Consider the following 144,179-nt stretch of genomic DNA (forward strand, 5'->3'; position numbering starts at 1 on the left):
TGTTTCATCGTCAATATGTAGGTTCAAGGGATACAATAGACCTGAAGTGTAGCATCGGAATCAAAAACTGGTCTCACAGGAAAGCCACAAATCACAGACAGGAAGAAGAGTCAGTCTTCATTAACTTAAGTTGGCATTGTGCCTTTTGTATTTAATTCCGTTGCAATTGATTGTGTTTCAACGTCAATATGAAGGTCCAAGGGATACAGTAAACCTGAGGTGTAGCATCGGAATCTAATACTGGCCTCACAGGAAAGGCTCAAAAGACAGACAGTAAGAAGAGATAGTCTTCTTTAACTTACGTCGGCATTGTGCCTTTTGTATTTAATTCCGTTGCAATTGATTGTGTTTTAACGTCAATATGAAGGTCCAAGGGATACAGTAAACCTGAGGTGAAGCATCGGAATCTAATACTGGCCTCACAGGAAAGGCTCAAATCATAGACAGTAAGAAGAGTCAGTCTTCTTGTACTTAAGTCGGCATTGTGCCTTTTGTATTTATTTCCGATGCAATATCTGTGTTTCATCGGCAATATGAACGCCCAAGGGATATAGTAAACCTGAAGTGAAGCATCGGAATCTAAAACTGGTCTCACAGGAAAGGCTCAAATCATAGACAGTAAGAAGAGTAAGTCTTCTTGTACTTAAGTCGGCATTGTTCCATTTGTATTTATTTCCGATGCCATTTCTGTGTTTCATCGTCAATATGAAGGTCCTAGGGATACACTAAACCAGTTGTGAAGCATCGGAATCTGAAACTGGCTTCACAGGAAAGGCTCAAATCATAGACAGTAAGAAGAGTCAGTCTTCTTGTATGTAAGTAGGCTTTATGCCTTTTGTATTTATTTCCGGTGTTTTATTTCAGTGTTTCATCGTCAATATGAAGGACCAAGGGATACAGTAAACCTGAGGTGAAGCATCGGAATCTAAAACTGGCCTCACAGGAAAGGCTCAAATCATAGACAGTAAGAAGAGTAAGTCTTCTTGTACTTAAGTCGGCATTATTCCATTTGTATTTATTTCCGATGCCATTTCTGTGTTTCATCGTCAATATGAAGGTCCAAGGGATACAGTAAACCTGATGTGAAGCATCGGAATCTGAACCTGGCCTCACAGGAAAGGCTCAAATCATAGACAGTAAGAAGAGTCAGTCTTCTTGTATGTAAGTAGGCATTGTGCCTTTTGTATTTATTTTAGGTGTTTTATTTCAGTGTTTCATCGTCAATATGAAGGTCCAAGGGATACTGTAAACCTGAGGTGAGGCATCGGAATCTAAAACTGTACTCACAGGAAAGGCTCAAATCGTATACAGTAAGAAGGTTTAGTCTTCTTGTACTAATGTCGGCATTGTGCCATTTGTATTTATTTCCGATGCAATTTCTGTGTTTCATCGGCTATATGAAGGGCCAAGAGATACAGTAAACCTGAAGTGAAGCATCGGAATTTAAAACTGGTCTCACAGGAAAGGCTCAAATCACAGACAGTAAGAAGAGTCAGTTTACTTTAACTTAAGTCGGCATTGTGCCTTTTGTATTTAATTCGGATGCAATTTCTGTGTTTCATCGTTAATATGAAGGGCCAAGGGATAGAGTAAACCTGAGGTGAAGAATCGGAATCTAAAACTGGCCTCACAGGAAGGGCTCGAATCATAGACGGCAAGAAGAGTCAGTCTTCTTTCACTTCAGTTGGCATTTTGCCTTTTGTGTTTATTTCCAATGCAATTACTGTGTTTGATTATCAATATGAAGGTCCAAGGGATACAGTAAACCTGAGGTGAAGCATCAGAATCTAAAACTAGTGTCACAGAAAGGGCTCAAATTATAGACTGTAAGAAGACTCAGTCTTCTTGTACTTAAGTCAGCATTGTGCCTTTTGTACTGATTTCCGATGCAATTTCTGTGTTTCATTGTCAATATGAAGGTCCAACAGAGACAGTAAACCTGAGATGAAGCATCGGAATCTAAAACTGGCCTCACAGGAAAGGCTCAAATCAGAGACAGTAAGAAGAGTCATTCTTCTTGTATGTATGTCGGCATTGTGCCTTTTGTATTTAATTTCGATGCAATTTCTGTGCTTCATCGTCAATATGATTGCCAAGGGATACAATAAACCTGAAGTGAAGCATCGGAATCAAAAACTGGTCCCACAGGAAAGGCTCAAATCACAGACAGGAAGAAGAGTCAGTCTGCTTTCACTTCAGTTGGCATTTTGCCTTTTGTGTTTATTTCCGATGCAATTTCTGTGTTTCATCGTCAATATGAAGGTCCAAGGGATACAGTAAACCTGATGTGAAGCATCGGAATCTAAAACTGGCCTCACAGGAAGGGCTCGAATCATAGACGGCAAGAAGAGTCAGTCTTCCTGTATTTAAGTAGGCATTGTGCCTTTTGTATTTATTTCTGATGCAATTTCTGTGTTTCATCGTCAATATGAAGTTCCAAGGGATACAGTAAACCTGAGGTGATGCATCGGAATCTAAAACTGGCCTCCCAGGAAAGGCTCAAATCTTAGACAGTAAAAAGAGTCAGTCTTCTTGTATGTAAGTAGGCATTGTGCCTCTTGTATTTATTTCCGGTGCAATTTCAGTGTTTCATCGTCAATATGAAGGTGCAAGGGTTACAGTAAACCTGATGTGAAGCATTGGAATCTAAAACTAGTATCACAGGAAAGGCTCAAATCATAGACAGTAAGAACAGCCAGTCTTCTTTCACTTGAGTCGGTGTTTTGCCTGTAGTATTTAATTCGGATGCAATTTCTGTGTTTCATCGTCAATATGAAGGTCAAAGGGATACAATAAACCTGAAGTGAAGCATCGAAATCTAAAACTGGTCTCACAAGAAAGGCTCAAATCACAGGTAGGAAGAAGAGTCAGTCATCCTTAACTTAAGTCAGCATTGTGTTCTTTGTATTTATTTCCGATGCAATTTCTGTGTTTCATCGTCAATATGAGGGTCCATGGGATACAGTAAACCTGAGGTGAAGCATCGGAATCAAAAACTGGCCTTACAGGAAAGGCTCGAATCATATACGGTAAGAAGAGTCAGTCTTCTTGTATTTAAGTCGGCATTGTGCCTTTTGTATTTATATCCGATGCTATTTCTGTGTTTCATCGTAATATGAAGGTCCAAGGGATACAGTAAACCTGCGGTGAAGCATCGAATTCAAAAACTGGTCTCACAGGAAAGGCTCAAATCATAGACAGTAAGAACAGTCAGTCGTCTTTAACTTAAGTCGGCATTGTGCCTTTTGTATTTAATTCGGATGCAATTTCTGTGTTTCATCGTCAATATGTAGGTCCAAGGGATACAATAAACCTGAAGTGAAGCATCGGAATCAAAAACTGGTCTCACAGGAAAGGCACAAATCACAGACAGGAAAAAGAGTCAGCCTTCAATAACTTAAGTTGGCATTGTGCCTTTTGTGTTTATTTCCGATGCAATTTCTATGTTACATCGTCAATATGAAGGTCCAAGGGATACAGTAAACCTGAGGTGAAGCATCGGAATCTGAAACTGGTCCCACAGGAATGGCTCAAATCATAGACAGTAAGAAGAGTCATTCTTCTTTAACTCATGTCGGCAAGGTGGCTTTTGTATTTAATTCCGATACAATTTCTTTATTTCATCGTCAATATGAAGGTCCAAGGGATACAGTAAACCAGAGGTGAAGCATTGGTATCTAAAACCGGCCTCACAGGAAAGGTTCAAGTCATAGACAGTAAGAAGAGTCAGTTTTCTTGTACTTAAGCCGACATTGTGCCTTTTGAATTTATTTCCTTTGCAATTTCTGTGTTTCATCTTCAATATGAAGGTCCGAGGGATACAGTAATTCTGAGGTGAAGCATCGGAATCTAAAACTGGTCTCACAGGAAAGGCAAAAATCATAGACAGTAAGAAGAGTCAGTCTTCTTGTACTTAAGTCGGCATAGTGCCTTTTGTATTTATATCCGATGCAATTTCTGTGTTTCATCGTCAATGTGAAGGTGTAAGGGATATAGTAAACTTGAAGTGAAGCATCGCAATTTAAAACTGGTATCACAGAAAAGGTTCAAATCACAGACAGTAAGAACAGTCAGTCTTCTTGTACTTAAGTCGGCATTGTGCCTTTTATTTTTATTTCCGATGCAATTTCTGTGTTTCATCGTCAATATGAAGGTCCAAGGGAATCAGTAAACCTGAAGAGATGCATCAGATTCTAAAACTGGCCTCACAGGAAAGGCTCAAATCGTAGTTAGGAAGAAGAGTCACTCTTCTTGTACTTAAGTCGGAATTGAGCCAATTGTATTTATTTCCGATGCAATTTCTGTGTTTCATCGTCAATATGAAAGACCAAGGGATACAGTATACCTGAGGTGAGCATCGGAATCTAAAACTGGCCTCACAGGAAAGGCTCAAATCAGAGACAGTAAGAAGAGACAGTCTCCTTGTACTTAAGTCGACATTGTGCCATTTGTATTTATTTCTGATGCAATTTCTGTGTTTCATCGTCAATATGATGGTCCAAGGGATTCAGTAAACCTGAAGAGAAGCATCGGAATCTAAAAGTGGCCTCACAGGAAACGCTCAAATCGTAGACAGTAAGAAGAGTCAGTCTTCTTGTACTTAAGTCGGCATTGAGCCAATTGCATTTATTTCCGATGCAATTTCTGTCTTTCATCGTCATTATGAAGGTCCAAGGGATACAGTAAACTGAGGAATCTAAAACTGGTCTCACATTAAAGGCTCAAAACATAAACAGTAAAAAGAGTCAGTCCTCTTTAACGTATGTCGGCATTGTGCCTTTTGTATTTAATTCGGATGCTATTTCTGTGTTTCATCGTCAATATGAACGACCAAGGGATACAGTAAACCTGAGGTGAGCATCGGAATCTAAAACCGGCCTCACAGGATAGTCTAAAATCAGAGACATTAAGAAGAGACAGTCTTCTTGTACTTAAGTCGGCATTGTGCCATTTGTATTTATATATGATGCAATTTCTGTGTTTCATCGTCAATATGAAGGTCCAAGGGATACAGTAAACCTGAAGTAAAGCATCGGAATCTAAAACTGGTCTCATAGGAAAGGCTCAAATCACAGACAGTAAGTAGAGTCAGTCTTCTTTAACATAAGTCGGCATTGTGCCTTTTGTATTTAATTCTGATGCCATTTCTGTTTTTCATCGTCAATATGAAGGACCAAAGCATACAGTAAACCTGAGGTGAGCATCGCAATCTAAAACTGGCCTCACAGGAAAGGCTCAAATCAGAGACAGTAAGAAGAGACAGTCTTCTTGTACTTAAGTCGGCATTGTGCCTTTTGTATTTATTTCCGATGCAATTTCAGTGTTTCGTCGACAACATGAAGGTCAAAGGCATACAGTAAACCTGAAGTGAAGCATCGGAATCTAAAACTGGTCTCACAGTAACGGCTCAAATCATACACTATTAAAAGAATCAGTCTTCTTGTACTTAAGTCGGCATTGTGCGTTTTGTATTTATTTCCGATGCAATTTCTGTGTTTCATCGTCAATATGATGGTCCAAGGGATACAGTAACCTGAAGTGAAGCATCAGAATCTAAAACTGGTCACACAGGAAAGGCTCAAATCACAGACCTTAGACTCAGTCTTCTGTAACTTAAGTCGGCATTGTGCCTTTTGTATCTATTTCCGATGAAATTTCTGTGTTTCATCGTCAATATGAAGGTCCAAGGGATGCAGTAAACTTGAAGTAAAGCAACGGAATCTAAAACTGGTCTCACAGGAAAGGCTCAAATCATAGACAGTAAGAAGAGTCAGGCTTCTTCTACTTAAATCGGCATTGTGCCTTTTGTATTTACTCCGATGCACTTTCTGTGTTTCATCGTCAATATGAAGGTCCAAGGGATACAATAAACCAGAAGTGAAGCATCGGAATCTAAAACTGGTCTCACAGGAAAGGCTCAAATCACAGATAGGACGAAGAGTCAGTCATCTTTAACCGAAGTCGGCATTGAGCGTTTTGTATTTATTTCCGATGCAATTTCTGTGTTTCATCGTCAATATGATGGTCCAAGGGATACAGTACCCTGCAGTGAAGCATCGGAATCTAAAACTGGTCACACAGGAAAGGCTCAAATCACAGACCTTAGAGTCAGTCTTCTGTAACTTAAGCCGGCATTGTGCCTTTTGTATCTATTTCCGATGCAATTTCTGCGTTTCATCGTCAATAAGAAGGTCCAAGGGATACAGTAAACCTGAAGTAAAGCAACGGTATTTAAACTGGTCTCACAGGAAAGGCTCAAATCCCAGACAGTAAGAAGACATAGTCTTCTTTAACTTACGTCGGCATTGTGCCTTTTGCATTTAATTCCGTTGCAATTGATTGTGTTTCAACGGCAATATGAAGGTCCAAGGGATACAATAAACCAGAAGTGAAGCATCGGAATCTAAAACTGGTCTCACAGGAAAGGCTCAAATCACAGATAGGAAGAAGGTCAGTCATCTTTAACTGAAGTCGGCATTGTGAATTTTGTATTTATTTCCGATGCAATTTCTGTGTTTCATCGTCAATATGAAGGTCCAAGGGATACAGTAAACCTGAGGTGAAGCATCGTAATCTAAAACTGGTCTCACAGGAAAGGCTCAAATCAAAGACAGTAAGAAGAGACAATCTTCTTTAACTTATGTCCGCATTGTGCCTTTTGTATTTAATTCCGTTGCAATTGTCTGTATTTCATCGTCAATATGAAGGTCCAAGGGATACAGTAAACCTGATGTGAAGCATTGGAATCTAAAACTGGCGTCACAGGAAAGGCTCAAATCATAGACAGTAAGAAGAGTCAGCTTTCTTGTACTTAAGTCGGCATTGTGCCTTTTGTATTTATTTCTGATGCTATTTCTGTGTTTCATCGTCTATATGAAGGTCCAAGGGATACAGAAAACCTGAGGTGAAGCATCGAAATCAAAAACTGGTCTCACAGGAAAGGCTCAAATCATAGACCGTAAGAACAGTCAGTCTTCTTTAACTTAAGTCGGCATTGCGTCTTTTGTATTTAATTCGGATGCAATTTCTGTGTTTCATCGTCAATATGTAGGTCCAAGTGATACAGTAAACCTGAGGTGAAGCATCGGAATCTAAAACTCGCCTCACAGGAAAGGCTCGAATCATAGACAATAAGAAGAGTAAGTCTTCTTTAACTTAAGTCGGCATTGTGCCTTTTGTATTTAATTCCGTTGCAATTGTCTGTGTTTCATCGTCAATATGAAGGTCCAAGGGATACAGTAAACCTGATGTGAAGCATCGGAATCTAAAACTGGTCTCACAGGAAAGGCTCGAATCATAGACGGCAAGAAGAGTCAGTCTTTTTGTATTTAAGTAGGCATTGTGACTTTTGTATTTATTTCCGATGCAATTTCTGTGTTTCATCGTCAATATGAAGGTCCAAGGGATACTGTAAACCTGAGGTGAGGCATCGGAATCTAAAACTGTACTCACAGGAAAGGCTCAAATCGTATACAGTAAGAAGGTTTAGTCTTCTTGTACTTATGTCGGCATTGTGCCATTTGCATTTATTTCCAATGCAATTTCTGTGTTTCATCGGCAATATGAACGGCCAAGAGATACAGTAAACCTGAAGTGAAAAATCGGAATTTAAAACTGGTCTCACAGGAAAGGCTCAAATCACAGACAGTAAGAAGAGTCACTTTACTTTAACTTAAGTCGGCATTGTGCCTTTTGTATTTAATTCGGATGCAATTTCTGTGTTTCATCGTTAATAAGAAGGGCCAAGGGATAGAGTAAACCTGAGGTGAAGCATCGGAATCTAAAACTGGTGTCACAGGAAAGGAACAATTCGCAGATAGGAAGAAGAGTCAGTCATCTTTAACTGAAGTCTGCATTGTGCGTTTTGTATTTATTTCCGATGCAATTTCTGTGTTTCATCGTCAATATGATGGTCCAAGGGATACAGTACCCTGAAGTGAATCATCGGAATCTAAAACTGGTCACACAGGAAAGGCTCAAATCACAGACCTTAGAGTCAGTCTTCTGTAACTTAAGTCGGCATTGTGCCTTTTGTATCTATTTCCGATGCAATTTCTGTGTTTCATCGTCAATATGATGGTCCAAGGGATACAGTAACCTGAAGTGAAGCATCAGAATCTAAAACTGGTCACACAGGAAAGGCTCAAATCACAGACCTTAGACTCAGTCTTCTGTAACTTAAGTCGGCATTGTGCCTTTTGTATCTATTTCCGATGAAATTTCTGTGTTTCATCGTCAATATGAAGGTCCAAGGGATGCAGTAAACTTGAAGTAAAGCAACGGAATCTAAAACTGGTCTCACAGGAAAGGCTCAAATCATAGACAGTAAGAAGAGTCAGGCTTCTTCTACTTAAATCGGCATTGTGCCTTTTGTATTTACTCCGATGCACTTTCTGTGTTTCATCGTCAATATGAAGGTCCAAGGGATACAATAAACCAGAAGTGAAGCATCGGAATCTAAAACTGGTCTCACAGGAAAGGCTCAAATCACAGATAGGACGAAGAGTCAGTCATCTTTAACCGAAGTCGGCATTGAGCGTTTTGTATTTATTTCCGATGCAATTTCTGTGTTTCATCGTCAATATGATGGTCCAAGGGATACAGTACCCTGCAGTGAAGCATCGGAATCTAAAACTGGTCACACAGGAAAGGCTCAAATCACAGACCTTAGAGTCAGTCTTCTGTAACTTAAGCCGGCATTGTGCCTTTTGTATCTATTTCCGATGCAATTTCTGCGTTTCATCGTCAATAAGAAGGTCCAAGGGATACAGTAAACCTGAAGTAAAGCAACGGTATTTAAACTGGTCTCACAGGAAAGGCTCAAATCCCAGACAGTAAGAAGACATAGTCTTCTTTAACTTACGTCGGCATTGTGCCTTTTGCATTTAATTCCGTTGCAATTGATTGTGTTTCAACGGCAATATGAAGGTCCAAGGGATACAATAAACCAGAAGTGAAGCATCGGAATCTAAAACTGGTCTCACAGGAAAGGCTCAAATCACAGATAGGAAGAAGAGTCAGTCATCTTTAACTGAAGTCGGCATTGTGAATTTTGTATTTATTTCCGATGCAATTTCTGTGTTTCATCGTCAATATGAAGGTCCAAGGGATACAGTAAACCTGAGGTGAAGCATCGTAATCTAAAACTGGTCTCACAGGAAAGGCTCAAATCAAAGACAGTAAGAAGAGACAATCTTCTTTAACTTATGTCCGCATTGTGGCTTATGTATTTAATTCCGTTGCAATTGTCTGTATTTCATCGTCAATATGAAGGTCCAAGGGATACAGTAAACCTGATGTGAAGCATTGGAATCTAAAACTGGCGTCACAGGAAAGGCTCAAATCATAGACAGTAAGAAGAGTCAGCTTTCTTGTACTTAAGTCGGCATTGTGCCTTTTGTATTTATTTCTGATGCTATTTCTGTGTTTCATCGTCTATATGAAGGTCCAAGGGATACAGAAAACCTGAGGTGAAGCATCGAAATCAAAAACTGGTCTCACAGGAAAGGCTCAAATCATAGACCGTAAGAACAGTCAGTCTTCTTTAACTTAAGTCGGCATTGCGTCTTTTGTATTTAATTCGGATGCAATTTCTGTGTTTCATCGTCAATATGTAGGTCCAAGTGATACAGTAAACCTGAGGTGAAGCATCGGAATCTAAAACTCGCCTCACAGGAAAGGCTCGAATCATAGACAATAAGAAGAGTAAGTCTTCTTTAACTTAAGTCGGCATTGTGCCTTTTGTATTTAATTCCGTTGCAATTGTCTGTGTTTCATCGTCAATATGAAGGTCCAAGGGATACAGTAAACCTGATGTGAAGCATCGGAATCTAAAACTGGTCTCACAGGAAAGGCTCGAATCATAGACGGCAAGAAGAGTCAGTCTTTTTGTATTTAAGTAGGCATTGTGACTTTTGTATTTATTTCCGATGCAATTTCTGTGTTTCATCGTCAATATGAAGGTCCAAGGGATACTGTAAACCTGAGGTGAGGCATCGGAATCTAAAACTGTACTCACAGGAAAGGCTCAAATCGTATACAGTAAGAAGGTTTAGTCTTCTTGTACTTATGTCGGCATTGTGCCATTTGCATTTATTTCCAATGCAATTTCTGTGTTTCATCGGCAATATGAACGGCCAAGAGATACAGTAAACCTGAAGTGAAAAATCGGAATTTAAAACTGGTCTCACAGGAAAGGCTCAAATCACAGACTGTAAGAAGAGTCACTTTACTTTAACTTAAGTCGGCATTGTGCCTTTTGTATTTAATTCGGATGCAATTTCTGTGTTTCATCGTTAATAAGAAGGGCCAAGGGATAGAGTAAACCTGAGGTGAAGCATCGGAATCTAAAACTGGTGTCACAGGAAAGGAACAATTCGCAGATAGGAAGAAGAGTCAGTCATCTTTAACTGAAGTCTGCATTGTGCGTTTTGTATTTATTTCCGATGCAATTTCTGTGTTTCATCGTCAATATGATGGTCCAAGGGATACAGTACCCTGAAGTGAATCATCGGAATCTAAAACTGGTCACACAGGAAAGGCTCAAATCACAGACCTTAGAGTCAGTCTTCTGTAACTTAAGTCGGCATTGTGCCTTTTGTATCTATTTCCGATGCAATTTCTGTGTTTCATCGTCAATATGAATGTCCAAGGGATACAGTAAACCTGAGGTGAAGCATCGGAATTTAAAACTGGTATCACAGCAGAGGCTCAAATCATAGACAGTAAGAAGAGTCAGTCTTCTTGTACTTAAGTCGGCATTGAGCCAAATGTATTTATTTCCGATGCAATTTCTATCTTTCATCGTCAATATGAAGGTCCGAGGGATACAGTGAACCTGAAGTAAAGCATCGGAATCTAAAACTGGTCTCACAGGATAGGCTCAAATCACAGACAGTAAGAAGAGTCAGTCTTGTTTTACTTAAGTCGGCATTGTGCCTTTTGTATTTAATTCCGATGCCATTTCTGTTTTTCATCGTCAATATGAACGACCAAGGGATACAGTAAACCTGAGGTGAGCATCGGAATCTAAAACCGGCCTCACAGGATAGTCTAAAATCAGAGACATTAAGAAGAGGCAGTCTTCTTGTACTTAAGTCGGCATTGTGCCATTTGTATTTATTTATGATGCAATTTCTGTGTTTCATCGTCAATATGAAGGTCCAAGGGATACAGTAAACCTGAAGTGAAGCAAGGGAATCTAAAACTGTTTTCACAGGAAAGGCTCAACTCATTGACAGTAAGAGGAGTCAGTCTTCTTGTACGTAAGTCGGCATATTGCCTTTTGTATTTGTTTCCGATGCAATTTCTGTGTTTCATCTTCAATATGAAGGTCCAAGGGATACAGCAATTCTGAGGTGAAGCATCAGAATCTAAAACTGGTCTCACAGGAAAGGCTCAAATCATAGACAGTAAGATGAGTCAGTCTTCTTGTACTTCAGTCGGCATTGTGCCTTTAGTATTTATTTCCGATGCAATTTCTGTGTTTCATCGTCAATGTGAAGGTCCAAGGGATACAGGAAACTTGTAGTGAGGCATCGGAATCTAAAATTGGTATCACAGGAAAGGCTCAAATCACAGACAGTACAAAGAGTCAGTCTTCTTGTATTAAAGTCGGCATTGTGCCTATTATTTTTATTTCCCATGCAATTTCTGTGTTTCATCGTCAAGATGAAGGTCCAAGGGATTCAGTAAACCTGAAGAGAAGCATCGGAATCTAAAACTGGCCTCACAGGAAAGGCTCAAATCGTAGACAGTAAGAAGAGTCAGTCTTCTTGGACGTAAGCCGGCATTGTGCCTTTTGTATTTATTTCCAGTGCAAATTCTGTGTTTCATCGTCAATATGAAGGTGCAAGGGATACAGTAAACATGAAGTAAAGCATCGGAATCTAAAACTGGTCTCATAGGTAAGGCTCAAATCACAGACAGTAAGTAGAGTCAGTCTTCTTTAACATAAGTCGGCATTGTGCCTTTTGTATTTAATTTTGATGCCATTTCTGTTTTTCATCGTCAATATGAAGGACCAAAGGATACAGTAAACCTGAGGTGAGCATCGCAATCTAAAACTGGCCTCACAGGAAAGGCTCAAATTCGGAGACAGTAAGAAGAGACAGTCTTCTTGTACTTAAGTCGGCATTGTGACTTTTGTATTTATTTCCGATGCAATTTCAGTGTTTCGTCGACAACATGAAGGTCCAAGGCATACAGTAAACCTGAAGTGAAGCATCGGAATCTAAAACTGGTCTCACAGTAACGGCTCAAATCATACACTGTTAAAAGAATCAGTCTTCTTGTACTTAAGTCGGCATTGTGCGTTTTGTATTTATTTCCGATGCAATTTCTGTGTTTCATCGTCAATATGATGGTCCAAGGGATACAGTAACCTGAAGTGAAGCATCGGAATCTTAAACTGGTCACGCAGGAAAGGCTCAAATCACAGACCTTAGACTCAGTCTTCTGTAACTTAAGTCGGCATTGTGCCTTTTGTATCTATTTCCGATGAAATTTCTGTGTTTCATCGTCAATAAGAAGGTCCAAGGGATGCAGTAAACTTGAAGTAAAGCAACGGAATCTAAAACTGGTCTCACAGGAAAGGCTCAAATCATAGACAGTAAGAAGTTTCAGGCTTCTTCTACTTAAGTCGGCATTGTGCCTTTTGTATTTATCTCCGATGCACTTTCTGTGTTTCATCGTCAATATGAAGGTCCAAGGGATACAATAAACCAGAAGTGAATCATCGGAATCTAAAACTGGTCTCACAGGAAAGGCTCAAATCACAGATAGGAAGAAGAGTCAGTCATCTTTAACTGAAGTCGGCATTGTGCGTTTTGTATTTATTTCCGATGCAATTTCTGTGTTTCATCGTCAATATGATGGTCCAAGGGATACAGTACCCTGCAGTGAAGCATCGGAATCTAAAACTGGTCACACAGGAAAGGCTCAAATCACAGACCTTAGAGTCAGTCTTCTGTAACTTAAACCGCCATTGTGCCTTTTGTATTTATTTCCGATGCACTTTCTGTGTTTCATCGTCAATATGAACGTCCAAGGGATACAATAAACCAGAAGTGAATCATCGGAATCTAAAACTGGTCTCACAGGAAAGGCTCAAATCACAGATAGGAAGAAGAGTCAGTCATCTTTAACTGAAGTCGGCATTGTGCGTTTTGTATTTACTTCCGATGCAATTTCTGTGTTTCATCGTCAATATGAAGGTCCAAGGGATACAGTAAACCTGAGGTGAAGCATCGTAATCTAAAACTGGTCTCACAGGAAAGGCTCAAATCAAAGACAGTAAGAAGAGTCAATCTTCTTTAACTTATGACCGCATTGTGCCTTTTGTATTTAATTCCGTTGCAATTGTCTGTATTTCATCGTCAATATGAAGGTCCAAGGGATACAGTAAACCTGATGTGAAGCATTGGAATCTAAAACTGGCGTCACAGGAAAGGCTCAAATCATAGACAGTAAGAAGAGTCAGCTTTCTTGTACTTAAGTCGGCATTGTGCCTTTTGTATTTATTTCCGATGCTATTTCTGTGTTTCATCGTCTATATGAAGGTCCAAGGGATACAGAAAACCTGAGGTGAAGCATCGAAATCTAAAACTGGTCTCACAGGAAAGGCTCAAATCATAGACCGTAAGAACAGTCAGTCTTCTTTAACTTAAGTCGGCATTGCGCCTTTTGTATTTAATTCGGATGCAATTTCTGTGTTTCATCGTCAATATGAAGGTCCAAGGGATACTGTAAACCTGAGGTGAGGCATCGGAATCTAAAACTGTACTCACAGGAAAGGCTCAAATCGTATACAGTAAGAAGGTTTAGTCTTCTTGTACTTAAGTCGGCATTGTGCCACTTGTATTTATTTCCGATGCAATTTCTGTGTTTCATCGGCTATATGAAGGGCCAAGAGATACAGTAAACCTGAAGTGAAGCATCGGAATTTAAAACTGGTCTCACAGGAAAGGCTCAAATCACAGACAGTAAGAAGAGTCAGTTTACTTTAACTTAAGTCGGCATTGTGCCTTTTGTATTTAATTCGGATGCAATTTCATTGTTTCATCGTTAATATGAAGGGCCAAGGGATAGAGTAAACCTGTGGTGAAGAATCGGAATCTAAAACTAGTATCACAGGAAAGGCTCAAATCATAGACAGTAAGAACAGTCAGTCTTCTTTAACTTAAATCGGAATTGTGCCCTTAGAATTTAATTCGGATGCAATTTCTGTGTTTTATCGTCAATATGAAGGTCAAAGGGATACAGAAAACCTGAGGCGAAACATCGAAATCAAAAACTGGTCTCACAGGAAAGGCTCAAATCATAGACCGTAAGAACAGTCAGTCTTCTTTAACTTAAGTCGGCATTGCGCCTTTTGTATTTAATTCGGATGCAATTTCTGTGTTTCATCGTCAATATGTAGGTCCAAGTGATACAGTAAACCTGAGGTGAAGCATCGGAATCTAAAACTCGCCTCACAGGAAAGGCTCGAATCATAGACACTAAGAACAGTCAGCCTTCTTTAACTTAAATCGGCATTGTGCCTTTTATATTTAATTCGGATGCAATTTCTGTGTTTCATCGTCAATATGTAGGTCCAAGAAATTCAATAAGCCTGAAGTGAAGCATGGGAATAAAAAACTGGTCTCACAGGAAAGGCACAAGTCACAGACAGGAAGAAGAATCAGTCTTCTTTAACTTAAGTTGGCATTGTGCCTTTTGTGTTTATTTCCAATGCAATTTCTGTGTTACATCGTCAATATGAAGGTCCAAGGGATACTGTAAACCTGAGGTGAGGCATCGGAATCTAAAACTGTACTCACAGGAAAGGCTCAAATCGTATACAGTAAGAAGGTTTAGTCTTCTTGTACTTATGTCGGCATTGTGCCATTTGTATTTATTTCCGATGCAATTTCTGTGTTTCATCGGCAATATGAAGGGCCAAGAGATACAGTAAACCTGAAGTGAAGCATCGGAATTTAAAACTGGTCTCACAGGAAAGGCTCAAATCACAGACAGTAAGAAGAGTCAGTTTACTTTAACTTAAGTCGGCATTGTGCCTTTTGTATTTAATTCGGATGCAATTTCTGTGTTTCATCGTTAATATGAAGGGCCAAGGGATAGAGTAAACCTGAGGTGAAGCATCGGAATCTAAAACTAGTATCACAGGAAAGGCTCAAATCATAGACAGTAAGAACAGTCAGTCTTCTTTAACTTAAATCGGAATTGTGCCCTTAGAATTAAATTCGGATGCAATTTCTGTGTTTCATCGTCAATATGAAGGTCAAAGGGATACAATAAACCTGAAGTGAAGCATCGGAATCGAAAACTGGCCTCACAGGAAGGGCTCGAATCATAGACGGCAAGAAGAGTCAGTCTTCTTTCACTTCAGTTAGAATTTTGCCTTTTGTGTTTATTTCCAATGCAATTACTGTGTTTGATTATCAATATGAAGGTCCAAGGGATACAGTAAACCTGAGGTGAAGCATCAGAATCTAAAACTAGTGTCACAGAAAGGGCTCAAATTATAGACTGTAAGAAGACTCAGTCTTCTTGTACTTAAGTCAGCATTGTGCCTTTTGTACTGATTTCCGATGATATTTCTGTGTTTCATTGTCAATATGAAGGTCCAACAGAGACAGTAAACCTGAGATGAAGCATCGGAATCTAAAACTGGCCTCACAGGAAAGGCTCAAATCAGAGACAGTAAGAAGAGTCATTCTTCTTGTATGTATGTCGGCATTGTGCCTTTTGTATTTAATTTCGATGCAATTTCTGTGCTTCATCGTCAATATGATTGCCAAGGGATACAATAAACCTGAAGTGAAGCATCGGAATCAAAAACTGGTCCCACAGGAAAGGCTCAAATCACAGACAGGAAGAAGTGTCAGTCTTCTTTCACTTCAGTTGGCATTTTGCCTTTTGTGTTTATTTCCGATGCAATTTCTGTGTTTCATCGTCAATATGAAGGTCCAAGGGATACAGTAAACCTGATGTGAAGCATCGGAATCTAAAACTGGCCTCACAGGAAGGGCTCGAATCATAGACGGCAAGAAGAGTCAGTCTTCTTGTATTTAAGTAGGCATTGTGCCTTTTGTATTTATTTCTGATGCAATTTCTGTGTTTCATCGTCTATATGAAGTTCCAAGGGATACAGTAAACCTGAGGTGATGCATCGGAATCTAAAACTGGCCTCCCAGGAAAGGCTCAAATCTTAGACAGTAAAAAGAGTCAGTCTTCTTGTATGTAAGTAGGCATTGTGCCTCTTGTATTTATTTCCGGTGCAATTTCAGTGTTTCATCGTCAATATGAAGGTGCAAGGGTTACAGTAAACCTGATGTGAAGCATTGGAATCTAAAACTAGTATCACAGGAAAGGCTCAAATCATAGACAGTAAGAACAGCCAGTCTTCTTTCACTTGAGTCGGTGTTTTGCCTGTAGTATTTAATTCGGATGCAATTTCTGTGTTTCATCGTCAATATGAAGGTCAAAGGGATACAATAAACCTGAAGTGAAGCATCGAAATCTAAAACTGGTCTCACAAGAAAGGCTCAAATCACAGGTAGGTAGAAGAGTCAGTCATCCTTAACTTAAGTCGGCATTGTGTTCTTTGTATTTATTTCCGATGCAATTTCTGTGTTTCATCGTCAATATGAGGGTCCATGGGATACAGTAAACCTGAGGTGAAGCATCGGAATCACAAACTGGCCTTACAGGAAAGGCTCGAATCATATACGGTAAGAAGAGTCAGTCTTCTTGTATTTAAGTCGGCATTGTGCCTTTTGTATTTATATCCGATGCTATTTCTGTGTTTCATCGTAATATGAAGGTCCAAGGGATACAGTAAACCTGCGGTGAAGCATCGAATTCAAAAACTGGTCTCACAGGAAAGGCTCAAATCATAGACAGTAAGAACAGTCAGTCGTCTTTAACTTAAGTCGGCATTGTGCCTTTTGTATTTAATTCGGATGCAATTTCTGTGTTTCATCGTCAATATGTAGGTCCAAGGGATACAATAAACCTGAAGTGAAGCATCGGAATCAAAAACTGGTCTCACAGGAAAGGCACAAATCACAGACAGGAAAAAGAGTCAGCCTTCAATAACTTAAGTTGGCATTGTGCCTTTTGTGTTTATTTCCGATGCAATTTCTATGTTACATCGTCAATATGAAGGTCCAAGGGATACAGTAAACCTGAGGTGAAGCATCGGAATCTAAAACTGTTCTCACAGGAAAGGCTCAAATCATAGACAGTAAGAAGAGTTAGTCTTCTTGTACTTAAATCGGCATTTTGCCTTTTGAATTTTTTTCCGATGCAATTTCTGTGTTTCATCGTCAATATGAAGGGCCAAGAGATACAGTAAGCCTGAAGTGAAGCATCGGAATTTAAAACTGGCCCCACAGGAAATCCTCAAATCACAGACAGGAAGAAGAGTCAGTCTTCTTTAACTTAAGTCGGCATTGTGTCTTTTGGATTTATTTCCGATGCAATTTCCGTGTTTCATCGTCAATATGAAGGTCCAAGGGATACAGTAAACCTGAAGTGTAGCATCGGAATCTAAAACTGGTCTCACAGGAATGGCTCAAATCACAGACAGTAAGAAGAGATAGTCTTCTTTAACTTAAGTCGGCATTGTGCCTTTTGTATTTAATTCTGTTGCAATTGATTGTGTTTCAACGTCAGTCTGAAGGTCAAAGGGATACAGTAAACCTGAGGTGAAGCATCGAAATCAAAAACTGGTCTCTCAGGAAAGGCTCAAATCATAGACAGTAAGAACAGTCAGTCTTCTTTATCTTAAGTCGGTATTGTGCCTTTTGTATTTAATTCGGATGCAATTTCTGTGTTTCATCGTCAATATGTAGGTTCAAGGGATACAATAGACCTGAAGTGTAGCATCGGAATCAAAAACTGGTCTCACAGGAAAGCCACAAATCACAGACAGGAAGAAGAGTCAGTCTTCATTAACTTAAGTTGGCATTGTGCCTTTTGTATTTAATTCCGTTGCAATTGATTGTGTTTCAACGTCAATATGAAGGTCCAAGGGATACAGTAAACCTGAGGTGTAGCATCGGAATCTAATACTGGCCTCACAGGAAAGGCTCAAAAGACAGACAGTAAGAAGAGATAGTCTTCTTTAACTTACGTCGGCATTGTGCCTTTTGTATTTAATTCCGTTGCAATTGATTGTTTCAACGTCAATATGAAGGTCCAAGGGATACAGTAAACCTGAGGTGAAGCATCGGAATCTAATACTGGCCTCACAGGAAAGGCTCAAATCATAGACAGTAAGAAGAGTCAGTCTTCTTGTACTTAAGTCGGCATTGTGCCTTTTGTATTTATTTCCGATGCAATATCTGTGTTTCATCGGCAATATGAACGCCCAAGGGATATAGTAAACCTGAAGTGAAGCATCGGAATCTAAAACTGGTCTCACAGGAAAGGCTCAAATCACAGACAGTAAGAAGAGATAGTCTTCTTTAACTTAAGTCGGCATTGTGCCTTTTGTATTTAATTCCGTTGCAATTGATTGTGTTTCAACGTCAATATGAAGGTCCAAGTGTTACAGTAAACATGAGGTGAAGCATCGGAATGTAATACTGGCCTCACAGGAAAGGCTCAAATCATAGACGGTAAGAAGAGTCAGTCTTTTTGTACTTAAGTCGGCATTGTGCCTTTTGTATTTATTTCCGATGCAATTTCTGTGTTTCATCGTCAATATGAAGGTCCTAGGGATACACTAAACCAGTTGTGAAGCATCGGAATCTGAAACTGGCTTCACAGGAAAGGCTCAAATCATAGACAGTAAGAAGAGTCAGTCTTCTTGTATGTAAGTAGGCTTTATGCCTTTTGTATTTATTTCCGGTGTTTTATTTCAGTGTTTCATCGTCAATATGAAGGACCAAGGGATACAGTAAACCTGAGGTGAAGCATCGGAATCTAAAACTGGCCTCACAGGAAAGGCTCAAATCATAGACAGTAAGAAGAGTAAGTCTTCTTGTACTTAAGTCGGCATTGTTCCATTTGTATTTATTTCCGATGCCATTTCTGTGTTTCATCGTCAATATGAAGGTCCAAGGGATACAGTAAACCTGATGTGAAGCATCGGAATCTGAACCTGGCCTCACAGGAAAGTCTCAAATCATAGACAGTAAGAAGAGTCTGTCTTCTTGTATGTAAGTAGGCATTGTGCCTTTTGTATTTATTTTAGGTGTTTTATTTCAGTGTTTCATCGTCAATATGAAGGTCCAAGGGATACTGTAAACCTGAGGTGAGGCATCGGAATCTAAAACTGTACTCACAGGAAAGGCTCAAATCGTATACAGTAAGAAGGTTTAGTCTTCTTGTACTAATGTCGGCATTGTGCCATTTGTATTTATTTCCGATGCAATTTCTGTGTTTCATCGGCTATATGAAGGGCCAAGAGATACAGTAAACCTGAAGTGAAGCATCGGAATTTAAAACTGGTCTCACAGGAAAGGCTCAAATCACAGACAGTAAGAAGAGTCAGTTTACTTTAACTTAAGTCGGCATTGTGCCTTTTGTATTTAATTCGGATGCAATTTCTGTGTTTCATCGTTAATATGAAGGGCCAAGGGATAGAGTAAACCTGAGGTGAAGAATCGGAATCTAAAACTGGCCTCACAGGAAGGGCTCGAATCATAGACGGCAAGAAGAGTCAGTCTTCTTTAACTTCAGTTGGCATTTTGCCTTTTGTGTTTATTTCCAATGCAATTACTGTGTTTGATTATCAATGTGAAGGTCCAAGGGATACAGTAAACCTGAGGTGAAGCATCAGAATCTAAAACTAGTGTCACAGAAAGGGCTCAAATTATAGACTGTAAGAAGACTCAGTCTTCTTGTACTTAAGTCAGCATTGTGCCTTTTGTACTGATTTCCGATGCAATTTCTGTGTTTCATTGTCAATATGAAGGTCCAACAGAGACAGTAAACCTGAGATGAAGCATCGGAATCTAAAACTGGCCTCACAGGAAAGGCTCAAATCAGAGACAGTAAGAAGAGTCATTCTTCTTGTATGTATGTCGGCATTGTGCCTTTTGTATTTAATTTCGATGCAATTTCTGTGCTTCATCGTCAATATGATTGCCAAGGGATACAATAAACCTGAAGTGAAGCATCAGAATCAAAAACTGGTCCCACAGGAAAGGCTCAAATCACAGACAGGAAGAAGAGTCAGTCTTCTTTCACTTCAGTTGGCATTTTGCCTTTTGTGTTTATTTCCGATGCAATTTCTGTGTTTAATCGTCAATATGAAGGTCCAAGGGATACAATAAACCTGAAGTGAAGCATCGGAATCAAAAACTGGTCTCACAGGAAAGGCACAAATCACAGACAGGAAAAAGAGTCAGCCTTCAATAACTTAAGTTGGCATTGTGCCTTTTGTGTTTATTTCCGATGCAATTTCTATGTTACATCGTCAATATGAAGGTCCAAGGGATACAGTAAACCTGAGGTGAAGCATCGGAATCTAAAACTGTTCTCACAGGAAAGGCTCAAATCATAGACAGTAAGAAGAGTTAGTCTTCTTGTACTTAAATCGGCATTTTGCCTTTTGAATTTTTTTCCGATGCAATTTCTGTGTTTCATCGTCAATATGAAGGGCCAAGAGATACAGTAAGCCTGAAGTGAAGCATCGGAATTTAAAACTGGCCCCACAGGAAATCCTCAAATCACAGACAGGAAGAAGAGTCAGTCTTCTTTAACTTAAGTCGGCATTGTTTCTTTTGTATTTATTTCCGATGCAATTTCCGTGTTTCATCGTCAATATGAAGGTCCAAGGGATACAGTAAACCTGAAGTGTAGCATCGGAATCTAAAACTGGTCTCACAGGAATGGCTCAAATCACAGACAGTAAGAAGAGATAGTCTTCTTTAACTTAAGTCGGCATTGTGCCTTTTGTATTTAATTCTGTTGCAATTGATAGTGTTTCAACGTCAGTCTGAAGGTCCAAGGGATACAGTAAACCTGAGGTGAAGCATCGAAATCAAAAACTGGTCTCTCAGGAAAGGCTCAAATCATAGACAGTAAGAACAGTCAGTCTTCTTTATCTTAAGTCGGTATTGTGCCTTTTGTATTTAATTCGGATGCAATTTCTGTGTTTCATCGTCAATATGTAGGTTCAAGGGATACAATAGACCTGAAGTGTAGCATCGGAATCAAAAACTGGTCTCACAGGAAAGCCACAAATCACAGACAGGAAGAAGAGTCAGTCTTCATTAACTTAAGTTGGCATTGTGCCTTTTGTATTTAATTCCGTTGCAATTGATTGTGTTTCAACGTCAATATGAAGGTCCAAGGGATACAGTAAACCTGAGGTGTAGCATCGGAATCTAATACTGGCCTCACAGGAAAGGCTCAAAAGACAGACAGTAAGAAGAGATAGTCTTCTTTAACTTACGTCGGCATTGTGCCTTTTGTATTTAATTCCGTTGCAATTGATTGTGTTTCAACGTCAATATGAAGGTCCAAGGGATACAGTAAACCTGAGGTGAAGCATCGGAATCTAATACTGGCCTCACAGGAAAGGCTCAAATCATAGACAGTAAGAAGAGTCAGTCTTCTTGTACTTAAGTCGGCATTGTGCCTTTTGTATTTATTTCCGATGCAATATCTGTGTTTCATCGGCAATATGAACGCCCAAGGGATATAGTAAACCTGAAGTGAAGCATCGGAATCTAAAACTGGTCTCACAGGAAAGGCTCAAATCATAGACAGTAAGAAGAGTAAGTCTTCTTGTACTTAAGTCGGCATTGTTCCATTTGTATTTATTTCCGATGCCATTTCTGTGTTTCATCGTCAATATGAAGGTCCTAGGGATACACTAAACCAGTTGTGAAGCATCGGAATCTGAAACTGGCTTCACAGGAAAGGCTCAAATCATAGACAGTAAGAAGAGTCAGTCTTCTTGTATGTAAGTAGGCTTTATGCCTTTTGTATTTATTTCCGGTGTTTTATTTCAGTGTTTCATCGTCAATATGAAGGACCAAGGGATACAGTAAACCTGAGGTGAAGCATCGGAATCTAAAACTGGCCTCACAGGAAAGGCTCAAATCATAGACAGTAAGAAGAGTAAGTCTTCTTGTACTTAAGTCGGCATTATTCCATTTGTATTTATTTCCGATGCCATTTCTGTGTTTCATCGTCAATATGAAGGTCCAAGGGATACAGTAAACCTGATGTGAAGCATCGGAATCTGAACCTGGCCTCACAGGAAAGGCTCAAATCATAGACAGTAAGAAGAGTCAGTCTTCTTGTATGTAAGTAGGCATTGTGCCTTTTGTATTTATTTTAGGTGTTTTATTTCAGTGTTTCATCGTCAATATGAAGGTCCAAGGGATACTGTAAACCTGAGGTGAGGCATCGGAATCTAAAACTGTACTCACAGGAAAGGCTCAAATCGTATACAGTAAGAAGGTTTAGTCTTCTTGTACTAATGTCGGCATTGTGCCATTTGTATTTATTTCCGATGCAATTTCTGTGTTTCATCGGCTATATGAAGGGCCAAGAGATACAGTAAACCTGAAGTGAAGCATCGGAATTTAAAACTGGTCTCACAGGAAAGGCTCAAATCACAGACAGTAAGAAGAGTCAGTTTACTTTAACTTAAGTCGGCATTGTGCCTTTTGTATTTAATTCGGATGCAATTTCTGTGTTTCATCGTTAATATGAAGGGCCAAGGGATAGAGTAAACCTGAGGTGAAGAATCGGAATCTAAAACTGGCCTCACAGGAAGGGCTCGAATCATAGACGGCAAGAAGAGTCAGTCTTCTTTCACTTCAGTTGGCATTTTGCCTTTTGTGTTTATTTCCAATGCAATTACTGTGTTTGATTATCAATATGAAGGTCCAAGGGATACAGTAAACCTGAGGTGAAGCATCAGAATCTAAAACTAGTGTCACAGAAAGGGCTCAAATTATAGACTGTAAGAAGACTCAGTCTTCTTGTACTTAAGTCAGCATTGTGCCTTTTGTACTGATTTCCGATGCAATTTCTGTGTTTCATTGTCAATATGAAGGTCCAACAGAGACAGTAAACCTGAGATGAAGCATCGGAATCTAAAACTGGCCTCACAGGAAAGGCTCAAATCAGAGACAGTAAGAAGAGTCATTCTTCTTGTATGTATGTCGGCATTGTGCCTTTTGTATTTAATTTCGATGCAATTTCTGTGCTTCATCGTCAATATGATTGCCAAGGGATACAATAAACCTGAAGTGAAGCATCGGAATCAAAAACTGGTCCCACAGGAAAGGCTCAAATCACAGACAGGAAGAAGAGTCAGTCTGCTTTCACTTCAGTTGGCATTTTGCCTTTTGTGTTTATTTCCGATGCAATTTCTGTGTTTCATCGTCAATATGAAGGTCCAAGGGATACAGTAAACCTGATGTGAAGCATCGGAATCTAAAACTGGCCTCACAGGAAGGGCTCGAATCATAGACGGCAAGAAGAGTCAGTCTTCCTGTATTTAAGTAGGCATTGTGCCTTTTGTATTTATTTCTGATGCAATTTCTGTGTTTCATCGTCAATATGAAGTTCCAAGGGATACAGTAAACCTGAGGTGATGCATCGGAATCTAAAACTGGCCTCCCAGGAAAGGCTCAAATCTTAGACAGTAAAAAGAGTCAGTCTTCTTGTATGTAAGTAGGCATTGTGCCTCTTGTATTTATTTCCGGTGCAATTTCAGTGTTTCATCGTCAATATGAAGGTGCAAGGGTTACAGTAAACCTGATGTGAAGCATTGGAATCTAAAACTAGTATCACAGGAAAGGCTCAAATCATAGACAGTAAGAACAGCCAGTCTTCTTTCACTTGAGTCGGTGTTTTGCCTGTAGTATTTAATTCGGATGCAATTTCTGTGTTTCATCGTCAATATGAAGGTCAAAGGGATACAATAAACCTGAAGTGAAGCATCGAAATCTAAAACTGGTCTCACAAGAAAGGCTCAAATCACAGGTAGGAAGAAGAGTCAGTCATCCTTAACTTAAGTCAGCATTGTGTTCTTTGTATTTATTTCCGATGCAATTTCTGTGTTTCATCGTCAATATGAGGGTCCATGGGATACAGTAAACCTGAGGTGAAGCATCGGAATCAAAAACTGGCCTTACAGGAAAGGCTCGAATCATATACGGTAAGAAGAGTCAGTCTTCTTGTATTTAAGTCGGCATTGTGCCTTTTGTATTTATATCCGATGCTATTTCTGTGTTTCATCGTAATATGAAGGTCCAAGGGATACAGTAAACCTGCGGTGAAGCATCGAATTCAAAAACTGGTCTCACAGGAAAGGCTCAAATCATAGACAGTAAGAACAGTCAGTCGTCTTTAACTTAAGTCGGCATTGTGCCTTTTGTATTTAATTCGGATGCAATTTCTGTGTTTCATCGTCAATATGTAGGTCCAAGGGATACAATAAACCTGAAGTGAAGCATCGGAATCAAAAACTGGTCTCACAGGAAAGGCACAAATCACAGACAGGAAAAAGAGTCAGCCTTCAATAACTTAAGTTGGCATTGTGCCTTTTGTGTTTATTTCCGATGCAATTTCTATGTTACATCGTCAATATGAAGGTCCAAGGGATACAGTAAACCTGAGGTGAAGCATCGGAATCTAAAACTGTTCTCACAGGAAAGGCTCAAATCATAGACAGTAAGAAGAGTTAGTCTTCTTGTACTTAAATCGGCATTTTGCCTTTTGAATTTTTTTCCGATGCAATTTCTGTGTTTCATCGTCAATATGAAGGGCCAAGAGATACAGTAAGCCTGAAGTGAAGCATCGGAATTTAAAACTGGCCCCACAGGAAATCCTCAAATCACAGACAGGAAGAAGAGTCAGTCTTCTTTAACTTAAGTCGGCATTGTGTCTTTTGTATTTATTTCCGATGCAATTTCCGTGTTTCATCGTCAATATGAAGGTCCAAGGGATACAGTAAACCTGAGGTGAAGCATCAGAATCTGAAACTAGTCATACAGAAAATGCTCACATCATAAACAGTAAGAAGGGTCAGTCTTCTTGTACATAAGTCGGCATTGTGCCTATTGTATTTATTTCCGATGCAATTTCTGTGTTTCATCGTCCATATGAAGGCCCAAGGGATACAGTAAACCTGAAGTGTAGCATCGGAATCTAAAACTGGTCTCACAGGAATGGCTCAAATCACAGACAGTAAGAAGAGATAGTCTTCTTTAACTTAAGTCGGCATTGTGCCTTTTGTATTTAATTCTGTTGCAATTGATTGTGTTTCAACGTCAGTCTGAAGGTCCAAGGGATACAGTAAACCTGAGGTGAAGCATCGAAATCAAAAACTGGTCTCTCAGGAAAGGCTCAAATCATAGACAGTAAGAACAGTCAGTCTTCTTTATCTTAAGTCGGTATTGTGCCTTTTGTATTTAATTCGGATGCAATTTCTGTGTTTCATCGTCAATATGTAGGTTCAAGGGATACAATAGACCTGAAGTGTAGCATCGGAATCAAAAACTGGTCTCACAGGAAAGCCACAAATCACAGACAGGAAGAAGAGTCAGTCTTCATTAACTTAAGATGGCATTGTGCCTTTTGTTTTTATTTCCGATGCAATTTCTGTCTTACATCGGCAATATGAGGGTCCAAGGGATACAGTAAACCTGAGGTGACGCATCGGAATCTGAAACTGTTCTCACAGGAAAGGCTTAAATCATAGATAGTTGGAGGAGTAGGTCTTCTTGTACTTAAGTCGGCATTGTGTCTTTTGTATTTATTTCCGATGCAGTATTTGTGTTTCATCGGCAATATGAAGGCCCAAGGGATACAGTAAACCTGAAGCGAAGCATCGGAATCTAAAACTGGTCTCACAGGAAAGGCTCAAAAGACAGACAGTAAGAAGAGATAGTCTTCTTTAACTTACGTCGGCATTGTGCCTTTTGTATTTAATTCCGTTGCAATTGATTGTGTTTCAACGTCAATATGAAGGTCCAAGGGATACAGTAAACCTGAGGTGAAGCATCGGAATCTAATACTGGCCTCACAGGAAAGGCTCAAATCATAGACAGTAAGAAGAGTCAGTCTTCTTGTACTTAAGTCGGCATTGTGCCTTTTGTATTTATTTCCGATGCAATATCTGTGTTTCATCGGCAATATGAACGCCCAAGGGATATAGTAAACCTGAAGTGAAGCATCGGAATCTAAAACTGGTCTCACAGGAAAGGCTCAAATCACAGACAGTAAGAAGAGATAGTCTTCTTTAACATAAGTCGGCATTGTGCCTTTTGTATTTAATTCCGTTGCAATTGATTGTGTTTCAACGTCAATATGAAGGTCCAAGGGATACAGTAAACATGAGGTGAACCATCGGAATGTAATACTGGCCTCACAGGAAAGGCTCAAATCATAGACGGTAAGAAGAGTCAGTCTTTTTGTACTTAAGTCGGCATTGTGCCTTTTGTATTTATTTCCGATGCAATTTCTGTGTTTCATCGTCAATATGAAGGTCCTAGGGATACACTAAACCAGTTGTGAAGCATCGGAATCTGAAACTGGCTTCACAGGAAAGGCTCAAATCATAGACAGTAAGAAGAGGCAGTCTTCTTGTATGTAAGTAGGCTTTATGCCTTTTGTATTTATTTCCGGTGTTTTATTTCAGTGTTTCATCGTCAATATGAAGGACCAAGGGATACAGTAAACCTGAGGTGAAGCATCGGAATCTAAAACTGGCCTCACAGGAAAGGCTCAAATCATAGACAGTAAGAAGAGTAAGTCTTCTTGTACTTAAGTCGGCATTGTTCCATTTGTATTTATTTCCGATGCCATTTCTGTGTTTCATCGTCAATATGAAGGTCCAAGGGATACAGTAAACCTGATGTGAAGCATCGGAATCTTAACCTGGCCTCACAGGAAAGGCTCAAATCATAGACAGTAAGAAGAGTCAGTCTTCTTGTATGTAAGTAGGCATTGTGCCTTTTGTATTTATTTTAGGTGTTTTATTTCAGTGTTTCATCGTCAATATGAAGGTCCAAGGGATACTGTAAACCTGAGGTGAGGCATCGGAATCTAAAACTGTACTCACAGGAAAGGCTCAAATCGTATACAGTAAGAAGTTTTAGTCTTCTTGTACTTATGTCGGCATTGTGCCATTTGTATTTATTTCCGATGCAATTTCTGTGTTTCATCGGCAATATGAAGGGCCAAGAGATACAGTAAACCTGAAGTGAAGCATCGGAATTTAAAACTGGTCTCACAGGAAAGGCTCAAATCACAGACAGTAAGAAGAGTCAGTTTACTTTAACTTAAGTCGGCATTGTGCCTTTTGTATTTAATTCGGATGCAATTTCTGTGTTTCATCGTTAATATGAAGGGCCAAGGGATAGAGTAAACCTGAGGTAAAGCATCGGAATCTAAAACTAGTATCACAGGAAAGGCTCAAATCATAGACAGTAAGAACAGTCAGTCTTCTTTAACTTAAATCGGAATTGTGCCCTTAGATTTTAATTCGGATGCAATTTCTGTGTTTCATCGTCAATATGAAGGTCAAAGGGATACAATAAACCTGAAGTGAAGCATCGGAATCGAAAACTGGCCTCACAGGAAGGGCTCGAATCATAGACGGCAAGAAGAGTCAGTCTTCTTTCACTTCAGTTGGCATTTTGCCTTTTGTGTTTATTTCCAATGCAATTACTGTGTTTGATTGTCAATATGAAGGTCCAAGGGATACAGTAAACCTGAGGTGAAGCATCGGAATCTAAAACTAGTGTCACAGAAAGGGCTCAAATTATAGACTGTAAGAAGACTCAGTCTTCTTGTACTTAAGTCAGCATTGTGCCTTTTGTACTGATTTCCGATGCAATTTCTGTGTTTCATTGTCAATATGAAGGCCCAACAGAGACAGTAAACCTGAGATGAAGCATCGGAATCTAAAACTGGCCTCACAGGAAAGGCTCAAATCAGAGACAGTAAGAAGAGTCATTCTTCTTGTATGTATGTCGGCATTGTGCCTTTTGTATTTAATTTCGATGCAATTTCTGTGCTTCATCGTCAATATGATTGCCAAGGGATACAATAAACCTGAAGTGAAGCATCGGAATCAAAAACTGGTCCCACAGGAAAGGCTCAAATCACAGACAGGAAGAAGAGTCAGTCTTCTTTCACTTCAGTTGGCATTTTGCCCTTTGTGTTTATTTCCGATGCAATTTCTGTGTTTCATCGTCAATATGAAGGTCCAAGGGATACAGTAAACCTGATGTGAAGCATCGGAATCTAAAACTGGCCTCACAGTAAGGGCTCGAATCATAGACGGCAAGAAGAGTCATTCTTCTTGTATTTAAGTAGGCATTGTGTTCTTTGTATTTATTTCCGATGCAATTTCTGTGTTTCATCGTCAATATGAGGGTCCATGGGATACAGTAAACCTGAGGTGAAGCATCGGAATCAAAAACAGGCCTCACAGGAAAGGCTCGAATCATAGACGGTAAGAAGAGTCAGTCTTCTTGTATTTAAGTCGGCATTGTGCCTTTTGTATTTAATTCGGATGCAATTTCTGTGTTTCATCGTCAATATGTAGGTCCAAGGGATACAATAAACCTGAAGTGAAGCATCGGAATCAAAAACTGGTCTCACAGGAAAGGCACAAATCACAGACAGGAAAAAGAGTCAGCCTTCAATAACTTAAGTTGGCATTGTGCCTTTTGTGTTTATGTCCGATGCAATTTCTATGTTACATCGTCAATATGAAGGTCCAAGGGATACAGTAAACCTGAGGTGAAGCATCGGAATCTAAAACTGTTCTCACAGGAAAGGCTCAAATCATAGACAGTAAGAAGATTTAGTCTTCTTGTACTTAAATCGGCATTTTGCCTTTTGAATTTTTTTCCGATGCAATTTCTGTGTTTCATCGTCAATATGAAGGGCCAAGAGATACAGTAAGCCTGAAGTGAAGCATCGGAATTTAAAACTGGCCCCACAGGAAATCCTCAAATCACAGACAGGAAGAAGAGTCAGTCTTTTTGTACTTAAGTCGGCATTGTTCCTTTTGTATTTATTTCCGATGCAATTTCTGTGTTTCATCGTCAATATGAAGGTCCTAGGGATACACTAAACCAGTTGTGAAGCATCGGAATCTGAAACTGGCTTCACAGGAAAGGCTCAAATCATAGACAGTAAGAAGAGTCAGTCTTCTTGTATGTAAGTAGGCATTATGCCTTTTGTATTTATTTCCGATGTTTTATTTCAGTGTTTCATCGTCAATATGAAGGACCAAGGGATACAGTAAACCTGAGGTGAAGCATCGGAATCTAAAACTGGCCTCACAGGAAAGGCTCAAATCATAGACAGTAAGAAGAGTAAGTCTTCTTGTACTTAAGTCGGCATTGTTCCATTTGTATTTATTTCCATTGCCATTTCTGTGTTTCATCGTCAATATGAAGGTCCAAGGGATACAGTAAACCTGAGGTGAAGCATCGGAATCTAAAACTGGCCTCACAGGAAAGGCTCAAATCATAGACAGTAAGAAGAGTAAGTCTTCTTGTACTTAAGTCGGCATTGTTCCATTTGTATTTATTTCCGATGCCATTTCTGTGTTTCATCGTCAATATGAAGGTCCAAGGGATACAGTAAACCTGATGTGAAGCATCTTAATCTGAAACTGGCCTCACCGGAAAGGCTCAAATCATAGACAGTAAGAAGAGTCAGTCTTCTTGTATGTAAGTAGGCATTGTGCCTTTTGTATTTATTTTAGGTGTTTTATTTCAGTGTTTCATCGTCAATATGAAGGACCAAGGGATACAGTAAACCTGAGGTGAAGCATCTTAATCTGAAACTGGCCTCACCGGAAAGGCTCAAATCATAGACAGTAAGAAGAGTCAGTCTTCTTGTATGTAAGTAGGCATTGTGCCTTTTGTATTTATTTCCGGTGTTTTATTTCAGTGTTTCATCGTCAATATGAAGGACCAAGGGATACAGTAAACCTGAGGTGAAGCTTCGGAATCCAAAACTGGCCTCACAGGAAAGGCTCAAATCATAGACAGTAAGAAGAGTAAGTCTTCTTGTACTTAAGTCGGCATTGTTCCATTTGTATTTATTTCCGATGCCATTTCTGTGTTTCATCGTCAATATGAAGGTCCAAGGGATACAGTAAACCTGATGTGAAGCATCGGAATCTGAACCTGGCCTCACAGGAAAGGCTCAAATCATAGACAGTAAGAAGAGTCAGTCTTCTTGTATGTAAGTAGGCATTGTGCCTTTTGTATTTATTTTAGGTGTTTTATTTCAGTGTTTCATCGTCAATATGAAGGACCAAGGGATACAGTAAACCTGAGGTGAAGCATCGGAATCTAAAACTGGCCTCACAGGAAAGGCTCAAATCATAGACAGTAAGAAGAGTAAGTCTTCTTGTACTTAAGTCGGCATTGTTCCATTTGTATTTAATTCCGATGCAATTTCTGTCTTTCATAGTAAATTTCAAGGTCCAAGGGATACAGTAAACCTGAAGTGAAGCATCGGAATCTAAAACTGGTCTGACAGGAAAGGCTCAAATCATAGACAATTAGAACAGTCAGTCTTCTTTAACGTAAGTAGGCATTGTCCCTTTTGTATTTAATTCGGATGCAATTTCTGTGTTTCATCGTCAATATGTAGATCCAAGGGATACAATAAACCTGAAGTGAAGCATCGGAATCAAAATCTGGTCATACAGGAAAGGCACAAATAACAGACAGGAAGAAGAGTCAGTCTTCTTTAACTTAAGTTGGCATTGTGCCTTTTGTGTTTATTTCCGATGCAATGTCTGTCTTACATCGTCAATATGAAAGTCCAAGGGATACAGTAAACCAGAGGTGAAGCATCGGAATCTAAAACTGTTCTCACTGGAAAGGCTCAAATCATAAACAGTAAGAAGAGTCAGTCTTCTTAAACTTAAGTCGGCATTGTGCCTATTGTATTTATTTCCGATGCAATTTCTGTGTTTCATCGTCCATATGAAGGCCCAAGGGATACAGTAAACCTGAAGCGTAGCATCGGAATCTAAAACTGGTCTCACAGGAATGGCTCAAATCACAGACAGTAAGAAGAGATAGTCTTCTTTAACTTAAGTCGGCATTGTGCCTTTTATATTTAATTCTGTTGCAATTGATTGTGTTTCAATGTCAGTCTGAAGGTCCAAGGGATACAGTAAACCTGAGGTGAAGCATCGAAATCAAAAACTGCTCTCTCAGGAAAGGTTCAAATCATAGACAGTAAGAAAAGTCAGTCTTCATTAACTTAAGTCGGCATTATGCCTTTTGCATTTAATTCGGATGCAATTTCTGTGTTTCATCGTCAATAGGTAGGTTCAAGGGATACAATAGACCTGAAGTGAAGCATCGGAATCAAAAACTGGTCTCACAGGAAAGCCACAAATCACAGACAGGAAGAAGAGTCAGTCTTCATTAACTTAAGTTGGCATTGTGCCTTTTGTTTTTATTTCCGATGCAATTTCTGTCTTACATCGTCAATATGAGGGTCCAAGGGATACAGTAAACCTGAGGTGAAGCATCGTAATCTAATACTGGCCTCACAGGAAAGGCTCAAATCATAGACGGTAGGAAGAGTCAGTCTTCTTGTACTTAAGTCGGCATTGTTCCATTTGTATTTATTTCCGATGCCATTTCTGTGTTTCATCGGCAATATGAAGGGCCAAGAGATACAGTAAACCTGAAGTGAAGCATCGGAATTTAAAACTGGTCTCACAGGAAAGGCTCAAATCACAGACAGTAAGAAGAGTCAGTTTACTTTAACTTAAGTCGGCATTGTGCCTTTTGTATTTAATTCGGATGCAATTTCTGTGTTTCATCGTTAATATGAAGGGCCAAGGGATAGAGTAAACCTGAGGTGAAGCATCGGAATCTAAAACTAGTATCACAGGAAAGGCTCAAATCATAGACAGTAAGAACAGTCAGTCTTCTTTAACTTAAATCGGAATTGTGCCCTTAGAATTTAATTCGGATGCAATTTCTGTGTTTCATCGTCAATATGAAGGTCAAAGGGATACAATAAACCTGAAGTGAAGCATCGGAATCTAAAACTGGCCTCACAGGAAGGGCTCGAATCATAGACGGCAAGAAGAGTCAGTCTTCTTTCACTTCAGTTGGCATTTTGCCTTTTGTGTTTATTTCCAATGCAATTACTGTGTTTGATTGTCAATATGAAGGTCCAAGGGATACAGTAAACCTGAGGTGAAGCATCGGAATCTAAAACTAGTGTTACAGAAAGGGCTCAAATTATAGACTGTAAGAAGACTCAGTCTTCTTGTACTTAAGTCAGCATTGTGCCTTTTGTACTGATTTCCGATGCAATTTCTGTGTTTCATTGTCAATATGAAGGCCCAACAGAGACAGTAAACCTGAGATGAAGCATCAGAATCTAAAACTGGCCTCACAGGAAAGGCTCAAATCAGAGACAGTAAGAAGAGTCATTCTTCTTGTATGTATGTCGGCATTGTGCCTTTTGTATTTAATTTCGATGCAATTTCTGTGCTTCATCGTCAATATGATTGCCAAGGGATACAATAAACCTGAAGTGAAGCATCGGAATCAAAAACTGGTCCCACAGGAAAGGCTCAAATCACAGACAGGAAGAAGAGTCAGTCTTCTTTCACTTCAGTTGGCATTTTGCCTTTTGTGTTTATTTCCGATGCAATTTCAGTGTTTCATCGTCAATATGAAGGTCCAAGGGATACAGTAAACCTGATGTGAAGCATCGGAATCTAAAACTGGCCTCACAGGAAGGGCTCGAATCATAGACGGCAAGAAGAGTCAGTCTTCTTGTATTTAAGTAGGCATTGTGCCTTTTGTATTTATTTCTGATGCAATTTCTGTGTTTCATCGTCAATATGAAGTTCCAAGGGATACAGTAAACCTGAGGTGATGCATCGGAATCTAAAACTGGCCTCCCAGGAAAGGCTCAAATCTTAGACAGTAAAAAGAGTCAGTCTTCTTGTATGTAAGTAGGCATTGTGCCTCTTGTATTTATTTCCGGTGCAATTTCAGTGTTTCATCGTCAATATGAAGGTGCAAGGGTTACACTAAACCTGATGTGAAGCATTGGAATCTAAAACTAGTATCACAGGAAAGGCTCAAATCATAGACAGTAAGAACAGTCAGTCTTCTTTCACTTGAGTCGGTGTTTTGCCTGTAGTATTTAATTCGGATGCAATTTCTGTGTGTCATCGTCAATATGAAGGTCAAAGGGATACAATAAACCTGAAGTGAAGCATCGAAATCTAAAACTGGTCTCACAGGAAAGGCTCAAATCACAGGTAGGAAGAAGAGTCAGTCATCCTTAACTTAAGTCGGCATTGTGTTCTTTGTATTTATTTCCGATGCAATTTCTGTGTTTCATCGTCAATATGAGGGTCCATGGGATACAGTAAACCTGAGGTGAAGCATCGGAATCAAAAACTGGCCTCACAGGAAAGGCTCGAATCATAGACGGTAAGAAGAGTCAGTCTTCTTGTATTTAAGTCGGCATTGTGCCTTTTGTATTTATATCCGATGCTATTTCTGTGTTTCATCGTAATATGAAGGTCCAAGGGATACAGTAAACCTGCGGTGAAGCATCGAATTCAAAAACTGGTCTCACAGTAAAGGCTCAAATCATAGACAGTAAGAACAGTCAGTCGTCTTTAACTTAAGTCGGCATTGTGCCTTTTGTATTTAATTCGGATGCAATTTCTGTGTTTCATCGTCAATATGTAGGTCCAAGGGATACAATAAACCTGAAGTGAAGCATCGGAATCAAAAACTGGTCTCACAGGAAAGGCACAAATCACAGACAGGAAAAAGAGTCAGCCTTCAATAACTTAAGTTGGCATTGTGCCTTTTGTGTTTATGTCCGATGCAATTTCTATGTTACATCGTCAATATGAAGGTCCAAGGGATACAGTAAACCTGATGTGAAGCATCGGAATCTGAAACTGGCCTCACCGGAAAGGCTCAAATCATAGACAGTAAGAAGAGTCAGTCTTCTTGTATGTAAGTAGGCATTGTGCCTTTTGTATTTATTTCCGGTGTTTTATTTCAGTGTTTCATCGTCAATATGAAGGACCAAGGGATACAGTAAACCTGAGGTGAAGCATCGGAATCTAAAACTGGCCTCACAGGAAAGGCTCAAATCATAGACAGTAAGAAGAGTAAGTCTTCTTGTACTTATGTCGGCATTGTTCCATTTGTATTTATTTCCGATGCCATTTCTGTGTTTCAATGTCGATATGAAGGTCCAAGGGATACAGTAAACCTGATGTGAAGCATCGGAATGTAAAACTAGTATCACAGGAAAGGCTCAAATCATAGACAGTAAGAACAGTCAGTCTTCTTTAACTTGAGTCGGCATTGTGCCTTTAGTATTTAATTCGGATGCAATCACTGAGTTTCATCGTCAATATGAAGGTCAAAGGGATACAATAAACCTGAAGTGAAGCATCGGAATCTGAAACTGGCTTCACAGGAAAGGCTCAAATCATAGACAGTTAGAAGAGTCAGTCTACTTGTATGTAAGTATTCATTATGCCCTTTGTATTTATTTTCGGTTTTTTATTTCTGTGTTTCATCTTCAATATGTAGATCCAAGGGGTACAATAAACCTGAAGTGAAGCATCGGAATCAAAATCTGGTCTTACAGGAAAGGCACAAATAACAGACAGGAAGAAGAGTCAGTCTTCATTAACTTAAGTTGGCATTGTGCCTTTTGTTTTTATTTCCGATGCATTTTCTGTCTCACATCGTCAATATGAGGGTCCAAGGGATACAGTAAACCTGATGTGAAGCATCGGAATCTGAAACTGGCCTCACAGGAAAGGCTCAAATCATAGACAGTAAGAAGAGTCAGTCTTCTTGTATGTAAGTAAGCATTGTGCTTTTTGTATTTATTTCCGGTGTTTTATTTCAGTGTTTCATCGTCAATATGAAGGACCAAGGGATACAGTAAACCTGAGGTGAAGCATCGGAATCTAAAACTGGCCTCACAGGAACGGCTCAAATCATAGACAGTAAGAAGAGTAAGTCTTCTTGTACCTAAGACGGCATTGTTCCATTTGTATTTATTTCCGATGCCATTTCTGTGTTTCATCGTCAATATGAAGGTCCAAGGGATACAGTAAACCTGATGTGAAGCATCGGAATCGAAAACTAGTATCACAGGAAAGGCTCAAATCATAGACAGTAAGAACAGTCAGTCTTCTTTAACTTGAGTCGGCATTGTGCCTTTAGTATTTAATTCGGATGCAATTTCTGTGTTTCATCGTCAATATGAAGGCCGAAGGGATACAATGAACCTGAAGTGAAGCATCGGAATCTAAAACTGGTATAACAGGAAAGGCTCAAATCACAGACAGGAAGAAGAGTCAGTCTTCCTTAACTTAAGTCGGCATTGTGTCTTTTGTATTTATTTCTAATGCAATTTCTGTGATTCATCGTCAATATGAAGGTCCTAGGGATACAGTAAACCTGAGGTGAAGCATCGGAATCTAAAACTGGCCTCACAGGATAGGCTCAAATCAGAGACAGTAAGAAGAGTCATTCTTCTTGTATCTATGTCGGCATTGTGCCTTTTGTATTTAATTCCGATGCAATTTCTGTCTTTCATAGTAAATATGAAGGTCCAAGTAATACAGTAAACCTGAAGTGAAGCATCGGAATCTAAAACTGGTCTGACAGGAAAGGCTCAAATCATAGACAGTAAGAACAGTCAGTCTTCTTCAACTTATGTCGGCATTGTGCCTTTTGTATTTAATTCGGATGCAAATTCTGTGTTTCATCGTCAATATGTAGATCCAAGGGATACAATAAACCTGAAGTGAAGCATCGGAATCAAAATCTGGTCTTACAGGAAAGGCACAAATAACAGACAGGAAGAAGAGTCAGTCTTCTTTAACTTAAGTTGGCATTGTGCCTTACGTGATTATTTCCGATGCAATTTCTATCTTACAGCGTCAATATGAAAGTCCATGGGATACAGTAAACCAGAGGTGAAGCATCGGAATCTAAAACTGTTCTCACAGGAAAGGCTCAAATCATAGACAGTAAGAAGAGTTAGTCTTCGTGTACTTAAGTCGGCATTGTGTCTTTTGTGTTTACTTCCGATGCAATTTCTGTGTTTCATCGGCAATATGAAGGCCGAAGGGATACTGTAAACCTGAAGTGAAGCATCGGAATTAAAAACTGGTCTCACAGGAAATCCTCATATCACAGACAGTAAAAAGAGTCAGTCTTCTTTAACTTAAGTCGGCATTGTGCCTTTTGTATTTAATTCCGATGCAATTTCTGTGTTTCTTCGTCAGTATGAAGATCCAAGGGATACAGTACACCTGTGGTGAAGTATCGGAATCTAAAACTGGCCTCACAGGAAAGGCTCAAATCATAAACAGTAAGAAGAGTCAGTCTTCTTGTACTTAAGTCGGCATTGTGCCTGTTGTATTTAATTCCGATGCAATTTCTGTGTTTCATCGTCAATATGAAGGCCCAAGGAGTACAGTAAAACTGAAGTGAAGCATCGGAATCTAAAACTGGTCTCACAGGAATGGCTCAAATCACAGACATTAAGAAGAGATAGTCTTCTTTAACTTAAGTCGGCATTGTGCCTTTTGTATTTAATTCCGTTGCAATTGATTGTGTTTCAACGTCATTATGAAGGTCCAAGGGATATAGTAAACCTGAAGTGAAGCATCGGAATCTAATACTGGCCTCACAGGAAAGCCTCAAATTATAGACAGTAAGAAGAGTCAGTCTTTATGTACTTAAGTCGGCATTGTGCCATTTGCATTTATTTCCGATGCAATTTCTGTGTTTCATCGTCAAAATGAAGGTCCAAGGGATACACTAAACCTGTTGGGAAGCATCGGAATCTGAAACTGGCCTCACAGGAGAGGCTCAAATCTTAGACAGTAAGAAGAGTAAGTCTTTTTGTATGTAAGTAGTCATTGTGCCTCTTGTATTTATTTCCGATGCAATTTCAGTGTTTCATCGTCAATATGAAGGTCTAAGGTATACAGTAAACCTGAGGTAAAGCATCGGAATCTAAAACTGGCCTCACAGGAAAGGCTCAAATCATAGACAGAAAGAAGAGTCAGCCTTCTTGTACTTAAGTCGGCATTGTGCTTATTGTATTTTTTTCCGATGCAATTTTCGTGTTCCTTCGTCAATATGAAGGCCCAAGGGATACAGTAAACCTGAAGTGAAGCATCGGAATCTAAAACTGGTCTCACAGGAAAGGCTCAAATTACAGGCAGGACGAAGAGTCAGTCTTTCTTAACTTAAGTCGGCATTGTGTCTTTTGTATTAATTTCCGATGCAAGTTCTATGTTTCATCGTCGATATAAAGGTCCAAGGGATATAGTAAACATGAGGTGAAGCATCAGAACATAAGACTAGTCTCACAGAATGGGCTCAAATTATAGACAGTAAGAAGAGTCAGTCTCCTTTTACTTAAGTCGGCATTGTGCCCTTTGTATTTATTTCCAATGCAATTTCTCTGTTTCATCGTCAATATGAAGGTCCAAGGGATACAGTAAACCTGATGTGAAGCATCGGAATCTAAAACTGGCCTCACAGGAAAGGCTCGAATCATAGACGGTAGGAAGAGTCAGTCTTCTTGTATTTAAGTAGGCATTGTGCGTTTTGTATTTATTTCCGATAATATTTCTGTGTTTCATCGTCAATATGAAGGTCTAAGGTATACAGTAAATCTGAGGTGAAGCATCGGAATCTTAAACTGGCCTCACAGGAAAGGCGCAAATCATAGACATTAAGAAGAGTCAGCCTTCTTGTACTTAAGTCGGCATTGTGCCTTTTGTATTTATTTCCGATGCTATTTCTGTAATTCATCGTCAATTTGAATGTCCAAGGGATACAGTAAACCTGAGGTGAAGCATCGAAATCAAAAACTGGTCTCACAGGAAAGGCTCAAATCATAGACACTAAGTACAGTCAGTCTTCTTTAACTTAAGTCGGCATTGTGCCTTTTGTATTTAATTCGGATGCAATTTCTGTGTTGCATCGTCAATATGTAGGTCCAAGGGATACAATAAACCAGAAGTGAAGCATTGGAATCGAAAACTGGTCTCACAGGAAAGGCACAAATCACAGACAGGAAGAAGAGTCAGTCTTCATTAACTTAAGTTGGCATTGTGCCTTTTGTGTTTATTTACGATGCTATTTCTCTGTTTCATCGTCAATATGAAGGTCCAAGGGATACAGTAAACCTGAGGTGAAGCATCGGAATGTAAAACTGGCTTCACAGGAAAGGCTCAAATCAGAGACAGTAAGAAGAGTCATTCTTCTTGTATCTTTGTCGGCATTGTGCCTTTTGTATTTAATTCCGATGCAATTTCTGTCTTTCATAGTAAATATGAAGGTCCAAGGCATACAGTAAACCTGAAGTGAAGCATCGGAATCTAAAACTGGTCTGACAGGAAAGGCTCAAATCATAGACAGTAAGAACAGTCTGTCTTCTTTAACTTAAGTTGGCATTGTGCCTTATGTGTTTATTTCCGATGCAATTTCTGTCTTACATCGTCAATATGAAAGTCCATGGTATACAGTAAACCAGAGGTGAAGCATCGGAATCTAAAACTGTTCTCACAGGAAAGGCTCAAATCATAGACAGTAAGAAGAGTTAGTCTTCGTGTACTTAAGTCGGCATTGTGTCTTTTGTGTTTATTTCCGATGCAATTTCTGTGTTTCATCGACAATATGAAGGCCGAAGGGATACTGTAAACCTGAAGTGAAGCATCGGAATTAAAAACAGGTCTCACAGGAAATCCTCAAATCACAGACAGTAAGATGAGTCAGTCTTCTTTAACTTAAGTCGGCATTGTGCCTTTTGTATTTAATTCCGATGCAATTTCGGTGTTTCATCGTCAATATGAAGATCCAAGGGATACAGTAAACCTGTGGTGAAGTATCGGAATCTAAAACTGGCCTCACTGGAAAGGCTCAAATCATAAACAGTAAGAAGACTCAGTCTTCTTGTACTTAAGACGGCATTGTGCCTGTTGTATTTATTTCCGATGCAATTTCTGTGTTTCATCGTCAATATGAAGGCCGAAGGGATACAGTGAACCTGAAGTGAAGCATCGGAATCTAAAACTGGTCTCACAGGAATGGCTCAAATCACAGACAGTAAGAAGAGATAGTCTTCTTTAACTTAAGTCGGCATTGTGCCTATTTTATTTATTTCCGATGCAATTTCTGTGTTTCATCGTCAATATGAAGGTCTAAGGTATACAGTAAACCTGAGGTGAAGCATCGGAATCTAAAACTGGCCTCACAGGAAAGGCTCAAATCATAGACAGAAAGAAGAGTCACCCTTCTTGTACTTAAGTCGGCATTGTACTTATTGTATTTTTTTCCGATGCAATTTTTGTGTTTCATCGTCAATATGAAGGTCCAAGGGAGACAGTAAACCTGAAGTGAAGCATCGGAATCTAAAACTGGTCTCACAGGAGAGGCTCAAATCACAGACAGTAAGAATAGTTGGTCTTCTTTAACTTAAGTCGGCATTGTGCATTTTGTATTTAATTCCGTTGACATTGATTGTGTTTCAACGACAATATGAAGGTCCAAGGGATACAGTAAACCTGAGGTGAAGCATCGGAATCTATTATTGGCCTCACAGGAAAGCCTCAAATCATAGACAGTAAGAGGAGTCAGTCTTCGTGTACTTAAGTCGGCATTGTGCCTTTGGTATTTATTTTCGCTGCAATTTCTGTGTTTCATCGTCTATATGAAGGTCCAAGGGATACACTAAGGTTGATGTGAAGCATCGGAATCTAAAACTGGCCACACAGGAGATGCTCAAATCTTAGACAGTAAGAAGAGTCAGTCTTCTTGTATGTAAGTTGGCATTGTGCCTCTTGTATTTATTTCCGGTGCAGTTTCAATGTTTCATCGTCAATATGAAGGTACAAGTGATACAGTAAACCTGAGGTGAACCATCGGAATTTAAAACTGGTCTCACAGGACAGGCTCAAATCACAGACAGGAAGAAGAGTCAGTCTTCTTTAACTTCAGTTGGCATTTTGCCTTTTGTGTTTATTTCCGATGCAATTTCTGTGTTTCATCGTCAATATGAAGGTCCAAGGGATACAGTAAACCTGAGGGGAAGCATCGGAATCTAATACTGGCGTCACAGGAAAGGCTCAAATCATAGACAATAAGAAGAGTAAGTCTTCTTTAACTTAAGTCGACATTGTGCCTTTTGTATTTAATTCCGTTGCAATTGTCTGTGTTTCATCGTCAATATAAAGGTCCAAGGGACACAGTAAACCTGATGTGAAGCATCGGAATCTAAAACTGGCCTCACAGGAAAGGCTCGAATAATAGACGGTAAGAAGAGTCAGTCTTCTTATATTTAAGTAGGAATTGTGCCTTTTGTATTTATTTCCGATGCAATTTCTGTGTTTCATCGTCAATATGAAGGTCCAAGGGATACAGTAAGCCTGAGGTGAAGCATCGGAATCGAAAACTGGCCTCACAGGAAAGGCTCAAATCATAGACGGTAAGAAGAGTTAGCCTTCTTGTACTTAAGCCGGCATTGTGCCTTTTGTATTTATTTCCGATGCAATTTCAGTGTTTCATCGTCAATATGAAGGTCCAAGGGATACACTAAACCTGATGTGAAGCATCGGAATCTAAAACTGGCCTCACAGGAAAGGCTCAAATCATAGACAGTCAGAAGAGTCAGTCTTCTTGTATGTAAGTAGGCATTGTGCCTCTTGTATTTATTTCCGGTGCAATTTCAGTGTATCATCGCCATTATGAAGGTCCAAGGGATACAGTAAACCTGAGGTGAAGCATCAGAATCTAAAACTAGTCTCACAGAAAGGGCTCAAATTATAGACTGTAAGAAGAGTCAGTCTCCTTGTACTTAAGTCAGCATTGTGCCTTTTGTATTGATTGCCGATGCAATTTCTGTGTTTCATCGTCAATATGAAGGTCCAAGGGAGACAGTAAACCAGAGGTGAAGCATCGGAATCTCAAACTGGCCTCACATGAAAGGCTCGAATCATAGACGGTAAGAAGAGTCAGTCTTCTTGTATTTAAGTAGGCATTGTGCGTTTTGTATCTATTTCTGATAAAATTTCTGTGTTTCATCGTCACTATGAAGGTCTAAGGTATACAGTAAACCTGTTGTGATGCATCGGAATCTAAAACTGGCCTCACAGGAGAGGCTCAAATCTTAGACAGTGAGAAGAGTCATTCTTCTTGTGTGTAAGTGGGCATTATGCCTCTTGTATTTATTTCCGGTGCAATTTCAGTGTTTAATCGTCAATATGAAGATATAAGGGATACAGTAAACCTGAGGTGAAGCATCGGAATATAAAACTGGTCTCACAGGAAAGACTCAAATCATAGACAGTAAGAAGAGTCAGTCTTCTTGTACTTAAGTCGGCATTGTGCCTTTGGCATTTATTTCCGATGTCATTTCCGTGTTTCATCGTCAATATGAAGGTCCAAGGGATACAGTAAACCTGATGTGAAGCATCGGAATCTAAATCTAGTATCACAGGAAAGGCTCAAATCAGAGACAGGAAGAAGAGTCAGTCTTCTTTAACTTAAGTCGGCATTCTGTCTTTTGTAATTATTTCCGATGCAATCTCTGTGTTTCATCGTCAATATGAAGGTCCAGGGGATACAGTAAACCTGAGGTGAAGCATCAGAATCAAAAACTAGTCTCACAGAAAGGGCTCAAATTATATACTGTAAGAAGTGTCAGTCTTCTTGTACTTAAGGCAGCATTGTGCCTTTTGTATTGAATTCCGATGCAATTTCTGTGTTTCATCGACAATATGAAGGGCCAAGGGATACAATAAACCTGAAGTGAAGCATCTGAAGCTAAAACTGATCTCACAGGAAAGGCTCAAATCGCAGACAGGAAGAAGAGTCAGTCTTCTTTAACGTCAGTTGGCATTTTGCCTTTTGTGTTTATTTCCGATGCAATTTCTGTGTTTCATCGTCAATATGAAGGACCAATTGATACAGTAAACCTGAGGGGAAGCATCGGAATCTAATACTGGCCTCACAGGAAAGGCTCAAATCCTAGCCAATAAGAGGAGTAAGTCTTCTTTAACTTAAGTCGGCATTGTGCCTTTTGTGTTTAATTTCGTTGCAATTGTCTGTGCTTCATCGTCAATATGAAGGTCCAAGGGATACAGTAAACCTGATGAGAAGCATCGGAATCTAAAACTGGCCTCACAGGAAAGGCTCGAAACATAGACAGTAAGAAGAGTCAGTCTTCTTGTATTTAAGTAGGCATTGTGCCTTTTGTATTTGTTTCCGATGCAATTTCTGTGTTTCATCGTCAATATGAAGGTCCAAGGGATACAGTAAACCTGAGGTGAAGCATCGAAATCAAAAACTGGTCTCACAGGAAAGGTTCAAATCATAGATAGTAAGAACAGCCACTCTTATTTAACTTAAGTTGGCATTGTGCCTTTTGTATTTTATTCGTATGCAAAACCTGAGCTTCATCGTCAATATGTTGGTCAAAGGGATACAAAAAACCTGAAGTGAACCATCGGAATCAAAAACTGGTCTCACAGGAAAGGCACAAGCCACAGACAGGAAGAAGGGCCAGTCTTCTTTAACTTAAGTTGGCATTGTGCCTTTTGTATTGAATTCCGATGCAATTTCTGTGTTTCATCGTCAATATGAAGGTCCAAGGGATACAGTAAGCCTGAGGTGAAGCATCGGAATCGAAAACTGGCCTCACAGGAAAGGCTCAAATCATAGACGGTAAGAAGAGTTAGCCTTCTTGTACTTAAGCCGGCATTGTGCCTTTTGTATTTATTTCCGATGCAATTTCAGTGTTTCATCGTCAATATGTAGGTCCAAGGGATACAGCAAACCTGAAGTGAAGCATCGGAATCTAAAACTGGTCTCACAGGAGAGGCTCAAATCGCAGACAATAAGAAGAGTTGGTCTTCTTTAACTTAAGTCGGCATTGTGCATTTTGTATTTAATTCCGTTGACATTGATTGTGTTTCAACGACAATATGAAGGTCCAAGGGATACAGTAAACCTGAGGTGAAGCATCGGAATCTATTATTGGCCTCACAGGGAAGGCTCAAATCATAGACAGTAAGAAGAGTCAGTCTTCGTGTACTTAAGTCGGCATTGTGCCTTTGGTATTTATTTTCGCTGCAATTTCTGTGTTTCATCGTCTATATGAAGGTATAAGGGATACACTAATGGTGATGTGAAGCATCGGAATCTAAAACTGGCCACACAGGAGAGGCTCAAATCTTAGACAGTAAGAAGAGTCAGTCTTCTTGTATGTAAGTTGGCATTGTGCCTCTTGTATTTATTTCCGGTGCAGTTTCAGTGTTTCATCGTCAATATGAAGGTACAAGTGATACAGTAAACCTGAGGTGAACCATCGGAATTTAAAACTGGTCTCACAGGACAGGCTCAAATCACAGGCAGGAAGAAGAGTCAGTCTTCTTTAACTTCAGTTGGCATTTTGCCTTTTGTGTTTATTTCCGATGCAATTACTGTGTTTCATCGTCAATATGAAGGTCCAAGGGATACAGTAAACCTGAGGGGAAGCATCGGGATCTAATACTGGCCTCACAGGAAAGGCTCAAATCATAGACAATAAGAAGAGTAAGTCTTCTTTAACTTAAGTCGGCATTGTGCCTTTTGTATTTAATTCCGTTGCAATTGTCTGTGTTTCATCGTCAATATAGAGGTCCAAGGGACACAGTAAACCTGATGTGAAGCATCGGAATCTAAAACTGGCCTCACAGGAAAGGCTCGAATAATAGACGGTAAGAAGAGTCAGTCTTCTTATATTTAAGTAGGAATTGTGCCTTTTGTATTTATTTCCGATGCAATTTCTGTGTTTCATCGTCAATATGAAGGTCCAAGGGATACAGTAAACCTGAGGTGAAGCATCGGAATCGAAAACTGGCCTCACAGGAAAGGCTCAAATCATAGACGGTAAGAAGAGTTAGCCTTCTTGTACTTAAGCCGGCATTGTGCCTTTTGTATTTATTTCCGATGCAATTTCAGTGTTTCATCGTCAATATGAAGGTCCAAGGGATACACTAAACCTGATGTGAAGCATCGGAATCTAAAACTGGCCTCACAGGAAAGGCTCAAATCATAGACAGTAAGAAGAGTCAGTCTTCTTGTATGTAAGTAGGCATTGTGCCTCTTGTATTTATTTCCGGTGCAATTTCAGTGTATCATCGTCATTATGAAGGTCCAAGGGATACAGTAAACCTGAGGTGAAGCATCAGAATCTAAAACTAGTCTCACAGAAAGGGCTCAAATTATAGACTGTAAGAAAAGTCAGTCTCCTTGTACTTAAGTCAGCATTGTGCCTTTTGTATTGATTTCCGATGCAATTTCTGTGTTTCATCGTCAATATGAAGGTCCAAGGGAGACAGTAAACCTGAGGTGAAGCATCGGAATCTAAAACTGGCCTCACAGGAAAGGCTCAAATCAGAGACAGTAACAAGAGTCTTTCTTCTTGTATCTATGTCGGCATTGTGCCTTTTGTTTTTAATTCCGATGCAATTTCTGTGTATCATCGTCAATATGAAGGACCAAGGGATACAATAAACCTGAAGTGAAGCATCGGAAACTAAAACTGGTCTCACAGGAAAGGCTCAAATCACAGACAGGAAGAAGAGTCAGTCTTCTTTAACTTCAGTTGGCATTTTGCCTTTTGTGTTTATTTCCGATGCAATTTCTGTGTTTCATCGTCAATATGAAGGTCCAAGGGATGCAGTAAACCTGAGGGGAAGCATCGGAATCTAATACTGGCCTCACAGGAAAGGCTCATATCATAGACAATAAGAAGAGTAAGTCTTCTTTAACTTTAGTCGGCATTGTGCCTTTTGTTTTTAATTCCGTTGCAATTGTCTGTGATTCATCGTCAATATAATGGTCCAAGTGATACAGTAAACCTGATGTGAAGCATCGGTATCTAAAACTGGCCTCACAGGAAAGGCTCGAATCATAGACGGTAAGAAGAGTTAGTCTTCTTATATTTAAGTAGGAATTGTGCCTTTTGTATTTATTTCCGATGCAATTTCTGTGTTTCATCGTCAATATGAAGGTCCAAGGGATACACTAAACGTGATGTGAAGCATCTGAATCTAAAACTAGCCTCACAGGAGAGGCTCAAAACTTAGACAGTAAGAAGAGTTAGTCTTCTTGTATGTAAGTTGGCATTGTGCCTCTTGTATTTATTTCCGGTGCAATTTCAGTGTTTCATCGTCAATATGAAGGTCCAAGGGATACAGTAAACCTGAGGTGAAGCATCGGAATCTAAAACTGGTCTCACAGGAAAGGCTCAAATCATAGACAGTAAGAAGAGTCAGTCTCCTTGTACTTAAGTCAGCATTGTGCCTTTTGTATTTATTTCCGATGCTATTTCTGTGTTTCATCGTCTATATGAAGGTCCAAGGGATACAGCAAACCTGAAGTGAAGCATTGGAATCTAAAACTGGTCTTACAGGAGAGGCTCAAATCTCAGACAGTAAGAAGAGTTAGCCTTCGTTAACTTAAGTCGGCATTGTACATTTTGTATTTAATTCCGTTGACATTGATTGTGATTCAACGACAATATGAAGGTCCAAGGTATACAGTAAACCTGAGGTGAAGCATCGGAATCTATTATTGGCCTGACAGGAAAGGATCAAATTATAGACAGTAAGAAGAGTCAGCCTTCTTGTACTTAAATCGGCATTGTGCCTTTTGTATTTATTTCCGATGCAATTTCTGTGTTTCATCGTCAATATGAAGGTCCAAGGGAGACAGTAAAACTGAGGTGAAGCATCGGAATCTAAATCTGTTCTCACAGGAAAGGCTCAAATCATAGACTGTAAGAAGAGTCAGTCTTCTTGTACTTAAGTCGGCATTGTGCCTTTTGTATTTATTTGCGATGCAATTTCTGTGTTTCATCGTCTATATGAAGGTCCAAGGGATACACTAAAACTGATGTGAAACATCGGAATCTAAAACTGGCCTCACAGGAGAGGCTCAAATCTTAGACAGTAAGAAGAGTCAGTCTTCTTGTATGTAAGTTGGCATTGTGCCTATTGTATTTATTTCCAGTGCAATTTCAGTGTTTCATCGTCGATATGAAGGTCCAAGGGATACAGTAAACCTGAGGTGAAGCATCGGAATCTACAACTGATCTCACAGTAAAGGCTCATATCATAGACAGTAAGAAGAGTCAGTCTCCTTGTACTTAAGTCAGCATTGTGCCTTTTGTATTGATTTCCGATGCAATTTCTGTGTTTCATCGTCAATGTGAAGGTCCGGGGGAGACAGTAAACCTGAGGTGAAGCATCGGAATCTAAAACTGGCCTCACAGGAAAGGCTCAAATCAGAGACAGTAAGAAGAGTCATTCTTCTTGTATCTATGTCGGCATTGTGCCTTTTGTATTTAATTCCGTTGCAATTGTCTGTGTTTCATCGTCAATATAAAGGTCCAAGGGATACAGTAAACCTAATGTGAAGTATCGGAATCTAAAACTGGTCGCACAGGAGAGGCTCAAATCTTAGACAGTAAGAAGAGTCAGTCTTCTTGTATGTAAGTAGGCATTGTGCCTTTTGTATTTAATTCCGATGCAATTTCTGTGTATCATTGTCAATATGAAGGGCCAAGGGATACAATAAACCTGAAGTGAAGCATCGGAATCTAATATTGGCCTCACAGGAAAGGCTCACATCATAGACAATAAGAAGAGTAAGACTTCTTTAACTTAAGTCGGCATTGTGCCTTTTGTATTTAATTCCGTGGCAATTGTCTGGGTTTCATCGTCAATATAAAGGTCCAAGGGATACAGTAAACCTGATGTGAAGCATCGGAATCTAAAACAGGCCTCACAGGATAGGCTCGAATCATAGACGGTAAGAAGAGTCAGTCTACTTGTATTTAAGTAGGAATTGTGCCTTTTGTATTTATTTCCGACGCAATTTCTGTCTTTCATCGTCAATATGAAGGTCCAAGCGATACAGTAAACCTGAGGTTAGGCATCGGAATCTAAAACTGGCCTCACAGGAAAGGCTCAAATCATAGACAGTAAGAAGAGTCAGCCTTCTTGTACTTAAGTCGGCATTTTGCCTTTTGTATTTATTTCCGATGCTATTTCTGTGTTACATCGTCTATATGAAGGTCCAAGTGATACAGCAAACCTGAGGTGAAGCATCGAAATCAACAACTAGTCTCACAGGAAAGGCACAAGTCACAGACAGGAAGAAGTTTCAGTCTTCTTTAACTTAAGTTGGTATTGTGCCTTTTGTGTTTATATCCGATGCAATTTCTATGTTACATCGTCAATATGAAGGTCCAAGGGATACAGTAAACCAGAGTTGAAGCATCGGAATCTAAAACTGTTCTCACAGAAAAGGCTCAAATCATAGACAGTAAGAAGAGTTAGTCATCTTGTACTTAAGTCGGCATTGTGCCTTTTGTATTTGTTTCCGATGTAATTTCTGTGTTACATCGGCAATATGAAGGGCCAAGAGATACAGTAAACCTGAAGTGAAGCATCGGAATGTAAAACTGGTGTCACAGGAAAGGCTCAAATCACAGACAGTATGAAGAGTTAGCCTTCTTTAATTCTACTCGGCATTGTGCATTTTGTATTTAATTCCGTTGCAATTGGTTGTGTTTCAACGTCAATATGAAGGTCCAAGGGATACAGTAAACCTCAGGTGAAGCATCGGAACCTATTATTGGCCTCACAGGAAAGGCTCAAATCATAGACAGTAAGAAGAGTCAGTGATCTTGTACTTAAGTCGTCATTGTGCCTTTTGTATTTATTTCCGATGCAATTTCTGTGTTTCATCGTCAATATGAAGGTCCAAGGGATACAATGAACCTGATGTGAAGCATCAGAATCTAAAACTTGCCTCAGAGGAGAGGCTCATATCTTAGACAGTAAGAAGAGTCAGTCTTCTTGTATGTAAGTAAGCATTGTGCCTCCTGTATTTATTTCAGGTGCAATTTCAGTGTTTCATCGTCAATATGAAGGTCCAAGGGATACAGTAGACCTGAGGTGAAGCATCGGAATCTAAAACTGGACTCACAGGAAAGGCTCAAATCAGAGACAGTAAGAAGAGTCTTTGCTCTTGTATCTATGTCGGCATTGTGCCTTTTGTATTTAATTCCGATGCAATTTCTGCCTTTCATAGTAAATATGAAGGTCGAAGAGATACAGTAAACCTGAAGTGAAGCATCGGAATCTAAAACTGGTCTGACAGGAAAGGCTCAAATCATAGACAGTAAGAACAGTCAGTCTTCTTTAACTTAAGTCAGCATTGTGCCTTTTGTATTCAATTCGGATGCAATTTCTGTGTTTCATCGTCAATATGTAGATCCAAGGGATACAATAAACCAGAAGCGAAGCATCGGAATCAAAATCTGGTCTTACAGGAAAGGCTCAAATCACAGACAGGAAGACGAGTCAGTCTTCTTTAACTTAAGTCGGCATTGTGTCTTTTGTATTTATTTCCGATGCAATTTCTGTGTTTCATCGTCAATATGAGAGTCCAAGGGATACAGTAAACCAGAGGTGAAGCATCAGAATCTAAAACTAGTCTCACAGAAAGGGCTCAAATTATAGACTGTAAGAAGAGTTAGTCCTCTTGTACTTAAGTCGGCATTGTGTCTTTGGATTTATTTCCGATGCAATTTCTGTGTTTCATCGTTAATATGAAGGTCCAAGGGATACACTAAACCTGATGTGAAGCATCGGAATCTAAAACTGGCCTCACAGGAGATGCTCAAATCTTAGACAGTAAGAAGAGGCAGTCTTCTTGTATGTAAGTAGGCATTGTGCCTCTTGTATTTATTTCCAGTGCAATTTCAGTGTTTCATCGTCAATATGAAGGTCCAAGGGATACAATAAACCTGAGGTGAAGCATCAGACTCTAAAACTAGTCGCACAGATAGGTCTCAAATTATAGACTGTAAGAAGAGTCAGTCTTCTTGTACTTAAGTCAGCATTGTGTCTTTTGAATTGATTTCCGATGCAATTTCTGTGTTTCATCGACAATATGAAGGTCCATGGGATACAGTAAACCAGAGATGAAGCATCAGAATCTAAAACTAGTCTCCCAGAAAGGGCTCAAATTATAGACTGTAAGAAGAGTCAGTCATCTTGTAATTAAGTCAGCATTGTGCCTTTTCAATTGATTTCCGATGCAAGTGAAGCATCGGAATCTAAAACTGGTCTCCCAGGAAAGGCTCAAATACCAGACGGGAAGAAGAGTCACTCTTCTTTAACTTCAGTTGGCATTTTGCATTTTGTGTTTATTTCCCATGCAATTTCTATGTTTCATCGTCAATATGAAGGTCCAACGGATACACTAAACCTGATGTGAAGCATCGGAATCTAAAACTGGCCTCACTGGAGAGGCTCAAATCTTAGACAGTAAGAAGATGCAGTCTTCTTGTATGTAAGTAGGCATGGTACCTCTTGTATTTATTTCCGGTGCAATTTCAGTGTTTCATCGTCAATATGAAGGTCCAAGGGATACAGTAAACCTGAGGTGAAGCATCAGAATCTAAAACTAGTCTCACAGAAAGGGCTCAAATTATAGACTGTAAGAAGAGTCAGTCTTCTTGTACTTAAGTCAGCATTGAGCCTTTTGAATTGATTTCCGATGCATGTTCTGTGTATCATCGTCAATATGAAGGGGCAAGGGATACAATAAACCTGAAGTGAAGTATCGGAATCTAAAACTGGTCTCACAGGAAAGGCTCAAATAACAGACAGGAAGAAGAGTCAGTCTTCTTTAACTTCTGTTGGCATTTTGCCTTTTGTGTTCATTTCCGATGCAATTTCTGTCTTTCATCGTCAATATGAAGGTCCAAGGGATACAGTAAACCTGAGGGGAAGCATCGGACTCTAATACTGGCCTTACAGGAAAGGCTCATATCATAGACAGTAAGAAGAGTAAGCCTTCTTTAACTTAAGTCGGCATTGTGCCTTTTGTATTTAATTCCGTTGCAATTGTCTGTGTTTCATCGTTAATATTAAGGTCCCAGGTATACAGTAAACCTGATGTGAAGCATCGGAACCTAAGACTGGCCTCACAGGAAAGGCTGAAATCATAGAAAGTAAGAAGAGCCATTCTTCTTGTATCTAAGTCGGCATTGTGCATTTTGTATTTATTACCGATGCAATTACTGTGTTTCATCGTCAATATGAATGTCCAAGGGATTCAGTAAATCAGAGGTGAGGAATCGGAATTTAAAACTGACCTCCCAGGAAAGGGTCAAATCATAGACAGTAAGAAGATTCAGTCCTCTTGTACTTTAGTCGGCATTATGCCTTTTGTATTTGTGTTTCATCATCAATATGAAGGTCCAAGGAATACAGTAAACCTGAGGTAAAGCATCGGAACCTAAAACTGGCCTCACATTAAAGGCTCAAATCATAGACAGTAAGTTGAGTTAGTCTGCTTGTACTTACGTAGGCATTGTGCCTTTTGTATTTATTTCCGATTCAATTTCTGTGTTTCATCGACAACATGAAGGTCCAAGGGATACAGTAAACCCAAGGTGATGCATCGGAATCTAAAACTGGCCTCACAGGAAAGGCCCAAATCATAGAAAGTAAGTAGAGTCATTCTTGTTGTATCTAAGTCGGCATTGTGCCTTGTGTATTTATTACCGATGCAATTTCTGTGTTTCATCGTCAATATGAAGGTCCAAGGGATACACTAAACCTGAGGTGAAACATCGGAATCTAAAACTGGCCTCCCAGGAAAGACTCAAATCATAGACAGTAAGAAGATTCAGTCTTCTTGTACTTTAGTCGGCATTGTGCCTTTTGTATTTGTGCTTCATCGTCAATATGAAGGTCCAAGGGATACAGTAAACCTGAGGTGAAGCATCAGAACCTAAAACTGGCCTCACATTAAAGGCTCAAATCATAGACAGTAAGATGAGGAAGGCTTCTTGTACATAAGTATGCATTGTGTCTTTTGTATTTATTTCCGATTCAATTTCTGTGTTTCATTGTTAACATGAAGGTCCTTGGGATACAGTAAACCTGAGGTAATGCATCGGCATCTAAACCTAGCCTCACAGGAAAGGCTCAAATCATAGACAGTAAGAAAAATCAGTCTTCTTGTACTTAAGTCGGCATTGTGCCTTTTGTATTTATTTCCGATGCCATTTCTGTGTTTCATCGTCAATATGAAGCTCGAAGGGATACAGTAAACCTGAGGTGAAACATCGAACTCTAAAACTGGTCTCACAGGAAAGGCTCAAATCATAGACAGTAAGAACAGTCAGTCTTCTTTAACTTAAGTCGGCATTGTACCTTTTGTATTCAATTCGGATGCAATTCCTGTGTTTCATCGTCAATATGTAGGTCCAATTGATACAATAAATCTGAAGTGAAGCATCGGAATCAAAAACTGGTCTCACAGGAAAGGCGCAAATCACAGAGAGGTAGAAGAGTCAGTCTTTATCAACTTAAGTTGGCATTGTGCCTTTTGTTTTTATTTCTGATGCAATTTCTGTGTTACATCGTCAATATGAAGGTCCAAGGGATACACTAAACCTGATGTGAAGCATCGGAATCTAAAACTGGCCTTACAGTAAAGGCTCATATGTTAGACAGTAAGAAGAGTCAGTCTTCATGTATATAAGTAGGCATTGTGCCTCTTGTATTTATTTCCGGTGCAATTTCAGTGTTTCATCGTCAATATGAAGGTCCAAGGGATACAGTAAACTTGAGGTGAAGCATCGGAATCTAAAACAGGACCCACAGGAAATGCTCGAATTACAGACAGGAAGAAGAGGCAGTCTTCTTGTACTTATGTCGGCATTGTGCCATTTGTATTTATTCCCGATGCTATTTCTGTGTTTCATCGTCAATATGAAGGTCCAAGGGATAAAGTAAACCTGATGTGAAGCATCGGAATCTAAAACTAGTATCTCAGGAAAGGCTCAAATCATAGACAGTAAGAGCAGTCAGTCTTCTTTAACTTAAGTCGGCATTGTGCCCTTAGTATTTAATTCGGATGCAATGTCTGTGTTTCATCGTCAATATGTGGGTCCAAGGGATACAATATACCTGAAGTGAAGCATCGGAATCAATAACTGGTCTCACAGGAAAGGCACAAATCACAGACAGGAGGAAGAGTCAGACTTCTTTAACTTAAGTTGGCATTGTGCCTTTTGTGTTTATTTCCGATGCAATTTCTGTTTTACATCGTCAATATGAAGGTCCAAGGGATACAGTAAACCTGAGGTGAAGCATCGGAACCTAAAACTGGCCTCACATTAAAGGCTCAAATCATAGACAGTAAGATGAGTTAGTCTGCTTGTACTTAAGTAGGCATTGTGCATTTTGTATTTATTTCCGATTCAATTCTGTGTTTCATCGACAACATGAAGGTCCAAGGTATACAATAAACCCGAGGTGATGCATCGGAATCTAAAACTGGCATCACAGGAAAGGCTCAAATCATAGATAGTAAGAAAAATCAGTCTTCTTGTACTTAAGTCAGCATTGTGCCTTTTGTATTGATTTCCGATGCAATTTCTGTGTTTCATCGTCAATATGAAGGTCCAAGGGAGACAGTAAACCTGAGGTGAGGCATCGGAATCTAAAACTGGCCTCACAGGAAAGGCTCAAATCAGAGACAGTAACAAGAGTCATTCTTCTTGTATCTATGTCGGCATTGTGCCTTCTGTATTTAATTCCGATGCAATTTCTGTGTATCATCGTCAATATGAAGGGCCAAGGGATACAATAAACCTGAAGTGAAGCATCGGAATCTAAAACTGGTCTCACAGGAAAGGCTCAAATCACAGACAGGAAGAAGAGTCAGTCTTCTTTAACTTCAGTTGGCATTTTGCCTTTTGTGTTTATTTCCGATGCAATTTCTGTGTTTCATCGTCAATATGAAGGTCCAAGGGATGCAGTAAACCTGAGGGGAAGCATCGGAATCTAATACTGGCCTCACAGGAAAGGCTCATATCATAGACAATAAGAAGAGTAAGTCTTCTTTAAGTTAAGTCGGCATTGTGCCTTTTGTATTTAATTCCGTTGCAATTGTCTATGATTCATCGTCAATATAATGGTCCAAGTGATACAGTAAACATGATGTGAAGCATCGGAGTCTAAAACTGGCCTCACAGGAAAGGCTCGAATCATAGACGGTAAGAAGAGTTAGTCTTCTTGTATTTAAGTAGGAATTGTGCCTTTTGTATTTATTTCCGATGCAATTTCTGTGTTTCATCGTCAATATGAAGGTCCAAGGGATACACTAAACGTGATGTGAAGCATCGGAATCTAAAACTAGCCTCACAGGAGGGGCTCAAAACTTAGACAGTAAGAAGAGTCAGTCTCCATGTACTTAAGTCAGCATTGTGCCTTTTGTATTTATTTCCGATGCTATTTCTGTGTTTCATCGTCTATATGAAAGTCCAAGGGATACAGCAAACCTGAAGTGAAGCATTGGAATCTAAAACTGGTCTCACAGGAGAGGCTCAAATCACAGACAGTAAGAAGAGTTAGCCTTCTTTAACTTAAGTCGGCATTGTGCATTTTGTATTTAATTCCGTTGACATTGATTGTGATTCAACGACAATATGAAGGTCCAAGGTATACAGTAAACCTGAGGTGAAGCATCGGAATCTATTATTGGCCTGACAGGAAAGGATCAAATTATAGACAGTAAGAAGAGTCAGCCTTCTTGTACTTAAATCGGCATTGTGCCTTTTGTATTTATTTCCGATGCAATTACTGTGTTTCATCGTCAATATGAAGGTCCAAGGGAGACAGTAAAACTGAGGTGAAGCATCGGAATCTAAATCTGTTCTCACAGGAAAGGCTCAAATCATAGACAGTAAGAAGAGTCAGTCTTCTTGTACTTAAGTCGGCATTGTGCCTTTTGTATTTATTTGCGATGCAATTTCTGTGTTTCATCGTCTATATGAAGGTCCAAGGGATACACTAAACCTGATGTGAAACATCGGAATCTAAAACTGGCCTCACAGGAGAGGCTCAAATCTTAGACAGTAAGAAGAGTCAGTCTTCTTGTATGTAAGTTGGCATTGTGCCTCTTGTATTTATTTCCAGTGCAATTTCAGTGTTTCATCGTCAATATGAAGGTCCAAGGGATACAGTAAAACTGAGGTGAAGCATCGGAATCTAAAACGGGCCTCACAGGAAAGGCTCAAATCAGAGACAGTAAGAAGAGACATTCTTCTTGTATCTATGTCGGCATTGTGCCATTTGTATATAATTCCGTTGCAATTGTCTGTGTTTCATCGTCAATATAAAGGTCCAAGGGATACAGTAAAGCTGATGTGAAGTATCGGAATCTAAAACTGGCCGCACAGGAGAGGCTCAAATCTTAGACAGAAAGAAGAGTCAGTCTTCTTGTATGTAAGTAGGCATTGTGCCTTTTGTATTTAATTCCGATGCAATTTCTGTGTATCATTGTCAATATGAAGGGCCAAGGGATACAATAAACCTGAAGTGAAGCATCGGAATCTAATATTGGCCCTACAGGAAAGGCTCACATCATAGACAATAAGAAGAGTAAGTCTTCTTTAACTTAAGTCGGCATTGTGCCTTTTGTATTTAATTCCGTTGCAATTGTCTGGGTTTCATCGTCAATATAAAGGTCCAAGGGATACAGTAAACCTGATGTGAAGCATCGGAATCTAAAACTGGCCTCACAGGAAAGGCTCGAATCATAGACGGTAAGAAGAGTCAGTCTTCTTGTATTTAAGTAGGAATTGTGCCTTTTGTATTTATTTCCGATGCAATTTCTGTCTTTCATCGTCAATATGAAGGTCCAAGGGATACAGTAAACCAGAGGTTAGGCATCGGAATCTAAAACTGGCCTCACAGGAAAGGCTCAAATCATAGACAGTAAGAAGAGTCAGCCTTCTTGTACTTAAGTCGGCATTGTGCCTTTTGTATTTATTTCCGATGCTATTTCTGTGTTTCATCGTCTATATGAAGGTCCTAGGGATACAGCAATCCTGAGGTGAAGCATCGAAATCAAAAACTGGTCTCACAGGAAAGGCTCAAATCATAGACAGTAAGAACAGTCAGTCTTCTTTAACTTAAGTCGGCATTGTGCCTTTTGTAATTAATTCGGATGCAATTTCTGTGTTTCATCGTCAATATGTAGGTCCAAGGGATACAATAAACCTGAAGTGAAGCATTGGAATCAAAAACTGGTCTCACAGGAAAGGCACAAGTCACAGACAGGAAGAAGAGTCAGTCTTCTTTAACTTAAGTTGGTATTGTGCCTTTTGTGTTTATATCCGATGCAATTTCTGTGTTACATCGTCAATATGAAGGTCCAAGGGATACAGTAAACCTGAGGTGAAGCATCGGAATCTAAAACTGTTCTCACAGAAAAGGCTCAAATCATAGACAGTCAGAAGAGTTAGTCATCTTGTACTTAAGTCGGCATTGTGCCTTTTGTATTTGTTTCCGTTGGAATTTCTGTGTTACATCGGCAATATGAAGGGCCAAGAGATACAGTAAACCTGAAGTGAAGCATCGGAATGTAAAACTGGTGTCACAGGAAAGGCTCAAATCACAGACAGTAAGAAGAGTTAGCCTTCTTTAATTCTACTGGGCATTGTGCATTTTGTATTCAATTCCGTTGCAATTGGTTGTGTTTCAACGTCAATATGAAGGTCCAAGGGATACAGTAAACCTGAGGTGAAGCATCGGAACCTATTATTGGCCTCACAGGAAAGGCTCAAATCATAGACAGTAAGAAGAGTCAGTCTTCTTGTACTTAAGTCGGCATTGTGCCTTTTGTATTTATTTCCGATGCAATTTCTGTGTTTCATCGTCAATATGAAGGTCCAAGGGATACAATGAACCTGATGTGAAGCAGCAGAATCTAATACTGGCCTCAGAGGAGAGGCTCATATCTTAGACAGTAAGAAGACTCAGTCTTCTTGTATGTAAGTAAGCATTGTGCCTCCTGTATTTATTTCCGGTGCAATTTCAGTGTTTCATCGTCAATATGAAGGTCCAAGGGATACAGTAAACCTGAGGTGAAGCATCGGAATCTAAAACTGGACTCACAGGAAAGGCTCAAATCAGAGACAGTAAGAAGAGTCATTGCTCTTGTATCTATGTCGGCATTGTGCCTTTTGTATTTAATTCCGATGCAATTTCTGTCTTTCATAGTAAATATGAAGGTCGAAGAGATACAGTAAACCTGAAGTGAAGCATCGGAATCTAAAACTGGTCTGACAGGAAAGGCTCAAATCATAGACAGTAAGAACAGTCAGTCTTCTTAAACTTAAGTCAGCATTGTGCCTTTTGTATTCAATTCGGATGCAATTTCTGTGTTTCATCGTCAATATGGAGATCCAAGGGATACAATAAACCAGAAGTGAAGCATCGGAATCAAAATCTGGTCTTACAGGAAAGGCTCAAATCACAGACAGGAAGACGAGTCAGTCTTCTTTAACTTAAGTCGGCATTGTGTCTTTTGTATTTATTTCCGATGCAATTTCTGTGTTTCATCGTCAATATGAGAGTCCAAGGGATACTGTAAACCTGAGGTGAAGCATCAGAATCTAAGACTAGTCTCACAGAAAGGGCTCAAATTATAGACAGTAAGAAGATTCAGTCTTCTTGTACTTTAGTCGGCATTGTGCCTTTTGTATTTGTGTTTCAACGTCAATATGAAGGTCCAAGGGATACAATAAACCTGAAGTGAAGCATCGGAATTAAAAACTGGTCTCACAGGAAAGGCACAAATCACAAACGGAAAGAAGAGTTACTCTTCTTTCACTTAAGTTGGCATTGTGCCTTTTGTTTTTATTTCCGATGCAATTTCTGTGTTCCATCGTCAGTATGAAGGTCCACGGGATACAGTAGACCTGGGGTGAGGCATCAGAAATTAAAACTGACCTCACAGGAAAGGCTCAAATCATAAACAGTAAGAAGAGTCAGTCTTCTTGTACTTAAGTCGGCATTGTGCCCATTGTATTTATTTCCGATGCAATTTGTGTGTTTCATCTGCAATATGAAGGCCCAAGGGATACAGTAAACCTGAAGTGAAGCATCGGAATCTAAAACTGGTCTCACAGGAAAGGCTCAAATAACAGACAGGAAGAAGAGTCAGTCTTCTTTAACTTCAGTTGGCATTTTGCCTTTTGTGTTTATTTCCGATGCAATTTCTGTGTTTCATCGTCAATATGAAGGTCCAAGGGATACAGTAAACCTGAGGTGAAGCATCGGAATCTAAAACTGGCATCACAGGAAAGGCTCAAATCATAGACAGTAAGAAGAGTCAGCCTTCTTGTACTTAAGTCGGCATTGTGCCTTTTGTATTTATTTCCGATCCTATTTCTGTGTTTCATCGTCTATATGAAGGTCCAAGGGATACAGTATACCTGAGATGAAGCATCGAAATCAAAAACTGGTCTCACAGGAAAGGCTCAAATCATAGACAGTAAGAACAGTCAGTCTTCTTTAACTTAAGTCGGCATTGTGCCCTTTTGTATTTAATTCGGATGCAATTTCTGTGCTCCATCGTCAATATGTAGGTCCAAGGGATACAATAAACCTGAAGTGAAGCATCGGAATTAAAAACTGGTCTCACAGGAAAGGCACAAGTCACGAACGGGAAGAAGAGTTAGTCTTCTTTAACTTAAGTTGGCATTGTGCCTTTTGTTTTTATTTCCTATGCAATTTCTGTGTTCCATCGTCAGTATGAAGGTCCACGGGATACAGTAAACATGAAGGGAAGCATCGGAATCTAAAACTGGCCTCACAGGAAAGGCTAAAATCATAAAAAGTGAAAAGAGTCAGTCTTCTTGTACTTAAGTCGGCATTGCGCCTGTCGTATTTATTTCCGATGCAATTTCAGTGTTTCATCGTCAATATGAAGGCCCAAGGGATATAGTAAACCTGAAGTGAAGCATTGGAATCTAAAACTGGTCTCACAGGAAAGGCTCAAATCACAGACAGTAAGAAGAGATAGTCTTCTTTAACTTAAGTCGGCATTGTTCATTTTGTATTTCATTCCGTTGCAATTGATTGTGCTTCAACGTCTATATGTAGGTCCATGGGATACAGTAAACCTGAGGTGAAGCATCGGAATATATTATTGGCCTCACAGGAATTGCTCAAATCATAGACAGTAAGAAGAGTCAGCCTTCTTGTACTTAAGTCGGCATTGTGCCTTTTGTATTTTTTTCCGATGCAATTTCTGTGTTTCATCGTCAATATGAAGGTCCAAGGGATACACTAAACCTGATGTGAAGCATCGGAATCTAAAACTGGCCTCACAGGAGATGCTCAAATCTTAGACAGTAAGAAGAGGCAGTCTTCTTGTATGTAAGTAGGCATTGTGCCTCTTGTATTTATTTCCAGTGCAATTTCAGTGTTTCATCGTCAATACGAAGGTCCAAGGGATACAACAAACCTGAGGTGAAGCATCAGAATCTAAAACTAGTCGCACAGATAGGGCCCAAATAATAGACTGTAAGAAGAGTCAGTCTTCTTGTACTTAAGTCAGCATTGTGTCTTTTGATTTGATTTCGGATCAATTTCTGTGTTTCATCGTCAATATGAAGGTCCATGGGATACAGTAAACCAGAGATGAAGCATCAGAATCTAAAACTAGTCTCCCAGAAAGGGCTCAAATTATAGACAGTAAGAAGATTCAGTCTTCTTGTACTTTAGTCGGCATTGTGCCTTTTGTATTTGTGTTTCAACGTCAATATGAAGGTCCAAGGGATACACTAAACCTGAGGTGAAGCATCGGAATCTAAAACTGGCCTCCCAGGAAAGACTCAAATCATAGACAGTAAGAAGATTCAGTCTTCTTGTACTTTAGTCGGCATTGTGCCATTTGTATTTGTGCTTCATCGTCAATATGAAGGTCCAAGGTATACAGTAAACCTGAGGTGAAGCATCAGAACCTAAAACTGGCCTCACATTAAAGGCTCAAATCATAGACAGTAAGATGAGGTAGGCTTCTTGTACATAAGTATGCATTGTGTCTTTTGTATTTATTTCCGATTCAATTTCTGTGTTTCATCGTTAACATGAAGGTCCTTGGGATACAGTAAACCTGAGGTGATGCATCGGCATCTAAAACTAGCCTCACAGGAAAGGCTCAAATCATAGACAGTAAGAAAAATCAGTCTTCTTGTACTTAAGTCGGCATTGTGCCTTTTGTATTTATTTCCGATGCCATTTCTGTGTTTCATCGTCAATATGAAGCTCGAAGGGATACAGTAAACCTGAGGTGAAACATCGAACTCTAAAACTGGTCTCACAGGAAAGGCTCAAATCATAGACAGTAAGAACAGTCAGTCTTCTTTAACTTAAGTCGGCATTGTACCTTTTGTATTCAATTCGGATGCAATTCCTGTGTTTCATCGTCAATATGTAGGTCCAATTGCTACAATAAATCTGAAGTGAAGCATCGGAATCAAAAACTGGTCTCACAGGAAAGGCGCAAATCACAGAGAGGTAGAAGAGTCAGTCTTTATCAACTTAAGTTGGCATTGTGCCTTTTGTTTTTATTTCTGATGCAATTTCTGTGTTACATCGTCAATATGAAGGTCCAAGGGATACACTAAACCTGATGTGAAGCATCGGAATCTAAAACTGGCCTTACAGTAAAGGCTCATATGTTAGGCAGTAAGAAGAGTCAGTCTTCATGTATGTAAGTAGGCATTGTGCCTCTTGTATTTATTTCCGGTGCAATTTCAGTGTCTCATCGTCAATATGAAGGTCCAAGGGATACAGTAAACTTGAGGTGAAGCATCGGAATCTAAAACAGGCCTCACAGGAAAGGCTCGAATTACAGACAGGAAGAAGAGGCAGTCTTCTTGTACTTATGTCGGCATTGTGCCATTTGTAATTATTTCCGATGCTATTTCTGTGTTTCATCGTCAATATGAAGGTCCAAGGGATAAAGTAAACCTGATGTGAAGCATCGGAATCTAAAACTAGTATCACAGGAAAGGCTCAAATCATAGACAGTAAGAGCAGTCAGTCTTCTTTAACTTAAGTCGGCATTGTGCCCTTAGTATTTAATTCGGATGCAATGACTGTGTTTCATCGTCAATATGTGGGTCCAAGGGATACAATATACCTGAAGTGAAGCATCGGAATCAATAACTGGTCTCACAGGAAAGGCACAAATCACAGACAGGAGGAAGAGTCAGTCTTCTTTAACTTAAGTTGGCATTGTGCCTTTTGTGTTTATTTCCGATGCAATTTCTGTGTTACATCGTCAATATGAAGGTCCAAGGGATACAGTAAACCTGAGGTGAAGCATCGGAATCCAAAACTGTTCTCACAGGAAAGGCTCAAAACATAGACAGTAAGAAGAGTTAGTCTTCTTGTACTTAAGTCGGCATTGTGTCTTTTGTATTTATTTGCAATGCAATTTCTGTGTTTCTACGGCAATATGAAAACCCAAGGGTTACTGTAAGCCTGAAGTGAAGCATCGGAATTAATAAATGGTCTCACAGGAAATCCTCAAATCACAGACAGTAAGAAGAGTCAGTCTTCTTTAACTGTAATCGGCAATGTGGTTTTTGTATGTAATTCCGATGCAATATCTGTGTTTCATCGTCAATATGAATGTCAGAAGGATACAGTAAATCTGAGGTGAAGCATCAGAATCTAAAACTGGCCTCACAGGAAAGGCTCAAATCATAGAAAGTAAGAAGAGTCATTCTTCTTGTATCTAAGTCGGCATTGTGCCTTTTGTATTTATTTCCGATTCAATTTCTGTGTTTCATCGACAACATGAAGGTCCAAGGGATACAGTAAACCCGAGGTGATGCATCGGAATCTAAAACTGGCATCACAGGAAAGGCTCAAATCATACACAGTAAGAAAAATCAGTCTTCTTGTACTTAAGTCGGCATTGTGCCTATTGTATTTATTTGCGATGCAATTTCTGTGTTTCATCGTCAATATGAAAGCCCAAGGGATACAGTAAACTTGAAGTGAAGCATTGGAATTTAAAACTGGTCTCACAGGAAAGGCTCAAATGACAGACAGTAAGAAGAGTTATCTTCTTTAACTGATGTCGGCATTGTGCCTTTTGTATTTATTTCCGATGCAATTTCTGTGTTTTTCATTGTCAATGTGAAGGTCCTAGGGATACAGTAAACCTGAGGTGAAGCATCTGAATCTAAAACTAGTCTCACAGAAAGGGCTCAAATTATAGACAGTAAGAAGAGTCAGTCTTCTTTTTACTTAAGTCGGCATTGTGCCTTTTGTATTTATTTCACAGTAAACCTGAAGTGAAGCATCGGAATCTAAAACTGGTCTCACAGAAAAGTCTCAAATCACAGACATTAAGTAGAGTTAGTCTTATCTAACTTAAGTCGACATTGTGAATTTTGCATTTAATTCCGATACAATTTCTGTGTTTCTTCGTCAATATGAAGGTCCAAAGGATACATTAACCCCAGGTGAAGCATCAGAAACTAATACTCACCTCACAGGAACGGCTCAAATCATAGACAGTAAGAAGAGTCAGTCATCTTGTATGTAAGTAGGCATTGTGCCTCTTGTATTTATTTCCGGGTCAACTTCAGTGTTTCATCGTCAATATGAAGGACCAAGGGATACAGTAAACCTGAGGGGATGCATCTGAATCTAAAACAGGTCTCACAGGAAAGGTTCAAATCATAGACAGTAAGAATAGTCAGTCTTCTTTAACTTAAGTCGGCATTGTGCCTTTTGTATTTAATTCGGATGCAATATCTGTGTTTCATCGTCAATATGAAGGTCCAAGGGATACAATAAACGTGAAGTGAAGCATCGGAATCCATAACTGGTCTCAGAGGAAAGGCTCGAATCACAGACAGGAAGAAGAGTCAGTCTTCTTTAACTTAAGTTGACATTGTGACTTCTGTGTTTATTTCCGATGCAATTTCTGTGTTTCATCGTTAATGTGATGGTCGAAGGGATACAGTAAACTTGTGGTGTAGCATCGGAATGTAAAACTGGCCTCACAGGAAAGGCTCAAATCATAGACAGCAAGAAGAGTCAGTCTTCTTGTATGTAAGTAGGCATTGTGCCTCTTGTTGTTATTTCCGGTGCAATTTTAGTGTTTCATTGTCAATATGAAGGTCCAAGGGATACAGTAAACTTAAGGTGAAGCATCGGAATCTAAAACTGGCCTCACAGGAAAGGCTCAAATCATAGACAGTTCGAAGAGTCAGTCTTCTTGTACTTATGTCGGCATTGTGACTTTTCTATTTAATTACGAAGCAATTTCTTTGTTTCAGTGTGAATTTGATGGACCAAGGGATACAGTAAACCTGAAGTGAAGCATGAGAATCTAATACTGTTCTGACAGGAACGGCTCAAAACATAGACAGTAAGAAAAGTCGGTCTTCTTGTACTGAAGTAGGCATTGTGCCATTTGTATTTCTTTCCAATGGAATTTCTGTGTTTCAACGTCAGTATAAAAGCGCAAGGGATACAGTAAACTTGAAGTGAAGCATCGGAATCTAAAACTGGTCTCTCAGGAAAAGCTAAAATCACAGACAGAAAGAAGAGTCAGTCTTCTTTAACTTAAATCGGCATTGGGCCTTTTGTATTTAATTCCGATGCAATTACTGTGTTTCATCGTCAATATAAAGGTCGAAGGGATACAGTAACCCTGAGGTGAAGCATCGTAATCTAAAACTTGCCTCACAGGAAAGGCTTAAATCATAAACAGTAAGAAGAGTCAGTCATCTTTAACTTAAGTCGGCAATGTGCCGTTTGTATTTAATTCCGTTGCAATTGTCTGTGTTTCATCGTCAATATGGAGGTCCAAGGGATACAGTACACCTGAGGTGAAGCATCGGAATCTAATACTGGCCTCACAGGAAAGGCTCGAATCATAGACAGTAAGAAGAGTCAGTGTACTTGTATTTAAGTAGGCATTGTGGCTTTTGTATTTATTCCCGATGCAATTTCTGTGTTTCATCGTCAATATGAAGGTCCAAGGGATACAGTAAACCTGAGGTGAAGCATCGGAATCTAAAACTGGCTTCGCAGGAAAGGCTCAAATCGTAAACAGTAAGAAGAGTCAGCCTTATATTAATTAAGTCGGCATTGTGCATATTGTATTTATTTCCGATGCCATTTCTGTGTTTCATCGTCAATATGACGGTCCAAGGGATACAGTAAACCTGAAGTGAAGCATCTGAATCTAAAACTGGCCTTACATGAAAGGCTCAAATGATAGACAGTAAGAAGAGTTAGTCTTCTTGTACTTAAGTCGGCATTGTGCCTTTTGTATTTATTTCCGATGCCATTTCTGTGTTTCAAAGTCAATCTGAAGGCCCAAGGGATACAGTAAACATGAAGTGAAGCATCGGAATCGAAAACTGGTCTCACAGGAGAGGCTCAAACCACAGGCAGTAAGAAGAAATAGTCTTCTTTAACTTAAGTCGGCATTGTGCCTTTTGTATTTAAGTCCGTAGCAATAGTCTGTGTTTCATCGTCAATATGAAGGTCCAAGGGATACACTAATCCTGATGTGAAGCATCGGAATGTAAAACTGGCCTCACAGTAAAGGCTCAAATCATAGACAGTAAGAAGAGTCAGTCTTCTGATATGTAAGTAGGCATTGTGCCTCTTGTATTTATTTCCGGTGCAATATCAGTGTTTCATCGTCAATATGATGGTCCAAGGGATACAGTAAACCTGAGGTGAAGCATCGGAAAGTAAAACTTGCCTCACAGGAAAGGCTCAAATCATAGACAGTAAGAAGAGGTAGCCTTCTTGTACTTGAGTGGGCATTGTGCCTTTTGTATTTATTTCCGATGCCATTTCTGTGTTTCATCGTCAATATGAAGGTCCAATGGATACAGTAAACCTGAGGTGAAGCATCGAAATCTGAAACTGGTCTCACAGGAAAGGCTCAAATCATAGACAGTAAGAAGAGTCAGTCTTCTTTAACTTCAGTTGGCATTTTGCCTTTTGTGTTTATTTCCGATGCAATTTCTGTGTTTCATCGTCAAAATGAAGGTCCAAGGGATACATTAAACCTGAAATGAAGCGTCGGAACCTAAAACTGGCCTCATAGGAAAGGGTCAAATCATAGACATTAAGAAGAGTTAGTCTTCTTGTACTTATGTCAGCATTGTGCCTTTTGTATTTATTTGCGATGCAATTTCTGTGTTTCAGAGTCAATATGAAGCTCCAAGGGATACACTAAACCTGATGTGAAGCATAGGAATCTAAAACTGGCCTCACAGTAAAGGCTCAAATCATAGACAGTAAGAAGAGTCAGTCTTTTTGTATGTAAGTAGGCATTGTGCCTTGTGTATTTATTTCCGGTGCAATGTTAGTGTTTCATTGTCAATATGAAGGTCAAAGGGATACAGTAAAATTGAGGTGAAGCATCGGAATCTAAAACTGGCCTCACAGGAAAGGCTCAAATCATAGACAGTAAGAAGAGTCAGTCTTCTTGTATGTAAGTATTCATTGTGCCTTGTGTATTTATTTCCGGTGCAATTTCAGTGTTTCATCGTCAATATGAAGGTCCAAGGGATACAGTTAACCTGAGGTGAAACACCGGACTCTAAAACTGGTCTCACAGGAAAGGCTCAAAATATAAACAGTAAGAAGAGTCAGTCCTCTTATACGTAAGTCGGCATTGTGACTTTTGTATTTAATTCCGCTGCAATTTCTGTGTTTCAGCGTGAATTTGAAGGACCAAGGGATACAGTAAACCTGAAGCGAAGCATCAGAATCCAAAACTGTTCTCACAGGATAGGCTCAAAACATAGACAGTAAGAAATGTCGGTCCTCTTGTACTTAAGTCGGCAATGTGCCATTTGTATTTATTTCCAATGGAATTTCTGTATTTCATCGTCAGTATGAAAGCGCATGGGATACAGTAAACCTGAAGTGAAGCATCGGAATCTAAAACTGGTCTCACAAGAAAGGCTCAAATCACAGACAGAAAGAAGTGTCAGTCTTCTTTAACTTAAGTCGGCATTGTGCCTTTTGTATTTAATTCCGATCCTATTTCTGTGTTTGATCGTCTATATGAAGGTCCAAGGGATACAGTATACCTGAGATGAAGCATCGAAATCAAAAACTGGTCTCACAGGAAAGGCTCAAATCATAGACAGTAAGAACAGTCAGTCTTCTTTAACTTAAGTCGGCATTGTGCCCTTTTGTATTTAATTCGGATGCAATTTCTGTGCTCCATCGTCAATATGTAGGTCCAAGGGATACAATAAACCTGAAGTGAAGCATCGGAATTAAAAACTGGTCTCACAGGAAAGGCACAAGTCACGAACGGGAAGAAGAGTTAGTCTTCTTTAACTTAAGTTGGCATTGTGCCTTTTGTTTTTATTTCCTATGCAATTTCTGTGTTCCATCGTCAGTATGAAGGTCCACGGGATACAGTAAACATGAAGGGAAGCATCGGAATCTAAAACTGGCCTCACAGGAAAGGCTAAAATCATAAAAAGTGAAAAGAGTCAGTCTTCTTGTACTTAAGTCGGCATTGCGCCTGTCGTATTTATTTCCGATGCAATTTCAGTGTTTCATCGTCAATATGAAGGCCCAAGGGATATAGTAAACCTGAAGTGAAGCATTGGAATCTAAAACTGGTCTCACAGGAAAGGCTCAAATCACAGACAGTAAGAAGAGATAGTCTTCTTTAACTTAAGTCGGCATTGTTCATTTTGTATTTCATTCCGTTGCAATTGATTGTGCTTCAACGTCTATATGTAGGTCCATGGGATACAGTAAACCTGAGGTGAAGCATCGGAATATATTATTGGCCTCACAGGAATTGCTCAAATCATAGACAGTAAGAAGAGTCAGCCTTCTTGTACTTAAGTCGGCATTGTGCCTTTTGTATTTTTTTCCGATGCAATTTCTGTGTTTCATCGTCAATATGAAGGTCCAAGGGATACACTAAACCTGATGTGAAGCATCGGAATCTAAAACTGGCCTCACAGGAGATGCTCAAATCTTAGACAGTAAGAAGAGGCAGTCTTCTTGTATGTAAGTAGGCATTGTGCCTCTTGTATTTATTTCCAGTGCAATTTCAGTGTTTCATCGTCAATACGAAGGTCCAAGGGATACAACAAACCTGAGGTGAAGCATCAGAATCTAAAACTAGTCGGACAGATAGGGCTCAAATAATAGACTGTAAGAAGAGTCAGTCTTCTTGTACTTAAGTCAGCATTGTGTCTTTTGATTTGATTTCGGATCAATTTCTGTGTTTCATCGTCAATATGAAGGTCCATGGGATACAGTAAACCAGAGATGAAGCATCAGAATCTAAAACTAGTCTCCCAGAAAGGGCTCAAATTATAGACAGTAAGAAGATTCAGTCTTCTTGTACTTTAGTCGGCATTGTGCCTTTTGTATTTGTGTTTCAACGTCAATATGAAGGTCCAAGGGATACACTAAACCTGAGGTGAAGCATCGGAATCTAAAACTGGCCTCCCAGGAAAGACTCAAATCATAGACAGTAAGAAGATTCAGTCTTCTTGTACTTTAGTCGGCATTGTGCCATTTGTATTTGTGCTTCATCGTCAATATGAAGGTCCAAGGTATACAGTAAACCTGAGGTGAAGCATCAGAACCTAAAACTGGCCTCACATTAAAGGCTCAAATCATAGACAGTAAGATGAGGTAGGCTTCTTGTACATAAGTATGCATTGTGTCTTTTGTATTTATTTCCGATTCAATTTCTGTGTTTCATCGTTAACATGAAGGTCCTTGGGATACAGTAAACCTGAGGTGATGCATCGGCATCTAAAACTAGCCTCACAGGAAAGGCTCAAATCATAGACAGTAAGAAAAATCAGTCTTCTTGTACTTAAGTCGGCATTGTGCCTTTTGTATTTATTTCCGATGCCATTTCTGTGTTTCATCGTCAATATGAAGCTCGAAGGGATACAGTAAACCTGAGGTGAAACATCGAACTCTAAAACTGGTCTCACAGGAAAGGCTCAAATCATAGACAGTAAGAACAGTCAGTCTTCTTTAACTTAAGTCGGCATTGTACCTTTTGTATTCAATTCGGATGCAATTCCTGTGTTTCATCGTCAATATGTAGGTCCAATTGATACAATAAATCTGAAGTGAAGCATCGGAATCAAAAACTGGTCTCACAGGAAAGGCGCAAATCACAGAGAGGTAGAAGAGTCAGTCTTTATCAACTTAAGTTGGCATTGTGCCTTTTGTTTTTATTTCTGATGCAATTTCTGTGTTACATCGTCAATATGAAGGTCCAAGGGATACACTAAACCTGATGTGAAGCATCGGAATCTAAAACTGGCCTTACAGTAAAGGCTCATATGTTAGGCAGTAAGAAGAGTCAGTCTTCATGTATGTAAGTAGGCATTGTGCTTCTTGTATTTATTTCCGGTGCAATTTCAGTGTCTCATCGTCAATATGAAGGTCCAAGGGATACAGTAAACTTGAGGTGAAGCATCGGAATCTAAAACAGGCCTCACAGGAAAGGCTCGAATTACAGACAGGAAGAAGAGGAAGTCTTCTTGTACTTATGTCGGCATTGTGCCATTTGTAATTATTTCCGATGCTATTTCTGTGTTTCATCGTCAATATGAAGGTCCAAGGGATAAAGTAAACCTGATGTGAAGCATCGGAATCTAAAACTAGTATCACAGGAAAGGCTCAAATCATAGACAGTAAGAGCAGTCAGTCTTCTTTAACTTAAGTCGGCATTGTGCCCTTAGTATTTAATTCGGATGCAATGACTGTGTTTCATCGTCAATATGTGGGTCCAAGGGATACAATATCCCTGAAGTGAAGCATCGGAATCAATAACTGGTCTCACAGGAAAGGCACAAATCACAGACAGGAGGAAGAGTCAGTCTTCTTTAACTTAAGTTGGCATTGTGCCTTTTGTGTTTATTTCCGATGCAATTTCTGTGTTACATCGTCAATATGAAGGTCCAAGGGATACAGTAAACCTGAGGTGAAGCATCGGAATCCAAAACTGTTCTCACAGGAAAGGCTCAAAACATAGACAGTAAGAAGAGTTAGTCTTCTTGTACTTAAGTCGGCATTGTGTCTTTTGTATTTATTTGCAATGCAATTTCTGTGTTTCTACGGCAATATGAAAACCCAAGGGTTACTGTAAGCCTGAAGTGAAGCATCGGAATTAATAAATGGTCTCACAGGAAATCCTCAAATCACAGACAGTAAGAAGAGTCAGTCTTCTTTAACTGTAATCGGCAATGTGGTTTTTGTATGTAATTCCGATGCAATATCTGTGTTTCATCGTCAATATGAATGTCAGAAGGATACAGTAAATCTGAGGTGAAGCATCAGAATCTAAAACTGGCCTCACAGGAAAGGCTCAAATCATAGAAAGTAAGAAGAGTCATTCTTCTTGTATCTAAGTCGGCATTGTGCCTTTTGTAATTATTACCGATGCAATTTCTGTGTTTCATCGTTAATATGAAGGTCCAAGGGATACAATAAATCAGAGGTGAAGCATCGGAATCTAAAACTTACCTCCCAGGAAAGGGTCAAAGAATAGACAGTAAGAAGATTCAGTCTTCTTGTACTTTAGTCGGCATTGTGCCTTTTGTATTTGTGTTTAATCGTCAATATGAAGGTCCAAGGGATACAGTAAACCTGAGGTGAAGCATCGGAACCTAAAACTGGCCTCACATTAAAGGCTCAAATCATAGACAGTAAGATGACTTAGTCTGCTTGTACTTAAGTAGGCATTGTGCCTTTTGTATTTATTTCCGATTCAATTTCTGTGTTTCATCGACAACATGAAGGTCCAAGGGATACAGTAAACCCGAGGTGATGCATCGGAATCTAAAACTGGCATCACAGGAAAGGCTCAAATCATACACAGTAAGAAAAATCAGTCTTCTTGTACTTAAGTCGGCATTGTGCCTATTGTATTTATTTGCGATGCAATTTCTGTGTTTCATCGTCAATATGAAAGCCCAAGGGATACAGTAAACTTGAAGTGAAGCATTGGAATTTAAAACTGGTCTCACAGGAAAGGCTCAAATGACAGACAGTAAGAAGAGTTATCTTCTTTAACTGATGTCGGCATTGTGCCTTTTGTATTTATTTCCGATGCAATTTCTGTGTTTTTCATTGTCAATGTGAAGGTCCTAGGGATACAGTAAACCTGAGGTGAAGCATCTGAATCTAAAACTAGGCTCACAGAAAGGGCTCAAATTATAGACAGTAAGAAGAGTCAGTCTTCTTTTTACTTAAGTCGGCATTGTGCCTTTTGTATTTATTTCACAGTAAACCTGAAGTGAAGCATCGGAATCTAAAACTGGTCTCACAGAAAAGTCTCAAATCACAGACATTAAGTAGAGTTAGTCTTATCTAACTTAAGTCGACATTGTGAATTTTGCATTTAATTCCGATACAATTTCTGTGTTTCTTCGTCAATATGAAGGTCCAAAGGATACATTAACCTCAGGTGAAGCATCAGAAACTAATACTCACCTCACAGGAACGGCTCAAATCATAGACAGTAAGAAGAGTCAGTCATCTTGTATGTAAGTAGGCATTGTGCCTCTTGTATTTATTTCCGGGTCAACTTCAGTGTTTCATCGTCAATATGAAGGACCAAGGGATACAGTAAACCTGTGGTGAAACATCGGAACATAATACTGGCCTCACAGGAAAGGCTCAAATCATAGACATTAAGAAGAGTCAGTCTTCTTGTACTTATGTCTGCATTGTGCCTTTTGTATTTATTTCCGATCCAATTTCTGTGTTTCATCGTCTATAGGAAGGTCCAAGGGGTACCCTAAACCTGATGTGACGCATCGGAAACTAAAACTGACCTCACAAGAAACGCTCAAATGATAGAGAGTAAGAAGCGTCAGTCTTCTTGTATGTAACTAGGCATTGTGCCTAGTGTATTTATTTCCGGTGCAATTTCAGTGTTTCATCCTCAATATGAAAGTCCAAGGGATACAGTAAACCTGAGGTGAAGCATCGGAATCTGAAACTGGCATCACAGGAAAGGCACAAATCATAGACAGTAAGAAGAGTTTGTCTTCTTGTACTTAAGTCGGCATTGTGCATTTTGTATTTATTTCCGATGCTATTTCTGTGTTTCAAAGTCAATATGAAGGCCCAAGGGATACAGTAAAGCTGAAGTGAGAAATCGGAATCTAAAACTGGTCTCACAGGAAAGGCCCAAATCACAAACAGTAAGAGGAGTTTGTCTTCTTTAACTTAAGTCGGCATTGTGCCTTTTGTATTTAATTCCGTAGCAATTGTCTGTGTTTCATCGTGAATAAGAAGGTCCAAGGGATACACTAAACCTGATGTGAAGCATCGGAATCTAAAACTGGCCTCCCAGTAAAGGCTCAAATCATAGACAGCAAGAAAAGTCTGTCTTCTTGTATGTAAGTAGGCATTGTGCCTCTTGTTGTTATTTCCGGTGCAATATTAGTGTTTCATTGTCAATATGAAGGTCCAAGGGATACAGTCAACTTATGGTGAAGCATCGGAATCTAAAACTGGCCTCACAGGAAAGGCTCAAATCATAGACAGCAAGAAGAGTCAGTCTTCTTGTATGTAAGTAGGCATTGTGCCTCTTGTTGTCATTTCCGGTGCAATTTTAGTGTTTCATTGTCAATATGAAAGTCCAAGGGATACAGTAAACTTAAGGTGAAGCATCGGAATCTAAAACTGGCCTCACAGGAAAGGCTCAAATCATAGACAGTTCGAAGAGTCAGTCTTCTTGTACTTATGTCGGCATTGTGACTTTTCTATTTAATTACGAAGCAATTTCTTTGTTTCAGCGTGAATTTGATGGACCAAGGGATACAGTAAACCTGAAGTGAAGCATGAGAATCTAATACTGTTCTGACAGGAAAGGCTCAAAACATAGACAGTAAGAAAAGTCGGTCTTCTTGTACTGAAGTAGGCATTGTGCCATTTGTATTTCTTTCCAATGGAATTTCTGTGTTTCAACGTCAGTATAAAAGCGCAAGGGATACAGTAAACTTGAAGTGAAGCATCGGAATCTAAAACTGGTCTCTCAGGAAAAGCTAAAATCACAGACAGAAAGAAGAGTCAGTCTTCTTTAACTTAAAATGGCATTGGGCCTTTTGTATTTAATTCCGATGCAATTACTGTGTTTCATCGTCAATATAAAGGTCGAAGGGATACAGTAACCCTGAGGTGAAGCATCGTAATCTAAAACTTGCCTCACAGGAAAGGCTTAAATCATAAACAGTAAGAAGAGTCAGTCATCTTTAACTTAAGTCGGCAATGTGCCGTTTGTATTTAATTCCGTTGCAATTGTCTGTGTTTCATCGTCAATATGGAGGTCCAAGGGATACAGTACACCTGAGGTGAAGCATCGGAATCTAATACTGGCCTCACAGGAAAGGCTCGAATCATAGACAGTAAGAAGAGTCAGTGTACTTGTATTTAAGTAGGCATTGTGGCTTTTGTATTTATTCCCGATGCAATTTCTGTGTTTCATCGTCAATATGAAGGTCCAAGGGATACAGTAAACCTGAGGTGAAGCATCGGAATGTAAAACTGGCCTCACAGTAAAGGCTCAAATCATAGACAGTAAGAAGAGTCAGTCTTCTGATATGTAAGTAGGCATTGTGCCTCTTGTATTTATTTCCGGTGCAATATCAGTGTTTCATCGTCAATATGATGGTCCAAGGGATACAGTAAACCTGAGGTGAAGCATCGGAAAGTAAAACTTGCCTCACAGGAAAGGCTCAAATCATAGACAGTAAGAAGAGGTAGCCTTCTTGTACTTGAGTGGGCATTGTGCCTTTTGTATTTATTTCCGATGCCATTTCTGTGTTTCATCGTCAATATGAAGGTCCAATGGATACAGTAAACCTGAGGTGAAGCATCGAAATCTGAAACTGGTCTCACAGGAAAGGCTCAAATCATAGACAGTAAGAAGAGTCAGTCTTCTTTAACTTCAGTTGACATTTTGCGTATTGTGTTTATTTCCGATGCAATTTCTGTGTTTCATCGTCAATATGAAGGTCGAAGGGATACAGTAACCCTGAGGTGAAGCATTGTAATCTAAAACTTGCCTCACAGGAAAGGCTCAAATCATAAACGGTAAGAAGAGTCAGTCATCTTTAACTTAAGTCGGCATTGTGCCGTTTGTATTTAATTCCGATGCAATTGTCTGTGTTTCATCGTCAATATGGAGGTCCAAGGGATACAGTACACCTGAGGTGAAGCATCGGAATCTAATACTGGCCTCACAGGAAAGGCTCGAATCTAAGACAGTAAGAAGAGTCAGTCTACTTGTATTTAAGTTGGCATTGTGCCTTTTGTATTTATTTCCGATGCAATTTCTGTGTTTTATCGTCAATATGAAGGTCCAAGGGATACAGTAAACCTGAGGTGAAGCATCGGAATCTAAAACTGGCCTCATAGGAAAGGCTCAAATCATAGACAGTAAGAAGAGTCAGCCTTATATTACTTAAGTCGGCATTGTGCCTATTGTATTTACTTCCGTTGCCATTTCTGTGTTTCATCGTCAATATGACGGTCCAAGGGATACAGTAAACCTGAAGTGAAGCATCGGAATCTAAAACTGGCCTCACATGAAAGGCTCAAATCATAGACAGTAAGAAGAGTTAGTCTTCTTGTACTTAAGTCGGCATTTTGCGTTTTGTATTTAATTCCGTAGCAATTGTCTGTGTTTCATCGTCAATATGAAGGTCCAAGGGATACACTAAACCTGATGTGAAGCATCAGAATGTAAAACTGGCCTCACAGTAAAGGCTCAAATCATAGACAGTAAGAAGAGTCAATCTTCTTGTATGTAAGTAGGCATTGTGACTCTTGTATTTCTTTCCGGTGCAATATTAGTGTTTCATCGTCAATATGATGGTCCAAGGGATACAGTAAACCTGAGGTGAAGCACCGGAAACTAAAACTTGCCTCACAGGAAAGGCTCAAATCACAGACAGTAAGAAGAGTCAGTCTTCCTTAACTTAAGTCGGCATTGTGACTTTTGTATTTAATTTGTTGCAATTGCCTGTGTTTCACAGTCAATATGATGGTCCAAGCGCTACAGTAAACCTGAGGTGTAGCATCGGAATCTAATTCTGGCCTCACAGGAAAGGCTCATATCATAGACAGTAAGAAGAGTAAGTCTTCTTTAATTTAAGTCGGCATTGTGCCTATTGTATTTAATTCCGTTGCAATTGTCTGTGTCCCATCGTCAATAAGAGGGTACAAGGGATACGGTATACCTGAGGTGAAGCATCGGAATCTAATACTGGCCTCACAGGAAAAGCTCAAATCATTGACTGTAAGAGGAGTCAGCCTTCTTGTACTTAAGTCGGCTTAGTGCTTTTTGTTTTTATTTCCGATGCCATTTCTGTGTTTCATCGTCAATATGAAGGTCCAAGGGATACAGTAACCCTGAGGTGAAGCTTCGTAATCTAAAACTTGCCTCACAGGAAAGGCTCAAATCATAGACAGTAAGAAGAGTCAGCCTTCTTGTACTTAAGTCTGCATTGTGCCTTTTGTATTTATTTCCGATGCCATTTCTGTGTTTCATCGTCAATATGACGGTCCAAGGGATACAGTAAACCAGAAGTGAAGCATCGGAATCTAAAACTGGCCTCACAGGAAAGGCTCAAATCATAGACAGTAAGAAGAGTTAGTCTTCTTGTACTTCAGTCGGCATTGTGCGTTTTGTATTTATTTCCGATGCAATTTCTGTGTTTCAAAGTCAATCTGACGGCCCAAGGGCTACATCAAACCTGAAGTGAAGCATCGGAATCGAAAACTGGTCTCACAGGAGAGGCTCAAATCACAGACAGTAAGAAGAGTTAGTCTTCTTTAACTTAAGTCGGCATTGTGCCTTTTGTATTTCATTCCGTAGCAATTGTCTGTGTTTCATCGTCAATATAAAGGTCCAAGGGATACACTAAACCTGATGTGAAGCATCGGAATGAAAAACTGGCCTCACAGTAAAGGCTCAATTCATAGACAGTAAAAAGAGTCAGTCTTCTTGTATGTAAGTAGGCATTGTGCCTCTTGTATTTATTTCCGGTGCAATTTCAGTGTTTCATCGTCAATATGATGGTCCAAGGGATAGAGTAAACCTGAGGTGAAGCATCGGAAAGTAAAACTGGCCTCACAGGAAAGGCTCAATTCATAGACAGTAAGAAGAGGTAGCCTTCTAGTACTTAAGTCGGCATTGTGCCTTTTGTATTTATTTCCGATGCCATTTCTGTGTTTTTCATTGTCAATATGAAGGTCCAAGGGATACAGTAAACCTGAGGTGAAGTATCAGAATCTAAAACTAGTCTCACAGAAAGGGCTGAAATTATAGACAGTAAGAAGAGTCAGTCTTCTTGTACTTAAGTCAGCGTTGTGCCTTTAGTATTTATTTCACAGTAAACCTGAAGTGAAGCATCGGAATGTAAAACTGGTCTCACAGGAAAGGCTCAAATCACAGACATTAAGAAGAGTTAGTCTTATCTAACTTAAGTCGGCATTGTGAATTTTGCAGTTAATTCCGATACAATTTCTGTGTTTCATCGTCAATATGAAGGTCCAAAGGATACATTAACCTCAGGTGAAGCATCAGAAACTAAAACTCACCTCACAGGAACGGCTCAAATCATACACAGTAAGAAGTGTAAGTCATCTTGTATGTAAGTAGGCATTTTGCCTCTTGTTTTTATTTCCGGGTCAATTTCAGTGTTTCATCGTCAATATGAAGGTCCAAGGGATACACTAAACCTAATGTGAAGCATCGGAATCCAAAACTGGCCTCCCAGAAAAGGCTCAAATCATAGACAGCAAGAAGAGTCAGTCTTCTTGTATGTAAGTAGGCATTGTGCCTCTTGTAGTTATTTCCGGTGCAATTTTAGTGTTTCATTGTCAATATGAAGGTCCAAGGGATAGAGTAAACTTAAGGTGAAGCATCGGAATCTAAAACTGGCCTCACAGGAAAGGCTTAAATGATACACAGTAAGAAGAATCAGTCTTCTTGTATGTAAGTAGGCATTGTGACTTGTGTATTTATTTCCGGTGCAATTTCAGTGATTTATCGTCAATACGAAGGTCCAAGGGATACAGTAAACCTGAGGTGAAGCATCGGAATCTAAAACTGGCCCCACAGGAAAGGCTCAAATCATAGACAGTATGAAGAATCAGTCTTCTTGTACTTAAGTCGTTATTGTGCCCTTTGAATTTATTTCCGATGCCATGTCTGTGTTTCATCGTCAATATGAAGGTCCAATGGATACAGTTAACCTGAGGTGAAACACCGGACTCTAAAACTGGTCTCACAGCAAAGGCTCAAAACATAGACAGTTAGAAGAGTCAGTCTTCTTGTACTTAAGTCGACATTCTGACTTTTCTATTTAATTCCGATGCAATTTCTTTGTTTCAGCGTGAATTTGAACGTCCAAGGGATACAGTAAACCTGAGGTGAAGCATCGGAATCTAAAACTGGCCTCACAGGAAAGGCTCAAATCATAGACAGTAAGAAGAGTCAGCCTTATATTACTTAAGTCGGCATTGTGCCTTTTGTATTTATTTCCGATGCAATTTCTGTGTTTCAAAGTCAATCTGAAGGCCCAAGGAATACAGTAAACATGATGTGAAGCATCGGAATCGAAAACAGGTCTCACAGGAGAGGCTCAAATCACAGACAGTAAGAAGAGTTAGTCTTCTTTAACTTAAGTCGGCATTGTGCCTTTTGTATTTAATTCCGTAGCAATTGTCTGTGTTTCATCCTCAATATGAAAATGCAAGGGATAAACTAAACCTGATGTGAAGGATCAGAATGTAAAACTGGCCTAACAGTAAAGGCTCAAATCATAGACAGTAAGAAGAGTCAGTCTTCTTGTATGTAAGTAGGTATTGTGCCTCTTGTATTTATTTCCGGTGCAATATCAGTCTTTCATCGTTAATATGATGGTCCAAGGGATATAGTAAACCTGAGGTGAAGCATCGGAAACTAAAACTTGCCTAACAGGAAAGGCTCAAATCATAGACAGTAAGAAGAGTCAGTCTTCTTGTATGTAAGTAGGCATTGTGCCTCTTGTATTTATTTCCGGTGCAATATCAGAGTTTCATCGTTAATATGATGGTCCGAGGGATACAGTAAACTTGAGGTGAAGCATCGGAATCTAAAACTGGCCTCACAGGAGAGGCTCAAATCATAGACAGTAAGAAGAGTCAGTCTTCTTGTATTAAATTAGGCATTACGCCTTGTGTATTTATTTCCGGTGCAATTTCAGTGTTTCATCGACAATTTGAAGGTCCAAGGGATACAGTTAACCTGATGTGAAACACCGGACTCTAAAACTGGTCTCACAGGAAAGGCTCAAAATATAGACAGTAAGAAGAGTCAGTCTTCTTATACTTAAGTCGGCATTGTGACTTTTGTATATAATTCCGATGCAATTTCGGTGTTTCATCGTCAGTATGAAAGCGCAAGGGATACAGTAAACTTGAAGTGAAGCACCGGAATCTAAAACTGGTCTCACAGGAAGAGCTCAAATCACAAACAGAAAGAAGAGTCAGTCTTCTTTAACTTAAGTCGGCATTGTGCCTTTTGTATTTAATTCCGATGCAATTACTGTGTTTCATCGTCAATATGAAGGTCCAAGGTATACAGTAACCCTGAGGTGAAGCAGCGGAATCTAAAACTGGCCTCACAGGAAAGGCTCAAATCATAAACTGTAAGAAGAGTCAGTCATCTTGTACTTAAGTCGGCATTGTGCCTATTGTATTTATTTCCGACGCAATGTCTGTGTTGGCGCAATGGATACTGCAAACCTTGAGGTGAAGCATCGAAATCTAAAACTGGTTTCACAGGAAAGGCTCAAATCACAGACAGTAAGATGAGTCAGTCTTCTTTAACCTAAGTCGGCATTGTGCAGTTTGTATTTAATTCCGTTGCAATTGTCTGTGTTTCATCGTCAATATGGAGGTCCAAGTGATACAGTAAACCTGAGGTGAAGCATTGGATTCTAATACTGGCCTCACAGGAAAGGCTCGAATCATAGACAGAAAGAAGAGTCAGTCTTCTTGTACTTAAGTCGGCATTCTGACTTTTGTATTTAATACCGATGCAATTTCTGTGTTTCAGCGTGAATTTGAAGGACCAAGGGATACAGTAAACCTGAAGTGAAGCATGAGAATCTGAAACTGTTCTCACAGGAAAGGCTCAAAACATAGACAGTAAGAAAAGTCGGTCTTCTTGTACTTAAGTCGGCATTGTGCCATTTGTATTTTTTCCCATTAAAATTTCTGTGTTTCATCGTCAGTATGAAGGCGCAAGGGATACAGTAAACTTGAAGTGAAGCATCGGAATCTAAAACTGGCCTCACAGGAAAAGCTCAAATCACAGACAGAAAGAAGAGTCAGTCGTCTTTGACTTAAGTCGGCATTGTGCCTTTTGTATTTAATTCCGATGCAATTTTTGTGTTTCATCGGCTATATCAAGGCCCAAGGGATACAGTAAACCTTGAGGTGAAGCATCGGAATCCAAAAGTGGTCTCACAGGAAAGGCTCAAATCACAGACAGTAAGTAGAGTCAGTCTTCTTTAACTTAAGTCGGCATTATGCCGTTTGTATTTAATTCCGTTGCAATTGTCTGTGTTTCATCGTCAATATGGAGGTCCATGGGATACAGTAAACCTGAGGTGAAGCATCGGAATCTAATACTGGCCTCACAATAAAGGCTCGAATCATAGACAGTAAGAAGAGTCAGTCTTCTTGAATTTAAGTAGGCATTGTGCCTTTTGTATTTTTTCCGATGCAATTCCTGTGTTTCATCGTCAATATGAAGGTCCAAGGGATACAGTAAACCTGACGTGAAGCATCGGAATCTAAAACTGGCCACACAGGAAAGGCTGAAATCGTAGACAGTAAGAAGAGGTAGCCTTCTTGTTCTTAAGTCGGCATTCTGCCTTTTGTTTTTATTTCCGATGCCATTTCTGTGTTTTATCGTCAATATGAAGGTCCAAGGCATACAGTAAACCTGAGGTGAAGCATCGGAATCTAAAACTGGCCTCACTGGAAAGGCTCAAATCATAGGCAGTAGGAAGAGTCAGCCTTCTTGTACTTAAGTCTGCATTGTGCCTTTTGTATTTATTTCCGATGCCATTTCTGTGTTTCATCGTCAATATGACGGTCCAAGGGATACAGTAAACCAGAAGTGAAGCATCGGAATCTAAAACTGGCCTCACAGGAAAGGCTCAAATCATAGACAGTAAGAAGAGTTAGTCATCTTGTACTTAAGTCGGCATTGTGCGTTTTGTATTTATTTCCGATGCAATTTCTGTGTTTCAAAGTCAATCTGACGGCCCAAGGGCTACAGTAAACCTGAAGTGAAGCATCGGAAAGTAAAACTGGCCTCACAGGAAAGGCTCAAATCATAGACAGTAAGAAGAGGTATCCTTCTTGTACTTAAGTAGGTATTGTGCCTTTTGTATTTATTTCCGATGCTATTTCTGTGTTTCATCGTCAATATGAAGGTCCAATGGATACAGTAAACCTGAAGTGAAAAATCGGAATCTAAAACTGGTGTCACAGGAAAGGCTCAAATCACAGACTGTTAGAAGAGTTAGTCTTCTTTAACTTAATTCGGCATTGTGCCTTTTGTATTTAATTCCGTAGTAATTGTCCGTGTTTGATCGAGAATATGAAGCTCCAAGGGATACACTAAACCTGACGTGAATAATCGGAATCTAAAACTGGCCTCACAGTAAAGGCTCAAATCATAGACAGTAAGAAGAATCAGTCTTTTTGTATGTAAGTAGGCATTGTGCCTCTTGTAATTATGACCGGTGCAATTTTAGTGTTTCATTGTCAATATGAAGATCAAAGGGATACAGTAAACTTGAGGTGAAGCATCGGAATCTATAACTGGCCTCACAGGAAAGGCTCAAATCTTAGACAGTAAGAAGAGTCAGTCTTCTTGTATGTAAGTAATCATTGTGCCTTGTGTATTTATTTCCGGTGCAATTTCAGTGTTTCATCGTCAATATGAAGGTCCAAGGGATACAGTTAACCTGAGGTGAACCACCGGACTCTAAAACTGGTCTCACAGGAAAGACTCAAAATATAGACTGTAAGAAGTGTCAGTCTTCTTATACTTAAGTCGGCATTGTGACCTTTGTATTTAATTCCGATGCAATTTCTGTGTTCCAGCGTGAATTTGAAGGACCAAGGGATACAGTAAACCTGAAGTGAAGCATGAGAATCTAAAACTGCTCTCACAGGATAGCCTCAAAACATAGACAGTAAGAAAAGTCGGTCTTCTTGTACTTAAGTCGGCATTGTGCCATTTGTATTTATTTCAAATGTAATTTCTGTGTTTCATCGTCAGTATGAAGGCGCAAGGGATACAGTAATCTTGAAGTGAAGCATCGGAATCTAAAACTGGTCTCACAGGAAAAGCTCAAATCACAGACAGAAAGAAGAGCCAGTCTTCTTTAACTTAAGTCGGCATTGTGCATTTTGTATTTAATTCCGATGCAATTACTGTGTTTCATCGTCAATATGAAGGTCCAAGGGATACAGTAACCCTGAGGTGAAGCAGCGTAATCTAATACTGGCCTCACAGGAAAGGTTCAAATCATAAAATGTAAGAAGAGTCAGTCATCTAGTACTTAAGTCGGCATTTTGCCTATTGTATTTATTTCCAACGCAATTTCTGTGATTCATCGGCAATATGAAGGCTCAATGGATACTGTAAACCTTGAGGTGAAGTATCGGAATCTAAAACTGGTCTCACAGGGAAGGCTCAAATCACAGCCAGTAAGAAGAGTCAGTCTTCTTTAACTTAAGTCGGCATTGTGCAGTTTGTATTTAATTCCGTTGCAATTGTCTGTGTTTCATCGTCAATATGGAGGTCCAAGGGATACAGTAAACCTGAGGTGAAGCATCGGAAACTAAAACTGGCCTTACAGGAAACGCTCAAAACATAGACAGTAAGAAGAGTCAGCCTTCTTGTACTTAAGTCGGAATTGTGCCTTTTTTATTTATTTCCGATGCCATTTCTGCGTATCATCGTCAATATGAAGGTCCAAGGGATACAGTAAACATGAGTTGAAGCATCGGAATCTAAAACTGGCCTCACAGGAAAGGCTCAAATCAGAGACAGTAAGAAGAGTTAGTCTTCTTGTACTTAAGTCGGCATTGTGCCTTTTGTATTTATTTCCGATGCAATTTCTGTGTTTCAAAGTCAATATGAAGGCCCAAGGGATACAGTGAACCTGAAGTGAAGCATCGGAATCTAAAACTGGTCTCACATTAAAGGCTCAAATCACAGACAGTAAGAAGAGTTAGTCTTCTTTAACTTAAGTCGGCATTGTGCCTTTTGTATTTAATTCCGTAGCAATTGTCTGTGTTTCATCGTCAATATGAAGGTCCAAGGGATACACTAAACCAGAGGTGAAGCATCGGAATCCAAAACTGGCCTCACAGGAAAGGCTCAAATCATAGACAGTAAGAAGAGTCAGCCCTCTTGTACTTAAGTCGGCATTGTGCCTATTGTAATTATTTCCGATGGCATTTCTGTGTTTCATCGTCAATATGAAGGTCCAATGGATACAGTAAACCTGAGGTGAAGCATCGAAATCTAAAACTGGTCTCACAGGAAAGGCTCAAATCATAGACAGTAAGAAGAGTCGGTCTTCGTTAACTTAAGTCGGCATTGTGCCTTTTGTATTTAATTCAGATGCATTTTCTGTGTTTCACCGTGAATATGAAGGTCTAAGGGATACATTAAACTTGAAATGAAGCATCAGAATCTAAAACTGGTCTCACCGGAAAGGCTCAAATCACGGACAGTAAGAAGAGTTAGTCTTCTCTTACTTAAGTCGGCATTGTGCCTTTTGTATTTATTTCCGATGCCATTTCTGTGTTTCATCGTCAATATGAAGGTCCAAGGGATACAGTAAACCTGATGTGAAGCATCGGAATCTGAAGCTGGTCTCACAGGAAAGGCTCACATCATAGACAGTAAGAACAGTCAGTCTTCTTTAACTGAAGTCGGCATTGTGCCTTTTGTATTTAATTCGGATGCAAGTTCTGTGTTTCATCGTCAATATGAAGGTCAAAGGGATACAATAAACCTGAGGTGAAGCATCGGAACCTAAAACAGGCCTCACAGGAAAGGCTCAAATCATAGACAGTAAGAAGAGTCTTCTTGTACTTAAGTCGGCATTGTGACTTTTGTATTTATTTCCGATACAATATCTTTGTTTCATCGTCAATATGTAGGTCCAAGGGATACAGTAAACCTGAGGGGAAGCATCAGAATCTAAAACTGGTCTCACAGAAAAGGCTCAAATTAATGACAGTAAGAAGTCTCAGTCTTCTTGTACTTAAGTCGGTATTGTGCCTTTTGTATTTATTTCCGATGCAATTTCTGTGTTTCATCGTCAATATGAAGGGAGAAGGGATACAGTAAACCTGAGGTGACGCATCGGAATCTAATACTGGCCTCACAGGAAAGGCTCAAATCATAGACAGTAAGAAGAGTCAGCCTTCTTGTACTTAAGTCGGCATTGTGCCTTTTGTGTTTACTTCCGATGCAATTTCAGTGTTTCATCGTCAAGATGATGGTCCAAGGGATACAGTAAATCTGAGGTGAAGCATCGGAATCTAATACTGGGCTCACAGGAATGGCTCAAATCATAGACAGTAAGAAGAGTCAGCCTTCTATTACTTAAGTCGGCATTGTGCCTTTTGAATTTATTTCCGATGGCATTTCTGTGTTACATCGTCAATATGAAGGTCCAAGGGATACAGTAAACCTGAGGTGAAGCATCGGAACCTAAAACAGGCCTCACAGGAAAGTGTCAAATCATAGACATTAAGAAGAGTTAGTCTTCTTGTAGTTAAGTCGGCATTGTGCCTTTTGTATTTATTTCCGATGCATTTTGTGTGTTTCAAAGTCAATATGAAGGCCCAAGGGATACAGTAAACCTGAAATGAAGCATCGGAATCTAAAACTAGTCTCACCGGAAAGGCTCAAATCACAGACAGTAAGAAGAGTTAGTCTTCTTTATCTTACGTCGGCATTGTGCCTTTTGTATTTAATTCCGTAGCAAGTGTCTGTGTTTCATCATCACTATGAAGGTCCAAGGGATACAGTAAACCTGAGCTGAAGCATCGGAATCTAATACTGGCCTCACAGGAAAGGCTCAAATCATAGTCAGTATGAAGAGTCAGTTTTCTTGTACTTAAGTCTGCATTCTGCCTTTTGTATTTATTTCCGATGCAATTTCTGTGTTTCATCGTCAATATGAAGGTCCAAGGGATACCCTAAACCTGATGTGAAGCATCGGAATCTAAAACTTGCCTCACAGGAAAGGCTCAAATCATAGACAGTATGAAGAGTCAGTCTTCTTGTATGTAAGTAGGCATTGTGCCTAGTGTATTTATTTTCGGTGCAATTTCAGTGTTTCATCGTCAATATGAAGGTCCAAGGGATACAGTAAACATGAAGTGAAGCATCGGAATCTAAAACTGGCCTTACAGGAATGGCTCAATTAATAGACAGTAAGAGGATTCAGTCTTCTTGTACTTAAGTCGGCATTGTGCCTTTTGTATTTATTTCCGATGCCATTTCTGTGTTTCATCGACAATATGAAGGTCGAAGGGATACAGTAAACCTGATGTGAAGCATCGGAATGTGAAACTGGTCTCACAGGAAGGGCTAACATCATAGACAGTCAGAACAGTCAGTCTTCTTTAACTGAAGTCGGCATTGTGCCTTTTGTATTTAATTTGGATGCAAGTTCTGTGTTTCATCGTTTACATGAAGGTCAAAGGGATACAATAAACCTGAGGTGAAGCATCGGAACCCAAAACAGGCCTCACAGGAAAGGCTCAAATCATAGACAGTAAGAAGAGTCTTCTTGTACTTAAGTCGGCATTGTGACTTTTGTATGTATTTCCGATGCTATTTCTGTGTTTCAAAGTCAATATGAAGGCCCTTCGGATACAGTAAACCTGATGTGAAGAATCGGAATCTAAAACTGGACTCACAGGACATCCTCAAATCACAGACAGTAAGAAGAGTCAGTCTTCTTTAACTTAAGTCGGCATTGTGTCTTTTGTATTTAATTCCGTTGCAATTGCCGGTGTTTCATCGTCAATATGAAGGTCCAAGGGCTACAGTAAACCTGAGGTGTAGCATCGGAATCTAATACTGGCCTCACAGGAAAGGCTCAAATCTTAGACAGTAAGAAGAGTAAGTCTTCTTTAATTTAAGTCGGCATTGTGCCTATTGTATTTAATTCCGTTGCAATTGTCTGTGTTTCATCGTCAATATGAAGGTACAAGGGTTACAGTAAACCTGAGGTGAAGCATCGGAATCTAATACTGGCCTCACAGGAAAGGCTCAAATCATAGACAGTAATCAGAGACAGCCTTCTTGTACTTAAGTCGGCATTGTGCCTTTTGTATTTATTTCCGATGCCATTTCTGTGTTTCATCGTCAATATGAAGGTCCAAGGAATACAGTAAACCTGAGGTGAAGCATCGGAATCAAAAACTGGTCTCACAGGAAAGGCTCAAATGACAGATAGGAAGAAGAGTCAGTCTTCTTTAACTTATGTTGGCACTGTGCCTTTTGTGTTAATTTCCGAAGCAATTTCTGTGTTACATCGTCAATATGAAGGTCCAAGGGATACAGTAAACCAGAGGTGAAGCATCATTATCTAAAACTGTTCTCACAGGAGAGGCTCAAATCATAGACAGTAAGAAGAATTAGTCTCCTTGTACTTAAGTCGGCATTGTGCCTTTTGTATCTATTTCCGATGCAATTTCTGTGTTTCATCGGCAGTATGAATGCCCAAGGGATTCAGTAAACCTGAAGTGAAGAATCGGAATTTAAAACTGGACTCACAGGACATCCTCAAATCACAGACAGTAAGAAGAGTCAGTCTTCTTTCACTTAAGTCGGCATTGTGCCTTTTGTATTTAATTCCGATGCAATTTCTGTTTTTCATCGTCAATATGAAGGTCCAAGGGATACAGTAAACCTGAGGTGAAGTATCGGAATCTAAAACTGGCCTCACAGGAAAGGATCAAATCCTAAACAGTAAAAAGAGTCAGTCTTCTTTAACTTAAATCGGCATTGTGCCAATTGTATTTATTTCCGATGCAATATCTGTGTTTCATTGTCAATATGAAGGCCCAAGGGATACAGTAGACCTGAAGTGAGGCATCGGAACCTAAAACTGGTCTCACAGGAAAGGCTCAAATCACAGACAGTAAGAAGAGTCAGCCGTCTTGTACTTAAGTCGGAATTGTGCCTTTTTTATTTATTTCCGATACCATTTCTGCGTATCATCGTCAATATGAAGGTCCAAGGGATACAGTAAACATGAGTTGAAGCATCGGAATCTAAAACTGGCCTCACAGGAAAGGCTCAAATCAGAGACAGTAGGAAGAGTTAGTCTTCTTGTACTTAAGTCGGCATTGTGCCTTTTGTATTTATTTCCGATGCAATTTCTGCGTTTCAAAGTCAATATGAAGGCCCAAGGGATACAGTGAACCTGAAGTGAAGCATCGGAATCTAAAAATGGTCTCACATTAAAGGCTCAAATAGCAGACAGTAAGAAGAGTTAGTCTTCTTTAACTTAAGTCGGCATTGTGCCTTTTGTATTTAATTCCGTAGCAATTGTCTGTGTTTGATCGTCAATATGAAGGTCCAAGGGATACACTAAACCTGAGGTGAAGCATCGGAATCCAAAACTGGCCTCACAGGAAAGGCTCAAGTCATAGACAGTAAGAAGAGTCAGCCTTCTTGTACTTAAGTCGGCATTGTGCCTTTTGTATTTATTTCCGATGCCATTTCTGTGTTTCATCGTCAATATGAAGGTCCAATGGATACAGTAAACCTGAGGTGAAGCATCGAAATCTAAAACTGGTCTCACAGGAAAGGCTCAAATCATAGACAGTAAGAAGAGTCGGTCTTCGTTAACTTAAGTCGGCATTGTGCCTTTTGTATTTAATTCAGATGCATTTTCTGTGTTTCACCGTGAATATGAAGGTCCAAGGGATACATTAAATTTGAAATGAAGCATCGGAATCTAAAACTGGTCTCACAGGAAAGGCTCAAATCACTGACAGGAAGAAGAGTCAGTCTTCTTTAACTTAAGTTGGCATTTTGCCTTTTGTGTTTATCTCCGATGCAATTTCTGTGTTTCATCGTCAATACGAAGGTCCAAGGGATACAGTAAACCTGATGTGAAGCATCGGAATCTAAAACTGGTCTCACAGGAAAGGCTCAAATCACTGACAGTAAGAAGAGTTAGTCTTCTTTATCTTACGTCGGCATTGTGCCTTTTGTATTTAATTCCGTAGCAAGTGTCTGTGTTTCATCATCACTATGAAGGTCCAAGGGATACAGTAAACCTGAGTTGAAGCATCGGAATCTAATACTGGCCTCACAGGAAGGGCTCAAATCATAGGCAGTAAGAAGAGTCAGTCTTCTTGTATGTAAGTAGGCATTGTGCCTAGTGTATTTATTTCCGGTGCAATTTCAGTGTTTCATCGTCAATATGAAGGTCCAAGGGATACAGTAAACATGAAGTGAAGCATCGGAATCTAAAACTGGCCTTACAGGAATGGCTCAATTAAAAGACAGTAAGAGGATTCAGTGTTCTTGTACTTAAGTCGGCATTGTGCCTTTTGTATTTATTTCCAATGCCATTTCTGTGTTTCATCGACAATATGAAGGTCCAAGGGATACAGTAAACCTGATGTGAAGCATCGGAATGTGAAACTGGTCTCACAGGCAGGGCTAACATCATAGACAGTAAGAACAGTCAGTCTTCTTTAACTGAAGTCGGCATTATGCCTTTTGTATTTAATTCGGATGCAAGTTCTGTGTTTCATCGTTAACATGAAGGTCAAAGGGATACAATACACCTGAGGTGAAGCATCAGAACCCAAAACAGGCCTCACAGGAAAGGCTCAAATCATAGACAGTAAGAAGAGTCTTCTTGTACTTAAGTCGGCATTGTGACTTTTGTACGTATTTCCGATGCAATTTCTGCGTTTCAAAGTCAATATGAAGGCCCTTTGGATACAGTAAACCTGATGTGAAGAATCGGAATCTAAAACTGGACTCACAGGACATCCTCAAATCACAGACAGTAAGAAGAGTCAGTCTTCTTTAACTTAAGTCGGCATTGTGTCTTTTGTATTTAATTCCGTTGCAAATGCCTGTGTTTCATCGTCAATATGAAGGTCCAAGGGCTACAGTAAACCTGAGGTGTAGCATCGGAATCTAATACTGGCCTCACAGGAAAGGCTCAAATCTTAGACAGTAAGAAGAGTAAGTCTTCTTTAATTTAAGTCGGCATTGTGCCTATTGTATTTAATTCCGTTGCAATTGTCTGTGTTTCATCGTCAATATGAAGGTACAAGGGATACAGTAAACCTGAGGTGAAGCATCGGAATCTAATACTGGCCTCACAGGAAAGGCTCAAATCATAGACAGTAAGAAGAGTCAGCCTTCTTGTACTTAAGTCGGCATTGTGCCTTTTGTATTTATTTCCGATGCCATTTCTGTGTTTCATCGTCAATATGAAGGTCCAAGGAATACAGTAAACCTGAGGTGAAGCATCGGAATCAAAAACTGGTCTCACAGGAAAGGCTCAAATAACAGATATTAAGAAGAGTCAGTCTTCTTTAACTTATGTTGGCATTGTGCCTTTTGTGTTAATTTCCGATGCAATTTCTGTGTTTCATCGGCAATATGAATGCCCAAGGGATTCAGTAAACCTGAAGTGAAGAATCGGAATTTAAAACTGGACTCACAGGACATCCTCAAATCACAGACAGTAAGAAGAGTCAGTCTTCTTTAACTTAAGTCGGCATTGTGCCTTTTGAATTTAATTCCGATGCAATTTCTGTTTTTCATCGTCAATATGAAGGTCCAAGGGATACAGTAAACCTGAGGTGAAGTATCGGAATCTAAAACTGGCCTCACAGGAAAGGATCAAATCATAAACAGTAAGAAGAGTCAGTCTTCTTTAACTTAAATCGGCATTGTGCCTATTGTATTTATTTCCGATGCAATTTCTGTGTTTCATCGTCAATATGAAGGCCCAAGGGATACAGTAGACCTGAAGTGAGGCATCGGAACCTAAAACTGGTCTCACAGGAAAGGCTCAAATCACAGACAGTAAGAAGAGTTAGTCTCCTTTAACTTAAGTCGGCATTGTATCTTTTGTATTTATTTCCTATGCAATTTCTGTGTTTCATCGTCAATATGAAGGTCCAAGGGATACAGTAACCTTGAGGTGAAGCATCGTAATCTAAAACTGGCCTCACAGGAAAGGCTCAAATCATAAACGGTAAGAAGAGTCAGTCTTTTTGTACTTAAGTCGGCATTGTGGCTTTTGTATTTATGTTTGATGAATTTCTGTGTTTCATCGTCAATATTAATGTCCAAGGGATACAGTAAACCTGAGGTGAAGCATCGAAATCCAAAACTGGTCTCACACTAAAGGCTCAAATTAAAGACAGTAAGAACAGTCAGTCTTCTTTAACTTAAGTCGGAATTGTGCCTTTTGTTTTTAATTCGGATGCAATTTCTGTGTTTCATCGTTAATATGAAAGTTCCAAGGGATACATTAAACCTGAAGTGAAGCATCGGAATCTATAACGGGTCTTTACAGGAAAGGCTCAAATCACAGACAGGAAGAAGAGTCAATTTTATGTTGGCATTGTACCTTTGTGTTTATTTCCGATGCAATTTCTGTGTTTCATCGGCAATATGAAGGCCCAAGGGATACAGTAAACCTGAAGTGAAAAATCGGAATTTAAAACTGGTCTCACAGGAAAGGCTCAAATCACAGACAGTAAGAAGAGTTAGTCTTCTTTAACTTAAGTCGGCATTGTGCTCTACATGGTTCAAATGGCTCTGAGCACTATGCGACTCAACTTTGAGGTCATCAGTCGCCTAGAACTTAGAACTAATTAAACCTAATTAACCTAAGGACATCACACACATCCATGCCCGAGGCAGGATTCGAACCTGCGACTGTAGCGGTCACGCGGTTCCAGACTGAAGCGCCTTTAAACGCACGGCCACACCGGCCGGCGGCATTGTGCCTTTTGTATTTAATTCCGTAGCAATTGTCTGTGTTTCATCGTCAATATGAAGGTCCAAGGGATACACTAAACCTGATGTGAAGCATCGGAATCTAGAACTGGCCTCCCAGTAAAGGCTCAAATCATAGACAGTAAGAAGAGTCAGTCTTCTTGTATGTAAGTAGGCATTGTGCCTTGTGTATTTATTTCCGGTGCAATTTCTGTGTTTTATCGTCAATGTGAAGGTCCAAGGGATACAGTAAATCTGAAGTGAAGCATGAGAATCTAAACCTGTTCTCACAGGAAAGGCTCAAAACATAGACAGTAAGAAAAGTCGATCTTCTTGTACTTAAGTCTTCATTGTGCCTTTTGTATTTAATTCCGATGCTATTACTGTGTTTCATCGTCAATATGAAGGTCCAAGGGATACAGTAAACCTGAGGTGAAGCAACGGAATCTAAAACTGGCCTCACAGGAAAGGCTCAAATCATAGAGAGTAAGAAGAGTTAGTCTTCTTGTACTTAAGTCGGCATTGTGCCTTTTGTATTTATTTCCGGTGCAATTTCTGTGTTTCAAAGTCAATCTGAAGGCCCAAGGGATAGAGTAAACCTGAAGTGAAGCATCGGAGTCGAAAACCGGTCTCACAGGAGAGGCTCAAATCACAGACAGTAAAAAGAGTTAGTCTTCTTTAACTTAAGTCGGCATTGTGCCTTTTGTATTTAATTCCGTAGCAATTGTATGTGTTTCATCGTGAATATGAAGCTCCAAGGGATACACTAAACCTGATGTGAAGCATAGGAATCTAAAACTGGCCTCACAGTAAAGGCTCAAATCATAGACAGTAAGAAGAGTCAGTCTTTTTGTATGTAAGTAGGCATTGTGCCTTGTGTATTTATTTCCGGTGCAATGTTAGTGTTTCATTGTCAATATGAAGGTCAAAGGGATACAGTAAAATTGAGGTGAAGCATCGGAATCTAAAACTGGCCTCACAGGAAAGGCTCAAATCATAGACAGTAAGAAGAGTCAGTCTTCATGTATGTAAGTAGGCTTTGTGCCTTGTGTATTTATTTCCGGTGCAATTTCAGTGTTTCATCGTCAATATGAAGGTCCAAGGGATACAGTTAACCTGAGGTGAAACACCGGACTCTAAAACTGGTCTCACAGGAAAGGCTCAAAATATAAACAGTAAGAAGAGTCAGTCTTCTTATACGTAAGTCGGCATTGTGACTTTTGTATTTAATTCCAGTGCAATTTCTGTGTTTCAGCGTGAATTTGAAGGACCAAGGGATACAGTAAACCTGAAGTGAAGCATGAGAATCTAAAACTGTTCTCACATTTTAGGCTCAAAACATAGACAGTAAGAAAAGTCGGTCTTCTTGTACTTAAGTCGGCATTGTGCCATTCTTATTTATTTCCAACGGAATTTCTGTGTTTCATCGTCAGTATGAAGGCGCAAGGGATACAGTAAACTTGAAGTGAAGCATCGGAATCTAAAACTGGTCTCACAGGATAAGCTCAAATCACAGGCAGAAAGAAGAGTCAGTCTTCTTTAACTTAAGCCGGCATTGTGACTTTTGTATTTAATTCCGATGCAATTACTGTGTTTCATCGTCAATATGAAGGACCAAGGGATACAGTAACCCTGAGGAGAAGCAGCGTTATCTAAAACTGGCCTCACAGGAAAGGCTCAAATCATAAACAGTAAGAAGAGTCAGTCATCTTGTACTTAAGTCGGCATTGTGCCTGTTGTATTTATTTCCGACGCAATTTCTGTGTTTCAAAGTCAATATGAAGGCCCAAGGGATACAGTAAACCTTAAGTGAAAAATCAGAATCTAAAACTGGTCTCACAGGAAAGGCTCAAATCACAGACAGTAGGAAGAGTTAGTCTTCTTTAACTTAACTCGGCATTGTGCCTTTTGTATTTAATTCCGTAGCAATTGTATGTGTTTCATCGTGAATATGAAGCTCCAAGGGATACACTAAACCTGATGTGAAGCATAGGAATCTAAAACTGGCCTCACAGTAAAGGCTCAAATCATAGACAGTAAGAAGAGTCAGTCTTTTTGTATGTAAGTAGGCATTGTGCCTTGTGTATTTATTTCCGGTGCAATGTTAGTGTTTCATTGTCAATATGAAGGTCAAAGGGATACAGTAAAATTGAGGTGAAGCATCGGAATCTAAAACTGGTCTCACAGGATAAGCTCAAATCACAACCAGAAAGAAGAGTCAGTCTTCTTTAACTTAAGCCGGCATTGTGACTTTTGTATTTAATTCCGATGCAATTACTGTGTTTCATCGTCAATATGAAGGACCAAGGGATACAGTAACCCTGAGGAGAAGCAGCGTTATCTAAAACTGGCCTCACAGGAAAGGCTCAAATCATAAACTGTAAGAAGAGTCAGTCATCTTGTACTTAAGTCGGCATTGTGCCTGTTGTATTTATTTCCGACGCAATTTCTGTGTTTCAACGGCAATATGAAGGCGCAATGGATACTGTGAACCTTGAGGTGAAGCATCGGAATCTAAAACTGGTCTCACAGGAAAGGCTCAAATCACAGACAGTATGAAGAGTCAGTCTTCTTTAACTTAATTCGGCATTGTGCAGTTTGTATTTCATTCCGTTGCAATTGTCTGTGTTTCATCGTCAATATGGAGGTCCAAGTGATACAGTAAACCTGAGGTGAAGCATCGGAATCTAATACTAGCCTCACAGGAGAGGCTCGAATCATAGACAGTAAGAAAAGTCGGTCTTCTTGTATTTAAGTCGGCATTGTGCCTTTTGTATTTATTTCCGATGCCATTTCTGTGTTTCATCGTCAATATGACGGTCCAAGGGATACAGTAAACATGAGGTGAAGCATCGGAATCTAAAACTGGCCTCACAGGAAAGGCTCAAATCATAGACAGTAAGAAGAGTTAGTCTTCTTGTACTTAAGTCGGCATTGTGCCTTTTGTATTTATTTCCGATGCAATTTCTGTGCTTGAAAGTCAATATGAAGGCCCAAGGGATACAGTAAACCTGAAGTGAAGCATCGGAATCTAAAACTGGCCTCACAGTAAAGGCTCAAATCATAGACAGTAAGAAGAGTTAGTCTTCTTTAACTTAAGTCGGCATTAAACCTTTTGTATTTAATTCCGTAGCAATTGTCTGCGTTTCATCGTGAATATGAAGCTCCAAGGGATACACTAAACCTGATGTGAAGCATCGGAATCTAAAACTGGCCTCACAGTAAAGGCTCAAATCATAGACAGTAAGAAGTCTTTTTGTATGTAAGTAGGCATTGTGCCTCTTGTAATTATTTCCGGTACAATTTTAGTGTTTCATTGTCAATATGAAGGTCAAACGGATACAGAAAACTTGAGGTGAAGCATCGGAATCTAAAACTGGCCTCACAGGAAAGGCTCAAATCAAAGAGAGTAAGAAAAGTCAGTCTTCTTGTATGTAAGTAGGCATTGTGCCTTGTGTATATATTTCCGGTGCAATTTCTGTGTTTCATCGTCAATATGAAGGTCCAAGGGATACAGTAAACCTGAGGTGAAGGATCGGAATGTAAAACTGGCCTCACAGGAAAGGCTCAAATCATAGACAGTAAGAAGAGTCAGCTTTCTTGTACTTAAGTCGGCATTGTGCCTTTTGTATTTATTTCCGATGCCATTTCTGTATTTCATCGTCAATATGACGGTCCAAGGGATACAGTAAACCTGAAGTGAAGCATCGGAATCTAAAACTGGCCTCACAGGAAAGGCTCAAATCATAGACGGTAAGAAGAGTTAGTCTTCTTGTACTTAAGTCGGCATTGTGCCTTTTGTATTTATTTCCGATGCAATTTCTGTGTTTCAAAGTCAATCTGAAGGCCCATGGGATACAGTAAACCTGAAGTGATGCATCGGAATCGAAAACAGGTCTCACAGGAGAGGCTCAAATCACAGACAGTAAGAAGAGTGAGACTTCTTTAACTTAAGTCAGCATTGTGCCTTTTGTATTTAATTCCGTAGCAATTGTCTGTGTTTCATCGTCAATATGAAGGTCCATCTGATACAGTAAACCTGATGTGAAGCATCGGAACGTAAAACTGGCCACACAGTAAAGGCTCAAATCATAGACAGTAAGAAGAGTCAGTCTTCTTGTATGTAAGTGGGCATTGTGCCTCTTGTATTTATTTCCGGTGCAATTTCCGTGTTTTATCGTCAATATGATGGTCCAAGGGATACAGTAAACCTGAGGTGAAGCATCGGAAACTAAAACTGGCCTCACAGGAAAGGCTCAAATCATAGACAGTAAGAAGTGTTAGCCTTCTTGTACTTAAGTAGGCATTGTGCCTTTTGTATTTATTTTTGATGCCATTTCTGTGTTTCATTTGCAATTACTGTGAAGGTCCAAGGGATACAGCAACCCTGAGGTGAAGCAGCGTCATCTAAAACTGGCCTCACAGGAAAGGCTCAAATCATAAAATGTAAGAAGAGTCAGTCATCTTGTACTTAAGTCGGCATTGTGCCTGTTGTATTTATTTCCGACGCAATATCTGTGTTTCATCGGCAATTAGAAGGCGCAAAGGATACTGTAAACCTTGAGGTGAAGCATCGGAATCTAAAACTGGTCTCACAGAAAAGGCTCAAATCACAGACAGTAAGAAGAGTTAGTCTTTTTTATCTTAAGTCGGCATTGTGCAGTTTGTATTTAATTCCATTGCAATTGTCTGTGTTTCATCGTCAATATGGAGGTCCAAGGGATACAATAAACCTGAGGTGAAGCATCGGAATCTAATACTGGCCTCACAGGAAAGGCTCGAATCATAGACAGTAAGAAGAGTCATTCCTCATGTATTTAAGTAGGAATTGTGCCTTTTGTATTTATTTCTGATTCAATTTCTGTGTTTTATCGTCAATATGAAGGTCCAAGGGATACAGTAAACCTGAGGTGAAGACTCGGAAACTAAAACTGGCCTCACAGTAAAGGCTCAAATCATAGACAGTAAGAAGAGTCAGTCCTCTTGTATGTAAGTAGGCATTGTGACTCTTGTATTTATTTCCGGTCCAATTTCAGTGTTTCATCGTCAATATGATGGTTCAAGGGATACAGTAAACCTTAGGTGAAGCATCGGAATCCAAAACAGGCCTCACAGGAAAGGCTCAAATCATAGACAGTAAGAAGAGTCAGCCTTCTTGTACTTAAGTCGGCATTGTGCCTTTTGAATTTATTTCCGATGCCATTTCTGTGTTTCATCGTCAATATGAAGGTCCAATGGATACAGTAAACCTGAGGTGAAGCATCGAAATCTAAAACTGGTCTCACAGGAAAGGCTCAAATCACAGACAGTAAGAAGAGTCAGTCTTCGTTAACTTAAGTCGGCATTGTGCCTTTTGTATTTAATTCGGATGCAATTTCTGTGTTTCATCGTCAATATGAAGTTCCTAGGGATACAATAAACCTGAAGTGAAGCATCGGAATCTAAAACTGGTCTCACAGGAAAATCTCAAATCACAGACAGGAAGAAGCGTCAGTCTTCTTTAACTTAAGTTGGCATTTTGCCTTTTGTGTTTGTTTCCGATGCAATTTCTGTGTTTCGTCGCCAATAAGAAGGTACAAGGGATACAGTAAACCAGAAGTGAAGCATGGGAACCTAAAACAGGCCTCGCAGGAAAGGCTCAAATCATAGACATAAAGAAGTGTTAGTCTTCTTGTACTTAAGTCGGCATTGTGCCTTTTGTATTTATTTCCGATGCATTTTGTGTGTTTCAAAGTCAATACGAAGGCCAAGGGATACAGTAAACCTGAAATGAAGCATCGGAATGTAAAACTGGTCTCACCGGAAAGGCTCAAATCACAGACAGTAAAAAGAGTTAGTCTTCTTTAACTTAAGTCGGCATTGTGCCTTTTGTATTTATTTCCGATGCCATTTCTGTGTTTCATCGTCAATATGAAGTTCCAAGGGATACAGTAAACCTGATGTGAAGCATCGGAATCTGAAACTGGTCTCACAGGAAAGGCTCACATCATAGACAGTAAGAACAGTCAGTCTTCTTTAACTGAAGTCGGCATTGAGCCTTTTGTATTTAATTCGGATTCAAGTTCTGTGTTTCATCGTCAATGTGAAGGTCGAAGGGATACAATAAACCTGAGGTGAAGCATCGGAACGTAAAACAGGCCTCACAGGAAAGGCTCAAATCATAGACAGTACGAAGAGTCTTCTTGTACTTAAGTCGGCATTGTGACTTTTGTATTTATTTCCGATACAATATCTTTGCTTCATCGTCAATATGTAGGTCCAAGGGATACAGTAAACCTGAGGTGAAGCATCAGAATCTAAAACTGGTCTCACCGGAAAGGCTCAAATCACAGACAGTAAAAAGAGTTAGTCTTCTTTTACTTAAGTCGGCATTGTGCCTTTTGTATTTATTTCCGATGCCATTTCTGTGTTTCATCGTCAATATGTAGATCCAATGGATACAGTAAACCTGAGGTGAAGCATCGAAATCTAAAACTGTTCTCACAGGAAAGGCTCAAATCATAGACAGTAAGAAGAGTCAGTCTTCGTTAACTTAAGTCGGCATTGTGCCTTTTGTATTTAATTCGGATGCAATTTCTGTGTTTCATCGTCAATATGAAGTTCCAAGGGATACATTAAACCTGAAGTGAAGCATCGGAATCTAAAACTGGTCTCACAGGAAAGTCTCAAATCACAGACAGGAAGAAGAGTCAGTCTTCTTTAACTAAAGTCGGCATTGTGCCTTTTGTATTTATTTCCGATGCAATTTCTGTGTTTCATCGTCAATATGAAGGCCCAAGGGATACCGTAAACGTGAAGTGAAGCATCGGAATCTAAATCTGGTCTGACAGGTAACGCTCAAATCACAGACAGTAAGAAGAGTCAGTCTTCTTTAACTTAAGTCGGCATTGTGCCTATTGTATTTTTTTTCCGTTGCAATTGTCTGTGTTTCATCGTCAATATGAAGGGAGAAGGGATACAGTAAACCTGAGGTGAAGCATCGGAATCTTATACTGGCCTCACAGGAACGGCTCAAATCATAGACAGTAAGAAGAGTCAGCCATCTTGTACTTAATTCGGCATTGTGCCTTTTGCTTTTATTTCCGATGCCATTTCTGTGTTTCATCGTCAATATGAAGCTCCAAGGGATACAGTAAACCTGAGGTACGGCATCGGAATCAATAACTGGTCTCACAGGAAAGGCTCAAATCATAGACAGTAAGAAGAATTAGTCTCCTTGTACTTAAGTCGGCATTGTGCCTTTTGTATTTATTTTCGATGCAATTTCTGTGGTTCATCGGCAATATGAAGGACAGAAGGATTCAGTAAACCTGAAGAGAAGCAGCGGAATTTAAAACTGGACTCACAGGACATCCTGAAATCACAGACAGTAAGAAGAGTCAGTCTTCTTTATCTTAAATCGGCATTGTGCCTCTAGTATTTATTTCCGATGCAATTTCTGTGTTTCATCGTCAATATGAAGGCCCAAGGGATACAGTAGACCTGAAGTGAAGCATCGGAATCTAAAACTGGTCTCACAGGAAAGCTTCAAATCACAGACAGTAAGAAGAGTCAGTCTTCTTTATCTTAAATCGGCATTGTGACTCTTGTATTTATTTCCGGTGCAATTTCAGTGTTTCATCGTCAATATGATGGTCCAAGGGCTACAGCAAACCTGAGTTGAAGCATCGGAATCTAATACTGGCCTCACAGGAAGGCTCAAATCTTAGACAGTAAGAAGAGTCAGTCTTCTTGTTAGTAAGTAGGCATTGTGCCTCTTGTATTTATTTCCGGTGTAATTTCAGTGTTTCATCGTCAATATGAAAGTCCAAGGGATATAGTAAACCTGAGGTGAAGCATCAGAATCTAAAACTGGTCTCACAGAAAGGGCTCAAATTATAGACAGAAAGAAGAGTTAGTCTTCTTGTACTTAAGTCGGCATTATGCCTTTTGTATTTATTTCCGATGCAATCTCTGTGTTTCATCGACAATATGAAGGTCCAAGGGATACAGTAAATCTGAGGTGAAGCATCGGAATCTGAAACTGGTCTCACAGGAAAGGCTCAAATCATAGACAGTAAGAAGAGTCAGTCTTCGTTAACTTAAGTCGGCATTGTGCCTTTTGTATTTAATTCGGATGCAATTTCTGTGTTTCATCGTCAATATGAAGTTCCTAGGGATACAATAAACCTGAAGTGAAGCATCGGAATCTAAAACTGGTCTTACAGGAAAATCTCAAATCACTGACAGGAAGAAGCGTCAGTCTTCTTTAACTTAAGTTGGCATTTTGCCTTTTGTGTTTGTTTCCGATGCAATTTCTGTGTTTCGTCGCCAATAAGAAGGTACAAGGGATACAGTAAACCAGAAGTGAAGCATGGGAACCTAAAACAGGCCTCGCAGGAAAGGCTCAAATCATAGACATAAAGAAGTGTTAGTCTTCTTGTACTTAAGTCGGCATTGTGCCTTTTGTATTTATTTCCGATGCATTTTGTGTGTTTCAAAGTCAATACGAAGGCCAAGGGATACAGTAAACCTGAAATGAAGCATCGGAATGTAAAACTGGTCTCACCGGAAAGGCTCAAATCACAGACAGTAAAAAGAGTTAGTCTTCTTTTACTTAAGTCGGCATTGTGCCTTTTGTATTTATTTCCGATGCCATTTCTGTGTTTCATCGTCAATATGAAGTTCCAAGGGATACAGTAAACCTGATGTGAAGCATCGGAATCTGAAACTGGTCTCACAGGAAAGGCTCACATCATAGACAGTAAGAACAGTCAGTCTTCTTTAACTGAAGTCGGCATTGAGCCTTTTGTATTTCATTCGGATTCAAGTTCTGTGTTTCATCGTCAATATGAAGGTCGAAGGGATACAATAAACCTGAGGTGAAGCATCGGAACGTATAACAGGCCTCACAGGAAAGGCTCAAATCATAGACAGTAAGAAGAGTCTTCTTGTACTTAAGTCGGCATTGTGACTTTTGTATTTATTTCCGTTACAATATCTTTGCTTCATCGTCAATATGTAGGTCCAAGGGATACAGTAAACCTGAGGTGAAGCATCAGAATCTATAACTGGTCTCACCGGAAAGGCTCAAATCACAGACAGTAAAAAGAGTTAGTCTTCTTTTACTTAAGTCGGCATTGTGCCTTTTGTATTTATTTCCGATGCCATTTCTGTGTTTCATCGTCAATATGAAGGTCCAATGGATACAGTAAACCTGAGGTGAAGCATCGAAATCTAAAACTGGTCTCAGAGGAAAGGCTCAAATCATAGACAGTAAGAAGAGTCAGTCTTCGTTAACTTAAGTCGGCATTGTGCCTTTTGTATTTAATTCGGATGCAATTTCTGTGTTTCATCGTCAATATGAAGTTCCAAGGGATACATTAAACCTGAAGTGAAGCATCGGAATCTAAAACTGGTCTCACAGGAAAGTCTCAAATCACAGACAGGAAGAAGAGTCAGTCTTCTTTAACTAAAGTCGGCATTGTGCCTTTTGTATTTATTTCCGATGCAATTTCTGTGTTTCATCGTCAATATGAAGGCCCAAGGGATACCGTAAACGTGAAGTGAAGCATCGGAATCTAAATCTGGTCTGACAGGTAACGCTCAAATCACAGACAGTAAGAAGAGTCAGTCTTCTTTAACTTAAGTCGGCATTGTGCCTATTGTATTTTTTTTCCGTTGCAATTGTCTGTGTTTCATCGTCAATATGAAGCGAGAAGGGATACAGTAAACCTGAGGTGAAGCATCGGAATCTTATACTGGCCTCACAGGAACGGCTCAAATCATAGACAGTAAGAAGAGTCAGCCATCTTGTACTTAATTCGGCATTGTGCCTTTTGTTTTTATTTCCGATGCCATTTCTGTGTTTCATCGTCAATATGAAGCTCCAAGGGATACAGTAAACCTGAGGTAAAGCATCGGAATCAATAACTGGTCTCACAGGAAAGGCTCAAATCATAGACAGTAAGAAGAATTAGTCTCCTTGTACTTAAGTCGGCATTGTGCCTTTTGTATTTATTTCCGATGCAATTTCTGTGGTTCATCGGCAATATGAAGGACAGAAGGATTCAGTAAACCTGAAGAGAAGCAGCGGAATTTAAAACTGGACTCACAGGACATCCTGAAATCACAGACAGTAAGAAGAGTCAGTCTTCTTTATCTTAAATCGGCATTGTGCCTCTAGTATTTATTTCCGATGCAATTTCTGTGTTTCATCGTCAATATGAAGGCCCAAGGGATACAGTAGACCTGAAGTGAAGCATCGGAATCTAAAACTGGTCTCACAGGAAAGCTTCAAATCACAGACAGTAAGAAGAGTCAGCCTTCTTTATCTTAAATCGGCATTGTGACTCTTGTATTTATTTCCGGTGCAATTTCAGTGTTTCATCGTCAATATGATGGTCCAAGGGCTACAGTAAACCTGAGTTGAAGCATCGGAATCTAATACTGGCCTCACAGGAAGGCTCAAATCTTAGACAGTAAGAAGAGTCAGTCTTCTTGTTAGTAAGTAGGCATTGTGCCTCTTGTATTTATTTCCGGTGTAATTTCAGTGTTTCATCGTCAATATGAAAGTCCAAGGGATACAGTAAACCTGAGGTGAAGCATCAGAATCTAAAACTGGTCTCACAGAAAGGGCTCAAATTAAAGACAGAAAGAAGAGTTAGTCTTCTTGTACTTAAGTCGGCATTATGCCTTTTGTATTTATTTCCGATGCAATCTCTGTGTTTCATCGACAATATGAAGGTCCAAGGGATACAGTAAATCTGAGGTGAAGCATCGGAATCTGAAACTGGTCTCACAGGAAAGGCTCAAATCAGAGACAGTAAGAAGAGTTATTCTTCTTGTATTTAAGTCGGCATTGTGCCTTTTGCATATATTTCCGATGCAATTTCTGTCTTTCATAGTTAATATGAAGGCCCAAGGGATACAGTAAACCTGAAGTGAAGCATCGGAATCTAAAACTGGTCTCACAGGAAAGGCTCAAATCATAGACATTAAGAACAGTCAGTCTACTCGTACTTAAGTCGGCTTTGCGCCATTTGTATTTACTTCCGATGCAATTTCTGTGTTTCAACGGCAGTATGAAGGGACCAAGGGATACAGTAAACCTGAGGTGAAGCATCAGAATCTAAAACTGGCCCCTTAGGAAAGGCTCAAATCATAGACAGTAAGAGGAGTCAGTCTTCTTGGCCTTTAGTCGGCATTGTGCCTTTTGTATTTAATTCCGATGCAATTTCTGTGTTTCATCGGCAATATGAAGTCCAAGGGATACAGTAAATGTGAGGTGATGCATCGCAATCTAAAACTGGTCTCACAGGAAAGGCTCAAATCATAGACAGTAAGAAGAGTCAGTCTTCTTGTATTTAAGTCGGCATTGTGCCTTTTGTATTTATTTCCGAAGCAATTTCTCTGTTTCATCGTCAATATGATGGCCCAAGGGATACAGCAAACCTGAAGCTAAGCATCGGAATCTAATACTGGTCTCACAGGAAAGGCTCAAATCATAGACAATAAGAAGAGTCAGTCTTCCTGTATTTAAGTCGGCATTGTGCCTTTTGTATTTATTTCCGATGCAATATCTGTGTTTCATCGTCAATATGAAGGTCCAAGGGATACAGTAAACCTGAGGTGTAGCATTGGAATCTAAAACAGGTCTCACACGAAAGGCACAAATCATAGGCAGTAAGAAGAGTCAGTCTTCTTGTACTTAAGACGGCATTGCGTCTTTTGTATTTATTTCCGTTGTAATTACTGTGTTTCAACCTCAATATGAAGGTCAAACGGATACAAAACCTGATGTGAAGCATCGGAATCTAAAACTGCCCTCACAGGAAAGGCCCAAATCATAGACCGTAAGAAGAGTCAGTCTTCATGTATTTAAGTAGGCATAGTGCCTTTTGTATTTATTTCCGATTCGATTTCCGTGTTTCATCGACAATATGAAGGTTCAAGGGATATAGTAAAAATGAGGTGATGCATCGGCATCAAAACTGGCCTCACAGGAAAGGCTCACATCATAGACAGTAAGAAGAGTCAGTCTTCTTGTATTTAAGTCGGCATTGTGCCTTTTGTATCTATTTCCGATGCAATATCTGTGTTTCATCGTCAATATAAAGGTCCAAAGGATCCAGTAAACCTGAGGTGAAGCATCGAAATCTAAAACTGGCCTCACAGGAAAGCCTGAAATCATAGAAAGTAGGAAGAGTCAGTCTTCTTGTACTTAAGTCGGCATTGTACCTTTTGGATTTATTTCCGATGCAATTTCTGTGTTTCATCGTCAATATGAAGGGACCAAGGGATACAGTAAACCTGAGGTGAAGCATCGGAATCTAAAACTGGTCTCCCAGAAAAGGCTCAATTCATAGACCGTAAGAAGAGTTAGTCTTCTTGTATATTAGTCGGCATTGTGCATATTGTATTTATTTCCGATGCAATTACTGTGTTTCATCGTCAATATGAAGGTCCAAGGGATACAGTAAACCTGAGGTGAAGCATCGGAATCGAAAACTGGCCTCACAGGAAAGGCTCAAATCATAGACAGTGAGAAAAGTCAGTCTTCTTGTACTTAAGTCGGCATTGTGATTTTTGTATTATCTCCGATGCAATTTCTGTGTTTCATCCTCAATATGAAGGTCAAACGGATACAAAACCTGATGTGAACCATCGGAATCTAAAACTGCCCTCACAGGAAAGGCCCAAATCATAGACAGTAAGAAGAGTCAGTCTTCTTGTATTGAAGCAGGCATTGTGCCTTTTGTATTTATTTCCGATTCAATTTCTGTGTTTCATCGACAGTATGAAGGTTTAAGGGATACAGTAAAAATGAGGTGATGCATCGGCATCAAAACTGGCCTCACAGGAAATTCTCACATCATAGACAGTAAGAAGAGTCAGTCTTCTTGTATTTAAGTCGGCATTGTGCCTTTTGTATTTATTTCCGAAGCAATTTCTCTGTTTCATCGTCAATATGATGGCCCAAGGGATACAGCAAACCTGAAGCGAAGCATCGGAATCTAATACTGGTCTCACAGGAAAGGCTCAAATCTTAGACAGTAAGAAGAGTCAGTCTTCTTTAACTTAAGTCGGCATTGGGCCTTTTGTATTTATTTCCGATGCCATGTCTGTGTTCCATCGTCAATATAAAGTTCCAATGGATACAGTAAACCCGAGGTGAAGCTCCGAAATCTAAAACTGGTCTCACAGGAAAGGCTCTAAACATAGACAGTAAGTAGACTCAGTCTTCTTGTACTTAAGTCGGCATTGTGATTTTTGTATTTAATTCCGATGCAATTTCTGTGTTTCAGCGTGAATATGAAGGACCAAAGGATACAGAAAACCGAAGTGAAGCATCGGAATCTAATACTGGCCTCACAGGAAAGGCTCAAATCATAGACAGTAAGAAGAGTCAGTCTTCTTGGACTTAAGTCGGCATTGTGCGATTGTATTTATTTCCGATGCAATTTCTGTGCTTCTTCGTCAATATGAAGTTCTAAGGGATACAGTAAACTTGATGTGAAGCATCGGAATCTAAAACTGGTATCACAGGAAAGGCCCAATTCACAGACAGGAAGAAGAGTCAGTCTTCCGTAACTTAAGTCGGCATTGTGCCTTTTGTATTTATTTTTGACGCAATTTCTGTGTTTCATCGTCAATATGAAGGTCCAAGGGATACAGTAAACCTGAGGTGAAGCATCAGAATCTAAATCTGGTCTCACAGAAAGGGCTCAAATTGTAGACAGTAAGACGGGTCAGTCTTCTTATACTTAAGTCGGCATTGTGCCTTTTGTATATATTTCCGATGCAATTTCTGTGTTTCATCGGCAATATGATGGTCCAAGTGATACAGTAAACCTGAAGTGAAGCATCGGAATCTAAAACTGGTCTCACAGGAAAGGCTCAAATCACAGACACTAAGAAGAGTCAGTCTTCTTTAACTTAAGTCGACATTGTGCCTTTTGTATTTAATTCCGATACAATTTCTGTGATTCATCGTCAATATAAAGGTCCAAAGGATCCAGTAAGCCTGAGGTGAAGCATCGAAATCTAAAACTGGCCTCACAGGAAAGGCTCAAATCATAGAAAGTAGGAAGAGTCAGTCTTCTTGTACTTAAGTCGGCATTGTACCTTTTGTATTTATTTCCGATGCAATTACTCTGTTTCATCGTAAATATGAAGGCCCAAGGGATACAGTAAACCTCAAGTGAAGCATCGGAACCTATAACTGGTCTCACAGGAAAGGCTCAAATCACAGACAGTAAGAAGAGTCAGTCTTCTCTAACTTAAGTAGGCATTGTGCCTTTTGTATTTATTTCCGATGCAATTTCTGTGTTTCATCGTCATTATGAAGGTCCAAGGGATCCACTAAACCTGATGTGATGCATCGGAATCTAACACTGGCCTCGCAGGAAAGGCTCAAATCATAGACAGTAAGAAGTGTCAGTTTTCTTGTATGTAAGTAGGCATTGTGCCTCTTGTATACATTTCCGGTGCAATTTCAGTGTTTCATCGTCAAAATGAAGGTCCAAGGGGTACAGTAAATCTGATGTGAAGCATCGGAATCTAAAACTGGTATCACAGGAAAGGCACAAATCATAGTCAGTAAGAACAGTCAGTCTACTTTAACTTAAGTCGGCATTGTGCCTTTTGTATTTTTTTACGATTCAATTTCTGTAATTCGTCGTTAATACGAAGGTCCAAGGGATACAGTAAACCTGAGGTGAAGCATCAGAATCTATAACTGGTCTCACAGAAAAGGCTCAAATAATAGACTGTAAGAAGAGTCAGTCTTCTTGTACTTAAGTCGGCATTGTGCCTTTTTTATTTAATTCCGATGCAGTTTCTGTCGTTCATAGTCAATATGAAGTTCCAAGGGATACAGTAAACCTGAAGTGAAGCATTGAAATTTTAAATTGGTCTCACAGGAATGGCTCAAAAGATTGACAGTTAGAAGAGTCAGTCTTCTTGTACTTAAGTCGGCATTGTGAAATTTGTATTTAATTCCGATTCAATTTTTGTGGTTAATTGTGTATATGAAGGACCAATGGATACAGTAAACCTGAAGTGAAGCAATGGAATCTAAAACTGTTCTCACAGGAAAGGCTCAAACCAAAGACAGTAAGAAGAGTCAGTCTTCTTGTACTTAAGTCGGAATTGTGCCTTTTGTATTTTTTTACGATTCAATTTCGGTAATTCGTCGTTAATATGAAGGTCCAAGGGATACAGTAAACCTGAAGTGAAGCATCGGAATCTAAAACTCGTCTCACAGGAAGGGCTCAAATCACAGGCAGTAAGAAGAATCAGTCTTCTTTAACTTAAGTCGGCATTGAGCCTTTTGTATTTAATTCCGATGCAATTTCTGTGTTTCATCGTCAATATGAAGGTACAAGGGATACATTACACCTGAGGTGAAGAATCAGAATCTAAAACTGGCCTCACAGGAAAGGTTGAAATCATAGACAGTAAGAAAAGTCTTTCTTCTTGTACTTAAGCTGGCATTGTGCCTTTTGTATTTATTTACGATGCAGTTTCTGTGTTTCATCGTCAATATGAAGGTCCATGTAATACAGTAAACCTGAGGTGAAGCATCGGAATCTGACACTGGTCCTACAGGAAAGGATCTGATCATAGCCAGTAAGAACAGTCAGTCTTCTTTAACTTAAGTCGGCATTGTGCCAGTTGTATTTAATTTGGATGCAATTTCTGTGTTTCATTGTCAATATGATGGTCCAAGGGAGACAGTACACCTTAAGTGAAGCATCGCAATCTAAATCTGGTCTCACAGGGAATCCTCAGACCACAGACAGTGAGAAGAGTCAGTCTCCTCTAACTTAAGTCGGCATTGTGCCTTTTGTATTTAATTCCGATGCAATTTCTGTGTATCATCGACAATATGAAGGTCCAAGGGATACAGTAAAACTGAGGCGAAGCATCGGAATCTGAAACTGGCCTCACAGGAAAGGCTCAAATCATAAATTGTAAGAAGAGTCAGTCTTCTTGTACTTAAGTCGGCAATGTGCCTACTGCATTTATTTCCGATGCAATTTCTGTGTTTCATCGTCAATATGAAGGCCCACGGGATAAAGTAAACTTGAAGTGAAGCATCGGAATCTAAAACTGGTCTCACCGGAAAGGCGCAAATCACAGGCAGTAAGAGGAGTTAGTCATGTTTAACATAAGTCGGCCAAGTGCCTTTTGTATTTAATTCCGTTGCAATTGTCTGTGTTTCATCGTCAATATGAAGATTCAAGGGATATAATGAACCTAAAGTGAAGCATCGGAATCTAAAACTGGTCTCACAGAAGAGGCTCAAATCACAGACAGGAAGAAGAGTCAGTCTTCTTTAACTTAAGTCGGCAATGTGCCTTTTGTATTTATTTCCGATGCAATTTCTGTGTTTCAATGTCAATATGAAGGTCCAAGGGATACAGTAAACCTTTAGTGAAGCATCGGAATCTATAAATGGTCTCACAGGAAAGGCTCTAAACATTGACAGTAAGAAGAGTCAGTCTTCTTTAACTTAAGTCGGCATTGTGAATTTTGTATATAATTCCGATGCAACCACTGTGTTTCAATGTGAATATGAAGGTCCAAGGGATACAGTAAACCTGAAGTTTGGCATCGGAATCTAAAACTGGTCTCACAGGAAAGGCTCAAATCACAGACAGTAAGAAGAAACAGTCTCCTTTAACTTAAGTCGGCATTGTGCCTATTGTATTTTTTTCCGACGCAATTTCTGTGTTTCATCGTCAATATGAAGGCCCAAGGGATACAGTAAAGCTGAAGTGAAGCATTGGAATCTAAAACTAGTCTCACAGGGAAGGCGCAAATCACAGACAGTAAGAGGAGGTAGTCTTCTATAACTTAAGTCGGGAATGTGCCATTTGTATTTAATTCCGTTGCAATTGTCTGTGTTTCATCGTCAATATGAAGGTCCAAGGGATACAGTAAACCTGAGGTGAAGCATTGGAGTCTAATACTGGCCTCACAGGAAAGGCTCAAATCATAGACAGTAAGAAGAGTCAGTCTTCTTGTACTTAAGTCGGCATTGTGCCTTTTGTGTTTATTTCCGATGCAATTTCTGTGTTTCATCGTCAATATGAAGGTCCAAGGGATACACTAAACCTGATGTGAAGCATCGGAATCTAAAACTGGCCTCACAGGATAGGCTCAAATCATAGACAGTAAGAAGAGTCAGTCTCCTTGTACTTAAGTCGTCATTGAGCCTTTTGAATTTATTTCCGATGCCATTTCTATGTTTCATCGTCAATATGAAGGTCCAAGGGATACAGTAAACTTGATGTGACGCATCGGAATCTAAAACTGGTCTCACAGGAAAGGCTCAAATCATAGACAGTAGGAACAGTCTGTCTTCTTTAACTTAAGTCGCCATTGAGCCTTTTGTATTAAATTCGGATGCAAATTCAGTGTTTCATCGTCAATATGAAGGTCCAAGGGATACAGTAATATTGAGGTGAAGCATCGGAATCTAAAACTGGCCTCACAGGAAAGGCTAAAATCATAAACAGTAAGAAGAGTCAGTCTTCTTGTACTTAAGTCGGCATTGTGCCTATTGTATTTATTTCCTATGCAATTTCTGTGTTTCATCGTCAATATGAAGGCCCAAGGGATACAGTAAACCTGAAGTGAAGCATCGGAATCTAATACTGGTCGCACAGGGAAGGCGCAAATCACAGACAGTAAGAGGAGTTAGTCTTCTATAACTTACGTCGGCAAAGTGCCATTTGTATTTAATTCCGTTGCAATTGTCTGTGTTTCATCGTCAATATGAAGGTCCAAGGGATACAGTAAACCTAAAGTGAAGCATCGGAATCTAAAACTGGTCTCACAGAAGAGGCTCAAATCACAGATTGGAAGAAGAGTCAGTCTTCTTTAACTTAAGCCGGCAATGTGCCTTTTGCATTTATTTCCGATGCAATTTCTGTGTATTATCATCAATATGTAGGTCCAAACGATACAGTAAACCTGAGGTGACGCATCACAATCTAAAAGTGGTCTCACATAAAAGGCTCAAATTATAGAGAGTAAGAAGAATCAGTCTTCTTTAACTTAAGTCGGCATTGAGCCTTTTGTATTTAATTCCGATGCAATTTCTGTGTTTCATCGTCAATATGATGGTCCAAGGGATACAGTACACCTTAGGTGAAGCACCGGAATCTAAAACTTTCCTCACAGGAATGGTTGAAATCATAGACAGTAAGAAAAGTCAGTCTTCTTGTACTTAAGCCGGCATTGTGCCTTTTGTATTTAGTTACGATGCAATTTCTGTGTTTCATCGTCAATATGAAGGTCCAAGGGATACAGTAAACCTGAGGTGAAGCATCGGAATCTAAAACTGGTCTCAGAGGAAAGGCTCAAATCATAGACAGTAAGAACCGTCAGTCTTCTTTAACTTAAGTCGGCATTTTGCCATTTGTATTTAATTTGGATGCAATTTCTGTGTTTCATCGTCAATATGAAGGTCCAAGGGATACAGTACACCTTAAGTGAAGGATCGGAAACTAAAACTGGTCTCAAAGGGAATCCACAGATCGCAGACAGTAAGAAGAGTCAGTCTCATTTAACTTTAGTCGGCATTGTGCCTATTGTATTTTTTTTCGATGCAATTTCTGTGTTTCATCGTCAACATGAAGGCCCAAGGGATACAGTAAAGCTGAAGTGAAACATCGGAATCTAAAACTGGTCTCACAGGGAAGGCGCAAATCACAGACAGTAAGAGGAGTTAGTCTTCTATAACTTAAGTCGGCAATGTGCAATTTGTATTAAATTCCTTTGCAATTGTCTGTGTTTCATCGCCAATATGAAAGTCCAAGGGATACAGTAAACCTGAGGTGAAGCATTGGAGCCTAATACTGGCCCCACAGGAATGGCTCAAATCATAGACACTAAGAAGAGTCAGTCTTCTTGTACTTAAGTCGGCATTGTGCCTTTTGTATTTATTTCCGATGCAATTTCTGTGTTTCATCGTCAATATGAAGGTCCAAGGGATACACTAAACCTGATGTGAAGCATCGGAATCTAAAACTGGCCTCATGGGAAAGGCTCAAATCATACACAGTAAGAAGAGTCAGTCTTCTTGTATGTAAGGAGGCATTGTGCTCTTGTATTAATTTACAGTGCAATTTCAGTGTTTCATCGTCAATATAAAGGTCCAAGGGATACAGTAAACCTGAGGTGAAGCATCGGAATCTAAAACTGGCCTCACAGGAAAGGCTCAAATCATAGACAGTAAGAAGAGTCAGTCTCCTTGTACTTAAGTCGGCATTGTGCCTTTTGAATTTATTTCCGATGCCATTTCTGTGTTTCATCGTCAATATGAAGGTCCAAGGGATACAGTAAACTTGATGTGACGCATCGGATTCTAAAACTGGTCTCACAGGAAAGGCTCAAATCATAGACAGTAAGAACAGTCAGTCTTCTTTAACTTAAGTCGCCATTGTGCCATTTGTATTTAATTTCGTTGCAATTGTCTGTGTTTCATCGTCAATATGAAGGTCCAAGGGATACAGTAAACCTGAGGTGAAGCATTCGAGTCTAATACTGGCCTCACAGGAAAGTCTCAAATCATAGACAGTAAGAAGAGTCAGTCTTCTTGTACTTAAGTCGTCATTATGCTTTTGTGTGTATTTCCGATGCAATTTCTGTGTTTCATCGTCAATATGAAGGCCCAAGGGATACAGTAAACCAGAAGTGAACCATCAGAATCTAAAACTGGTCTCACAGCAAAGGCGCGAATCACAGACACTAAGAGGAGTTAGTCTCCTTTAACTTATGTCGGCGATGTGCCTTTTGTATGTAATTCCGTTGCAATTGTCTGTGTTTCATCGTCAATATGAACGTCCAAGGGATACAGTAAACATGAGGTGAAGCATCGGAATCTAATACTGGCCTCACAGGAAAGGCTCAAATCATAGACAGTAAGAAGAGTCAGTCTTCTTGTACTTAAGTTGGCATTGTTCCTTTTGTATTTATTTCCGATGAAATATCTGTGTTTCATCGTCAACATGAAGGTCCAAGGGATACACTAATGGTGATGTGAAGCATCGGAATCTAAAACTGGCCACACAGGAGAGGCTAAAATCTTAGACAGTAAGAAGAGTCAGTCTTCTTGTATGTAAGTTGGCATTGTGCCTCTTGTATTTATTTCCGGTGCAGTTTCAGTGTTTCATCGTCAATATGAAGGTACAAGTGATACAGTAAACCTGAGGTGAACCATCGGAATTTAAAACTGGTCTCACAGGACAGGCTCAAATCACAGGCAGGAAGAAGAGTCAGTCTTCTTTAACTTCAGTTGGCATTTTGCCTTTTGTGTTTATTTCCGATGCAATTACTGTGTTTCATCGTCAATATGAAGGTCCAAGGGATACAGTAAACCTGAGGGGAAGCATCGGAATCTAATACTGGCCTCACTGGAAAGGCTCAAATCATAGACAGTAAGAACAGTCAGTCTTCTTTAACTTAAGTCGCCAGTGTGCCTTTTGTATTAAATTCGGATGCAAATTCTGTGTTTCATCGTCAACATGAAGGTCCAAGGGATACATTAAACCTGATGTGAAGCATCGGAATCTAAAACTGGCCTCACGGCAAAGGCTCAAATCATAGGCAGTAAGAAGAGTCAGTCTTCGTGTATGTAAGTAGGCATTGTGCCTCTTGTATTTATTTCCAGTGCAATTTTACTGTTTCATCGTCAATGTAAAGGTCCAAGGGGTACAGTAAACCTGAGGTGAAGCATCGGAATCTAAAACATGCCTCACAGGAATGGCTCAAATCATAGACAGTTAGAAGAGTCAGTCTCCTTGTACTTAAGTCGTCAGTGAGCGTTTTGTATTTATTTCCGATGCGATTTCTGTGTCTCATCGTCAATATGAAGGTCCAAGGGATACAGTAAACTTGATGTGAAGCATCGGAATCTACAACTGGCCTCACAGGAAAGGCTCAAATCATAAACAGTAAGAAAAGTCAGTCAACTTGTACTTAAGCCGGCATTGTGCCTTTTGTATTTAGTTACGATGCCATTTCTGTGTTTCATCGTCAATATGAAGGTCCAAGGGATACAGTAAACCTGAGGTGAAGCATCGGAATCTAAAACTGGTCTCAGAGGAAAGGCTCAAATCATAGTCAGTAAGAACAGTCAGTCTTCTTTAACTTAAGTCGGCATTTTGCCATTTGTATTTAATTTGGATGCAATTTCTGTGTTTCATCGTCAATATGAAGGTCCAAGGGATACAGTACACCTTAAGTGAAGGATCGGAATCTAAAACTGGTCTCAAAGGGAATCCGCAGATCGCAGACAGTAAGAAGAGTCAGTCTCCTTTAACTTAAGTCGGCATTGTGCCTATTGTATTTTTTTTTCGATGCAATTTCTGTGTTTCATCGTCAATATGAAGGCCCAAGGGGTACAGTAAAGCTGAAGTGAAGCATCGGAATCTAAAACTGGTCTCACAGGGAAGGCGCAAATCACAGACAGTAAGAGGAGTTAGTCTTCTATAACTTAAGTCGGCAATGTGCAATTTGTATTTAATTCCGTTGCAAATGTCTGTGTTTCATCGCCAATATGAAAGTCCAAGGGATACAGTAAACCTGAGGTGAAGCATTGGAGCCTAATGCTGGCCACACAGGAAAGGCTCAAATCACAGTCAGTAAGAACAGTCAGTCTTCTTTAACTTAAGTCGGCATTTTGCCATTTGTATTTAATTTGGATGCAATTTCTGTGTTTCATCGTCAATATGAAGGTCCAAGGGATACAGTACACCTTAAGTGAAGGATCGGAATCTAAAACAGGTCACAAAGGGAATCCACAGATCGCAGACAGTAAGAAGAGTCAGTCTCCTTTAACTTAAGTCGGCATTGTGCCTATTGTATTTTTTTTCGATGCAATTTCTGTGTTTCATCGTCAATATGAAGGCCCAAGGGATACAGTAAAGCTGAAGTGAAGCATCGGAATCTAAAACTGGTCTCACAGGGAAGGCGCAAATCACAGACAGTAAGAGGAGTTAGTCTTCTATAACTTAAGTCGGCAATGTGCAATTTGTATTTAATTCCGTTGCAATTGTCTGTGTTTCATCGCCAATATGAAAGTCCAAGGGATACAGTAAACCTGAGGTGAAGCATTGGAGCCTAATGCTGTCCTCACAGGAAAGGCTCAAATCATAGACACTAAGAAGAGTCAGTCTTCTTGTACTTAAGTCGGCATTGTGTCTTTTGTATTTATTTCCGATGCAATTTCTGTTTTTCATCGTCAATATGAAGGTCCAAGGGATACACTAAACCTGATGTGAAGCATCGGAATCTAAAACTGGCCCCACGGGAAAGGCTCAAATCATACACAGTAAGAAGAGTCAGTCTTCTTGTATGTAAGTAGGCATTGTGCTCTTGTATTAATTTACAGTGCAATATCAGTGTTTCATCGTCAATATAAAGGTCCAAGGGATACAGTAAACCTGAGGTGAAGCATCGGAATCTAAAACTGGCCTCACAGGAAAGGCTCAAATCATAGACAGTAAGAAGAGTCAGTCTCCTTGTACTTAAGTCGGCATTGTGCTTTTTGAATTTATTTCCGATGCCATTTCTGTGTTTCATCGTCAATATGAAGGTCCAAGGGATACAGTAAACTTGATGTGACGCATGGGATTCTAAAACTGGTCTCACAGGAAAGGCTCAAATCATAGACAGTAAGAACAGTCAGTCTTCTTTAACTTAAGTCGCCATTGTGCCATTTGTATTTAGTTTCGTTGCAATTGTCTGTGTTTCATCGTCAACATGAAGGTCCAAGGGATACACTAAACCTGATGTGAAGCATCGGAATCTAAAACTGGCCTCACGGCAAAGGCTCAAATCATAGGCAGTAAGAAGAGTCAGTCTTCGTGTATGTAAGTAGGCATTGTTCCTCTTGTATTTATTTCCAGTGCAATTTTACTGTTTCATCGTCAATGTAAAGGTCCAAGGGGTACAGTAAACCTGAGGTGAAGCACCGGAATCTAAAACATGCCTCACAGGAATGGCTTAAATCATAGACTGTTAGAAGAGTCAGTCTCCTTGTACTTAAGTCGTCATTGTGCCTTTTGAATTTATTTCCGATGCGATTTCTGTGTCTCATCGTCAATAAGACGGTCCAAGGGATACAGTAAACTTGATGTGAAGCATCGGAATCTAAAACTGGCCTCACAGGAAAGGCTCAAATCATAAACAGTAAGAAGAGTCAGTCTTCTTGTACTTATGTCGGCTTTGTGCCTTTTGTATTTAATTCCGATGCAATTACTGTGTTTCAATGTCAATATGAAGGTCCAAGGGATACAGTAAACTTGAAGTGAAGCATCGGAATCTAGAAATGGTCTCACAGGAAAGGCTCTAAACATTGACAGGAAGAAGAGTCAGTCTTCTTTAACTTAAGTCGGCATTGTGAATTTTGTATATAATTCCGATGCAACCACTGTGTTTCAATGTGAATATGAAGGACCAAGGGATACAGAAAACCTGAAGTGAGGCATCGGAATCTAAAACCGGTCTCACAGGAATGGCTCAAATCACAGACAGTAAGAAGAATCAGTCTTCTTTAACTTAAGTCGGCATTGAGCCTTTTGTATTTAATTCCGATGCAATTTCTGTGTTTCATCGTCAATATGATGGTCCAAGGGATACAGTACACCTTAGGTGAAGCACCGGAATCCAAAACTTTCCTCACAGGAAAGGTTGAAATCATAGACAGTAAGAAAAGTCAGTCATCTTGTACTTAAGCCGGCATTGTGCCTTTTGTATTTAGTTACGATGCAATTTCTGTGTTTCATCGTCAATATGAAGGTCCAAGGGATACAGTAAACCTGAGGTGAAGCATCGGAATCTAAAACTGGTCTGAGAGGAAAGGCTCAAATCATAGTCAGTAAGAACAGTCAGTCTTCTTTAACTTAAGTCGGCATTTTGCCATTTGTATTTAATTTGGATGCAATTTCTGTGTTTCATCGTCAATATGAAGGTCCAAGGGATACAGTACACCTTAAGTGAAGGATCGGAATCTAAAACTGGTCTCAAAGGGAATCCGCAGATCGCAGACAGTAAGAAGAGTCAGTCTCCTTTAACTTAAGTCGGCATTGTGCCTATTGTATTTTTTTTTTCGATGCAATTTCTGTGTTTCATCGTCAATATGAAGGCCCAAGGGGTACAGTAAAGCTGAAGTGAAGCATCGGAATCTAAAACTGGTCTCACAGGGAAGGCGCAAATCACAGACAGTAAGAGGAGTTAGTCTTCTATAACTTAAGTCGGCAATGTGCAATTTGTATTTAATTCCGTTGCAATTGTCTGTGTTTCATCGCCAATATGAAAGTCCAAGGGATACAGTAAACCTGAGGTGAAGCATTGGAGCCTAATGCTGGCCACACAGGAAAGGCTCAAATCACAGTCAGTAAGAACAGTCAGTCTTCTTTAACTTAAGTCGGCATTTTGCCATTTGTATTTAATTTGGATGCAATTTCTGTGTTTCATCGTCAATATGAAGGTCCAAGGGATACACTACACCTTAAGTGAAGGATCGGAATCTAAAACTGGTCTCAAAGGGAATCCACAGATCGCAGACAGTAAGAAGAGTCAGTCTCCTTTAACTTAAGTCGGCATTGTGCCTATGGTATTTTTTTTCGATGCAATTTCTGTGTTTCATCGTCAATATGAAGGCCGAAGGGATACAGTAAAGCTGAAGTGAAGCATCGGAATCTAAAACTGGTCTCACAGGGAAGGCGCAAATCACAGACAGTAAGAGGAGTTAGTCTTCTATAACTTAAGTCGGCAATGTGCAATTTGTATTTAATTCCGTTGCAATTGTCTGTGTTTCATCGCCAATATGAAAGTCCAAGGGATACAGTAAACCTGAGGTGAAGCATTGGAGCCTAATGCTGTCCTCACAGGAAAGGCTCAAATCATAGACACTAAGAAGAGTCAGTCTTCTTGTACTTAAGTCGGCATTGTGCCTTTTGTATTTATTTCCGATGCAATTTCTGTTTTTCATCGTCAATATGAAGGTCCAAGGGATACACTAAACCTGATGTGAAGCATCGGAATCTAAAACTGGCCCCACGGGAAAGGCTCAAATCATACACAGTAAGAAGAGTCAGTCTTCTTGTATGTAAGTAGGCATTGTGCTCTTGTATTAATTTACAGTGCAATTTCAGTGTTTCATCGTCAATATAAAGGTCCAAGGGATACAGTAAACCTGAGGTGAAGCATCGGAATCTAAAACTGGCCTCACAGGAAAGGCTCAAATCATAGACAGTAAGAAGAGTCAGTCTCCTTGTACTTAAGTCGGCATTGTGCCTTTTGAATTTATTTCCGATGCCATTTCTGTGTTTCATCGTCAATATGAAGGTCCAAGGGATACAGTAAACTTGATGTGACGCATGGGATTCTAAAACTGGTCTCACAGGAAAGGCTCAAATCATAGACAGTAAGAACAGTCAGTCTTATTTAACTTAAGTCGCCATTGTGCCATTTGTATTTAGTTTCGTTGCAATTGTCTGTGTTTCATCGTCAACATGAAGGTCCAAGGGATACACTAAACCTGATGTGAAGCATCGGAATCTAAAACTGGCCTCACGGCAACGGCTCAAATCATAGGCAGTAAGAAGAGTCAGTCTTCGTGTATGTAAGTAGGCATTGTTCCTCTTGTATTTATTTCCAGTGCAATTTTACTGTTTCATCGTCAATGTAAAGGTCCAAGGGGTACAGTATACCTGAGGTGAAGGACCGGAATCTAAAACATGCCTCACAGGAATGGCTCAAATCATAGACTGTTAGAAGAGTCAGTCTCCTTGTACTTAAGTCGTCATTGTGCCTTTTGTATTTATTTCCGATGCGATTTCTGTGTCTCATCGTCAATATGAAGGTCCAAGGGATACAGTAAACTTGATGTGAAGCATCGGAATCTAAAACTGGCCTCACAGGAAAGGCTCAAATCATAAACAGTAAGAAGAGTCAGTCTTCTTGTACTTATGTCGGCTTTGTGCCTTTTGTAATTAATTCCGATGCAATTACTGTGTTTCAATGTCAATATGAAGGTCCAAGGGATACAGTAAACTTGAAGTGAAGCATCGGAATCTAGAAATGGTCTCACAGGAAAGGCTCTAAACATTGACAGGAAGAAGAGTCAGTCTTCTTTAACTTAAGTCGGCATTGTGAATTTTGTATATAATTCCGATGCAACCACTGTGTTTCAATGTGAATATGAAGGACCAAGGGATACAGAAAACCTGAAGTGAGGCATCGGAATCTAAAACCGGTCTCACAGGAATGGCTCAAATCACAGACAGTAAGAAGAATCAGTCTTCTTTAACTTAAGTCGGCATTGAGCCTTTTGTATTTAATTCCGATGCAATTTCTGTGTTTCATCGTGAATATGCTGGTCCAAGGGATACAGTACACCTTAGGTGAAGCACCGGAATCTAAAACTTTCCTCACAAGAAAGGTTGAAATCATAGACAGTAAGAAAAGTCAGTCATCTTGTACTTAAGCCGGCATTGTGCCTTTTGTATTTAGTTACGATGCAATTTCTGTGTTTCATCGTCAATATGAAGGTCCAAGGGATACAGTAAACCTGAGGTGAAGCATCGGAATCTAAAACTGGTCTGAGAGGAAAGGCTCAAATCATAGTCAGTAAGAACAGTCAGTCTTCTTTAACTTAAGTCGGCATTTTGCCATTTGTATTTAATTTGGATGCAATTTCTGTGTTTCATTGTCAATATGAAGGTCGAAGGGATACAGTAAACCTTAAGTGAAGGATCGGAATCTAAAACTGGTCTCAAAGGGAATCCTCAGATCGCAGACAGTAAGAAGAGTCAGTCTCCTTTAACTTAAGTCGGCATTGTGCCTATTGAATTTTTTTCCGATGCAATTTCTGTGTTTCATCGTCAATATGAAGGCCGAAGGGATCCAGTAAAGCTGAAGTGAAGCATCGGAATCTAAAACTGGTCTCACAGGGAAGGCGCAAATCACAGACAGTAAGAGGAGTTAGTCTTCTATAACTTAAGTCGGCAATGTGCCATTTGTATTTAATTCCGTTGCAATTGTCTGTGTTTCATCGTCAATATGAAGGTCCATGGGATACAGTAAACCTGAGGTGAAGCATTGGAGACTAATACTGGCCTCACAGGAAAGACTCAAATCATAGACAGTAAGAAGAGTCAATCTTCTTGTACTTTGGTCGGCATTGTGCCTTTTGTATTTATTTCCGAAGCAATTTCTGTGTTTCATAGTCAATATGAAGGTCCAAGGGATACACTAAACCTGATGTGAATCATCGGAATCTAAAACTGGCCTCACAGGAAAGGCTCAAATCATAGACAGTAAGAAAAGTCAGTCTTCTTGTATGTAAGTAGGCAACTTGCTCTTGTATTAATTTCCAGTGCAATTTCAGTGTTTCGTCGTCAATATAAAGGTCCAAGGGATACAGTAAACCTGAAGTGAACCATCGGAATCTAAAACTGGTCTCACAGCAAAGGCGCGAATCACAGACAGTAAGAGGAGTTAGTCTTCTTTAACTTATGTCGGCAATGTGCCTCTTGTATGTAATTCCGTTGCAATTGTCTGTGTTTCATCGTCAATATGAACGTCCAAGGGATACAGAAAACCTGAGGTGAAGCATCGGAATCTAATACTGGCCTCACAGGAAAGGCTCAAATCATAGACAGTAAGAAGAGTCAGTCTTCTTGTACTTAAGTTGGCATTGTTCCTTTTGTATTTATTTCCGATGAAATTTCTGTGTTTCATCGTCAACATGAAGGTCCAAGGGATACACTAAACCTGATGTGAAGCATCGGAATCTAAAACTGGCCTCACGGCAAAGGCTCAAATCATAGGCAGTAAGAAGAGTCAGTCTTCGTGTATGTAAGTAGGCATTGTGCCTCTTGTATTTATTTCCAGTGCAATTTTACTGTTTCATCGTCAATGTAAAGGTCCAAGGGGTACAGTAAACCTGAGGTGAAGCATCGGAATCTAAAACATGCCTCACAGGAATGGCTCAAATCATAGACAGTTAGAAGAGTCAGTCTCCTTGTACTTAAGTCGTCAGTGAGCGTTTTGTATTTATTTCCGATGCGATTTCTGTGTCTCATCGTCAATATGAAGGTCCAAGGGATACAGTAAACTTGATGTGAAGCATCGGAATCTACAACTGGCCTCACAGGAAAGGCTCAAATCATAAACAGTAAGAAAAGTCAGTCATCTTGTACTTAAGCCGGCATTGTGCCTTTTGTATTTAGTTACGATGCCATTTCTGTGTTTCATCGTCAATATGAAGGTCCAAGGGATACAGTAAACCTGAGGTGAAGCATCGGAATCTAAAACTGGTCTCAGAGGAAAGGCTCAAATCATAGTCAGTAAGAACAGTCAGTCTTCTTTAACTTAAGTCGGCATTTTGCCATTTGTATTTAATTTGGATGCAATTTCTGTGTTTCATCGTCAATATGAAGGTCCAAGGGATACAGTACACCTTAAGTGAAGGATCGGAATCTAAAACTGGTCTCAAAGGAAATCCGCAGATCGCAGACAGTAAGAAGAGTCAGTCTCCTTTAACTTAAGTCGGCATTGTGCCTATTGTATTTTTTTTTCGATGCAATTTCTGTGTTTCATCGTCAATATGAAGGCCCAAGGGGTACAGTAAAGCTGAAGTGAAGCATCGGAATCTAAAACTGGTCTCACAGGGAAGGCGCAAATCACAGACAGTAAGAGGAGTTTGTCTTCTATAACTTAAGTCGCAATGTGCAATTTGTATTTAATTCCGTTGCAATTGTCTGTGTTTCATCGCCAATATGAAAGTCCAAGGGATACAGTAAACCTGAAGTGAAGCATCGGAATCTAATACTGGTCACACAGGGAAGGCGGAAATCACAGACAGTAAGAGGAGATAGTCTTCTATAACTTAAGTCGGCAATGTGCCATTTTTACTTAATTCCGTTGCAATTGCCTGTGTTTCATCGTCAATATGATGGTCCAAGGGATACAGTAAACCTGAGGTGAAGCATTGGAATCTAATACTGGCCTCACAGGAAAGGCTCAAAACATAGACAGTAAGAAGAGTCAGTCTTCTTGTACTTAAGTCGGCATTGTGCCATTTGTATTTATTTCCGATGCAATTTCTGTGTTTCATCGTCAATATGATGGTCCAAGGGATACACTAAACCCGATGTGAAGCATCGGAATCTAAAACTGGCCTCACGGGAAAGGCTGAAATCATAGACAGTAAGAAGAGTCAGTCTTCTTGTATGTAAGTTCGCATTCTGCTCTTGTATTAATTTCCAGTGCAATTTCAGTGTTTCATCGTCAATATAAAGGTCCATGGGATACAGTAAACCTGAGGTGAAGTATCGGAATCTAAAACTGGCCTCACAGGAAAGGCTCAAATCATAGACAGTAAGAAGAGTCAGTCATCTTGTACATAAGTCGGCCTTGTGCCTTTTGTATTTAATTCCGATGCAATTTCTGTGTTTCATCGTCAATATGTAGGTCCAAGGGATACAATAAACCTGAGGTGAAGCTTCAGAATCGAAAACTGGTCTCACATAACAGGCTCAAATTATAGACAGTAAGAAGAGTCAGTCTTCTTGTCTTTATGTCGGCATTGTGCCTTTTAAATTTAATTCCGATGCAATTTCTGGGTATCATAGTCAATATGAAGGTCCAAGAAATACAGTAAACCTGAGGTGAAGCATCGGAATCTAAAACAGGTCTCACAGGAAAGGCCCTAATCACAGACAGTAAGAACAGTCAGTCTTCTTTAACTTAAGTCGGCATTTTGCCATTTGTATTTATTTTGGATGCATTTTCTGTGTTTCATCGTCAATATGAAAGTGCAAGGGATACAGTACACCTTAAGTGAAGCATCGGTATCTAAAACTGGTCTCACAGTGAATCCTCAGATCACAGACAGTAAGAAGAGTCAGTCTCCTTTAACTTAAGTTGGCATTTTGCCTTTTGTATTTAATTCCGATGCAATTTCTGTGTCTCATCGTCAATATGAAGGTCCGAGGGATACAGTAATACTGAGGTGAAGCATTGGAATCTAAAACTGGCGTCACAGGAAAGGCTCAAATCATAAACAGTAACATGAGCCAGTCTTCTTGTACTTAAGTCGGCAATGTGCCTATTGTATTTATTTCCGATGCAATTTCTGTGTTTCATCGTCAATATGAAGGCCCAAGGAATACAGTAAACCTGAAGTGAAGCATCGGAATCTAAAACTGGTCTCACAGGAAAGGCGCAAATCATAGACAGTAAGAAGAGTCAGTCTACTTGTACTTAAGTCGGCATTGTGCCTTTTGTATCTATTTCCTATGCAATTTCTGTGTTTCATCGTCAATATGAAGGTCCAAGGGATACACTCAAACTGATTTGAAGCATCGGAATCTAAAACTAGCCTCACAGGAAAGGCTCAAATCATAGACAGTAAGAAGAATCTGTCTCCTAGTACTTAAGTCGTCATTTTGCCTTTTGTATTTATTTCCGATGCCATTTCTGTGTTTCATCGTCAATATGAAGGTCCAAGGGATACAGTAAACTTGATGTGAAGCATTGGAATCTAAAACTGGTCTCACAGGAAAGGCTCAAATCATAGACAGTAAGAACAGTCAGTCTTCTTTAACTTAAGTCGGCATTGTGCCTTTTGTATTAAATTCGCATGCAATTTGTGTGTTTCATCGTCATTATGAAGGTCTAAGGGATACACTAACACTGAGGTGAAGCATCGGAATCTAAAACTGGTCTCACAGGAAAGGCGCAAATCATAGACAGTAAGAGGAGTTAGTCTTCTTTAACTTAAGTTGGAAATGTGCCTTTTGAATTTAATTCCGTTGCAATTGTCTGTGTTTCATCGTCAATATGAAGGTCCAAGGGATACACTAAAACTGATGTGAAGCATCGGAATCTAAAACTGGCCTCACGGGATGGGCTCCAATCATAGACAGTAAGAAGAGTCAGTCTTCTTGTATGTAAGTAGGCATTGTGCTCCTTGTATTTATTTCCAGTGCAATTTCAGTGTTTCATCGTCAATATAAAGGCCAAGGGATACAGTAAAACTGAGATGAAGCATCGGAATCTAAAACTGGTCTGACATTAAAGGCTCAAATCATAGACAGTAAGAAGAGTCAGTCTCCTTGTACTTAAGTCGTCATTGTGCCTTTTGTAATTATTTCCGATGCCATTTCTGTGATTCATCGTTAATGTGATTGCCCAATGGATACAGTAAACTTGATGTGAAGCATCGCAATCTAAAACTGGTCTCACAGGAAAGGCTCAAATCATAGACAGTAAGAACAGTCAGTCTTCTTTAACTTAAGTCGGCATTGTGCCTGTTGTATTAAATTCGGATGCAATTTCTGTGTTTCATCGTCAATATGAAGGTCAAAGGGATATAATAAACCTGAAGTAAAGCATCGGAATCTCAAACTAGTCTCACAGAAGAGGCTCAAATCACAGACAGGAAGAAGAGTCAGTCTTCTTTACCTTAAGACGCAATGTGCCTTTTGTATTTATTTCCGATGCAATTTCTGTGTTTCATCGTCAATATATATGTCCAAGGGATAGAGTAAACCCGAGGTGATGCATCAGAATCTAAAACTGGTCTCACATAAAAGGCTCAAATTACAGACTGGAAGAAGAGTCAGTCTTCTTGTACTTAAGTCGGCATTGTGAATTTTGTATATAATTCCGATGCAACTTCTGTGTTACATCGTCAATATGAAGGTGCAAGGGATACAGCAAAACTGAGGTGAAGCATCGGAATCTGAAACTGGCCTCACAGGAAAGGCTCAAATCATAAACAGTAAGAAGAGTCAGTCTTCTTGTACTTCAGTCGGCATTGTGCCTATTGTATTTATTTCCGATGCAATTTCTGTGTTTCATCGTCAATATGAAGGCCCAAGGGATACAGTAAACCTGATGTGAAGCATTGGAATCTAAAGCTGGTCTCACAGGAAAGAGGCAAATCACAGACAGTAAAAGGAGATAGTCTTCTTTAACTTAAGTCGGCAATGTGCCTTTTGTATTTAATTCCGTTGCAATTGTCTGTGTTTCATCATCGATATGAAGGTCCAAGGGATACAGTAAACCTGAGGTGAAGCATTGGAATCTAGTACTGGCATCACAGGAGAGGCTCAAATCATAGACAGTAAGAAGAGTCAGTATTCATGTACTTAAGTCGGCATTGTGCCTTTTGTATTTATTACCGATGCAATTTCTGTGTTTCATCGTCAATACGAAGGTCCAAGGGATACACTAAACCTGATGTGAAGCATCGGAATCTAAAACTGGCCTCACGGGAAAGGCTCAAATCATAGACAGTAAGAAGAGTCAGTCTCCTTGTACTTAAGTCGTCATTGTGCCTTTTGTAATTATTTCCGATGCCATTTCTGTGTTTCATCGTTAATATGAAGGTCCAAGGGATACAGTAAACTTGATGTGAAGCATCGGAATCTAATACTGGTCTCACAGGAAAGGCTCAAATCGTAGACAGTAAGAACAGTCAGTCTTCTTTAACTTAAGTCGGCATTGTGCCTTTTGTATTAAATTCGGATGCAATTTCTGTGTTTCATCGTCAATATGAAGGTCAAAGGTTTATAATAAACGTGAAGTGAAGCATCGGAATCTAAAACTGGTCTCACAGAAGAGGCTCAAATCACAGACTGGAAGAAGAGTCAGTCTTCTTTAACTTAAGTCGGCAATGTGCCTTTTGTATTTATTTACGGTGCAATTTCTGTGTTTGATCGTCAATATGTATGTCCAAGGGATACAGTAAACCTGAGGTGAAGCATCAGAATCTAAAACTGGTCACACATAAAAGGCTCAAATTATAGACAGTAAGAAGAGTCAAACTTCTTGTACTTAAGTAGGCATTGTGCCTTTTGTATTTTTTTCCGATGCAATTTCTGTGTTTCGTCGTTAATATGAAGGTCCAAGGGATACAGTAAACCTGAAGTGAAGCATCGGAATTTAAAACTGGTCTCACAGAAAAGGCTCAAATCATTGACAGTAATAAGAGTCAGTCTTCTTGTACTTAAGTCGGCATTGTGCCTTTTGTATTTATTTCCGATGCAATTTATGTGTTTCATCGTCAATATGAAGGTCCAAGGGATACAATAAACCTGAAGTGAAGCATCGTAATCTAAAACTGGTCGTACAGGAAAGGCTCAAATCACAGACAGTAAGAAGAATCAGTCTTCTTTGACTTAAGTCGGCATTGAGCATTTTGTATTTAATTCCGATGCAATTTCTGTGTTTCGTCGTCAGTATGGAGGTCCAAGTTATACAGTAAACCTGAAGTGAAGCATCGGAATCTGAAACTGGTCTCACAGGAAAGGCTCAAATCATAGATGGTAAGAAGAGTCACTCTTCTTGTTCTTAAGTTGGTATTGTGCCTTTTTTATTTATTTCCGATACAATTTCTGTGTTTCATAGTCAATATGATGGTCCAAGGGATACAGTAAACCTGAAGCGAAGCATCGAAATCTAAAACTGGTTTCACGGGAAAGACACAAATCCCAGACATTAAGAAGAGTCAGTCTTCTTTAACTAATGTCGGAATTGTGCCTTTTGTATTGAATTCCGTTACAGTTTCTGTGTTTCTATGCGAATATGAAGGTCCAAGGGATACAGTAAACCTTAGGTGATGCATTGGAATCTAAAACTGGCCTCACAGGAAAGGCTCAAACCATAGACAGTAAAAAAAGTCAGTCTTCTTGTACTTAAGTCGGAATTGTGCCTATTGTATTTATTTCCGATGCAATTCATGTGTTTCATCGTCAACATGAAGGTCTAAGGGATACAGTAGACCTGAGGTGAAGCATCGGAATCCAAAACTGACCTCACAGGAAAGGCTCAAATCATAGACAATAAGAAGAGTCAGTCTTCTTGTACTTAAGTCGGCATTGTGGCCTTTGTATTTATTTCCGATGCAATTTCTCTGTTTCATCGTCAATAAGATGGTCCAAGGGATACAGTAATCCTGAGGTAAAGCATCGGAATCTGAAACTGGTCTCACAGGAAAGGCTCAAATCACAGACAGTAAGAAGAGTCAGTCTTCTTTAACTTAAGTCGGCATTGTGCCATTTGTATTTAATGCCGATGCAATTTCTGTGTTTCATCGTCAATTTGAAGATCCAAGTGATACAGTAAACCTGAGGTAAAGCATCGGATTCTGAAACTGGTCTCACAGGAAAGGCTCAAATCACAGACAGTAAGAAGTGTCAGTCTTCTTTAACTTAAGTCGGCATTGTGCCATTTGTATTTAATGCCGATGCAATTTCTGTGTTTCATCGTCAATATGAAGGCCTAAGGGATACAGTAAACCTGATGTGAAGCATTGGAATCTAAAATTGGTTTCACAGGAAAGGCTCAAATCATAGAGAGAAAGAGGAGTCGGTCTTCTTGTGCTTAAGTCGGCATTGTGCCTTTTGAATTTATTTCCGATGCAATTTCTGTGTTTCATCGTGAATATCAAGGCTCAAGGGATACAGTAAACCTGAAGTGAAGCATCGGAATCCAAGTCTGGTCTCACAGGAAAGGCTCGAATCACAGGCAGTAAGAAGAGTCAGTCTTCTTTAACTTAAGTCGACATTGTGCTTTTGTATATAATTCCGATCCAATTTCTGTGTTTCATCGTCAATATGAAGGTCCAAGGGATGCAGCAATCCTGAGGTGAAGCATCGGAATCTAATACAGGCTTCACAGGAAAGGCTCAAATCGTAGACAGTAAGAAGAGTCAGTCTTCTTGTACTTAAGTTATCATAGTGCATTTTGTATTTACTTCCGATACAATTTCTGTGTTTCATAGTCAATATGAAGGTCCAAGGGATACAGTAAACCTGAAGTGAAGCAACGGAGTCTAAAAATGGTCCACAGGAAAGGCTCTAAACATTGACAGTAAGAAGAGTCAGTCTACTTGTACTTAAGTCGGCATTGTCACTTTTGTATTTAATTCGGATGGAATTTCTGTGTTTCGTCGTCAATATGAAGGTTCAAGGGGTACAGTATACCTGAGGTGAAGCATCAGAATCTAAAACTGGGCTCACATAAAGGGCTGAAATTATGGACAGTAAGAAAAGTCAGTCTTCTTGTACTTAAGTCGGCATTATGCGTTTTGTATTTAATTCCGATGCAATTTCTGTTATTCATAGTCGATATGAAGGTCCAAGGCATACAGTAAACCTGAACTGAAGCATCGGAATCTAAAAAAGATCTCACAGGATAGGTTCAAAACATTGACAGTAAGAAGAGTCAGTCTTCTTGTACTTAAGTCGGCATTGTGCCTTTTGTAATTATTTCCGATGCAATTTCTGTGCCTTATCGTCAATATGAAGATCCAAGGGATACAATAAACCTGAGGTGAAGCATCGGAATCTAAAACTGGCCTCACAGGAAAGGCTCAAATCATAGAGAGTAAGAGGAGTCAGTCATATTGTACTTAAGTCGTCATTGTGACATTTGAATTTATTCTCGATGCCATTTCTGTGTTTCATCGTCAATATGAAGGCCCAAGGGATACAGTAAACCTGAAGTGAAGCATCGGAATCTAAAACTGGTCTCACAGGAAAGGCTCAAATCACAGACAGTAAGAAGAGTGAGTCTTCTTTCACGTAAGTCGAATTTGTGCCTTTTGTCTTTATTTCTGGTGCAATTTCTGTGTTTGATCGTCAACATGAAGGTACAGGGCATACAGTAAACCTGAGGTGAAGCATCGGAATGTAAAACTGGCCTCACAGGAAAGGCTAAAATCATAGAAAGTAAGAATAGTCAGTCTTCTTGTACTTAAGTCGGCATTGTGCCTTTTGTATTTAATTCCGATGCCATTTCTGTGTTTCATCGTCAATATGAAGGTCCCAGGGATACAATAAACCCGAAGTGAAGCATCCGAATCTAAAACTCTTCTCACAGAAATAGCTCATATCACAGGCAGGAAGAAGAGTCAGTCTTCTTTAACTTAAGTCGGCATTGTGCCTTTTGTATTTAATTCCGATGCAATTTCTGTGTTTCATCGTCAACATGACGGTCCAAGGGATACAGTAAACCTGAAGTGAAGCAAGGGAATCTAAAACTGGTCTCACAGGAAAGGCTCAAAACAAAGACTGTAAGAAGAGTCCGTCTTCTTGTACTTAAGTCGGCATTGTAAATTTTGTATTTAATTCTGATGCAATTTCTGTGTTTAAGCGCGAATATGAAGGACCAAGGGATACAGTAAACCTGAAGTGAAGCAAGGGAATCTAAAACTGTTCTCACAGGAAAGGCTCAAATCATAGACAGTCAGAGGACTCAGTCTTCTTGTACTTAAGTCTTCATTGAGCCTTTTGATTTTTTCCCAATGCAATAGCTGTGTTTCATTGTCAATATGAAGGTCCAAGGGATACGGTAAACCTGAATTGAAGCATCGGAATCTAAATCTGGTCTCACAAAAAAGGCTCAAATAATAGACTGTAAGAAGAGTCAGTCTTCTTGTACTTAAGTTGGAATTGTTCCTTTTGTGTTTATTTACGATGCAATTTCTGTGTTTCACCGTCAATATGAAGGTCCAAGGGATACAGTAAACCTGAAGTGAAGCATCGGAATCTAAAATTGGTCTCACAGGAAAGGCTCAAATCATAGACAGTAAGAAGAGTCAGTCTTCTTGTACTTAAGACGGAATTGTGCCTTTTGTATTTATTTCCGTTGCAATTTCTGTGTTTCATCGTTAATATGGTGGACCAAGAGATACAGTAAACCGGAAGTGAAGCATTGGAGCCTAAAACTGGTCTCACAGGAAAGGCTCCAATTACAGATATTAAGAAGAGTCAGCCTTCTTTAACTTAAGTCGGAATTGTGCCTTTTGTATTTAATTCCGATACAATTACTGTGTTTCATGGCCAATATGAAGGTCCGAAGGGATACAGTAAACTTGAGGTGAAGCACCGGAATCTAAAACTGGTTCCACAGGAAAGGCTCAAAACATAGACAGTAAGAAGAGTCAGTCTTTTTGTACTTAGGTCGGCATTGTGCCTTTTGTATTTTTTTACGATTCAATTTCTGTAACTCGTCGTTAATATGAAGGTCCAAGGGATACAGTAAACCTGAGGTGAAGCATCAGAATCTAAAACTGGTCTCACAGAAAAGGCTCAAATAATAGACAGTAAGAAGAGTCAGTGTTCTTGTACTTAAGTCGGCATTGTGCCTTTTGTATTTAATTCCGATGCAGTTTCTGTGTATCATAGTCAATATGAAGTTACAAGGGATACAGTAAACCTAAAGTGAAGCATTGAAATCTTAAATTGGTCTCACAGGAATGGCTCAAAACATTGACAGTTAGAAGAGTCAGTCTTCTTGTACTTAAGTCGGCATTGTGAATTTTGTTTTTAATTCCGATGCAATTTCTGTGTTTCATTGTGAATATGAAGGACCAAGGGATACAGTTAACCTGAAGTGAAGCAAGGGAATCTAAAACTGTTCTCACAGGAAAGGCTCAAAACATAGACAGTAAGAAGAGTCAGTTTTCTTGTACTTAAGTCGGCATTGTGCCTTTTGTATTTAATTCCGATGCAATTTCTGTGCCTAAACGTCAATATGAAGATCCAAGGGATACAGTAAACCTGAGGTAAAGCATCGGAATCTAAAACTGGTCTCACAGGAAAAGCTCAAATCACAGACAGTAAGAAGAGTCAGTCTTCTTTAACTTAAGTCGGCATTGTCCATTTGTATTTAATGCCGATGCAATTTCTGTGTTTCATCGTCAATATGAAGGCCCAAGGGATACAGTAAACCTGAAGTGAAGCATCGGAATCTAAAACAGGTTTCACAGGAACGGCTAAAATCATAGAGAGAAGGAGGAGTCGGTCTTCTTGTTCTTAAGTCGGCATTGTGCCTTTTGAATTTATTTCCGATGCAATTTCTGTGTTTCATCGTGAATATGAAGGCCCAAGGGATACAGTAAACTTGAAGTGAAGCATCGGAATCTAAATCTGGTCTCACAGGAAAGGCTCAAATCACAGACAGTAAGAAGAGTCAGTCTTCTTTAACTTAAGTCGACATTGTGCTTTTGTATTTAATTCCGATCCAAATTCTGTGTTTCATCGTCAATATGAAGGTCCAAGGGATGCAGCAATCCTGAGGTGAAGCATCGGAATCTAATACAGGCATCACAGGAAAGGTTCAAATCATAGACAGTAAGAAGAGTCAGTCTTCTTGTACTTAAGTCATCATTGTGCATTTTGTATTTACTTCCGATACAATTTCTGTGTTTCATAGTCAAAATGAAGGTCCAAGGGATACAGTAAACCTGAAGTGAAGCATCGGAATCTAAAAATGGTCTCACAGGAAAGGCTCTAAACATTGACAGTAAGGAGAGTCAGTCTTCTTGTACTTAAGTCGGCATTGTGACTTTTGTATTTAATTCGGATGCAATTTCTGTGTTTCGTCGTCAATATGAAGCTCAAGGGGTACAGTAAACCTGAGGTGAAGCATCAGAATCTAAAACTGGGCTCACATAAAGGGCTCAAATTATGGACAGTAAGAAAAGTCTGTCTTCTTGTACTTAAGTCGGCATTATGCGTTTTGTATTTAATTCCGATGCAATTTCTGCGTTTCATAGTCGATATGAAGGTCCAAGGGATACAGTAAACCTGAAGTGAAGCATCGGAATCTAAAAATGATGTCACAGGAAAGGCTCAAAACATTGACAGTAAGAAGAGTCAGTCTTCTTGTACTTATTTCGGCATTGCGAATTTCGTATTTATTACCGATGCAACTTCTGTGTTTCAATGTGAATATGAAGGACCAAGGGATACAGTAAACCTGAAGTGAAGGAAGGGAAACTAAAACTGTTCTCACAGGAGAGGCTCTAAACATAGACAGGAAGAAGAGTCAGTCTTCTTGTACTTAAGTCGGCATTGTGCCTTTTGTATTTAATTGAGATGCTATTTCTGTGCTTCTTCGTAAATATAAAGGTCTAAGGGATACAGTAAACCTGAAGTGAAGCATCGGATTCTAAAACTGGTCTCACAGGAAAGGCTCAAATCACAGACAGTAAGAAGAATCAGTCTTTTTTAACTTCAGTCGGCATTGAGCCTTTTGTATTTAATTCCGATTCAATTTCTGTGTTTCATCGTCAATATGGAGGTCCAAGGGTTACAGTAAACCTGAGGTAAAGCATCGGCATGTAAAAGTGGCCTCACAGGAAAGGCTCAAGCCATAGACAGTAAGATGAGTCTGTCTTCTAGTACTTAAGTCGGCATTGTGTCTTTTGTAATTATTTCCGATGCAATTTCTGTGTTTCATCGTCAATATGAAGGTCCAAGGGATACAGTAAACCTGAGGTGATGCATCGGAATCTAAAACTGACCTCACAGGAATGGCTCAACATAGACAGTAAGAAGAGTCAGTCTTCTTGTACTTAAGTCGGCATTGTTACTTTGTATATATTTCCGATGCAATTTCTCTGTTTCTTCGTCAAAATGAAGGCCCAAGGGATACAGTAAACCTGAAGTTAAACATCGGAATCTAAAATTGCTCTCACAGGAAAGGCTCAAATCACAGACTGTAAGAAGAGTCAGTCTTTTTTAAATTAAGTCTGCATTGTGCCTTTTGTATTTAATTCCGATGCAATTTCAGTGCCTTATCGTCACTATGAAGATCCAAGGGATACAATAAACCTGAGGTGAAGCATCGGAATCTAAAACTGGCCTCACAGGAAAGGCTAAAATCATAGACAGTAAGTATAGTCAGTCTTCTTGTACTTATGTCGGCATTGTGCCTTTTGTATTTAATTCCCATGCCATTTCAGTGTTTCAACGTCAATATGAATGTCCAAGGGATACAACAAACCCGAAGTGAAGCTCCGAATCTAAAACTGTTCTCACAGAAATGGCTCAAATCACAGGCAGGAAGAAGAGTCAGTCTTCCTTAACTTAAGTCGGCATTGTGCCTTTTGTATTTAATTCCCATGCAATTTCTGTGTTTCATCGTCAACATGAAGGTCCATGGGATACAGTAAACCTGAAGTGAAGGAAGGGAATCTAAAACTGGTCTCACAGGAAAGGCTCAAAACAAAGACTGTAAGAAGAGTCCGTCTTCTTGTACTTAAGTCGGCATTGTGAATTTTGTATTTAATTCTGATGCAATTTCTGTGTTTAAGCGCGATTATGAAGGACCAAGGGATACAGTTAACCTGAAGTGAAGCATTGAAATCTTAAATTGGTCTCACAGGAATGGTTCAATATCAATGGACAGTTAGAAGAGTCAGTCTTCTTGTACTTAAGTCGGCATTGTGAATTTTGTATTTAATTCCGATGCAATTTCGGTGTTTCATTGTGAATATGAAGGACCAAGGGATACAGTAAACCTGAAGTGAAGCAAGGGAATCTAAAACTGTTCTCACAGAAATGGCTCAAATCACAGGCAGGAAGAAGAGTCAGTCTTCTTTAACTTAAGTCGGCATTGTGCCTTTTGTATTTAATGCCGATGCAATTTCTGTGTTTCATCGTCAATATGAAGGCCCAAGGGATGCAGCATATCCTGAGGTGAAGCATCGGAATCTAATACAGGCTTCACAGGAAAGGCTCAAATCATAGACAGTAAGAAGAGTCAGTCTTCTTGTACTTAAGTCATCATTGTGCAATTTGTATTTACTTCCGATACAATTTCTGTGTTTCATAGTCAAAATGAATGTCCAAGGGATACAGTAAACCTGAAGTGAAGCATTGGAGTCTAAAAATGGTCTCACAGGAAAGGCCCTAAACATTGACAGTAAGAAGAGTCAGTCTTCTTGTACTTAAGTCGGCATTATGCGTTTTGTATTTAATTCCGATGCAATTTCTGTGTTTCATAGTCGATATGAAGGACCAAGGGATACAGTAAACCTGAAGTGAAGCATCGGAATCTAAAAATGATCTCACAGGAAAGGCTCAAAACATTGACAGTAAGAAGAGTCAGTCCTCTTGTACTTAAGTCGGCATTGTGTTTTTTGTAATTATTTCCGATGCAATTTCTGTGTTTCATCGTCAATATGAAGGTCCAAGGGATACAGTAAACCTGAAGTGAAGCATCGGAGTCTAAAAATGGTCTCACAGGAAAGGCTCTAAACATTGACAGTAAGGAGAGTCAGTCTTCTTGTACTTAAGTCGGCATTGTGACTTTTGTATTTAATTCGGATGCAATATCTGTGTTTCGTCGTCAATATGAAGCTCAAGGGGTACAGTAAACCTGAGGTGAAGCATCAGAATCTAAAACTGGGCTCACATAAAGGGCTCAAATTATGGACAGTAAGAAAAGTCTGTCTTCTTGTACTTAAGTCGGCATTATGCGTTTTGTATTTAATTCCGATGCAATTTCTGCGTTTCATAGTCGATATGAAGGACCAAGGGATACAGTAAACCTGAAGTGAAGGAAGGGAAACTAAAACTGTTCACACAGGAGAGGCTCTAAACATAGACAGGAAGAAGAGTCAGTCTTCTTGTACTTAAGTCGGCATTGTGGCTTTTGTAATTATTTCCGATTTAATTTCCGTGTTTCATCGTTAATATGAAGATCCAAGGGATACAGTAAACCTGAGGTGAAGCATCGGAATCTAATACTGGTCTCACAGGAATGGCTCAAATCACAGTCAGTAAGACGAGTCAGTCTTCTTTAACTTAAGTCGGCAATGTGCCTTTTGTATTTAATTGCGATGCTATTTCTGTGCTTCTTCGTAAATATAAAGGTCTAAGGGATACAGTAAACCTGAAGTGAAGCATCGGATTCTAAAACTGGTCTCACAGGAAAGGCTCAAATCACAGACAGTAAGAAGAATCAGTCTTTTTTAACTTCAGTCGGCATTGAGCCTTTTGTATTTAATTCCGATGCAATTTCTGTGTTTCATAGTCGATATGAAGGACCAAGGGATACAGTAAACCTGAAGTGAAGCATCGGAATCTAAAAATGATCTCACAGGAAAGGCTCAAAACATTGACAGTAAGAAGAGTCAGTCTTCTTGTACTTAAGTCGGCATTGTGAATTTTGTATTTATTACCGATGCAACTTCTGTGTTTCAATGTGAATATGAAGAACCAAGGGATACAGTAAACCTGAAGTGAAGGAAGGGAAACTAAAACTGTTCTCACAGGAGAGGCTCTAAACATAGACAGGAAGAAGAGTCAGTCTTCTTGTACTTAAGTCGCCATTGTACCTTTTGTATTTTTTTCCAAAGCAATTTCTGTCTTTCGTCGTTAATATGAAGATCCAAGGGATACAGTAAACCTGATGTGAAGCATCGAAATCTAAAACTGGTCTCACAGGTAAGGCTCAAATCACAGACAGTAAGAAGAATCAGTCTTTTTTAACTTCAGTCGGCATTGAGCCTTTTGTATTTAATTCCGATGCAATTTCTGTAATTCATCGTCAATATGGAGGTACAAGGGTTACAGTAAACCTGAGGTGAAGCATCGGCATGGAAAACTGGCCTCACAGGAAAGGCGCAAACCATAGACAGTAAGATGAGTCAGTCTTCTTGTACTTAAGTCGGCAATGTGCCTTTTGTAATTATTTCCGATGCAATTTCTGTGTTTCATCGTCAATATGAAGGTCCAAGGGATACAGTAAACCTGAGGTGATGCATCGGAATCTAAAACTGACCTCACAGGAATGGCTCAACATAGACAGTAAGAAGAGTCAGTCTTCTTGTACTTAAGTCGGCATTGTTACTTTGTATATATTTCCGATGCAATTTCTCTGTTTCTTCGTCAAAATGAAGGCCCAAGGGATACAGTAAACCTGAAGTTAAACATCGGAATCTAAAATTGCTCTCACAGGAAAGGCTCAAATCACAGACTGTAAGAAGAGTCAGTCTTTTTTAAATTAAGTCTGCATTGTGCCTTTTGTATTTAATTCCGATGCAATTTCAGTGCCTTATCGTCACTATGAAGATCCAAGGGATACAATAAACCTGAGGTGAAGCATCGGAATCTAAAACTGGTCTCACAGGAAAGGCTAAAATCATAGACAGTAAGTATAGTCAGTCTTCTTGTACTTATGTCGGCATTGTGCCTTTTGTATTTAATTCCCATGCCATTTCAGTGTTTCATCGTCAATATGAATGTCCAAGGGATACAACAAACCCGAAGTGAAGCTCCGAATCTAAAACTGTTCTCACAGAAATGGCTCAAATCACAGGCAGGAAGAAGAGTCAGTCTTCCTTAACTTAAGTCGGCATTGTGCCTTTTGTATTTAATTCCGATGCAATTTCTGTGTTTCATCGTCAACATGAAGGTCCAAGGGATACAGTAAACCTGAAGTGAAGGAAGGGAATCTAAAACTGGTCTCACAGGAAAGGCTCAAAACAAAGACTGTAAGAAGAGTCCGTCTTCTTGTACTTAAGTCGGCATTGTGAATTTTGTATTTAATTCTGATGCAATTTCTGTGTTTAAGCGCGATTATGAAGGACCAAGGGATACAGTTAACCTGAAGTGAAGCATTGAAATCTTAAATTGGTCTCACAGGAATGGTTCAATGTCAATGGACAGTTAGAAGAGTCAGTCTTCTTGTACTTAAGTCGGCTTTGTGAATTTTGTATTTAATTCCGATGCAATTTCTGTGTTTCATTGTGAATATGAAGGACCAAGGGATACAGTAAACCTGAAGTGAAGCATTGGAGTCTAAAAATGGTCTCACAGGAAAGGCCCTAAACATTGACAGTAAGAAGAGTCAGTCTTCTTGTACTTAAGTCGGCATTATGCGTTTTGTATTTAATTCCGATGCAATTTCTGTGTTTCAAAGTCGATATGAAGGACCAAGGGATACAGTAAACCTGAAGTGAAGCATCGGAATCTAAAAATGATCTCACAGGAAAGGCTCAAAACATTGACAGTAAGAAGAGTCAGTCTTCTTGTACTTAAGTCGGCATTGTGAATTTTGTATTTATTACCGATGCAACTTCTGTGTTTCAATGTGAATATGAAGAACCAAGGGATACAGTAAACCTGAAGTGAAGGAAGGGAAACTAAAACTGTTCTCACAGGAGAGGCTCTAAACATAGACAGGAAGAAGAGTCAGTCTTCTTGTACTTAAGTCGCCATTGTACCTTTTGTATTTTTTTCCAAAGCAATTTCTGTCTTTCGTCGTTAATATGAAGATCCAAGGGATACAGTAAACCTGATGTGAAGCATCGAAATCTAAAACTGGTCTCACAGGTAAGGCTCAAATCACAGACAGTAAGAAGAATCAGTCTTTTTTAACTTCAGTCGGCATTGAGCCTTTTGTATTTAATTCCGATGCAATTTCTGTAATTCATCGTCAATATGGAGGTACAAGGGTTACAGTAAACCTGAGGTGAAGCATCGGCATGGAAAACTGGCCTCACAGGAAAGGCGCAAACCATAGACAGTAAGATGAGTCAGTCTTCTTGTACTTAAGTCGGCAATGTGCCTTTTGTAATTATTTCCGATGCAATTTCTGTGTTTCATCGTCAATATGAAGGTCCAAGGGATACAGTAAACCTGAGGTGATGCATCGGAATCTAAAACTGACCTCACAGGAATGGCTCAACATAGACAGTAAGAAGAGTCAGTCTTCTTGTACTTAAGTCGGCATTGTTACTTTGTATATATTTCCGATGCAATTTCTCTGTTTCTTCGTCAAAATGAAGGCCCAAGGGATACAGTAAACCTGAAGTTAAACATCGGAATCTAAAATTGCTCTCACAGGAAAGGCTCAAATCACAGACTGTAAGAAGAGTCAGTCTTTTTTAAATTAAGTCTGCATTGTGCCTTTTGTATTTAATTCCGATGCAATTTCAGTGCCTTATCGTCACTATGAAGATCCAAGGGATACAATAAACCTGAGGTGAAGCATCGGAATCTAAAACTGGCCTCACAGGAAAGGCTAAAATCATAGACAGTAAGTATAGTCAGTCTTCTTGTACTTATGTCGGCATTGTGCCTTTTGTATTTAATTCCCATGCCATTTCAGTGTTTCATCGTCAATATGAATGTCCAAGGGATACAACAAACCCGAAGTTAAGCTCCGAATCTAAAACTGTTCTCACAGAAATGGCTCAAATCACAGGCAGGAAGAAGAGTCAGTCTTCCTTAACTTAAGTCGGCATTGTGCCTTTTGTATTTAATTCCGATGCAATTTCTGTGTTTCATCGTCAACATGAAGGTCCAAGGGATACAGTAAACCTGAGGTGACGAATCGGAATCTAAATCTGGCCTCACAGGAAAGGCTAAAATCGTACACAGTAAGAAGAGTCGGGCTTCTTGTACTCAAGTCGGCACTGTGCCTTTTGTTTTTATTTCCGATGAAATTCTTGTGTTTTATCGTCAATATGAAGGACCAAGGGAAAGAGTAAACGTCATGTGAAGCATCGGAATCTAAAACTAGTCTCACAGGAATCGCTCAATTAATAGGCAATAGGAAGAGTCAGTCTTTTGAATTTAAGTAGGCATTGTGCCTTTTGTATATATTTCCGATGCAATTTCTGTGTTTGATCGTCAATATGAAGGTCCAGGACATACAGTAAACCTGAGGTGAAGCATCGGAATCTAAAACTGGCCTCACAGGAAAGACTCAAATCATAGTAAGAATAGTCAGTCTTCTTGTACTTAAGTCGGCATTGGGCCTTTTGTATTTAATTCCGATGCCATTTCTGCGTTTCATCCTCAATATGAAGGTCCAAGGGATACAATAAAACCGAAGTGAAACATCCGAATCTAAAACTGTTCTCACAGAAATGGCTCAAATCACAGACAGGAAGAAGAGTCAGTCTTCTTTAACTTAAGTCGGCATTGTGCCTTTTGTATTTAATTCCGATGCAATTTCTGTGTTTCATCGTCAACATGAAGGTCCAAGGGATACAGTAAACCTGAAATGAAGCAAGGGAATCTAAAACTGGTCTCACAGGAAAGGCTCAAAACATAGACCGTAAGAAGAGTCCGTCTTCTTGTACTTAAGTCGGCATTGTGAATTTTGTATTTAATTCTGATGCAATTTCTGTGTTTAAGCGCGAATATGAAGGACCAAGGGATACAGTAAACCTGAAGTGGAGCAAGCGAATCTAAATCTGTTCTCACAGGAAAGGCTCAAATCACAGACAGTCAAAAGAGTCAGTCTTCTTGTACTTAAGTCGGCATTGTGCCTTCTGTATTGTTTTACGATTCAATTTCTGTAATTCGTCGTTAATATGAAGGTCCAAGGGATACAGTAAACCTGAGGTGAAGCATCAGAATCTAAAACTGGTCTCACAGAAAAGGCTCAAATAATAGACTGTAAGAAGAGTCAGTCTTCTTGTACTTAAGTCGGCATTGTGCCTTTTGTATTTAATTCCGATGCAGTTTCTGTGTTTCATAGTCAATATGAAGTTCCAAGGGATACAGTAAACCTGAAGTGAAGCATTGAAATCTTAAATTGGTCTCACAGGAACGGCTCAAAACATTGACAGTTAGAAGAGTCAGTCTTCTTGTACTTAGCTCGGCATTGTGAATTTTGTATTTAATTCCGATGCAATTTCTGTGTTTCATTGTGAATATGAAGGACCAAGGGATACAGTAAACCTGAAGTGAAGCAAGGGAATCTAAAACTGTTCTCACAGGAAAGTCTCAAAACATAGACAGTAAGAAGAGTCAGTCTTCTTGTACTTAAGTCGGCATTGTGTCTTTTGTATTTTTTTACGATTCAATTTCTGTAATTGGTCGTTAATATGAAGGTCCAAGGGATACATTAAACATGAAGTGAAGCATCGGAATCTAAAACTTTTCTCACAGGAAGGGCTCAAATCACAGGCAGTAAGAAGAATCAGTCTTCTTTAACTTAAGTCGGAATTGAGCCTTTTGTATTTAATTCCGATGCAATTTCTGTGTTTCATCGTCAATATGAAGGTACAAGGGATACATTACACCTGAGGTGAAGCATCGGAATCTAAAATTGGCCTCACAGGAAAGGCTCAAATCATAGACAGTAAGAAAAGTCTTTCTTCTTGTACTTAAGCCGGCATTGTGCCTTTTGTATTTATTTACGATGCAGTTTCTGTGTTTCATCGTCAATATGAAGGTCCATGGGATACAGTAAAACTGAGGTGAAGCATCGGAATCATAAACTGGCCCCACAGGAAAGGCTCAAATCATACACAGTAAGAAGAGTCTATCTTCTTGTACTTAAGTCGGCATTGTGCCTATTGTATTTATTTCCGATGCAATTTCTGTGTTTCATCGTCAATATGAAGGCCCAAGGGATACAGTAAACCTGAAGTGAACCATCGGAATCTAAAACTGGTCTCACAGGGAAGGCGCGAATCAAAGACAGTAAGAGGAGTTAGTCTTCTTTAACTTATGTCGGCAATGTGCCTTTTGTATGTAATTCCGTTGCAATTGTCTGTGTTTCATCGTCAATTTGAAAGTCCAAGGGATACAGTAAACCTGAGGTGAAGCATCAGAATCTAAAACTGGTCTCACAGAAAAGGCTCAAATAATAGACTGTAAGAAGAGTCAGTCTTCTTGTACTGAAGTCGGCATTGTGCCTTTTGTATTTAATTCCGATGCAGTTTCTGTGTTTCATAGTCAATATGAAGTTCCAAGGGATACAGTAACCTGAAGTGAAGCATTGAAATCTTAAATTGGTCTCACAGGAACGGCTCAAATCATTGACAGTTAGAAGAGTCAGTCTTCTTGTACTTAGCTCGGCATTGTGAATTGTGTATTTAATTCCGATGCAATTTCTGTGTTTCATTGTGAATATGAAGGACCAAGGGATACAGTAAACCTGAAGTGAAGCAAGGGAATCTAAAACTGTTCTCACAGGAAAGGCTCAAAACATAGACAGTAAGAAGAGTCAGTCTTCTTGTACTTAAGTCGGCATTGTGTCTTTTGTATTTTTTTACGATTCAATTTCTGTAATTCGTCGTTAATATGAAGGTCCAAGGGATACATTAAACATGAAGTGAAGCATCGGAATCTAAAACTGGTCTCACAGGAAGGGCTCAAATCACAGGCAGTAAGAAGAATCAGTCTTCTTTAACTTAAGTCGGAATTGAGCCTTTTGTATTTAATTCCGATGCAATTTCTGTGTTTCATCGTCAATATGAAGGTACAAGGGATACATTACACCTGAGGTGAAGCATCGGAATCTAAAATTGGCCTCACAGGAAAGGCTCAAATCATAGACAGTAAGAAAAGTCTTTCTTCTTGTACTTAAGCCGGCATTGTGCCTTATGTATTTATTTACGATGCAGTTTCTGTGTTTCATCGTCAATATGACGGTCCATGGGATACAGTAAAACTGAGGTGAAGCATCGGAATCATAAACTGGCCCCACAGGAAAGGCTCAAATCATACACAGTAAGAAGAGTCAGTCTTCTTGTACTTAAGTCGGCATTGTGCCTATTGTATTTATTTCCGATGCAATTTCTGTGTTTCATCGTCAATATGAAGGCCCAAGGGATACAGTAAACCTGAAGTGAACAATCGGAATCTAAAACTGGTCTCACAGGGAAGGCGCGAATCAAAGACAGTAAGAAGAGTTAGTCTTCTTTAACTTATGTCGGCAATGTGCCTTTTGTATGCAATTCCGTTGCAATTGTCTGTGTTTCATCGTCAATATGAAAGTCCAAGGGATACACTAAACCTGATGTGAAGCATCGGAATCGAAAACTGGCCTCACGGCTAAGGCTCAAATCATAGACTGTAAGAAGGGTCAGTCTTCTTGTATGTAAGCAGGCATTGTGCCTCTTGTATTTATTTCCAGTGCAATTTTAGTGTTTCATCGTCAATGTAAAATTATAAGGGGTACAGTAAACCGAGGTGAAGCATCGGAATCTAAAACTGGCCTCCCAGGAATGGCTCAAATCATAGACAGTAAGAAGAGTCAGTCTCCTTGTACTTAAGTCGTCATTGTGCCTTTTGTATTTTTTTCCGATGCCATTTCTGTGTCTCATCGTCTATATGAAGGTCCAAGGGATACAGTAAACTTGATGTGAAGTATCGGAATCTAAAACTGGCCTCACAGGAAAGGCTCAAATCATAAACAGTAAGAAGAGTCAGTCTTCTTGTACTTAAGTCGGCATTGTGCCTATTGTATTTAATTCCGTTGCAATTGTCTGTGATTCATCGTCAATATCAAGGTTCAAGGGATACAGTAAACCTAAAGTGAAGCATTGGAATCTAAAACTGGTCTCACAGAAAAGGCTCAAATCACAGACAGGAAGAAGAGTCAGTCTTCTTTAACTTAAGACGGGAATGTGCCTTTTGCATTTATCTCCGATGCAATTTCTGTGTATCATCATCAATATGTAGGTCCAAGGGATACAATAAACCTGAGGTGAAGCATCAGAATCTAAAACTGGTCTCACATAAAAGGCTCTAATTGTAGACAGTAAGAAGAGTCAGTCTTCTTGTACTTATGTCGGCTTTGTGCCTTTTGTATTTACTTCCGATGCAATTTCTGTGTTTCAATGTCAATATGAAGGTCCAAGGGATACAGTAAACCTGAAGTGAAGCATCGGAATCTAGAAATGGTCTCACAGGAAAGGCTCTAAACATTGACAGGGAGAAGAGTCAGTCTTCCTTAACTTATGTCGGCATTGTGAATTTTGTATATAATTCCGATGCAACCACTGTGTTTCAATGTGAATATGAAGGACCAAGGGATACAGTAAACCTGAAGTGAATCATCGGAATCTAAAACTGGTCTCACAGAAAAGGCTCAAATCACAGACAGTAAGAAGAATCAGTCTTCCTGAACTTAAGTCGGCATTGAGCCTTTTGTATTTAATTCCGATGCAATATCTGTGTTTCATCGCCAATATGATGGTCCAAGGGATACAGTACACCCTAGGTGAAGCACTGGAATCTAAAACTTTCCTCATAGGAAAGGTTGAAATCATAGACAGTAAGAAAAGTCAGTCTTCTTGTACTTAAGCCGGCATTGTGCCTTTTGTATTTAGTTACTAAAATTTAGTTAGAAATCTAAAACTGGCCTCACGGGAAAGGCTCAAATCATAGACAGTAAGAAGAGTCAGTCTTCTTGTATGTAAGTAGGCTTTGTGCTCTTGTATTAATTTCCAGTGCAATTTCCGTGTTTCATCGTCAATATAAAGGTCCAAGGGATACCGTAAACCTGAGGTGAAGCATCGGAATCTAAAACTGGCCTCACAGGAAAGGCTCAAATCATAGACAGTAAGAAGAGTCAGTCTCCTTGTACTTAAGTCGTCATTGTGCCTTTTGAATTTATTTCCGATGCCATTTCTGTATTTGATCGTCAATATGACGGTCCAAGGGATACAGTAAACTTGATGTGACGCATCGAAATCTAAAACTGGTCTCACAGCAAAGGCTCAAATCATAGACAGTAAGAACAGTCAGTCTTCTTTAACTTAAGTCGCCATTGTGCCTTTTGTATTAAATTCGGAGGCAAATTCTGTGTTTCATCGTCAATATGAAGGTCCAAGGGATACAGTAAAACTGAGGTGAAGCATCGTAATCTAAAACTGGCCTCACAGGAATGGCTCAAATCATAAACAGTAAGTAGAGACAGTCTTCTTGTACTTAAGTTGGCATTGTGCCTATTGTGTTTATTTTCGATGCAATTTCTGTGTTTCATCGTCAATATGAAGGACCAAGGGATACAGTAAACCTGAAGTGAACCATCGGAATCTAGAACTGGTCTCACAGGAAAGGCGCGAATCACAATTAGTAAGAGGAGTTAGTCTTCTTTAACTTATGTCGGCAATGTGCCTTTTGTATGTAATTCCGTTGCAATTGTCTGTGTTTCATCGTCAATATGAACGTCCAAGGGATACAGTAAACCTGAGGTGAAGCATCGGAATCTAATACTGGCCTCACAGGAAAAACTCAAATCATAGACAGTAAGAAGAGTCAGTCTTCTTGTACTTAAGTCGGCATTGTGCCTTTTTTATTTATTTCCGATGAAATTTCTGTCTTTCATCGTCCACATGAAGGTCCAAGGGATACACTAAATCTGATGTGAAGCATCGGAATCTAAAACTGGCCTGACGGCAAAGGCTCAAATCGTAGACAGTAAGAAGAGTCAGTCTTCTTGTATGTAAGTAGGCATTGTGCTCTTGTAATAATTTCCAGTGCAATTTCAGTGTTTCATCGTCAATATAAAGGTCCAAGGGATACAGTAAACCTGAGGTGAAGCATCGGAATCTAAAACTGGCCTCACAGGAAAGGCTCAAATCATAGACAGTAAGAAAAGTTAGTCATCTTGTACTTAAGTCGGCATTGTGCCTTTTGTATTTAATTCCGATGCAATTTCTGTGTTTTATCGTCAATATGTAGGTCCAAGGTATACAACAAACCTGAGGTGAAGCATCAGATTCTAAAACTGGTCTCACATAACAGGCTCAAATTATAGACAGTAAGAAGAGTCAGTCTTCTTGTACTTATGTCGGCTTTGTGCCTTTTGTATGTAATTCCGATGCAATTTCTGTGTTTCATAGTCAATATGAAGGTCCAAGGGATACAGGAAACCTGAGGTGAAGCATCCAAATCTAAAACAGGTCTCACAGGAAAGGCTCAAATCACAGACAGTAAGAACAGTCAGTCTTCTTTAACTTAAGTTGGCATTTTGCCTTTTGTATTTATTTTGGATGCAATTTCTGTGTTTCATCGTCAATATGAAAGTCCAAGGGATACAGTACACCTTAAGCATCGGAATCTAAAACTGGTCTCACAGTGAATCCTCAGATCACAGACAGTAAGAAGAGTCAGTCTCCTTTAACTTAAGTTGGCATTGTGCCTTTTGTGTATAATTCCGATGCAATTTCTGTGTTTCTTCGTCAATATGTAGGTCCAAGGGATACAGTAAAACTGAGGTGAAGCATCGGAATCTAAAACTGGCGCCACAGGGAAGGCTCAAATCATAAACAGTAACAAGAGCCAGACTTCTTGTACTTAAGTCGGCAATGTGCCTATTGTATTTATTTCCGATGCAATTTCTGTGTTTCATCGTCAATATGAAGGCCCAAGGGATACAGTAAACCTGAAGTGAAGCATCGGAATCTAAAACTGGTCTCACAGGAAAGGCGCAAATCAGGGACAGTACGAGGAGTTAGTCTTCCTTAAATTAAGTCGGCAATGTGCCTTTTGTATTTAATTCCGTTGGAGTTGTCTGTGTTTCATCGTCAATATGAAGGTCCAAGGGTTACACTAAACCTGAGGTGAAGCATCGGAATCTAATACTGGCCTCACAGGAAGGGCTCAAATCATACACAGTAAGAAGAGTCAGTCTTCTTGTACTTAAGTCGGCATTGTGCCTTTTGTATTTATTTGCGATGCAATTTATGTGTTTCATCGTCAATATGAAGGTCCAAGGGATACACTCAAACTGATATGAAGCATCGGAATCTAAAACTGGCCTCACAGCAAAGGCTCAAATCATAGACAGTAAGAAGAGTCAGTCTCCTAGTACTTAAGTCGTCATTTTGTCTTTTGTATTTATTTCCGATGCTATTTCTGTGTTTCATCGTCAATATGAAGGCCCAAGAGATACAGTAAACCTGAAGTGAAGCATCGGAATCTAAAACTGGTCTCACAGGAAAGGCTCAAATCATAGACAGTAAGAAGAGTCAGTCTTATTGTACTTAAGTCCGCATTGTGCATTTGGATTTATTTCCGATGCAATTTCTGTGTTCCATCGTCAATATGAAGGTCCAAGGGATACACTAAATCTGATGTGAAGCATCGGAATCTAAAACTGGCCTCACGGGAAAGGCTCAAATCATAAACAGTAAGAAGAGTCAGTCTCCTTGTACTTAATTCGTCATTGTGCCTTTTGTAATTATTTCCGATGCCATTTCTGTGATTCATCGTTAATATGATGGTCCAATGGATACAGTAAACTTGATGTGAAGCATCAGAATCTAAAACTGGTCTCACAGGAAAGGCTCAAATCATAGACAGTAAGAACAGTCAGTCTTCTTTAACTTAAGTCGGCATTGTGCCTGTTGTATTAAATTCGGATGCAATTTCTGTGTTTCATCGTCAATATGAAGGTCAAAGGGATATAATAAACATGAAGTGAAGAATCGGAAACGAAAACAGGTCTCACAGAAGAGGCTCAAATCACAGACAGGAAGAGGAGTCAGTCTTCTTTACCTTTAGACGGCAGTGTGCATTTTGTATATATTTCCGATGCAATTTCTGTGTTTCATCGTCAATATGTATGTCCAAGGGATAGAGTGAACCCGAGGTGAAGCATCAGAATCTAAAACTGGTCTCACATAAAAGGCTCAAATTACTGACAGTAAGAAGAGTCAGTATTCTTGTACTTAAGTCGGCATTGTGAATTTTGTATATAATTCCGATGCAACTTCTGTGTTTCAATGTGAATATGAAGGACCATAGTATACAGTAAACCTGAAGTGAAGCATCGGAATCTAAAACTGGTCTCACAGGAAAGGCTCTAATCATAAACAGTAAGAAGAGTCGGTATTCTTGTACTTCAGTCGGCATTGTGCCTATTGTATTTATTTCCGATGCAATTTCTGTGTTTCATCGTCAATATGAAGGCCCAAGGGATACAGTAAACCTGAAGTGAAGCATTGGAATCTAAAACTGGCCTCACAGGAAAGAGGCAAATCACAGACAGTAAAAGGAGTTAGTCTTCTTTAACTTAAGTCGGCAATGTGCCTTTTGTATTTAATTCCGTTGCAATTGTCTGTGTTTCATCGTCAATATGAAGGTCCAAGGGATACAGTAAACCTGAGGTGAAGCATTGGAATCTAATACTGGCCTCACAGGAGAGACCCAAATCATAGACAGTAAGAAGAGTCAGTATTCATGTACTTAAGTCGGCATTGTGCCTTTTGTATTTATTACCGATGCAATTTCTGTGTTTCATCGTCAATATGAAGGTCCAAGGGATACACTAAACCGGATGTGAAGTATCGGAATGTAAAACTGGCCTCACGGGAAAGGCTCAAATCATAGAGAGTAAGAAGAGTCAGTCTTCTTGTATTTAAGTAGGCATTGTGCCTTTTGTATTTAATTCCGTTGCAATTGTCTGTGATTCATCGTCAATATGAAGGTTCAAGGGATACAGTAAACCTAAAGTGAAGCATCGGAATCTAAAACTGGTCTCACAGAAAAGGCTCAAATCACAGACAGTAAGAAGAATCAGTCTTCCTGAACTTAAGTCGGCATTGAGCCTTTTGTATTTAATTCCGATGCAATTTCTGTGTTTCTTCGCCAATATGATGGTCCAAGGGATACAGTACACCTTAGGTGAAGCACTGGAATCTAAAACTTTCCTCACAGGAAAGGTTGAAATCATAGACAGTAAGAAAAGTCAGTCTTCTTGTACTTAAGTCGGCATTGTGCCTTCTGTATTTAGTTACTAAAATTTAGTTAGTAATCTAAAACTGGCCTCACGGGAAAGGCTCAAACCATAGACAGTAAGAAGAGTCAGTCTTCTTGTATGTAAGTAGGCTTTGTGCTCTTGAATTAATTTCCAGTGCAATTTCAGTGTTTCATCGTCAATATAAAGGTCCAAGGGATACAGTAAACCTGAGGTGAAGCATCGGAATCTAAAACTGGCCTCACAGGAAAGGCTCAAATCATAGACAGTAAGAAGAGTCCGTCTCCTTGTACTTAAGTCGTCATTGTGCCTTTTGTATTTATTTCCGATGCCATTTCTGTGTTTCACCGTCAATATGAAGGCCCTAGGGATACAGTAAACCTGAAGTGAAGCATCGGAATCTAATACTGGTCGCACAGGGAAAGCGCAAATCACAGACAGCGAGAGGAGTCAGTCTTCTATAACTTAAGTCGGCAATGTGCCTTTTGTATATAATTCCGTTGCAATTGTCTGTGTTTCATCGTCAATATGAAGGTCCAAGGGATACAGTAAAACTGAGGTGAAGCATCGGAATCTAAAACTGGCGCCACAGGGAAGGCTCAAATCATCAACAGTTACAAGAGCCAGACTTCTTGTACTTAAGTCGGCAATGTGCCTATTGTATTTATTTCCGATGCAATTTCTGTGTTTCATCGTCAATATGAAGGCCCAAGGGATACAGTAAACCTGAAGTGAAGCATCGAAATCTAAAGCTGGTTTCACGGGAAAGACTCAAATCACAGACATTAAGAAGAGTCAGTCTTCTTTAACTAATGACGGAATTGTGCCTTCTGTATTGAATTCCGATACAGTTTCTGTGTTTCTATGCCAATATGAAGGTCCAAGGGATACAGTAAACCGTAGGTGATGCATCGGAATCTAGAACTGGCCTCACAGGAAAGGCTCAAACCATAGACAGTAAGAAAAGCCAGTCTTCTTGTACTTAAGTCGGAATTGTGCCATTTGTAATTATTTCCGATGCAATTTCTGTGTTTCATCGTCAACATGAAGGCCCAAGGGATACAGTAAACCTGAGGTGAAGCATCGGAATCCAAAACTGACCTCACAGGAAAGGCTCAAATCATAGACAGTAAGAAGAGTCAGTCTTCTTGTACTTAAGTCGGCATTGTTCACTTTGTATTTATTTCCGATGCAATTTCTCTGTTTCATCGTCAAAATGAGGGCCCAAGGGATACAGTAAACCTGAAGTTAAACATCGGAATCAAAAGTTGCTCTCACAGGAAAGGCTCAAATCACAGACAGTAAGAAGAGTCAGTCTTTTTTAACTTAAGTCGGCATTGTGCCTTTTGTATTTAATTCCGATGCAATTTCTGTGCCTTATCGCCAATATGAAGATCCAAGGGATACAATAAACCTGAGGTGAGCATCGGAATCTAAAACTGGCCTCACAGGAAAGGCTCAAATCATAGAGAGAAAGAGGAGTCCGTCTTCTTGTACTTAAGTCGTCATTGTGCCTTTTGAATTTATTTTCGATGCCATTTCTGTGTTTCATCGTCAATATGAAGGCCCAAGGGATTCAGTAAACCTGAACTGAAGCATCGGAATCTAAAACTGGCCTCACAGGAAAGGCTAAAATCATAGACAGTAAGAAGAGTCGGGCTTCTTGACCTCAAGTCGCCACTGTGCCTTTTGTTTTTATTTCTGATGCAATACTTGTGTTTTATCGTCAATATGAATGACCAAAAGAAACAGTAAACCTCATGTGAAGCATCGGAATCTAAAACTAGTCTCACAGGAATCGCTCAATTCATAGACAATAAGAAGAGTCAGTCTTCTTGTATTTAAGTTGGCATTGTG

This window comes from Schistocerca serialis, chromosome 12 (assembly GCF_023864345.2).
Source record: "Schistocerca serialis cubense isolate TAMUIC-IGC-003099 chromosome 12, iqSchSeri2.2, whole genome shotgun sequence".
Classification (NCBI taxonomy): Eukaryota; Metazoa; Arthropoda; class Insecta; order Orthoptera; family Acrididae; genus Schistocerca; species Schistocerca serialis.